The 112,058-nt window shown below is 32.5% G+C and overlaps 6 protein-coding genes, 1 long non-coding RNA gene and 1 pseudogene across 12 annotated transcripts; 3 read left to right on the top strand and 5 right to left on the bottom strand.

Moving 5' to 3' along the window:
- Window positions 1-2,267: 2,267 nt before the first annotated feature.
- LOC128156697 (60S ribosomal protein L32-like) lies at window positions 2,268-8,460 on the bottom strand. Its single transcript, XM_052818945.1, has 4 exons — window positions 8,419-8,460; window positions 7,803-7,904; window positions 3,884-4,036; window positions 2,268-2,446 (listed from the first exon to the last, which is right to left on the bottom strand). The coding sequence occupies exons 2-4, from the start codon at window positions 7,893-7,895 to the stop codon at window positions 2,288-2,290; spliced, it is 405 nt and encodes a 134-aa protein (XP_052674905.1). The 5' UTR covers window positions 7,896-7,904; window positions 8,419-8,460; the 3' UTR covers window positions 2,268-2,287.
- Window positions 8,461-8,880: 420 nt separating this feature from the next.
- LOC128156656 (leucine-rich repeat protein SHOC-2-like) lies at window positions 8,881-31,815 on the top strand. Its single transcript, XM_052818882.1, has 17 exons — window positions 8,881-9,957; window positions 11,702-11,818; window positions 13,227-13,295; window positions 14,627-14,656; window positions 14,769-14,954; window positions 20,548-20,643; window positions 20,806-20,926; window positions 21,573-21,681; window positions 23,704-23,797; window positions 24,276-24,380; window positions 24,615-24,729; window positions 25,290-25,414; window positions 26,786-26,873; window positions 27,137-27,206; window positions 27,957-28,024; window positions 28,696-28,865; window positions 29,802-31,815. The coding sequence occupies exons 1-17, from the start codon at window positions 9,760-9,762 to the stop codon at window positions 29,835-29,837; spliced, it is 1,797 nt and encodes a 598-aa protein (XP_052674842.1). The 5' UTR covers window positions 8,881-9,759; the 3' UTR covers window positions 29,838-31,815.
- Window positions 31,816-33,721: 1,906 nt separating this feature from the next.
- Window positions 33,722-57,958, bottom strand: LOC128156663 (alpha-tocopherol transfer protein-like). Of its 3 annotated transcripts, XM_052818891.1 has the most exons (9): window positions 57,868-57,958; window positions 53,033-53,185; window positions 42,403-42,636; window positions 41,600-41,676; window positions 39,396-39,512; window positions 38,026-38,142; window positions 36,477-36,587; window positions 36,200-36,301; window positions 33,722-35,998 (listed from the first exon to the last, which is right to left on the bottom strand). In XM_052818891.1, exons 1-9 carry the CDS (start codon window positions 57,941-57,943, stop codon window positions 35,849-35,851), a joined length of 1,137 nt encoding a protein of 378 aa, XP_052674851.1. In that variant the 5' UTR covers window positions 57,944-57,958; the 3' UTR covers window positions 33,722-35,848. The 3 variants fall into 3 exon arrangements, with proteins under 3 accessions (XP_052674851.1, XP_052674863.1, XP_052674858.1); XM_052818903.1 differs by lacking the exon at window positions 38,026-38,142; XM_052818898.1 differs by lacking the exon at window positions 39,396-39,512.
- Window positions 57,959-58,100: 142 nt separating this feature from the next.
- Window positions 58,101-70,133, top strand: LOC128156684 (clavesin-2-like). Of its 3 annotated transcripts, none has more exons than XM_052818922.1 (6): window positions 58,101-58,171; window positions 58,434-58,583; window positions 63,201-63,631; window positions 65,307-65,417; window positions 65,717-65,901; window positions 66,697-70,133. In XM_052818922.1, the coding sequence occupies exons 2-6, from the start codon at window positions 58,451-58,453 to the stop codon at window positions 66,794-66,796; spliced, it is 960 nt and encodes a 319-aa protein (XP_052674882.1). In that variant the 5' UTR covers window positions 58,101-58,171; window positions 58,434-58,450; the 3' UTR covers window positions 66,797-70,133. The 3 variants fall into 3 exon arrangements, with proteins under 3 accessions (XP_052674882.1, XP_052674890.1, XP_052674874.1); XM_052818930.1 differs by having other exon boundaries at window positions 58,106-58,147; XM_052818914.1 differs by lacking the exon at window positions 58,101-58,171 and adding an exon at window positions 58,225-58,326.
- A 29-nt stretch (window positions 70,134-70,162) lies between these two features.
- LOC128191844 (uncharacterized) lies at window positions 70,163-75,554 on the bottom strand (annotated as a pseudogene).
- A 2,574-nt stretch (window positions 75,555-78,128) lies between these two features.
- Window positions 78,129-82,978, top strand: LOC128180649 (serine protease inhibitor Cvsi-2-like). The gene is made up of 3 exons (XM_052848790.1): window positions 78,129-78,286; window positions 81,506-81,622; window positions 82,857-82,978. Exons 1-3 carry the CDS (start codon window positions 78,247-78,249, stop codon window positions 82,955-82,957), a joined length of 258 nt encoding a protein of 85 aa, XP_052704750.1. The 5' UTR covers window positions 78,129-78,246; the 3' UTR covers window positions 82,958-82,978.
- Window positions 82,979-83,763: 785 nt separating this feature from the next.
- Window positions 83,764-87,888, bottom strand: LOC128180659 (uncharacterized). Its single transcript, XR_008243243.1, has 3 exons — window positions 86,889-87,888; window positions 86,397-86,496; window positions 83,764-85,988 (listed from the first exon to the last, which is right to left on the bottom strand). It is a non-coding gene; the product is annotated as an uncharacterized LOC128180659 (long non-coding RNA).
- Window positions 87,889-101,245: 13,357 nt separating this feature from the next.
- LOC128167598 (failed axon connections homolog) lies at window positions 101,246-111,848 on the bottom strand. 2 transcript variants are annotated; one of them, XM_052833407.1, is made up of 8 exons: window positions 111,625-111,848; window positions 110,405-110,513; window positions 110,063-110,193; window positions 109,484-109,616; window positions 108,870-109,066; window positions 108,522-108,718; window positions 106,019-106,135; window positions 101,246-102,140 (listed from the first exon to the last, which is right to left on the bottom strand). In XM_052833407.1, the coding sequence occupies exons 3-8, from the start codon at window positions 110,170-110,172 to the stop codon at window positions 102,046-102,048; spliced, it is 849 nt and encodes a 282-aa protein (XP_052689367.1). In that variant the 5' UTR covers window positions 110,173-110,193; window positions 110,405-110,513; window positions 111,625-111,848; the 3' UTR covers window positions 101,246-102,045. The 2 variants fall into 2 exon arrangements, with proteins under 2 accessions (XP_052689367.1, XP_052689359.1); XM_052833399.1 differs by lacking the exon at window positions 110,405-110,513 and having other exon boundaries at window positions 111,625-111,847.
- Between the last annotated feature and the right edge of the window lie 210 nt (window positions 111,849-112,058).

Raw genomic sequence — 112,058 nt, 5'->3', positions numbered from 1 at the left:
TTTAGTTTTTAACAAATATATATGGGAGTAGAGAAAAAGATTTTCTAAGATTTAATACATTTTTACTATTTGGTCATATTGGCCCCACCCTAGAGCCTGAACACCTAACAAAGGGGTCATGAATTTCACAATTTTGATAGAGAGCCTCATGGACATCATAATCATGCATTTAGTTTTTAACAAATATATATGGGAGTAGAGAAGAAGATTTTCTAAGATTTAATACATTTTTACTATATGGCCATATTTGCCCCACCCTAGAGCCTTGAACCCCTGACCAAGGGGTCATGAATTTCACAATTTAGGTTGAGGGTTCATGGACATCATTATCATGCATTTAGTTTTTAACAGATATATATGATAGTAGAGAAGAAGATTTTCTAAGATTTAATACATTTTTACTATTTGGCCATATTGGCCCCACCCTAGAGCCTGAACCCCTGACCCAGGGGTTATGAATTTCACAAGTTAGATAGAGGGCTTCATGAACATCATAACCATGCAACCAGTTTTTTCCTCACATGCGTGGGAGTAGAGAAAAAGATTTTTGAAAATTAATGAAAAAACTATTTTTTGTATTGTTTTGTTTATTTCTAGAACATATTTTATCCACCAATTAATGAAGATAGAGTTTAAAATCAATAAACCTCTAGAATATATATTTGACTACAAGTGCCTCGATTCTCTAAAATAGACAATAAACACGAGGCACGATTTTTACTGCGAAACAGAAAGGGTCAAATAAAACCACGTGGTGTAAAATTTAAATGTCAATAACATTCGCAGGGGTGAAGATATCCTCTTCTAAGTTGTCTAGATACATTTTGTATTTGATTCTCTAAAGCGTTTGTTGCTCGGTTGAGGCGTGGTCAAATCCAAAAAAAGCCCAAAGGGCTTTATGATAGATTTGGCCACGCTCCGACCGAAATTATCACCTAATAATATTCAAAGAATGATTCCTTATTTCCTATATTTATATTATTTCCAATTTGTACACTTTAAAACATTATTTAAATCTTTTATGTAGCACATGCTACACCCCTGCGAATGTTATTGTCATTTAAATTTTAGACCACGTGGTTTTATTTGACCCTTTTAGTTTCGCAGTAAAAAGTCGTTCCTCGTGTTCATAGTCTTTTTCATAGAATCTAGGTACTTGTAGTCAAATATAAAATCTAGACGTTTATTGATTTTAAACTTTATCTTCATTAATCGGTGGATAAAATTTGTTTTAGAAATGAATGTGACAATACAAAAAATAGTTTTTTCTGCTGTTGCAACAATTAATATGCTTATTAGAGATCCCCCTAAAGGTTTATTTTTGATCCGCGCCTGACCTAGTAATAGCATCAATAGTGAAACAGACTATACTATTTTATGCAGAATATTCCTTGAAAATGGCTCGATATACTAAGTTTTTATGCAAAACAGAAACCCATTATTTTTTTAAAAAACATGGTTTTGCACACAACAAGCTTCAAACATGGCTATGATTTTATTAAGCAACCAATGTTTATATTTTCAACCACTCTACACGTGGTTGAACACGAACGATAACTCTGTTCTGAATATCATCGTTTAATTCAAATAACCGCTAGATGGTGAAATAAAACATACATCCAACACGAATTTCATGTTTCAACATAAATCAAAGTAGGATATGATATGAAAACGACTATTACTTGCGTATTTTGAGATTATTATCCGAACACTTATACTTCCGCTCGAAATTTCACAGGAACTGAACAAATCTCGGTGAAGTCTCGTAGAGTTTCATCCGAGCACCTCTGGATTTATTATATACTTAGCAACGAAAAAGAAAACATTCCGAACACATTCGCAGGGGTGTGCTATGTATTACTACGCTGCGCAGCCAATGCCGTTATTCGGTAATGCTACAAGACACGCCCATTTTGTGTCACTCATGGTTTACAAGGTATTGGGTTTTAGGGTTCCAAATTGATTCGTAATATTATCGAGAAGGCTACATCAACGCAGCTACAATATTGCTACATGTACCGGTATTTCTTTTATCTTGCTTGTTACATTACATTCAAATTTGGTTGATCAATTAAAGTTCACAAATGGAAAAATTGTTTTAAGCTCAAGTAGAGGCTCATTACCAGATTTAAGAAAAGAACTTATTGAGGACATTTTTTTTTTTTTTTTTTTTTTTTTTTTTATACATCTGTTTTACATCTCTATTTTTCACTTTTACCAGTTCCTGTAGATGTCTGATTTTACTACACATAAACAAGAACAACAAATCTCTTCCCCTATTATTTATTTATTCATCATCCTCAGAGCGTAAACGAGCATTAGGATTAGTCAACTTAATAGACAGCTGCTGGGCACGCTCCACGATGTCCTTCCTTTTCTTGCTGGAAACATTGTGGGCAATTTCTGCAGCAAAAGTCCTGTTCTGCATCAGAAGTACCTCTAATTCCTGAAAAATACAGACATCCAAGTGAATATCAAAGAATACATCCACGAATACATGTACGGTACTTTTTAGTATACCTGGGTAGTTGGGCTGAGGTTCAATTTTTAGTTAAAGCTACATTTTTTTTTTTTGGTTATCTCCAACTTTTGCCATATCAGCTCTTAATTTTTACTGTTATTCTCATCACTAGAACACACTATCTAGGGGTATGAGGCTATAGCACTATTCACTCTCCACTACATTCAGGAATATAACCGTTGCGTGCAACATTGAAAACTGGTAAAAAATGACTGCCAGTACACAAATAGGGAATACATGAAGAGACCCCCCCCTCCCCCGGTTATTATTATTTTGGTAATAACTCAAATTTGGAATAAATTAGCCCTTAATTTAAAATTTTAGTGTTAATATTACTATTAGTTGGTAATTTGTAATTAGTTAATAATTCGGCCAAATTAATGCTAAAATAATCATAAAACCGTTTGTTTACAGTTATCTTTAAAACTTTATATATAATGGTTGTAACTGGGTCAAAGGGTTGGAATAATACCCCAAAAATACACTGAAATACAGAAACTAATAATTTTATTTGTCATTTAGCTAACAAATGTATGAATACAAAAAGAATTAAATTTAACAAGAATAGAATTCCTGGGTCCCCCGCCGGTCAAGCAGTATACTAGTATCGAGTCTATCGACCAAGGCTGATTTAGGAACTTGACCAAGGTATTAGTGGTATAAACATTTGGTATAAATTTAATGAAAATCCATTAAAATTTGTTGGCATGAGAGCACTTACAAGGTCAATTTTTTGATAAAACGGAGTCATTATTGTGGTCGAAGTCCCATAACTCCAACAAAAAGTTTCGACCAATGCTGATTTTCAACCTTGACCAAGGTAATAGTGGTATAAACATTTGGTATAAATTTAATGAAAATCCGTCAAAATTTGTAGGCATGAGAGCGCTTACAAAAAAGTGTGATGGACGGACGCACGCCCGGCATTTCTACGTCCCCGCTCCGCGTTGCGGTGGGGGACAATAAATTGGATCTAATTCAAATCAATAATGACACTTAACAATTCCTATTCTACTTGTATATATTTTGATATTATAAACTAACTTCATTGTGAATATTAGTGGGCCCCTATAAATTATTGTGGGCTTGTATAAATTGAAAAGTTGGGAGCCTACATGGCCCCTGGGTTTGAAAATGTAATTTGCAACCATGAGCTTGACGCCTTAAAAAACAATAAATAAAATCCGCCCACCCGCTCCATATTTTTTGCAAATCAGTGTGAGAATCTAAATATTAATTTTATGTGGCCTTGTAGATATCCTCTATATACACACAATCATAATATGATTTACTTAACTTTCTTCAATCTTGAAAATTGTTTATCTTTGACTTATTTGTAAATAATCCCAACAAGATATATACCTTAACATTGTGAATAAGGAATTTCTTGAAACCATCGGGCATAACATGTCTTGTTTTCTTGTTGGATCCATAACCAATGTTTGGCATTTTGTATTGTCCCTTGAATCTGCGACGGACTCTGTTGTCAATTCCTTTTGGTTTCCTCCAGTTTGACTGAAAATAGATTACATCTTCAATAAATATAGGAACTTGCTACTACATGTACTGAAAAATTCATGGCATTACATAAGGATAACTAAGATCCATGACCCTGAAATTTAAAACCAAATGTAGTATGCAATTACTGAATTTCAATCCCGATGGAGTGACTCTAATATTAGGATCCACATTTAATTTTCATTCACCACTTCCTTCTTTGAACAATTAATAAATTGAAAAACCCTGCTAAAACCTCCCCACTAGTAACCCCAGAATTTAAGTATAGATAAATTACTGCAGATCTAAAGTCTATATCTTTTTATCTGTAAATTCTTAATTTAAATGGCAAGGGACAACATCTGTAGTGAAAGGGATTAAAATTTGTGGCATCACAGATTTTCAAATGCTGTGGTGTCAGATAATTTGATACACAAGTCCAAACTACCATTTTTTAAAATCCTAAATTGCAAGTTTTCTCTAAGTAAATTTTCCTAAACGGTTACATATTAACAACAAAATGACTACACGTTCTACAACTAACAAGGTCAGTTACTGTATGCAAGAGTGTTAATTTGATATATATCCTACAAAAATAGCCCTTTAATGAGCAAGTCTAGAGGTCAATACAATTATATTTTTATAAACATAATGAGAGTATAATGCAGAGGCATATTACATTAAAACAGCCTGGTCCTATTTTATTTCAAATTTAATTAAGCTACAATTCAATTGAAAATTGATATACAAAATTTGTTTACAAAACAAACTTAATACAAGGGTACCACATTATTTCAACCCTCATTAAGATTTGCTCCCAATGTTGAGGCAGGTATGAATGATGTGTTATGACTTCGAATTTTTCTATAAATAAAATTTGATTTCAAAATTGTTTTTGCGGATCAAAAAAATAATCTGCATATGTACACTTCATCACTAATGTTTCTGAAGTTTGTTTTGTTTACAAGTGATGCATAATATGGATTGAATAAATTCAATCAATTGGGGAACAAAACCAAATGGTCCCCTTTTCTATACACACCAATGAATTAGTTTTTGTGTGTTAATTCCCATTTAGTTGATATTTTTATTTACTTTAAATATTTTCTAATTGAAAAGAGACCGATTCTTGGTGTAAATTGGTTTAGATCAAGAACTTTTTAAAGATAATTGATTTGTATGGAAAATTGTTTGATACTATAACAGCCATAAAATCAGACCAAACAGCTTTTACATTTGCCAATTTAGAGTTAGAGGTTCAATGACATGAATGCAAAAATTTAATACAAAGAAGACAAAGTATCAGGCCATTGTCTCCCACCTCATTGAAATAACCCTGCCGATAAAATTTTGTTAGCAAAAATTCAACCTTTTTTACAGGGCCTAAAAAAAAAAGTTGTGTGTTTAGGGTAACCCGACCTAACCTAGAAAAATGCCCCGATCCTACCATTTTTAGATGTCTGTTTTTATCCGATTGTGAATTTTATATTATTTTTATTAAAAATTCTGTTTTTAAATATGACACAAAAAATCATTCTTAGGATTCATGCAGAAAAAAAGATGATAAAATAAAAAAAAATCCCTACCTACCTAATCTAATTTTTTCATCAATGTTACCCTAAACACACAACATTTTTTTATAGGCCTAGTTAGTTTTTTATGGTACAATGTTTACATGTTAGTTCGTCAAAATACTTTTGTTAAAATTTGGTTCAATCAAAGAAAAGAAATAAACAATTCTTCTGTTAATTGAGATTTTTATTTTCATTTTTGTTTTAATTAATTTTTAATATAAAAAACTTCTAATTTGAAAAAAAAATATTCCCTGTCCTCCCCTTAAGGTAGCTCCATACTCGTAAAATTCTCCGAGGAAAGTTGAAAAACCGAACTGATTTCGACTTAATAGACTTAAATGTCATCAATTGTTAGAAAAAATATACAAGTCATCACACTTTTTGAGATGCCGGATAAACATAAACTAAATCATATTTTAGCAATAGAAAAATGTATTTTTTTTTTGTTAAAAGTAAAATCTTGTAGGCAGAAATTTGTTTTTCTTGTTTAATTTTAATGTCAACCTATCAGAAAACTAAAATTACAAAAATATTTTAAAATTAATCGTTGGAATAAGAAAAACTATAGCATTTAGACATACAACTGAGAGAAAAGTCAGAAAAAGAGTTATTTCCCCTTTGCATAGATAAAATATATAAAAATTTGGAAAATTAGTATAAAATTAAGTGCGAAAATATCTTAAACCTACCAATAATTCTAATTACATCCACGTGATTATATTCACATAAAATAAATAAAACTATCTGGCACAATTTTTAAAGAATTCAAAGTTTTACAAAAAAGTGTGACGTCACAGAACACTGGATCTACTTTAAGGTGGAAATTTCAAACAGGATGGCCCCAGCAAGCTAATAAACTATTTAGATAAAGCCATTTTAACAAGAGATGTTTGTGAATTACTAATGAATCCCCTCTCCCTTGAAGACTGCTGTAAAGGAAATGAACGGAAATATATTTTTTTTAATTCAAAGGGGCATAACTCTGTCAAAATTTGCTTGATCATACCCAAAATCAAACTTCACCTAGATATTCTTAAGATAAATTTGTATACCAACTTTCAATAGGTGAGACCTCTGCGAAGAAAATGAACGGAAACTTATGATGGACCAACTGACTAAAAGACAGCAGCAAAGCAATATGCATTCCTTTCTTCGAAGAAAAGCATTACAAGAGCTTAAATCTTCAATGGGATGTCATTTTCTAGTTTGCTCCTCTAATATTGAGTAATTTCTTCCTTATTTGCAATGAAAAACTCATCCATATTTATACATAAAATCAGATTTTTTTTTCAAGAGTCGATCTTCTCTATTGCGTAAAATTGATGCTGTTTTAGCTAAAATATACAACCCTGAAAGTTTGACTTGTGTTGTGTTCAATGAATTCACATACATTAGCCAATGAGAAGACAGTTACAGTCGTCTGACCAGTTCCGAATAGTTCAATAGTTAAATAGCAAAAAATCAATGGAATAAAAAATGGAGAAAAAAATCAATTTTTTAATATAATTACGTATTAATGCTTGTTTGAATTCTGCAGTAGTTTCATTTTTGCTGTAATGTACGTATTTGTTATCGGTCTGAGATTAGCCGACCTACTTTCACTTTGTAATAAATCCAGGTCATTGCAATGCTAATATGCACATAAAATCGTCTGTCGGTGTCTTAAATAAACACTTGTAACAAGATCTATTTATTAAACGTAGGTTAAGTATGTATTCTAACATACCCAAAGGTAAACAGGATAAAAAATAAAAACATAAGTGGATGAGGAATTTTATTGAGCCGTCATTTTACGAGTTCCGAATACCCAATTTGTTTCCGTCTGTTTTAGAATTAAATGAAGGGATGGATTAAACATGCAAAAAGAAACAGTTATGCTATTCGGAACCCATCGGCTTATTCGCAACTGGTAAAATGGCTTCCCGCGTAATTTGCTGGAAAAAATTTTACATTGAAAAATTAAATGCAGCAATGTTGCATTAATATCAGCAGGGATATGGTGTATATCGGCCAAAAAGTCACATCTAAAAATAACACCCGGGAACATTTTTCATACCGCCAAATCTGTACCCTATTCGGAACTGGTCAAACGACTGTATTTAAGGTTGTCTTTGTCAAATTGTTTGACACATACTGCCCCAAAGTCTTAACTTTTGTTATAAAATGGCTCAATGTATGCCGATAATTTATGATTAAACAGTTATACAAACCTTGACTCTGAGGTACCGGTCAGACTGATGCCTGATAAACTTCTTTGTCCTTTTCTTGACACATGTCCGTTTTACTAGGGGTCGGATAGCCATTGTGACTATCTGAAATACACAATATGCAATTATGTTTAATATATGACACCAAGCTAAGTTATAAGTAGAATTTACAGGCATGGTCTAATAATTTATATTTTTTTACATTCCATATCTATATTCTTTCGTTAATAAGCAATGTTATAACTTTACAAAAACTGTCAGTTCGACAGAAACAGAAGGCCAAAGTCCCCTTGAAAATCATCAATGCTAGAAAGAGATGTTACACATTATTTGGGGATATATTTGTTTATCGTTAACAATTACGAAACAGTGCCATATTATTGTTGTTTAAATGAAATTGGGTGTTAATAATCAGCTTAAGTCTCAGGATATCAATGTTTACATGATATATGTTGGAAAATAAGTGTGGAAAATGACTACTACAACAGCTAAAATTCATTATACGCCAGAGATTGGTGCATTAAAGAATTGTCATTAGAATGATTCTTTTCTGTAATATGATTTAACAATTATTGAACGATTTTTCAGGATTTTAAAATGGAAAATCATGTTTTACAACCTTATGAGAGAAAATAACCGGAAAAAGGAAGTGTAGAAGGTTGGACTGTATACCCCAAACGTGTATACTGAAATTAATTATCAAAAAACATACATCAAATGAAAAAGGCTTGTTTTGCTATTAAATACTATTATGATTCTAACTAAATGATTTATTGATTTATTCTATTTTTTTCTATTCAAAAATCATTTTATGAATATTATTGAATATGAATATAAAAACTTTAAATCTGAGAAATTATTTTAGTCTTTTGCATCATTGATTAAAAGAAGGCTTTCTTGCTGACATACTCGTTCAAATCTAATATTAACTTTATTTAATATCAAAACTTTACTGGAGTACAAAACTGACCGTATGTGTATATATAACGGAATATTTCGAAGAATATAATCTATATTTGGCTTCGTTAGCTTTCTTCTTTAATTAGTTAACGCTCAACACACCCGCGCACCTGCTTTGCGCACATAGAACTATGTCCGGTGTTTGATGATAAAATAATAACTAAACTGCTTCAAGAATTGTATTCGTAATATATGTGAAGATGCAATCTTTTTAATATTTTATGCACGGAGCTATACATTAGTTTTTCATAAATATAGTATCTGCTGTATGCCCACACTGAGATAAGATCACATAAGTGAAACAAAGAGTGATAAACAACATTTTTACTGTTTTCATTTTCTGTCAGCCACGAAAGTGTGTCAAGCCTCGCTTTCGTAACCAATGGATGACTTCACGAGAGAAGATCATGTGCAGTTTTTACGGAAATAATATTTATTCTTGACGGAAGACATTATTGGATTTTTTCTTGTTAAATCGGATCACATTTCTACATACTGGAAGGGGAATATATTTTCTTGAAATATTCCAAAAACGCAGCCATAGATCTCTCTTATTCTTTTATTCGATGAAGATGAATCATTGAAGATGAAAAGTTGACAACACGATAAGCCACTTGTAACAAATTTGAAAGAGCATTTGGTTTCTTTTGTTAAGGGGAATATCTCAAACTTTTTACCATGACTTTATGTTTCATAGTATCAGTTACATCAGTTTAATTGGATTACATTATTGCCATTGCATAATATTTAATGATAACGTGAAATTTCCTGGTTTATCCGTCATCATTTGGAAGACAGTGCTCTTAACCGGTGGTAATTACCCCGAACGTTAGGAACTGTATGTACTTTCTGGTGTTTATGTCCAGAATTTGGCTTCACATTTTTCAGTGAAATACATACAGGAAGACTAAAATGATTTCGTTTACGCTGGCTATTTCGATTGGGAAACACAAACAGTCAATGCGTTCACACACTTATTTTCCAACTTTGGAAACAAAGTATGTCGCGTAGACCAAAACAAGGAAACTCAACAGCTGCTGCAAGAATGGCTAATCATGATCTAATGGACAATCCTCCGTACTTAGGAGCTGGAGGTGCAACAAATGTTGAAGTAGAAGATGATTTATCTGGAAACATGCTAGAGACATGTATTGATGACACTGTGTCTTTAAGTGACCCAAAAGAAGGTGGCAAGCATGTGAGTTTTGAAATTTGTGATTCAGTTTCCATGGTCTTGAAGAGGTTAAGAGAATTAAATGCAGTAGTCACCAATGTTAGGAATATAATGATTACAATCATTACATTCTGCTATGATATGTGGGGATGGGACCTACTTTATATTGATTTAGGGCCTACATTATTGAAATAGAATTTTGAACCCTGTATCATTATGAACATGTACAAAAAAGGCATTTAAATAACGCCTTTCAGTAAGCTGAGTGAGTGAATTCAGAAAAGAATTAAGACTGTTGATATTTGAAAGTGAACAGAGTGATTATAAAAGTTGCAAAAATTCATTTAAAAAAAAACAAAGGAAAATATTTGAAACACAGAAAAGTCAAGATGAATTGACATGACCCGTTTTACAATTATAATTCGAAATTCGATGTAACTTTTAAAGTCATACAGGAAATTAAAACCCTGTCATTGCTGTCCATGTATTCCAGGTGTTTTCAAGCAAGAGCAGTTAAACACTAGCATCTTGACCATCAGTTAATACTTTTAAAAATGATTGTATTAAAAATTAATAAGATTGTAAGAATATCCATAACAAATTAACTTTTGGCAGGGCATTAACCACAGTTTACTCAAACAGCATTACTATGTTTAATTACCATGGCTTTACAACATTAAATGTAAATACATGTATATTCATACATGTACCTAATTGTTTATTTAAAAAAAAAAAAGATTCAGATTGAAGGCATTAGACTAGAGTTAACAGTAAAACTGCTCCATACAGTCATTTCCAAACTTATTAAATTTACTTCACTCATCACAAGTGACAATAAATCACTTGCATTCTATCAAATTATCAACTCAATTCTACATCATTTCCATCAGAGTTAAATAGCCATGACCAATAAATATCATGGTTAGAAACAACATATTGAAAATGTTAGTTGATGAACACATTGTGGCTGGAGTTTTTTGTTCATAAATTGTTGATTTACACATCCTACATTACTTGGTATCAAGATCGGAGACAGGCACTTATGTTTGACATAAGTATGCGTAGTCATGTTTAAAAAATTTTGTTTTAGCAGTTAGCACTTAAATGTACTCCCAGGATGTATGTTGTATATTCAAATTAAATAAAAGAAATGTAGAATATATAGTGAAGATACTTTATTTAGATAGGCTCTAAATACTCTATGCTACATGTACAGTATGTCTGCCTATTTAGGGTTTCTGCAATGCCTTAATCAAAGACAAGATCATCATTTGTAAGCTGTTCACAACTTGGATTTCAGAAGACTTGTAATTTGCCTGAACAAATTCTGATTTTTAATGTAGCTATTTTGTTTTTAAAAAAGCTACATTTTTTTTTTCATTTTTTTCAAATGTTAGATCTACATGGTTACATATATATAAGTTGAATTATGTATACCGGCCCAGGGAACTGCATTTTTTTCTAAATTGATTTTAGGGTTTCCCAAATGACTTTCTCTTGGTTTAAAGCATTTAAGTTACATTTCTGTTCAAAATGTTGTTAAAATGACACCTATTTGATTTATTTCTTAGCATTACAATATGGAGTAGCGTATTATTACTATGTGAGTCATTTACAAATGTATGTACTAGTTTTAAAATCAATTATGAATATATTCATTGTATTTAAGTTTTTTAAGTGTTTTTGTATGTGTATGCATGCTGGATATTAATCAGAAGTCCAGATCAAATTTTTTTTAAATTAAAAACTTTCTATATTTTTTTTTTAGGAAAAGAAGGGCAGTACAGCAATGATTGCCGATCAAAGAAAAGGTGTGGTTATCCAGGATAAAGGGGAACAGCACAAGCCACGGAAACTCAAACAACGCAAAAACAAACCAGAATTTGTGAGTACTACAGTTCACTGGGTTCTGACTGTGACCCAAGTTGCAGTATAGTTGCAATTCAGATAAACTTAGCTGATTGATTGAAAAAGACAAACTGCTTTGTTCAGGGTGTACTGGTTTGGGCATCTAGTTCAATGACACAGTCTGTTGATATATAGAATGCTACTTGCTCCATATAACTCAATGCTATTCCTATTTATACTCTATCTCAAGATATCCTCAAATCAAATTTTACTCAATTATTCGATATTAATAAGTACCCCAGGCTTAAAAAACAATTAATGTTCATTCAATGATACTATAAAAAAATTCCAAAATTTCCTCTTTGAAACAGCTAAAAATGGAATGTCTAGGAAATTTTGCATTACAAATATTTGCCATGAAAGTACCCAGATGATAACATTGAAAAATTTTGCGAAGTGTCACAAGTACCTGTACATGTACCTCCGAATAGAGAAAAGATGTTAACATATCCCATCATAATTCTCCATAAGAAATTCGTTTTCATTCTTGTTTTTAATGATTTCTCTGCATGGGTAAAAATACATGAATTTTTATTAATGAAATCTAGAATTTTTCCCCCTGTATTGATTTCATATTGTACCTCTTTGACAGGTATGCATTTTTTTTGTTAAAATTTGTCAAAAAGGGATTGAAACAGTAACCTGGGACAGACTATAGCCACTAACAACTCAATACTTTTTCTTCACTTTTAAGTTTATTTGAACAATAAAATGCATTCTTAGGTGATTCATTCGGGATATGAAGGTAGTGACATTGCAGAAAAAACACAACCCGCTATGTACAGGTTATGTAAATATAGGGAATAGAGGGAATAATACTTGGTAGATGTAAATATATTACAATAAGGTGTTTTGGATTTGACTTTAAAAAAGAAATCTCATGTCAAAGGCAAACTCAGATTTAGGATATTTCTTAACTAAATATATATTTATAATTTCCATACATGCATAAGCTAGTTTACATTACATGGATATACTTATAAATTTTACATTACATGTATAAGCTAGGATATTTCTATGTGAAATTTTGATTTTTTTCAACCAATGAAAATGCTAGTTGTATGTATCAGATAAACCCAAGTGTTACATCCTGAATTAAACATGTTTTCTTCCTCCCCATTTGTATGACTGTATTTTTTGTAGATGCAATAAAAAATTATTAGTAATGTACTCTCTAATTGTTACCAGTATATAAGAGAGACTTGAATCAACTAATACTTGATTTATAATTATTTAGCAAAAAACAAATATCTACCTATAGAACACAGTCAAGGTACCAACATATACCAGATAATGTAAAAACATTATGAACATTATTGCTTTATTATTTTGTGCTTAAATTACCACATAAATATAGTAGATTATTTTTTATTGTTATTTTAAAGGATGTGGCAAAAGAATTTAAAAAGTGCAAAGAAGAGGAAGCAACTCGTTTGGATCTTAGCAAATCCCAGGTACAATTTTAAGTTCACCGGAGCGAATATGCTATTCTGATCAAAATTTGTTTGTTGTCTTTTGTGGTTGTGGCTGCCATTGTCACAATCTTTTTCACATTTTCGACTTCCTCTAGAATAACTGTCAATTTTTACCAAATGAAGCACAGGGCATCCTTGTCTAGATTACTTTACTTTTTAAATTGAAATGATAAAGGACCAGTCCCCAACCCCCCTTTTTCAATGGAGATATCTATTAGAACAAATGAAAATAGGTTGGGTTGTTTTGAAAATCTTCTCTAGACAAAGCTACCTTGTGAAAACGATTGACATATTCATAAGCTTCCTGATTTACAGCAAAAATGGATTTAATGGGTCTTAAAAAAAATTCATTATAACTACTAGTTGTATTTAGCTTTATAGCTAAGTGGAATAGTTGCATTAATTTTAAATATGAATTAATTAAACACTATTATCATATTGAATATAGAAAAAAGAACTTGGTGTATACAAGACAGAAATAAATTTCTAAATCATAATGATTTTATTTCTTTATAAAGGCTAGCAACGTAAAGATATATACATGAAAAAAATTACTTGAGATTTTGGATGTTTTTGGGTGTTAATTTTAATCAACTCTCCTACGCAGATATACTCTGGCAAACCGGAAGTGAAACAGTGTTTGGACATAAGCACAAATCAATACCGCTGACAACTCTTAGTTCTTGAAAATAAACAATAAATTTAATGTAATGTATTCTGAAACATTGTTTTTCAAGGAAACTTATTTATAAATACCTTGAAAATAGTCAGATTTTAAATGGTACGAACAATTTAGATATTTTTTGTAGTCGTTTGTATTCTAACGCTAGATTTCAATAGATATAGTCTCGTTCATCCAGACGCTTGGCTGTCTCCGTAAATCTCCGACAAGCAGAGAGTCCCTCTTGCTTCTCAGAGATTAACAGAGACAACTGAGCGTCTGGTTGAATGAGACTTGAGTTCAATATTGCTTGAACCCATACAATTTCTCAGAAATATATTCAATTACTGATATGTGGTTTGATGGAATTAATTATATCTTTAAATTTTATACAACATGATTCATATGGGGTTTTCTCAAAATTCTTGTCGAAAAAGTCTGATAATTCATATTAAAAAATGTGCTTAATTCAAATACATATAAGAAACTACTTTAGTACTTTGATTTGTATTGTATGTGTTTAACTTTGTAAAGCTGCTTGTGTCAGAGATATAATATATATGACTGTTATTGCTCATATTGATAATATGAGATATACAACATTTGTCTGTTAGTGCATCTATAACCCTGTGTTATTTTCTTTTTGCAGATTACTGTGATACCAAATACAGTGAAAGACGTAAGTAATAGGTTTTTTAGTTCAATTCAAGATAGTATTTTAGGAGTGAAAAGTCTGGGATGTTATGCATAATTTAACTAAGCGTTCATGTTGATTTTTTTTGCTTGTCCAGTTGTCACAGTTACAAGAATTCTACCTGTATGGGAATAAGCTGGTCACACTGCCGCCAGAAATAGGGGCTTTGACAAATCTGACAAAGTTAGGATTGAGCGAGAACTCATTGACTACTTTGCCTGACACTCTTCAGAATCTCAAGAATCTCAGAGTGCTAGATTTGAGACACAACAGACTAAATGAGGTGAGCAAATATTTGTTTAAGGTAGCTCCATACTCGTAAAATTCTCTGAGGAAAGTTGAAAAACCAAACTGATTTCAACTTAATAGACTTAAATGTCATCACTTGTTAGAAAAAATATACATGTCATTGCACTTTTTGAGATGCCAGATAAACATAAACTAATGCATATATTAGCATTAGAAAAATGTATTTTTTTTGTTAAAAGTCAAATCTTGTAGGCAGAAATTTGTTTTTCTTGTTTAATTTTAATGTCAACTTTATCAGAAAACTAGAATTACAAAAATATTTGAAAATTAATCGTTGGATTAAGAAAAACTATAGCATTTAGACATACAACTGAGAGAAAAGTCAGAAAACGAGTTATTTCCCCTTTGCATAGATAAAATATATAAAAATTTGGAAATTTAGTATAAAATTAAGTGCAAAAATATCTTGAACCTATCAATAATTCTAATTACATCCATGTGATTATATCCACATAAAATAAATAAAACTATCTTGCACAATTTTTAAAGAATTCAAAGTTTTACAAAAAAGTGTGACATCACAGAACACTGGATCTACTTCAAATCCTGTGAAGCGCAAAACTAAACCTGTTATCTAGGCAACCAACATCTTTTTCACAAATATGCCAACTTGTCATTTTGATGGAATTTTGAGCACAATGTTAAGATTTTTAAGAGTAAAAATCAACAAGCATCAAGCATTCCATGGAAAGTGGAAAAAATAATTTTTGAAAAGCTGCTTGTATATTATTGATTTTAATCTACTTAACACAAAAACACTGTTAAACAATGGTTTTTGTCATACTAAGGGACTGGTATCCAAGGAAATTTATTTCCTTAGTTACGGGTGCACAAATCTTTGAAAATAAAACAATGATTTTAGCTAAACATCTACGTAAATTATTCCTTTACATGATATTATATAGTATTTTGGTTTTTGTATTTATTATAAGATTGAGTTTTCCCTTTTTTAGGAAAAAGTAAATTTTTAAAATATTTCATTGTAATTGTTGCCATGACAACAGGAAGAGAACATGCATTTAGACGCTTATCAATTTTCAAAAATTGCACATCTTTATCACTTTATATGCAAAATCTACAACCACTGCTGGAAAAATGAATTATGTATTTCTGTTAGTGATCATCTGTACTATATATATGCAAAATAAAATTCATAGGCAACGTTGAGGGGAAAAAGTTGTACAAGGTTTAAAAGTATATCAAATTTGCATTTTAAGCTTTTACAAAGGGGTAAAGGAAACATAAAAACCAAGTATTATTAAATTGAATATATCATATTGTACCTTATTTTTAAAATATTCAATGGTTAAAGATACACAATAAGTCAACTTTTCTATTTTATAAAGTTGTTTTTTTTAAATGACATTTTAAAGATCATTCATTTTATCTAAAATTAGAAAACATGCACACACGGACGTAAGGGCAAATATAAGGTAAAATACTAATTTCATTTATAAATGAGGTATTTTACTCCTCAATGTGGATGAATCATAAATTTAGTGAACATCTGTATACAAAACAATCATTTAAAATATATTGTACCAAGAAAAACAAGGGAAGGAGGTCAGGCTTTACCCTCTGAGTTCATTTTATTTGACCTTTTTGTACTTAAAGTGCAATTCTCAACATAATGAAATATGACTTAGATATTCTTGACAAAAAATGTAAACAATAACATCATATACCAATATTGTTTTTCATTATATAAGTACTATAATGATGGTCAGAATGAATATATAAAATAAATATATATTATATGATATATATTTTGTTTAAGTTGCATCTTTCCTGACCTTTTTGTACTTAAAATTAGCCAACTTTTAATAATATTAAGTGTGATTTGAAATAAAAGCTTTCTTAATGTTTAGATTTCTTATGATTGCAATGCAGTTTTCTAGATATTTTTTTTTCAATTCATAAATAAGATATCATATATCAATGTTTAGAAAGAGGGTTTTAAATGTAAAATTCTTACAAAAATAGCTTGAAATATTCCAGGTTTTTTCTTTGTATTTGAAGCAGTTAACACTAAAAGTATATTACCATTAAAGCTCTCTGAAGGGTGCGTAATTATTTAAAATGACCTCAGTTAAGAAGAAAGACATGCTCTTCATCTCTATATGTAATACTGAATCTCCAGTCTACTCTAACATGTCTAGGAGATTTCAAGTTGTTCTGATAAAATCAAACACCAATAAGATTATTTTTTTTTGGGGGGGGGGGGGAGTCCATCATAATTCATTTGTGTTAATATGTATATTTAATCAAAAAACATTGCTGCATGAAAAAGTATGTGCAGAGATGATATTCAAAAAGTGAAGGTCAGAAAAAGAAATCAATGAGGTAACTTATTCCTCAGAAGGCAAAATATCCAATTTAGATGTTCATCTGATTATCATAAAGAATTTATAGTTGAACACAGTCACCAATAGTTTCCTTCTTTCAGTGATATCAGCCCAAATCGTATTTGGATGTAACTATAACAAATAAATGACAATAATTATTTCAGTTCAATTGGTTATATCCGCCCCCTCCCAGCACCCACGCATGCAGGAATTTCACATAAGAAGAATTGTCTCAAAAGAATAATTCATTTGTGTTAATATGTATATTTAATCAAAAAACATTGCTGCATGAAAAAGTATGTGCAGAGATGATATTCAAAAAGTGAAGGTCAGAAAAAGAAATCAATGAGGTAACTTATTCCTCAGAAGGCAAAATATCCAATTTAGATGTTCATCTGATTATCATAAAGAATTTATAGTTGAACACAGTCACCAATAGTTTCCTTCTTTCAGTGATATCAGCCCAAATCGTATTTGGATGTAACTATAACAAATAAATCAACAAATCAACAATATATGTTTATGCTTCCTTTAAGAACTGATGTACTAAGCCACATTTAAAAAGTGTTCTCTCCATCTCCCTTATCGATCAGTAATTAAACTTTTTTGTGCTTAAGATTGGGAAATATTTTTTCTTCAAAATCTAATAATCAATTATTTTACAAAAATTGAATTGGTCTGCAAAAAATTTAAATGATTTAATTTGTAATTAAAATCAAGGTAATTCAGAGAAATATTTTGACAGTCAGATGATATAGATAGTACAGTAACCTTAATATCAATATGTGAATTGTTGGTTTATTATCATATGCATGAATTTATTTCCTATTTAGTCTTGGTTTTGTCAATGTGATCAGGGCAGTTCAAATAGCTTGACATAAACCTGTAAAACTGCTTTCACTGCAGAACTTGCTGAATGTTCTATCTAACATGGATTTCACATGGAGTAAACACAAATAAAAAAATCTTATGAATATCAACTTTAATTTTTACCATCATTAATTTTCTTGTACATTTATTCAAGATGTAATAATTTTCACTGAAAATAATTCAACAACTCAAATGATCAAGTGGTAATAAATCAATGGAAGCATCAGCATTGACATATGAACACATTTTATTTTCTAAAGTAGACAGAGTATAAGTCAGGCACACATTTGCTTTGAAATAGTTCAGAAAATACTTGTTTGTACCTTTGTATTTAACCCAAGTATCCCTATATATAATGATATATAATTTTGATTTCTATTTTATAAGATTTTCAGTTTTATTTGAAAGCCAGCTCTTCTTTTCTGTGGAACAAAGTGGCTAACATAGCTGTTTATCTTCAAGGATGAAAGAAATTCTGCTTAAGAAAATCATCCCTTGTCAACTTTAGTTCTAATTTGTTGCATGTGTTGGTCTGTTTTTTCACAATTGCACTTTCACCCTCTTCTTTTGCAAAATTTAAATATTTCAAGCATTCATTTGTCTCTGAACTGTCTGGTGTGAATATTTCAATTTTTGTGTAGACATGGTAGGTTTCAGTGTCCATCCTCGTTTAAGTTGATTCATTTGGCTTGAATGTGACACATTTTCTGTTTACAACCCACTAAGTTATCTGTAATAAAACAAAGAACCTGTTACAACTAATACAACTTTCCCTATTTAATTAAACTGTCTTGAAAACTCATACAGTAAAGTATTTTACTGTTATAATTCATTAAATATAGGTGAAAAATCTTGACTTTTTCAAGCAATATGGTACAAATAGTTTATTTGATGTGAATACAACATTGATTATCAACATATAGAATAATAAGAAGACTGATCAATTATTCACAAAAGATACATTAAAACATGTACTTGTATACTACATGTACCAAAATACATGTAGCTACCATAGTCTATACATGTATGTTATATTTTTCATTAAAAGTTTGTTATTGTCCTTGATGCACAAACACTATGTATACTAAGGAATCACGTATACATTTTCTTTGTCATGTTTAAACTATTATTTATAATGTGGTGTGCATTGACATGTTAATCCGAATTTTCACGAAGATCTACAGCATCCACTATTTCTCCCGTTAAAGAAATGTTTGCTAGTAGAAAATAAGAAACCAGTAAAAGTTGTCACTTACCATGATAATGAACTAAATTAACACTTCTATAATCCAGAAACTAAAATAATCCATAGTCGTCTCACTTCCCTCAGCTCCGTGGAAATATTGGATGTAAACAATGTAAACAAAATACCGTTTTTACCTCTTTCGTAAGAGAGTCATATCAAAGGGAGGTAATTAGAGTAAAACTTGCACGTTTCCAGGTGTATAAAATCGGTATTTATTTATAAACGGGTAAATTGCCTAAAGATTTTATAATTGATTCTTGTAGAACAAATGTCATAATATAAATATGTGGTGTTAGTTAACCTTGACATGGTTGTAGAATTTTATAAAAGTGCACTGAATTGACTGGTGTTTGCATGCAAAATAAACAAGATAAAACGGGTATAAATATCAAAGGATGAAGTAAATGTAAATTCTTAATGATGTTTAAATTACAGCAAAGTGTTTTGTAGAATAAAAAATTATTGATAGAGTTTTAAGATGATTTAACACAATATCGTATTTGTATATACAAAAATTTTCATGTTAAAATGAAGTACAAATCAGTCAGTCTAAAAGCACGTGGTTTCCATAGTAACAACACGAATAAAAAAAAAATTACCCAGATATTTTTAATACAATCTTCATTCTGATTATCTTTATATGAGTTTTTATCATTATTGTTTTTATGTCACTTTCCATATTTTTCACAAAATGCTCGATGCTTGCTGATTTTGACTCTTAAGAAAGTAATCCAGTCTGATGTTTTTGGTTGCAGAATAGTGACTGACTTTCGGTCTCATTTACCAAAACCTGAATTGAAGTCACAAATGTTATATTATTAAGTCCTAACTTTGAGTCAAAGTATCTATTTCATATTCAAAAAGCACTCATTTATATGAACAAAGTATAAAGCAATGACCCTTTAACCATTAAAAGTACTGACAAAATTTGTACCTCCGAATCGATGTAAAAATTATAGAAATCTGTACAGAGAACAATACAACATTTTGTTACTTGAGATTGTAGTGACTGGTATAAGGGTCCCCTTCATCCATGTGTTGAAGCCTTGTGATCATAGACAGCACAAGTACATATACATGTATTATGAGTATTTTTATTTCCTTAGATTCCAGAGGTGGTGTACAACTTGAGGTCATTAACAACTCTTTTTCTTCGATTTAATCGAATCAAGCATGTTGATGAAGCTATTAGAAATTTAACAGTAAGTGTTCTATGAACAGGGTTTATTTTTTTTAGTAAAATTTTTCATTCTAGTTAAAAAAAATTTCAATCATCTTTGAATCAAGTTTGTTTTGTTTCACTTGAGTTAAAAAAAGGTCATGCTTAAAGTATGTCACTCATGCTTTCGTGAAATCTTTTGTAGAAACTAACAATATTTAGCTTGAGAGAAAACAAGATTTCTAAGTTGCCTCAAGGAATTGGCCAGCTGGTGAATTTGCTCACGTTTGACATTTCCCATAATCACCTGGAACATTTACCGGAAGGTAAGACCGCTATAGAAACATGTACCGGCCATCATGTCTTCCATTTACTGTAGATTCCTTATTTTTTGTGAATATCTAACTCGGCAATACTGTGAGCGTTGGACTTGAAAAGATTACAGTTAGATGAGATATTTTTCACTTACCAAAAAATGTTCTCACAATTTTATTATTAATGTAATTTAATGATAATATAATTTTATGTTATATAAATAGTGCCTGTTTGGGAAATTGACACCCCGAGAAGCGGAGGTTGACAATGGTTTTCGAGGGGTGTCATTTTCAAATGTTATCCTCCCAAACAGGCACTATTTATTTTATTATACTGAATGTCGTAATATTAGAGAAAATTTCACTGCTTTTATATATAAATATTGTGAATTCTACATTGAACCGTATGCGCATAATTTACGCGCATGTAACAATTTGTTGTGTTACCCATTGCCAAGTGTGTTGCTAATGCTGAGGGTAGTAGAACGGATTATCAACTGCGTCTAAACCAATCAGATTTCAATATTTAACATGAAAGTATAATAAAAATAAATATAATATTATTATCATTAATTTTTTTTAATTCCTTGAATTTAATCTTGACTCTATAATATTTGTAGGGAAAATATTAAAAGTTGAAAAAATATCTTTCTTTCAGAGATTGGAAACTGTGTAATGCTGAATTCTTTAGATCTTCAACACAATGAACTTTTAGACATACCAGAATCTATTGGGAACCTCAAGTCACTTTCCAGACTTGGTTTAAGGTACTTTTATCCTACTGTTATCTCTGTTAGAATTTGCTTGTCGACATCAGTTTCAACTCTGATTCCAGTCTTTAAGAGTAAACACCGATCAGATAACTATTTCTTTTATTCACTCTCTTGATGCAGTTGTTGATGAAAATTTACTTTAAGTCAAAACATCCGTAGTGATCTATTCACAAAATCGTATGTTCAATTGTCGGAGTAAGATTGACGTACAAGTTTTTCGTAAGATTTTGGTTTTTCACAAATAATTGTACGTTTGACGTTACGTCAAAAAAACAGTTGTTAGTTTATGTCTTTTATTGGGTAGGAGTAAATATATGATGCTATTGCTGTTCTACGTTTATTTAACTAATAGAAGAAACTCCCATTCGATAATGCTCAATGGTTTACCATGAAAGGACAGTGCAAAGCTCCTTTTGTATCCCGTGTTGCAAAACATATATATATGGTGGTTGGAATTTAATTTTCTTAATCTTTATTTAAAACATTTATATTCCTTTGAGTATACAATTCATTACGTGTATTACCATTAGAAACTACTAGAAACTATGAACTTATAAGTGTAGAGATATGTGCACACTTAAAATCATTTCACCTCATAAATGATAATACTCAAAGAATAATTCCTTATTCCTTTAAAAATATAGACTTCTTTTATTCATACCTGTGCATTAAATCAGTAACACAATAGTCATAAGCATACACACTGATTAAATACCAGTATGTAATGCAATCAGCGTACTACATATCATGCACTGATTTAGAAAAAGGGGGAGACACAGACGGACCGCCCTTAAAGATTTAACTTATTTAATTTTTATAGAACATTTACCGAAAATACCGTAGGCAAACAAAATAATTCATTGGAACCTCCCCATGGTTTTTTTTTTGCTCCATGCATTGCAAATATAGTCACAGATACATATTTGAGCACAAGCATTAGTGTTTGAATTATTTATCTGTTACTCCAAACCTAGATCAACTTTTCTAGCTTACTCATAAACTATTGCCATATCATTAAAAAGCAATTGAACAAAAATATTGGTGAAATATGCTAATTTATAGTCTGATGATGTTATTCAATGTTACTTTTATAATTCATAATACAGTAGAGTCAATATTTGTTTTGTTATATGAAAACAAATATAAATCTGTTCCTTTAAGTCATGGTTAGCTATAAGGTGTCTACATGGGATTATCAGTTTAGACAAAATGTTTTTGGGATGATTTTAATGCATTTCTTCATCATTCTTCAATGGTCAAAAAGTTTTCATAACACCCTGCAAGTGCACAAAATGATAAACAACCAGTTCGACCTGATTATAAGATGTGTTGTAAATATGATTTTAATTCAAAGTCAGGGCTATCAAATGATTATTCCATTTCGTTAACAACCCCAGGGGTAGACACTAACTTAAAAACCATAGTTGCCTGCAGGGCTACCAAATTTGTTTTCTCACTAGCTCTGTCTGTGAGTTAGTAGCTCAGCAGCCATGACTGCTGGCTGAGTTGCGTTGCGACCAGGAAGTAGATGCATTAAGGGGTTTCCAAATAGACGTTTTTTTTTTCAAACCAACTTTGCAAGTTACTCATGTAGCAGTTCAGCGAGCAGCTTATTCAAAGCGTGCAAGGCAACCTATAGTGAAAGTGAAAGAAGAAAAATCGTTAGCCATTGAGGGCTCAATTAACAATTGAGGGGTAGCTGGCAGCCAATCAAATGAGGTCCATATCAAGGTTCTTAAATCTAATAATATGTTACTATTATAACTCACGTACGACGAAGACATTATCTTACGACAGCTTTTGTGATATCCCCTTAAACGTAAACGTACGTTTGTTGTAAGTTTAATCGTAAACGTACAATTTTATTTTTGTGAATAGGTCGCCTGAATTTAAAGCGTTTTGACAAAGTATACAGATTTTTTTTTTCACAGCATTGTTTAAGGGTTACAATGAAAGTCATGTTACTTAAGCAATAAAAAATGTACAAGCTAAAAAAAAAGCCTCTCTGTTTTACAGGTATAACAGGCTAACAAGCATCCCAAAAAGTCTAGCCAATTGTGTCATCATGGAGGAATTCAACGTTGAGGGGAACAACATAGGTCAGCTTCCTGTACGTATACACTATACACTGTTAACTTTTTACACTGTGTACACTATACACTGTGTACACTTTACACTAAACCTTTGAAGAGCATGGACATTATACAGGTATTGAGAAGGGATGAGTGCAACATATGATTTGTTAGACGTGAAGGCACAAGTGTTGCCAAAAGCAGAGGTGTCTTAAGTTCCTACAAATCATGTTGCCCAAATTCCAGGCAGGGTTCAACACGAACATTAATCTGTTGATAACATACTACATGATAATATATTTTATGTTGGACTAACATAATCTGTGTCTAGTCAATCCGATCGAATAAATAAAAAGCTCTGCTACAAAAAATTGTATATATTAATTAGGAATTTGTTAGATTGAATTAAGATCGGTTTTATTAAACATTTTGTTGGTAAGAACTATATAGAAGAATTAAATGTAAGGTAGTGCTTGTTATGATGTGTGTGTGAGATTCGGTGAACTGATATTTTAGGAAGGACTCCTCTCCAGTCTGACCGGTCTACGCTACATCACCCTGTCAAGGAATGCCTTTCAGTCCTATCCAAGTGGAGGCCCTGCACAGTTTTGTTCTGTCTATGTAAGACTGCTGTATTTTATGATCAAGTCTGTACACCAAATTGGAAAAACTTATTGATCTTGTTATGTGTATGATTAATAATATTCATGTGACATTGTGTCAAAGAAGTTGTTTTGCTATCAATTATTTGTCTTTTTGGGTTGACGAACAATTAAAGTCTTCTAATTAATATACATGTAAGGTTGCACTTGGGTTTTATGTTTCTCGCTAATATCTCTAAGCAATGTTCTGTAGAATTTGAATATGGAGCACAATCAGATCAACAAAATCCCACTGGGAATTTTCTCCCGAGCATCGAGCCTCACCAAGCTGAATATGAAGGATAATCAGCTTACTTTCTTGCCATTAGGTAGGTAAAAGATGGACTAGATTTTGATAATGCAAAAATAAGACAGACCTGTAGTTTTATCTATGAATTTGATGAGGCTTTAGTAAAAAAAGTATGCACTAGTAGTCTAAATAATTGTGACCATGCTGCTGTTTGTTGTTCAAATCCTATGATTTAACCATGATGCAAGCTGCAAAAGTATGTGTTCTGGTTCTCTCAATCTCTCTTCATCAAACTTGTTTGGATGGTGCAATGCATCTTGGGAAACTTATGGAATTAACAGACTTTGATACTTATCTGAGCCATAAAGGAGGAGGTTAACATTTTTTGGAAAGGGTAATTTTTATTAGAGCAGGTGCAATCGTGTTGGCATTGTTTATAAGTTATTACTGGTCTTATTTAAGTTCATCAAATTTGGATGGCTGATGCACCTTGTTAGTGATACATATGGAATTTAGATAGTTGTTTTAGGAGGTTAAAATTTATAGTTTTTATCATTTTTACAAACATTTGTATCATATCATTCAATTTTGTGCGCTGTATTTTTTTAAGTTGCTTATATGAGTGATGTATTTACACAGATATTGGTAGCTGGTCAAACATGACAGAACTTAATCTGGGAACCAACCAGCTAACAAGAGTTCCAGAAGATATACAAAATTTAGAAAAATTAGAAGTCCTTATTCTAAGTAATAACTTATTGAAGGTATGTGTCCAGTGTCAAATGCATTAATGTTTTGATCAGCAAATACCGTAATCCGGTGAATATAATACGCAGAAGTGTACAATATGCACCCTCCAATTTGGGCCTGAAAGTGGTTAAAAAAACTTGTTGGGATGTATAATACGCATCAAAATAATTGACCAAACGGTAATCCTGAGTATCAACAAAGCAGTTGTACTTTGTATGCACGCTCAACTTCATCGCGGGAATACGCTACCGGAAATAAGAAAAACACAATATTTTCTTAGATACGGATTTATTGTAACTAATACATTGCGGTAATATCTTTATTTCATTATCAATGTTTTAAAAAGACCTAGCTAGTATTAAATACTCTACCGTAAATAAAATCAACTAATTTTAACAAGCTTTGTATAATTGTTTAGTCATTACAACCCCTGTGTAGTGAAAAACGGACGATGTACAGGTATGGAGATAACGGACCAACATTGTAATTAAATTCTTAAATGATGCCGATCAAAGTGATCAATTAAAGGCCTGAAACATAATAAAATATGTGCACAAATAGTTGTGTGGTGTATAGTACACTTATAGCCTAAGGGGAGTTTCTGAGATACCCAAGGTGCCAAGCGTTAGCGGTGGGGGTCACTGCGGTGGGGAGCACAACAATAGCTTCAATTAACGGAATAGGTTATAGAATTATTTATATTCATAATTATTTGCAATAAATCAATAAGCATTACATGAAATTGGTTAAAAAAGAGCCAAATAATGTGTAAGCTGTTTTTAAAGATCGGTTACAAATAGCACATGGCCATCCAAGCCCGCATTCTATTAATAACAGCTGTAATAGCGGCGTACATGGATCAGTTCAAATTAAATTTTAAAGGCCATTTTGAAACAGTTTTTTTTTTAAGAGACTTAAAGTATACATTTTCTTTAATTACATGCTATCAGAATGATTTCCTAAGGGTCAAATAATAATATTATATGTGATAATGAAGGAATGTTACAATGTTTTGCGGGGTATCGGTCCTGTCTGTGAACAGCATAGGTAATACGGCAGTATGATACCCCATGCTTCTGCTAGGGAAAAAATACCGGTATGTCCAAAGCCTATAGGGATGTATACCGGTAATACGCACCCCTTTCTCACAGTAAAAAATGCTGGAAAAAAAAGTGCGTATTCATTGGATTACAGTACTCAGCTCTAGATGTTCAATCCACACTTCACACTGTCATTATAGCGTACAATTTGCTGTAAAAATTGTTTAGTGATCATTTGTATTTATACCACTCTGACACCAAAATTGGATTTGGCTGAAATGTGTGTCATCAAGTTTCCCTTTTCTTTATGGATGAATCTGATTGTGAATGATTGAAAATTTTCAGCGTCTACCACCCAGCATTGGAAACCTAAAGAAATTGAGAGTGCTTGATTTAGAAGAAAACAAACTAGAATCACTACCTCAAGAAATAGGTAAGAATGGACATAAAAGATCTTTAATTTTGTGCTTGATTTAGAAGAAAACAAACTAGAATCACTACCTCAAGAAATAGGTAAGAATGGACATAGAACTTTAATTTTTTTCACATAACATTTCTTGCGTGATTTGTTTAATATAACAGATCTACTGTTAGCATCCATGTTTTAATATTTCTTTGGCTTTTTTCGCATTGAGCATAATCTATTTACTTTATTAGTGAAGAAGGAAACTTACAAGATGTGTTTTTGTTTTGTAGGACAGCTACAGGAGCTGACTCGACTTGTGGTTCAGTCCAATCAGCTGACAAGTCTGCCCCGTGCCATCGGGTAAGATGTCTCACTGGTCAATAAGATGTCTCACTGGTCAATCAGATGCCTCACTGGTCAATAAGGTGTCTCACTAGTCAATCAGATGTCTCACTGGTCAATAAGGTGTCTCACTGGTCAATAAGGTGTCTCACTAGTCAATAACATGTCTCACTGGTCAATAAGGTGTCTCACTGGTCAATAAGGTGTCTCACTGGTCAATAAGGTGTCTCACTAGTCAATAAGATGTCTCACTGGTCAATAAGGTGTCTCACTGGTCAATAAGGTGTCTCACTGGTCAATAAGATGTCTCACTGGTCAATAAGAGGTCCCACTTGTCAGTTAAAGCCCCAACTTTATAGAATGTGATTGTGAGAAAGGGGGTTAAAATTCTGTGGGCATTCATGATCATTGTAAAAAAAAAAATATATATATATAAAAAATTAAAAGAATGATGAAAGGAAAATCATTTGTATTATTCCATAACTTAATTATATAAAAATTTTGACAATTTCTATTTTATGTAATATTAATCATGTATACATAATGATATGCTGCTGTCTTTGTTAGAGAAAAAAATTGTTTATTCATGTTTGTTTGCAGTGCTAGAGTTACTTCTCCATAGTGATTTGGTGGGGAAAATTCTATTTTTAGAAACTACATACCCATACCTATTGAATGAATGTAAAATATGTAAATAACTCACCAGGCATCATTTTGGGGTAATTTTTACATCTGATACTTTAACCTGCTGTCGTGATTTTTTACTAGATGCCTGTCGAAATTGGAATATCTTGGCGCTGGAGAAAATAATCTGACCTCTCTTCCTGCTGAAATAGGTAAGATACTGAAGACCTTCAAAAAATAATGAAATAATGTAATTTAAATAATGGAGAACTCAGGATCAAAGCTAGCTGCAGATCTGTAGCTCTCTGGTTGAAAAAATTCGGATAGACAAACCAGAGAGCTACAGTTCCAAGCGTTGTAAAAACCTCCAATTTACGCCGCCGTTTTTGTGTCGCTCGCTTCGGGAATTATATCTGACTTTAAAAGCATTCATCCGCCTAAAAAACGCACCCAAGATCTCGCTACTAGGTAAACATGGTTGTCATAAGGCGAGTTTTTTAAAACGATGACATTCCAAAGCGAAGGATGGCCGTTGTGAACCATTGAAAGGAAAACAAAGTTAGCAGAGTTAGGGTAAACTATATGTTTAATTAATAAATACAATTTTTTAGGCGGTTGAATGCTTTTAAAGTCGGATATAATTCCCGAAGCGAGCGACACAAAAACGGCGGCGTAAATCGGAGGTTTTTACAACGCTTGGAACTGTAGCTCTCTGGTTTGTCTATCCGAATTTTTTCAACCAGAGAGCAACAGATCTGCAGCTAGATCAAAGCGCAAGGTCACTACCATGGGTTCCACTTAATATGTCTGCAACCAATTTGGAATATCTAGACACTAGAGAAAATAAATTTTGTTTGTATCATTTTGTTGAATCTGATTACAGGCACACTGGAGAATCTGGAATCTCTGTATATCAATGACAATCAGGAGCTCCACAGCCTACCATATGAACTGGTTCTCTGCAGCAATCTACAAATAATGAGCATAGAAAACTGTCCCCTCAGTCAAATTCCACCAGAAATTGTCGCCAAAGGACCCTCTCTTGTAATCCAGGTATCTACTCTTTCTTTCTTCACCATGAATTTACTGGGAGCATGCAGTGTTTGTCCTGTCCGACTGTTCAAGATAGTTTACAAAACTTAGTTAATTATGATGTGAGAGCACATCAACTGTCCAAAATTTAGCTCTCCAAAGTTGAAAGCTCATATATTAAGTATGATATGGAACAGTTCATGTCAATGCAATTCTGCCTCACAGAATTTCATGAAACTTTGTTTTGTAAGTATTTAGGACACAGTATGTAGATGTGCATAAGATCAGAAAATTCAAATTGCATTATTTTTTATCAGGAATATTGGCTTATTTAAACTTGAGAGTTTAGGCCATATATTGAATAAGGTATTAAGGACACAATAGGGATCATGTTTTATCAGGAATATTGGCTTATTTAAATTTGAGAGTTTAGGCCATATATTGAATAAGGTATTAAGGACACAATAGGGATCTACATTAATTTTTGTTGCCCTAACTGTCATTTTTGACAAGTGATGAAGATATTTATGATATTGTATTTAATACAGTTAAACTATCCATTGAAAATACAGTGTACGTAGCAGTATATGCTTGGATCAAAAAGATGTTACTGCTCAAGTGAACCGTTTGGCCCATAAGCCTCTTGTTTGGGTTTCTGATGTTCTGTAAATTTCTTATTTTACGCGAGTAGTTTATTTTGCGATTCTGCCGTTTTGTATCAAATCGCGAGACCATAAAATTGCGATCACGAATTTTTTTCTTATAATTCCCTATAGATCAAAACTGTCTGAAAAATAAAAGTGAGATGTTAAAATTTGTGAGGGTTGCCTCTCGCAATAATTAATTCCTAGCATGTAATTAGGAATCTACAGTAACCAATAAACATCTCTTTGTAAATAAGAATTTGTTTTGTTGTACATGTATAATAACATTTTTCATATCTACTATTTTTTGCAGTATTTACGGATTCAGAGTCCTTTTTGTCCAATATGACGGTCAAGTCGCATCCCTAAATGTGATATCATCCACTTATTAGAGCGTCACATTCATGTTATGGAAAGCAAGAAGTCGGCCATTTTGGTGTGTTTTGACATGGGAAATCCAGAAGACAATCACAATTGATTTCATTTCTTGAGGAGGTTTCTATTGAACTCGGCAACAAAAGCTGAAAAAGTCAAGCATTGGCATCCAACCAAGTGGTCATTTTGGACTGATTTTGTTATTACTCTCTAGCTTTTTGACTGAATGCTTCCCATTCATCCTGGCATAATCCCATCCTAGATGTATTCCAATTGCTGGCCTGTGTTCAGACAGACTGACCTAATAGGTGTCCCAGGCATAATAAAAAGACATCTGTGTGTGGACTAGTTACAGGGGAGATGCCAGGGGTACCTGTTGATCTGTCACTACAGACAATTTCCTTTAGTGTGTTTAGACGTCATGTTCGTACCACTGTGATAAATTTTAGGTTTGTTTTTTTCTGAGGAAAACTTTGGAGATAAATATATAATCTTGTCCTTTGTGCTAACTGTAGTTACGTCAAAACATTTTGTCAGATTTAGTCAGTATATGTGTTGTTCTCTTGACTTAAATATTAAAAGGTTTAATCTGTGTGCAAATAAAAGTACCGTACTTTTTACTTTATATGGACAAGGTCATGATTTTGGTCAAATTTATTTTTTAATTTTTATTGTTTACAATGCTTTAGTAATGCATTGACTAATGGTCAATCAAAATTTGAGTGTCAGTCATAGAATTTTAAGCAGAATATAGAGCTCACAATTCTTTTGTTATGTAAACAAGGCTTGTGCCATGTTTTTGTTTACATGTTCAATAAACAGTTAAAAGTTCTTTTTCAAGCTGATTTTTTTATCTGCTATTTCGTTTTCAACATAAATAAACAGTGCCTAGTGTTTGTCACATTCACTTTAGATGAATAATTGGAATTTTCTTGTTAGCATTCAAAAGTGTAAACAAAAACCTGACCTGAGCTTTGTTCACACAATTAAGAATTGTGAGCTCTCGCTTATAACTTGATGACTGACATAAAAATTATGGTTGAATATTAGAAATGACTTACTGAAGCATTGTAAACATAAAAAACCCCAGAAAAATATATTTTTTATCAAAATGGTGACCATGCCACTTTAAGATTTTGATATGTTCATAAGAAGCTGAATTTTTTTCATTTGTTTTAATAATTTTGTTGTTATTATAGGTGCTTCAGAGTTATTTTTCCCTTTACTGATCTTCAATATTTGAAGTCAAGTCATGGTATGCCAGAGGAAAGAATGTTTAATTATTAGTTTCTGTCAAAGACTCAAATTTTTATCGGCAGTATTGTTTGTAGCCTTGGTATATAAATGTATGATTACTGTATTATATATTTACCTTTGGAGTTTATTTCCTCTTAATTATTGACATTTGTGTCTCGAGCCATGTTATTGGTCCTCTCTGTGCTGATACCAGTCTTTAGCTCACCTGAGCCAAAAGCTCAAGTGAGCTTTTCTGATCACTTTATGTCCAGCATCTGTCTGCCTGCCCATAAAGGATTTATGCAAGTTAATCATAAATTTTTATGAACAGATGTTTAGATCATCTTGTGAACTGCAATGCTCAATATGTGATATGACTATAAAATCATTCTGTTACAATTAAAAGGGGCTCAAAGTTTAGCATGAAATACCTGGAGAAAAAATTGAAAATCTTTTTATACAGGATGTATTTTCCTACATCGCCCATATAATTTGTATGTGACTCCATATAGCTGATTTTATTATAGTTATTGTTGCTCAGGTGAGCAATGTGGTCCATGGGCCTTTTGTTTTTCTTTAGCGATGAAGTGTTTCCCAAACTACACCAAAAGCATGAGCAACAAAGTTGTCATAAGATTAACATTGAGTTAATGTCTGTCTAGGTTTGATTATCTACTTGTACTTATATGAGCTGAGTAAAAAAGCTAACACAATTACTTGAGTATTGTATCTCTATTGAAGGGTACAGCACAGCGTGCTTCTCTTCGAATTGACATCTCTGTTGGGTTTATATGCTATGAAAGCATATTTTTTGGGAAGCACTGCATATAGAGCATGTGTATGTGTTTGTACCATGTGGACAGGGTTAGGAATATTAAATGATGTACTTGTATATTAATTTTGTTTCAAATTGTTTCTCAATGAAAACATGAATCAAATATAATTAATACCCATACCAACCCAAATCATGTTTTAGTAAATACTTGAGTTAAATGCCCTTATAAACATTCAGACTGCAATAAACCTAATATGATTTTTTTTTTATGAAGCAGAGAAATTTATTTATACATATAATGTTGCTTGACAAACCAATATATTATTTGATGGATTTAAAATTATTTTCATTGAAATATGATTTGACATATAAGTACCGTAATGAAAATATATGATAATTTTGGTTTTCTTGTGAAATCATAAATTGATACTTTATAAGATTCATTAAAAAATACATTGGTGTATTGAGCCATCTTTAAGCTGACATGAATTCATAAATACACATTATTTCCCTTTTATCTCCGACTACCGCCATATTAGTTGTTGATTTCTATTGTTCTGCTCATCGCTAAACACCCCCTATATAAGGCAGAGAGCACTATTCATGCTTCACCGCATTCAGGTATTTCATACACCTGAACACGTTACCTTGGACGAAAAGACGTGTAGAAATGCGTTTTGAAGAAAAATAAAATGACAGCCACTGTATTGGCAAGATATATCCAATAAACGAAGAAACAAGACAGACTGAAATCCAGGCGCATATACTTAAAAAATTCCTCGATAATTGTGGACCGTTTTCCTGTGTATGTTATAACATCGCACATGCGCAAAACAACACACTGTGGCAGATCGAGCAATGTCGATGATCGCATGGGTTTTAGAAACAGAGCGTTTTTGTAGGAACAGATGGAAACAATGTTACGTTGTTATTTTCTTGGATTTACTATCATTTATTGACTGTGTTGGATGTAGTGCCGCCGGGGTTTTCAAAAAGAGAGGAGCGTTCAATACTTATATAGCGACCAAATACTTTTATGAATTCATGTCAGCTTTAATTTACCAGTACCTTAGGAGCACTAGTTACACCTGACTGTGCTCTTATCTTACTTGCAATGGAAAACTTGTAATTGAATTGTATAAAGTCTTTAAAAATACAGTATTATGGTAAAATGGTTCACACTGAATGTGAGAATAAAGAATTACATTGCACCATAGTTATCCAGGAGAAATTGTTAAAACAAATAATATTTTCACAGTTGTTCTGCTAATGAATTCTTAGTTGCAAGTTTCGTGTGTTCTCTAAAGCTTAATGTTGATTGGTAGATCATCCTTTTATGGCCAGCAAGTTGGGGGTGGTTTAAAAGTTTTACCAGTAAAGCATCTTTTAACCCTTTTATCACAGATAGCAATATACATGTAATTATTTTTAAACACATACACTGGAGCAGACACAAAATTCCAAATAAACCAAATAATGATTGAACTACTCTTGATTCAAATTCAAGATCCCATTTCATTGTACATGTACACTGTAGTTTATTGCTTCATTGGATGTTTTGCTTGTAAAGCCCAGTAACATGCTTTTGAGTTAGTGACTTAAGTATACTGTATAAATACGGTAGCATATAATTTGAATTACAATCCAATGTGAAAAGTAGGGTGTATTAATCTTTTCCATCTCTAAAAGTGTTAAATTGTTAGCTTTACTTATGTAGGTTCTGAATGACTTGTGCATATACATGTACATTGTATCCTCAAAAAAGAAGTGTGCACAAATTAATAACACCCTTTACTTGATGCTACACACAAATGTATAATTACCAATAATCACCAAAAAAACCCTCAGTCTGTCTCAATAAAATCATTTTAATAGTCAAAAATAAAATGTATACATGATTGCTATTTGCATAATTCTAGTGTCAATTTGACATATATGATTCCAGTTACTGATAATGATCCTTTTGCAAAGCTTGTATGCAAATAATGAATGCCTGTCACTTTTTATCAGATGATGATTCATAATTAATAACAAAATAAAAAGCACGTAATTTATAAAAGAACTAAAATAAAGATGAATAAGTTTTTTTTTTAATTAGAAGTTAAATTCATTATATTGCATTCAACTTATTCAAGACATAAAGGGATATGCAAAGGACTTCTATTCATTAACAAACATATATGGCAGGAAAAATATTAAATCTTTTACAAATGTAAAGGACTATCACAGATCTAGTACATATAAAATGCAAATCAAATGAAAGGTCAACTAAATCTCCTAATGTACACAAATAAATATGTGTCATGTATGTGTACATGCATGTAAATTCATTTTATACAGCACACTCACAAAAATACCATTATGATTTAACAGAGATCAAATTTTTTCCATCCACCATATTAAATTGGTGATTATGCAAGATATGCAAAATATCTGTGAGCCAAGGCTCACTAGTAATACCCCCGCTCTGATGTGGATAAACAAAATAAGGAAAGTCAATATTTAACAGGATTTAAAATTTCAAGCATCTGTGATGAATTAAATTGCTGAGAAATCTTTACAAAAAATTTTCTTGAAAATTTAGGCTAAAAATAAATACAGTCTTAATTTAATAGAAAGTTGACATCTAATTGGTACAAAAATAATTCTCAATGTATGGCATGCCATAGCAGATAGTGTGTTAAAATTTCAAGCATCTATGATGAATAGTTGCAGAGAAATCTTAATGAAAAATTTGCTTGAAAATAAAGGCAAAAAATAAACAAAGTCGACAGCTGATTGGTACAAAAATTACCGGTAATCCTAACGTGTATTATAATTTCAAGCATCTGCAATAAATACTTGCTGAGGAATAATTGATGAAAATTGGTTTGAAAATTAAGGCAAAAAACAAAGCTATCATTTAACAGGAAGTTGACGTTCGATAGATACGAAAATATACCCCAACGTATGGCATGCCTAAAAAAAGAGTATGTTAAATTTTAAAGCATCAGTGATGAATAGTTGCTAAGAAAAATGTGACAGAAATTTTTTTTACAGACAGACATGCAAGAGTAAAACTGTATACCCCTTTCTCCTTTGAAGCGGGGGTATAATAACCAGGGTAAATATTAGCACAATATTATGAGAAATAAACAAAATATTTTATGATATTCCATAATTCATGATGGAGTTCTTACAGTCAAACATTATTAAAATTGATGACCTGACGGACCATAATAATTGAATGGCTGGTATGAAGAGATTTTTGGTTTACAAAGATTTCTTGAGAATTCTTAAAGAAGAATTATTTCTCTTTATTAAACTTTCAACAAAATTGGGAAAAAAACCAAACAAACATCTGGTTGTTGGGAGTCAGAACTTAAAAATTGTCTGAATGTGAGGGGATTCTGATTTTCATTTGGTGAAAAGAATTTGTATTTTATTGAAACTTTGGGTTGAATGTTTGCTGTGCAAGATCATGAGATATCTACATCTAGTAGATGAAAAAGTGGTTGTCATGAGGCCTGCATAGCAAGTACATCAAATCTATTGTAAATTCCTTATTTTATGCGAGATTTTTCTCTGTCGAATTTATACAAACATAAATTCCTTGCGTTAAATAAGGAATCTACAGTAATTGACCAATAAACAAAGATTAGACTATACATTGGAATGTTGCATTTCATTGTAATTCTTTATACCATGTATTCCCATTTCAAATTAAAAGCAGAGAGTAAAGAAATGTCAAAGCAATGTATAGTCTGGTAATAATGAATTAAATATATCCCTTAAAAAATTCTACACCCCAAAACAGACTTTTCAGAATGCCAATAGATGCATAATTAGAGAGGTATTCCTGATAATAATGCTTAACTCATTCTTTTAACAAAACACCCAACAACTTTGTACAATCAACAAATCACTAAAGGGCAGCAAGACCTTAGAAATTTGCTGCTTTGAATTCCACTTGTCTATTTCTAACCGTCTCCGCCTTAATCCACACTAAGCTTTCTATAACTCCCCATCACACACTCCATGGCATCCTGACCAGGCTTCTGATCCACAGAGGACCCAGACACTAATCCATATTTGGCCTCATCATCGAATTCAGCATCACATTTTAGAAGCTCCTCCATCCAATCCTGGTGAAAGAATAAAACCGACCAAAGATTTAATCATTCTGATGGTTAAGTGTCACAGGTTGTTGGCTGTGAACTACCAGTTACCGGAATTACATGTGTTTTCCAATTGCAATGATAACTGACAACAAGGGTACTTTTTAAACAATTTTGATTCGAACAAAACAAATTTTCTAGTATCCTTAAAGAAAGTTAAGAACTTACTTTATTTGAAAATGGAGGTGCTTTTCCTCCATACTCCTCCGGAAGATATTCTGGGTCAATAAACTCGGTCAATTCTTGTACATTTTTCCCATGAAAATGCAGCTAAAAAGAAAAGCTTTTGATAATTCACACAAGCTTATACATGTACCTGACAGTTAAATATGTACATCCTCAGAATGTTGTGCTCTTGCACAAAGGAAAATTAGTTTGGATCTGTACAGATTTGTAGTCGATCGAGTCAAAATGTTAATTAAGTAATATCTTAATTCATACATACTCGACTAACAGTCTTTTCTTTCATGAACTGCTTCACAATGGCAAAAATGTAATCAAACACTGCAGGTTCATTCAGATAATGAAGGCCTTTGAATCTTGCAGGGAAGGCATCCTACAGGGGAAAAAAATATTCATATTATTTTATCAACATTTAATGCAAACAACATCAAAATCCATACATTTGTACCATTAATTTAGCTTTCTTCAAAACACAGTAAAGTAAATAATTGTAAAGGTTATGACATAACATCATTTTTCACAATTTGTTGAGAAAGATAATTATTGCATAACTTATGGCTTCCAAAATGGCTATCAAAACAACAAAACAGATTTTGATTATAAAACAGTAGATTGTCAAATAAAAGCCGCGGTAGGTGGGAGACAGAGTTTAAAAAAAACGGTAGACTTCCAAATCATAAGGCAGTAGAGTAATTACTCATGTGCATAAATCATCACAAATTCCATTGATTCCAGTTATTATATAATATCCAAAAGTGAAAAGTGCAGAGATTGGTTATATGATACACATGTAAACACTGGCAGCACAGGAAGCAAAGTAGACAGGTGTTAACATTTATTATGCGGTAAGAAAATACTACTGAGCATCAGTTACAAGCCGTTTCCTTAAACTGTTCAAATTCAGATTTCGTAGATTCCTAATTAAACATAAAGAATTAATATTTGCATAAAATACCGAGATGCACATCTTATGGATTTTAAAATCTTGCTTTAATTTTTTGGACAGATGTAAACTTAATGAAACTGTTATAAAATTCTGGGAGGGCGATATTTAAATTCTCGTGTTTTGATGCAAAACGGTTGAATTGCGGAATCATGTAGTCATGTCAAATAAGGAATCTACAATACTGTGGTTTCATCAATATTCGTTGAATACTAATTTTCCTGGATTTCGTTGTTTAGTTGATCCACGAAATTAAATGTTCATCGAAGTGCAATTTCTAATAACATTTTGTATTGATAGGGTCATTGGCCACGAATTTACCTATACCTGAAAATGTGATTTTCACTTCATCCACGAAAATTGATACCCTTGAATATTAATGAAACCACAGTTTTATAAAACTTCTAATGCACTTTTTTATTCAAAATACTGTCTATTGGTTACAAATTTGACAGTTTACATTTATGTGCATGGTGGCACTTCATTTACAAAGTGTATTTTTGCACCCTACAAATGGTACCATTTATAGTTCCACAATAAAAACCATTGCAAAAAGAATCCCCCTGAAACACCCCCAATATATTTTCATTTCCTAATTATCTGGCACATCGGCCTTCACTGACCAGACTTGAAAGACATTTATCCAAGAATGTCAAGTTTGACTAAAATTGGCTGAGTGCATGATACTGAATAAGTGGAAAATGTCAAGCTCAATTATGGTTCAGCTGAACTATCAACAAAGAGAGGAAATAAATGATACAGCTATGTCTATATTTAGGAGAATTACATATCGGTACATGCTAATTCAAAAGATTGCATGATTCAGTGTCAATCACAAACTTCACTAGACGCCGAGACTACCTCTTACTTGTAACAGGCTCATCATTCTTTTACTGTACAAAGGGGAAATATTCTTCACATGTTTCCAACCCACACGCTTTAAGTCCATTATCATCAGTATTCCATTTATCTGACTTTCCTCATCCTTTTTATTCCATATAATATATAAAAGCACTAGGTCAAAGATTAATATTGTTAGCTGTCATACATGCAGATACCCTTGTAAAAGAAGCTTCTGTATGGATGGGTGCAGGGTCATCTGCCAATCTGATTAAAATACAGAAGTCTACAATGGTGCAAATTGTAGAGAGATCTAACTGATGGCAAGTTATGCTTTTCTGTAAGTGATCTTTTCATACAATTAAGATTGGTTGATAAATTTATATTTCATGCAAATGATAATTACCGGTAAAGTTCATTCTGATGTCACTGAACATAACCCTAAATGGGTCACTGTCAGATCTTTGTGCCTTTTGTGTTATTTTAGAGAGGTATATTTTAATCAGATTGACTTGATCCTCTTCATAAGCTGCTGCACAACAAAAGCTGGTTACTTGGGAAATGAAAAGCTCATGATAGCTATTGTGGTTTAATCAATATTTGTTGGATGCAAATTTTTGTGGCTTTCGTACAGTTGATCCACAAAATCAACATTCATTAATATAACTGTTCGTTGAAGTGCAATATCCAATAAGAAAAGTCAGTTTATTGATAGTGATCATGAATTTACGTATCTTTGAAGCTGAGATTTTCACTAAATCCACAAAAATTTAATAAGTCCAAGAATATATAAATGAATTAAACCACATTGGTCAGCTAACATGGTTAGTATGATCGAGCACTAACACCCCACGGTAATGGCACTACTAGCATAAATTGTACTTTACAAAGATCTATTCTAAATTTTTTTTCAATTTTATCTATTGCTTTACTTCATTTTTAGTTGTTGAAATTTCAAAAAGGAAAAATCAAGTTGTACAAAGTATTAGTAAAAGATTTATGGGTATATATATCTCAATAATATGTCAAACTTTTTTAGACTGTTTAATACCGATTTAATACCGTATTTAATACCGTAAGGAAAAAAAAGACCAGGGATATTTACTGGTAAAACGAATTATCCACACTCCTCAATAAATTATCCACACTCCTCAATGAACTATCCACTCCCCCACCCTCACTGGGGTTTATTCTAGAAGCAATGGTTTCTGATAAACTGTGTAATAAACATGATCGATAAATAAGAATCTGCAATATCGTTGTCTCACTCAATTTCAGATGTACTTTAGAGAGCCACAGTGATTTCCCCTTTGATGAGACTAAAAAAAAATTAGAAGTGATCTTTGAATGTACCTGGCTGTAATGGCATACTAGTAGAGAAAAATGTGAACAATGTACCTGCAACAAAGATGTGACACGTTTTGCATACAAAGGAGACATGTTCTTGGCATGAGCCCATCCTATGCCATTTAAATCTGTGACCATAATTAGTCCATTGACTTGAGTAACTTCATCCTGTGAAACATGATATATATACTGGTACATAAAACTCAAAACTTGGATTATCTAAATAAAAAAATTAACATTAATTGAAACTCATAATAACTCATTAAGGTACCTCACTACACCAACAATTATACTTTTTAAGACTCTACGTCACAAGTTGGCGATTTAAATGTTTTGTTATAAACTGTTTATATTGTTCCTGTGGGTTGTATATTGTCGTAGCTCAGTGGTTAAAGTATTGGGCTTCAGAGCCGCAGATCATGAATTCGAATTCGGCTAGAGCTTTTGTTCATGTTAACTGATCGAATTAAATTTTTGAAAATGTAATTTTTTTTATCCAAAATTGCACATTTTTTGCCCATTGGACTTAAATACTTCTTATTTATTATGATATCTATCATAATCAAGTAATTTTCTGTTGATTTGAGAAAATATTTCACGGTGTAGTTAGCCACCAGGTGACCTTAAATATAAAATGGCACTCCAAGTAATGATATAATGATATACATGTATCAAAAATGTATAAGATTACTGGTAAATATTTACATTTGCAAATATGTTTCCTTATACATGTACATGTGTAGGAACCTATAGAATAGCAAAACATTCATTTCTGTGTGAACTTTTTCATGATGTCACAATGATGCGATTATCGCATGTGATTAGTTTGACTATTGCAAACATAAAAACATGATAATGTTCATTATTCTGAACGATTCGGCTTTCTCAAACATAAATACAAGTATTAAACAGCTGTTGAAAAGTTCAACGGGATGTGAACTAGGTTGGTACATGATAAAATCTGATGAGAAGCCCTTTGGGCTTCATGGGATTTGATTAAGTGACCAACCATGTGCATATCCTGCTGAACGATTTAACTTCCTGTTTATTTCTTAACTAAAGGTAAAATAACACATCTTTACAAAATGGCTGACCGCTGATTGAAATGACATTTTGTTTTATTAAAACGATTTTATGGAATGAAACATGTACCTTACTCCACAGCCGAGTGGATAAAGTGTCGGACTTGTGAACCGTACATCCCGAGTTCGAATCCCGCAGGGGCTTTTGTTGTTACTTACTGGATTAATTATTTTTGATATTAATTTTTTATCACAAAACTGCAAATTTTTCGCTTATTTGACATTTGAACGGTTTATTTATCCTTATATCTTTCAGTTTTAAAAAATGTTCTGTTAATTTGAGTGACTTTTTCCAGGTGTTTTATTCCATCTTAATTGATTCCTCTAATCATAATTGTATATAATCAATACACAGCAGACCATCTTGTATATGCACACAAACATGAATTTTTGAAAAATCTATATGTATTTTTTTTTTAAATTTATCTATGCTACAGTTAAAGGCTGGCAACTGGTACATATACGTGTACACAAAGTCAAATTGTACACATGGCATTTAAATATCTCTTGTGTACATACAAGTAAAAAACTGTCGTAACCACAATTTATTTTAGTATTCATTTCATTAGAAAAATTAAAATCTTCATCTGATTGGTCTTAAGATGTTTTAAAAGATACAGTAAATCTTATCATATGTTTTAAACAATTATTCTGACTTAGGCCTACCTGAAAAATATCAATCAACATAAAGTTATGCATTAGTTTTGTTCAATTTCTTAAATTCAGAGGCAAAATTCATTTTTATTTCTGAACTTGTTTTAAAATTCATGCTTTATGAAAAAAACAAAAATCATTTATTCCAGTTATTTCTTTGATGAAAGTTTATATGATATGGTTGTTCATAATATGTACACAATCTACTGTAAACCAACTTTTATTTGCTCGTGAACCAGTCCTTAATTGACATATGATTGTTACAACAAAACGAGTCTGGATATAAGGCTTGGTCTTAAAAATCAGTTGTCGCAAACCAGTTAATCGGAAGTTAATCGCGAAATAATGTCGTCACGAATTGAAATTGGTTTACAGTATTTGTTCACAGTTTTTAACAAAAGAGCTGCATAACTGATAACATTATATTATCAAAGAAACATGAAATCAACTTCTGTTTACATCTTTTTGGAGTCCTCTCAGACTGATTATGGTACACATGCTTATGATTTGAGAAATTACCTGTATAATCTTGGACAGAGTTAGTAAGTTTGTTCTGAATACATCATCAATAGGAAATCGACTTGGGTCCCAAAGCCCTGTAAAGAATGAAAACTATGCATACAAAGGTTTTCTAAACATTTTGTTACAATATGTTTATACCCGGTAATCATTAACTGATGAACACTGGTTACTTACTTGACTTAATCAAATGTACATGTCATGTTTAATCAATCTAATAATCTGATTTCATGACTTTTGTTTGAGGTTACTTTCAATTGGGAATGTTTTTTTACTCTTTTACATCTTTAAGCCTTAATGAACGAAACCAATTAGAGGCCTAAATTTGTGAAAACACCAGACTATCTAAGCTTTTATGAGCAAAACCAACTGACTTTGTGAGTATTTTGTATTTTTTACACCTCTTCACTGCACTCATTAATTCTACATATAGGTCTTAATTAGCAAAATCAATTGACTACTGCAGATTCATTTTCATACATGGGGGTCAATGTTCGTGGGTAGCCAAAATTTTCCAGGTTCATAATTTCCTTGCTTGCAAGTTTGGGATAACTTTAATAAATATCAAATAAATGCTTGTATATATATGTTCATGGGGATGTAAATTCATATGGGGAAGGGTTACCCATGAAAGCTTGGTCACCCACAAACAATAATGATTCCACAGTATGAGTACGATATATATATATATATATATATATATATATATATATATATATATATATATATATATATATATATATATATATATATATATATATATATATATATTTTTTTTTTTTAATGAAAATTAAGCTGAGTACCTGGCCTGAAAATGATCACTCTCCGCCCCTCCTTGTCTCTATGAGGCAGCACTCCAGTAACTCCAGCTTCCAGGACGTGTTTCACTGCCGAGGGTCGAAGATTTTCGAACAACTTTGGGTTTTCCTTTTTCATTTGGAAATGGGACACAAGAAGATTGTATGCTCTGTCATATTCAAACTTTTTGGCTCTCAGAAAGCGCAACAGGAATGCATCATCTGTCCTAACGTGAAGATCTGCAAAAGAGAATACATACTGTTGAAATCCATTTAAGGGTCCTCCACAGACCTGGAAAAAGTTCTGCATACAAGCTCATTCTTCTAAATTACTTAAAGATATGGATTTCTAGCATGTGTTTGAATTGAAAATGACAGGAAAAAATTCAATTTTGGGGGGAAAAATCAACTTTTTAAAATTTTACCGCTATTCATGAAAATAAAAGTCCCTGCAGACCAGTATTCAAACTCAGGACCTGCGAGTCGGTAGGTCTAAGCTACACCCATTGTGTCACAGAGAAAGACATCAAAGATTGGTGATTTAAACTGTTTAACAATGCGTTAAAATCGCCATGTTGTGGCGTACTGTCATAAAAGTGGAAGTCACTGGGTGTCGAGGATCCTTAAGGAGCAAATATATTCTCTGTACACACCGTAAACAACCCCTAAGCGGGAGAGTCGACAAAAAGTAGGGGGGAGTCGATTCCATTGCATGGGGGAGTCGATTTTCTTCGCTTTGAAGACGGAAGGAATTTAGGTCACGCCTTTTGTAGGTATTTATAAGAAGTATTTCCAAAAAGTATATACCGCACGGAAGACAGCGATAGTCAAACTTTGTGTCAGTCATTAATCCGAGTGCTCTATGCATCTAGTAGTATCAAACACTTAGAAACTATTTGACAGATTTCAAATTCACGGTGATCGGTTGGTCAAAATATGCATGACTTGTAAAATATGTGACTTACTTTGGGATACAGACAGTTGAAACAGTCGAACAAATGATCAACCTTGTAAGTGCAATAATCAAATCTTAACAAACCTTAGGGAAAAATGAGTAATCAAGACATTTTCTGTTCAGATGTAACGGTAACGTAGGGGAGAGTCGATTTTCGAAAAACAGAACGCATGGGGGAGTAGAAAATATTGCTAAAAATGCAAAATATGCGTTAAAATAAAACGATTTATCTTCATAACTTTACTTTTTCTCTTTTCTTATGATTTGTGTATCTCAAACCATATCAAAGACACATAAGGTACACAACAATATTCACAAAACTCCATTTATCTTTTGTTTTGTCATTATCCTGTGTGTGTGGTTGTTTGTTTGTTTTGTCTTTTGTTGCTTTTTTGTTGTGTTTTTAAAACTCGTTGTTTTCATTCATATAAGCACACTAGTAATACAGAGGATATAATTTAACATGCCATATTTTTTTGGTCATCTGTATATCACGTGTGTATTTGCTATTGAAGGGTGGTTGGTGGGTGCTCTTGTCAATATGATTATCTAGTAAGGTTGCGGCGTCGTTGAGTTGTTAAATTGGGGGGGGGTCTGCAAAATAGTTGTCTTTGGACTGTATGTGAACAGAATGCCTGCTTTTCTTTTTGTGCTGATTGAAGCATCTGAAGTTAAATCATAAATTTTATATTTGACTGTTGAATTATATAATTATCCATATTTGTACTCCTATTGTACGCAAAATAATACAGTCATCAACTGTGCTTATCTGAACAATAAAATGCTTTTTTGGTTATGTATACGGGTATGATGGTGATTAACATACAAGAAAAGAAACATAAACCGAGTTATCAATTTACGTATGTATATATCATGATATGCTTGCTACTATCATAGCCCTATGAATCACTGAAGAAAGCGTTTTTACCGTTTATTTTGTGATAGTGTATATATAATAAGCTCAGTACTGCTACGCACTGAAGGGTCACGGGTTCGAGACTAGATTTGTCATTCCTCCTTTTCTATAACTATATATTTACATACACCAAGTATACCTTCCTCTATTTCTTACGGGCATTGATTGTGTAATTCATAGATCTGTAGAAACTGACAGGACTGAAGTCTATCCGCATCGTTTATCAACAGCTCGAAATCTTCATCAAGCTATGAAAAATCACAGACTGCACGAAATGATCATGATGATGTCAGACTCAATTTCTAATTAAATACCATTTGGCTGCTGCTTTTATATAGCGTATAGATGTACATCGACCATAATTTAGCTAGTTTTACTTTTTACGATCAATTTAGTTATCTGTTAAAAGAAAGATGTAATTTATATAAACAATGAAATGATTTATTTAAGGATTCATGCAGTTAACGAAGGTAGCAATCATTGCAGAAAAAAATACGTATGACTGTATTTCTTTTCTGCAATGTCGCCATCTTCATATCCCACATGAATCACTAAAGAAAGCATTTTATTTTTTATTTACTAGCTGTCAAAACGTTACACATAAGTAACAGCCATATAATGTATATGAAGATGATTACCATAGTAATGAGAACTATAGCTACTTGGAAGTTTGAACTTAGCCATTGTAAGTACTTATAGTCAGTGCTTTCCATGTAGCTTTACTAAAATGTAAAATCGCTCAATCAAGAAAGAAAAAAAGCCACGCAATTTCAACATTAAAAGTACAAAAAGACATCAATGACCGATGTAAAAAAAAATCAATATAGATCTTCAAATAATGTTATTTAAATTTGATCAGCTAAACAATGGATTAAAAAGTAGTTCTTGAAAGTCAATTAAAAGTTTACGAATACGTTCAAACACATGTGGTTCGTTTCAATGGGTAGCGTAACTGTAAGAAATTGAAAGAAAATACCTTTTAATAAATGTTTTCTCTTTTAATTCATTCAAATAAAAATGAAAACAAAAAAAACGAAATTGAATGGAAACAAGAGGCCCAATGGGCCACATCGCTCACCTGAGCAACACCGGCTTTAAATGAGCGTTCAAAGGATATTGTTCCATGTGGCCCCTCGGTAAATTAACCAAAAATGAATATCCGAATTTTCACTTATTTTTGCATATACTTAATCTTTGCCATATTTACCTTCATGGAATACCATTTTTACCGAAAATAAGATCATATGCAATATAAATAACTAAATTTTCAGTTGGTGTTAACGGTTAACTTCCAGTTCCCTTTATTTTTGCCCCCCCCCCCCCCCCCAAAAATCACTATAAAAAACGATTAAAATACATGAGAGCATAAAGGTACATTTTCTCCCTCCACTACTTGCTAGTTATTGTATTTTAAAAAATTCTATATGTGAAAGAATAAAAGTGTACCTCGATGCACAAGAATGAATGCACTCAATTCCTCAAATTAAAAACATTGAAAAATTTAATTGGCTTTCTCCATTATAGACAATTGTCATTTACCAGACATGAATTCATTTCGTATGACCTTTGAAATTCATATCCTTACTCACTTGATTGAAGAAAATACTGTAGACGTATTTTTTTCCACGGGGTCATAATTCCGCGGAATCACAATATCAATTTAATCCGCGGGTAAAAATTTACGCGGATTCTTTGAATGAAAAAAAATTATTTGAATAATAATTATTAAATTTAGTTCTGAGCGATTTTCATTACCTAGAATTTGTCCAAATTTGGACTTAAATTGTAAGAATTGTTCACAGTGAACAGTGATTATCAGATGTGCACTGATCGGTAGTCATTAGTTAGCCGTTAAAATGTTACGACGCTGGCTAAAATCGTCTTGTGAAACACTACATCTTTAATTAACTATCAATTTATGGGTTCACATGTCGTTTAAATTATGAGTTGATCAGTTTTATCAATTAAAAGTCAGAGCACAAAGGGATCTAAAAATTGCAGTAAAAACACGGGTCTTAGCGGGTAGTTAATTGGGTCATTGAAAGACAGACCCGCTTGGGGCTATTTGTCGTCTGACACGTGCCGTTATGTCAAGCTGGGAGAAGTTTAAATTTCATGCAAGTAAATTTACAGAAAATTCAAATCTTTAGGAGATTAAATTATTTATTATGTGAATTCTCAATACAAATTTGTTTAAAAACGATAAACATTGGGTACAAGTGTCAGTCCTATGGAAACTGTTTAAAAGGCATTGTTTTCATTTACTTGTGTTCGAAAAAATATCAAAAATTTGTGTAGATTTTATGCAATTCATCGTTGAAGAAGGGGCACTAGAAAGTAATTACAGCATATCATCCTTTTAGCAAGACATTTTTATTGATCAACCAAAATTTCAGTGCCAATCATAGAATCATAAGCAAGATTCATAGCTTGGTTTAAGTCATGTTTTTGTTCACATGAGTTTATTACATTCAACTCAAGAAATTTAAACTTGGTATTTCCTATTCAGCATAGCTGCATTTAAAATATAAACAAACTAGAGCATGACCTCAGCTTTGTGCACAAACATATAGTAGCATTGTGCACAAAGCTCTGTATCTTGCTTATAACTCGAAGCTTGACTCTCAGGTTACCGGTAGTAAAATTATAGGAATTTGTAAACAATTAAAACAAGAGAAAACTGCTCTAAAACAAAGAGAAAACTCAATTTATTTTTCATCATATATATACTTTAGTTATATATTTCTAGCAGCGAGAATAATCTCCGTTTAGATTGAAATTGCTGAACATCTTAATAGAACATGTTGCATTAATCAACTATTACGATGAAATCATGGTTTGAAAAAAGTAGAATGAATCAACACTACCTGAGGATGCTTCCACACAAGTAACAGCTTTTCTGGTCAATTGGTTTTTGAGATGAATTTTTTTTAAAGATTTTTCGCTATGTATGCCTATGTAAAATTCGACCAACCCACTTTGGCCGCACCCTACCCCGGGGATCATGGTTTGAACAAATTTGAATCTACACTACCTGAGGATGCTTCCAAACAAGTTACAGCTTTTCTGGCCTACTGGTTTTTGAGAAGAATATTTTTAAAGATGTTTCTCTGTATATTTCACCTCAGGTGAGCTAACAATTATTTCCATCAGCAATATTAATCTCCATTTTTTTCTCTATGTATTCCTATGTAAAATTTCGACCCCCCCCCCCCCCCATTGTGGCCCCACCTTACCCCCGGGGATCATGATTTGAAAAATGTTAATCTACACTACCTGAAGATGCTTTCACAGTTCCAGCTTTTCTGACTAACTGGTTTTTGAAAAGAAGATTTTAATGATTTTTCTCTATACATTTGTATCTAAAAATTTGATCCCCCATTGGAGCCCCACTGTACCCCAGGGGATCATGGTTTGGACAAGCTTGAATCTACACTACTTGAGAATGCTTCCACACAAGTTACAGCTTTTCTGGCCGATTGATTTTTGAGAAGAATATTTTTAAAGATGATTCTCTGTATATTTCACCTCAGGTGAGCTAACAATTATTTCCATCAGCAATATTAATCTCTGTTTAGACTGAATAGACGAGAAAATACTTACAACTAGCCTAAAACACATTGCAGTAATCAACTATTGCGCAAAAACTATATCGTATTACCATTAGAATTTGCATTTTAGTTGTTAAAGTACCGTACCCGTTAATGTATCTTATTTTCCGCAGGTAACAGTCAGCTGTCTTACTTTCCGATGTCTATATTTGATTGATACATAAAAATTACAAAATACAGGCGATAGTTCCCCTAAGTTATAAACCGTAATTCATGAAAACGAAAATCAAAACAAGCTAAAACCACCGTCAAAGGTGAAAATGTCAACGCATTGGAATATTTAAACTCAATTTACTTCACAAAATCGGCATTAATGTATCTTGCACGTTTCAAATATTCCTTTCGCACGCAAACTGTTCCACAACAACCAAATTCATCTTTGTCAGATTGACCCATTTCTTATATGTTCAAAATGGCCGCTTCTTTGTTTCAAAGAGGGTTTTGAGATATGGAATACCGAACCCGAAGTTAAACTGATTGACCCTCATTCTCTCTGTCTTATTACCATTTTCGTAAATAACTCAAATTTGAAACAGAATTAGCCCTTAATTTTTGCAATTTTATATTTTCCTTCCCATAAGGATAATTTATGCTAAACTACGTTGAATTTGACTAAGTAGTTCTTGAGAAGAAGATTTTTAAAAATTCACCCCACTTTTTCTACAGTTTCGAGGTTTTCTCAGCTTTGAATAAAGATAGGTCTTTCATTTCTGCAATTTATATTTGCCTTACCATAAGGATGCTTTGTGCCAAATTTGGTTGAAATTGGATAAGCAGTTTTAGAGAAGAAGTTCAAAATGTAAAAAAGTTTACAGACGGGCAGACAGACGTCTGGACGGACGGACGGACGACGGACAAAATGCGATCAGAATAGCTCACTTGAGCTAAAAATGAGTAGTACATGTACCTGTCTTTATTGCTTAAATATCTGTGAATAAGTAAAACCATTTTATTTATTAGATGAAGTCAACTTTTATAGACCTCGTCTGAATGCTATTCACTATGGAAAAATGAGTTGAACATTCCCGATAGAGTGAATTGGATTTCATTTTTCTTCTCCCCCGTGCGGTCTGTTTTCCGAAAATCGACTCTCCCCTACGTTACCATTACATCTGAACAGAAAATGTCTTGATTATTCATTTTTTCCTAAGATTTGTTAAGATTTGATTATTGCACTTACAAGGTTGATCATTTGTTCGACTGTTTCAACTGTCTGTAACCCAAAGCAAGTCACATATTTTACATATATATTTTGATCACCCGATCACTGTGAATTTGAAATCTGTCAAATAGTTTCGAAGTGTTTGAGACTACTAGACGCATAGAGCACTCGGACCAATGACCGACACAAAGTTTGATTATCGCTGTCTTCCGTGCGGTATATATTTTTTGGAAATACTTCTTATAAATACCTACAAAAGGCGTGACTTAAATTCCTTCCGTCTCCGAAGCGAAGAAAATCGACTCCCCCATGCGTTGGAATCGACTCCCCCCTACTTTTTGTCAACTCCCCCGCTTAGGGGTTGTTTACGGTGGTACAGGAAATTTGACTGTAAAGTTCAATATAGCTGAAAAATTCTAATCTAGTACTAGTTGAAATATACTTTTTATTTTTCATAATCTACCTTCCAAGTTTTGGTGGGAAAAGTGAACAAAATGAGATATACATGTATTAGTGCAAGAATATTTTGGAAAAATAGTAGTCTCTGCAGAAAATCAAATTTCTTCTTTCCCAATTTGTGCCTCTGTCTCAGAAAATCAAATTAAATGAAATAATCTAAATCAGTCATTACACTCAGTTTGTTTTCTTTTTAAAAGAAATCCATCTCTTCAAAAAGTTTTTTGGGATAATATATGTTAAATCTCTAATGATAAGATGGATATCTTTACCAAGCATGACAATATTTGTAGCTATTTCTTTAATTTGAAAAAACAAGAGGCCAATTGGCCTTAACGGTCACCTGAGTAGCATATATCCAATACACAAACTTGTCATGGAGTCTCATATATGCATCTAATTAATTAGGTTTCATACTGGAGTAGAAAAATTATAAATTTGTAATGACAACCACATTTAATTCAAAAAGAACTGTGAAACCTATAATGTTGGTGAAAAACTAAAAGATCTGGTCTACAAAATAATGAATTCAGTTTTCCTTTCAGGTGTGTGGGAGTAAAAAAGATAATTTTTTAACGTTATATGCATTAACATCTATACATCCATTTTGGCCCTGCCCTAGAGTCAAAACCCATACCCCAGGGGACATGAAAATTAAAATTTCAGTAGAGGACTTCCTGGTAAACATAATTATTAGTCGGGTTTTTTTTATACAGATGTGTGAGAATAGAGAAGAAGATTTTTAAACATTATATGCATTAACACTTTATTGCCATATTGCCCCCTCATGTCCTGAACCCCTGACCCTGGGGCCATGAATTTCACAATTTAGGTAAAGGAGATTGTGGATATCATAACCATGTATTCAGTTTTTTGCCCACATGTGTGGGAGTAGAGAAGAAGATTTTTTAAGATTTAAATCATTTTTACTACCGGTATATGGCCATATTGGCCCCACCCTAGAGCATGAACACCTAACAAAAGGGTCATGAATTTCACAATTTTAGTAGAGAGCCTCATGGACATCATAATCATGCATTTAGTTTTTAACAAATATATATGGGAGTAGAGAAGAAGATTTTCTAAGATTTAAATCATTTTTACTATTTGGCCATATCGGCCTCACCCTAGAGCCTGAACCCCTGACCAAGGGTTCATGAATTTCACAATTAAGGTAGAGGGCTTCATGGACATCATAACCATGCATTTAGTTTTTAACAAATATATATGGGAGTAGAGAAAAAGATTTTCTAAGATTTGAAACATTTTTACTATTTGGCCATATCGGCCCCACCCTAGAGCCTGAACCCCTGACCCAGGGGTCATGAATTTCACAATTTAGGTAGAGGGCTTCATGGACATCATAATCATGCATTTAGTATTTGACAAATATATATGATAGTAGAGAAGAAGATTTTCTAAGATTTAATACATTTTTACTATATGGCCATATTGGCCCCACCCTAGAGCCTGAACCCCTGACCCAAGGGTCATGAATTTCACAATTTAGGTTGAGGGCTTCATGGACATCATAATCATGCATTTAGTTTTTAACAAATATATATGATAGTAGAGAAGAAGATTTTCTAAGATTAAATACATTCTTACTATTTGGCCATATTGACCCCACCCTAGAGCCTGAACCCCTGACCCAGGGGTCATGAATTTCACAATTTAGGAAGAGGGCTTCATGGACATCATAATCATGCATTTAGTTTTTAACAAATATATATGGTAGTAGAAAAGAAGATTTTCTAAGATTTAATACATTTTTACTATATGGCCATATTGGCCCCACCCTAGAGCCAGAACCCCTGACCCAGGGGCCATAAATTTCACAATTTTGGTAGAGGGCCTCATGGACATCATAACCATGCATTCAGTTTTTTCCTCACATGTGTGAAATATTCCGATTTTGTGAAATATTCTGAATTTTTCCTGGTAAATCCTTTATTTGGATCTACAATGCTTTAGACATGTTGTACATGTTGTAAAACATTCTCACTAAAGTCACTTCTAGCTACACAATCAGATTAAGATACACAAATGTAAAATTGTGTCCCATTGAGAGTATTTTACCTTAACAAAGGTATTTTCTTTTAGGAAAAGCAATGTTATCCACATATGTCATGAAGAAGTCTATATTTACATTTATAGTTGAATTTAAGCATTTCAACTATTTAAGGTAGTCCTATACTCGGCACTAAATGGGCTCAATCATTAAAAGCTTAGCTTTAAATGATAAATATACATTCTAGCAATACATATACAAAAGAAAATATGTATGTTTACATGCTAGTTTGTTTGTTATCACCTCTCAGACGGGTGTACCCCCTTGCGAAAATTATTGACAATTATGAAATTTGCCAGACGTCCGTTTTTCCTAAAAATAATTACCAATTTTGGGAAAATTAGAACTGAAGATACAAAATAGAGTATAAATATTTATTTAAGCCATATCTCATCAATAATTTTGTGCAAATTTTTGTAAGTAAGTACGCTTTATGGACCTGATGTATCAAAATAGAATACAAAAAATGCAATTCTAGTATCGCGTTTGGTCATTTTTTACTATTTTATGGACTCAAACTTAAATTCATGGATTTTATTCTATAGATTGACATCTTAGAAAAAAGATTTGGTAAAATAAATTATATGTTGACGGATTACTTTTCACGCTATAAGCTCTAAACCAAGTAGACCCTGACGAAAAAATCCGTAAAAATCACATTTTGCTACAGTTTTCTGCCTAGATCTGTCAACAATGTTAGATATGATTTAAACATTAATTAATTGACGATTGATTAAATTCGAAATAGCTTCTGTCTCTAAATTTAAACCGGTTTTAGTAAAAGAAAAATTCGGGGGGGGGGGGGGGGGGGGGGGGGGGGGGGGGGGGGGGGGGGGGGGTCAAAACATAGAAGACATAAGCATACCTGAGATCCTGGTTAATCAGAAACTTCGTTTTTCATTTTACTTTAACAGAATCGAGTTTCTCAACATTAATTATTTCTATCTCTCATAGAATACATATATTACCATTCTAATTGCTTATTATTGCCATTGTTTACAACAGCGATGTAGAGCAACATCAATACCGGCTATCTAAAACGCTTTGTAAAAGTCGAACCAATATTGTAAAATCCGTATTATGACGTAGTGCGATACTCGGACTACTTTAAGGCTCTTTCTTTTGAAAAATCATCTTATTTATGCTAGATACAATTAAGACAGTTGATAAATTGCACAATGTGAAAGTCTAATTGGGTTTTCTAAAAGATACAACTTTTGAAATAGAGAGCACATATTAAATATAAAATTGGGACCCAACCACTTAAATCATACAGTTATTGCACTGGTTGTGTTAATAAGAATTTCAAAAATAAAATAATATAAATGGATATGATGGAGGATTTTTTGTGTGTGATTAAGTAAGAACTCTATAGCAATTGTATAACACTTTATCAGCTACTCTCACTGACTAATTAAGTTTTATAATAATGGTTTAAGATTCCTATAATGTCACTTTGTATCACCTTTATTTTTGTTCACCATATCTCTAAGTGCTTGAATATCACGGCTCCTCCATTCAGCTTTCTCGTTTAACTCTCTCTCTGCTTTCTGTATAAGATCTGGTGGTAGGGTACATTGATAATCAGATGAGTATTTTCCCTCTTCAGTCATGTTTTCTATAAGATGACAGAAAGTAATGTTAAATGCTTTGGTAGAATATAAATTCATAATGAAGAATATTCTTCATAAAAAATTATCTTGATCGAGATACCTGTCAAATTCACAATCACTGAATAGACTGCATTTTAATTAATTTTTTTTAAATAAGCAATTAAATAAAAAATTAGAATTTTAGCTCCTATCACAGTGAATGCTTCAAGTACATGGTTTTTATTCTTTCTGCTGTTTAAGCTGACTGGAAAATTTTTTAAAACTTTTTAAATTTTATTTCAAATTAGGAAGTAAGTTTATAATGCGTCATATCCGTTTTCTAAATTTTAATTGTTCTTTCAGGTTATGGTCCATACCCCACTAGATAAATAAAATGCGTACAGAATTTTTTCATATTTTTCAGACATGTATCTGAGGATATATTCTTAATATCAAATTTTACCCTGTTGGGTGGTCCATTGGTATTATAAAAGCTAGGGTCGTTGCTAAAAATAGAACCGATTGCGGAAAATGGCGCTTTTTCATACATAAAGAATATAAGCCTAAGCCTGAAATTTGAATTTGACAAAATCATTTTTTGACTTATATCCTATGTAAAATAACGGAATTATTATTTCAAAACAAAAAATTTTATGTTACACTTGCTTTTTTATCAAAAATAGATAAATCTGCATACAAATGAGATAAAATGAAATAAATTTTCAAAGAGAATTCAAGCTCTTATAATTTTAATTACGTACAGAATTCTCAAAAATTTTGATATTATTTAAACCTTAACGCCCTTAGTCAATTGGAAATAAAATTACCCAAGGGACCGGCCATTTCAGGATCACAATGGGCATATATTGGGTAAAAATCATTAAATTAAATATATAATTTGAAAAAAGAGCTGTAAAAATTAAATTGTGCATAGGTTCATTATTTCACCACTCTAAAAAATATGTTTAGATTATTGTTAAATAGAAAACATGATTTAAACAAACTGTTGATTAATCTGTATTATTTAAACCGCAAAAGATTGTATCTTTGGATATCGGTAAGTATTATGGATCAAGATCGGTATTTAGAAATTGCAGTCACACGCGTGGATAATGCTAACTACCTGATATGCCTTTAAGACAAAACCTCTATTCAACCTTTTTTTTACTGGTTTTAAAGACTGTTCTTAAAGTAAATCCACCCTCCTGTGATGTCATACATTTTACATAGGTAAACCATGAATTCATTAAAATTCTTGCAAGTAGATTTGTAATTTCTATGTTATCATAGGTGCACATCAAAAACTCAAATTATTGTTTACTTGGAGATATTTAATAAGCTTTTTTCATCCTTATATTCGACATAATTCAATAATGACAAAGGGAAATAACTCTTTTCTACTTTTCTCCAAGTGATATATCTAAATGCTATAATTTTTCTTATGTAAACAATTTTTATTTTTTATTTTTTTAAAATTAATTTTAGTTTTCTGGCAAACTAAGCAATAAAATTTAAATAGACAAACAAGTATCCATCCACTTATATTTAATTTTTAAACAAAAAAAAAGTGATTTTCAGATGATAATTTCAGCTTTTGGTTTTTAATACCTTTAATCTTAAATAGTATGGATACATATATATTTTATTCATTTTTTGATAAACTTCAAGTCAAATAAGTTAAAAAAAAGTTAAGTTTTTAACTGTGAACCCATGATTTTATAGGTACGGAGTTACCTTAAAATGAAATAACTTTTCCTCAGCGCATGATTTTAATTCTAAAAACATTTTATTCTGTGGAAAATATATCTATGCTAGTTGCTAAGCGAATATAGGATAAAGATGAAATATGTCAAATTATTTCCCCTTGTGTTTTTATCTCCCTTATGCATTATTGGAATAAAGAACTCGGTCAGGATTTCATTTTGGATGTTTATGGACTTTCAGGGATTAATGTTCAAAGAATTGGATTAATTTCAAGCTTGTAATGAATTGGTTTATGCAGGACAAAAGTAAGCGGTCTATATTTTCAAAACGAGTACTCAATTGACACAACCCAGTCAATTTTTCATTTCGCTGAGTAACAGGCTAATTGATTGCAGTTTTCAGGATTTTTAATAGATTTGTTTTGAATCAATTTCTAGGTCAGCTTGTTTTTTTTGTTATGAAACTCGTGTACACCTTTTAGCGTTAGGTCTCGATTAGATCAGGCACAGAAAAGACGTAATAACGCGTGAATTACGTCAGATGTTGTTTTGTGACGTATGGATAATTACCTTAACAGGTCATCTCAATATATTAATATAACTCTAATCACTGTCCCAAATAAGAATTTCAGAAAAAAGACTGTCATCCTCCCCTCCCCCACCAATTCCACTTCGAATCCCTGTTCTATATATACATACTTAATCTATTCATACCGACGTAGAGTTGTTAACACAATCTGTTCCTGATTCGCAAATTACCAGTAATGAATAAAGGGTTCACTACCAATATGTTGTGGTAAAAAATAGTTTATATGTATTTTGAAAATGCTAGTATATAGGCCAGTACATTATTTTTGCATATCTTAAACCAAACTTGTCAGATCCAAGGTATTAACTGCCTGGTGATTTACTCACCCTACACTTTCCGTTGTGATGTAAATTAGTCAACCCACGTTCTTTGTTACCTCGTTCTGGAAAGTTTTATCCAACAAAACTTATATTGTGCATTTAAGAAACGAATTGGCTCATTTTATTAATTCAACATTTGTCATATCTTAATTTCTATGTATACCCTAAACAAGGGCACCACAAAGCGGAGCATCCCCTTCACCAAATGCAAATATTGTGCAGGGAAATGCATTACTTAGTAATAAACATGTAATTGAAGAGACCAAATATTTAACTTGTTAAAAACCACTTTGAATTAAAATATTTTGTTTATTCCTATCCCCATGCACGCTCTGGGGTGTATCCATGGGGAATGGGTGTATTTACATGGTTGTACAATTCCTCCTATTACAAGCGAAAACACACCACAAAAGTGTTAAACTTTAGTAATATAGTTTTATGAATTATCTTTATCCAGGGAAATGCATTACGCATAGACAACTAGTGTAGGCAAATTTAAGTTTCATATTGAAAATGAAACGTAGCTAAGATCTGGCGATTTATAGCCTTCTCTATGAGAAACATCGTAATTTTAACCCCAATATTTCAAAAAGAGTAACGTATCTACAGCGATTTACATATGAAATGAATTACCGGTTCATCATGTTGACGATATTTGTCAAAGTCTCTTCTGAATTATGAACCTGTTCTTCTCTAAGTAATTCAATAAATATAGCCCTGAATTCGGCTCAGACGGCTGCTTGTTTTCATTAAATAAGAGTGAACTTAATCTCCTGCTTGCTTCAGTTTTTCACTATGGACATCCTCGTTACTACCCATTTCTTAAAAACGTTTGCTTCTTGCCTTTATAGGGCCTACATCCAGCAAAATATTAAGTTGTTGATTTGAAATGTTTACACTCACGAACCAGAAGTCATACATAAAATTTGTACAAGTGTTGTAATTTTAACGATATTTTGAAAAATATGTGACAGAAAATCCTTGAAAATATATAGGGTTTGTCCTTTATCAATGCTTATGAAGTGTACGAATTTGTTAACCATGCATGCGAGGTTTTTTTTTTTAATCTTGCTAAAAAGGCTGAAATGGACACACATACATACACACACAAGCACTGCAGCAATGCTATATCCCCTTCGCAACAAGTTGCGTGAGGGGATAATAAGTAAATTTAATATTCACTCTTTACGTAATCACTTCATTCCTACTGACTTTGATCCACTAAACCGTGTCCACTACCTTACTTTTATTTTTGCTATTTCGGGTTGGATTACAAAATGAAAGTAGGTTTTTAATTTATCTTTCAAAAATACTTATCAGGTAAAATTCAGTTAAAGCTTACAGACATCAACTCGCATGGGATGAAATACCAAAGTCGTAAGCTGTTACTTTGGTGCAGGCATTTTGTAGTTTATTTGCAAAAGGTAAAGATATAATGAATTTCTTATAAATGCAGAATTAAGAATGGCAGTGGTCTACCCATTTAACCAACACAGATGATATGATAGTGAAAAATTGTTCAAGTAATCCTAAGAATTTCCAAATGGACAGAAGATGTCAGATTTTCCATTATAAATCACCAAAAGAAATTTATGTTTACTCCTGTGAATATTCCCTCCTCGTAAACAGGGAACATGTGAAAGAAGATATCTTAGAATTTTTGCCATATATAGGCTAGATATGATTTCAATCGTTTTTTAATAACAGGTATGTGTTTTTATCAAGAAAATCAATATAAAAAAGACCGTAAAAAAGTAATGGAAACGGAAACCTGGGACAAACTTGCCCTATAAAGTATATTGTATTCTATTTTCGTATGATTGTCTGATCGTCACAATGAAATTCAATTCATTTAAAAAAATAAGATTCATCAATATTCACGCTGGGGTCCTTTTTCCCCCCGTATCATCCAACCATAAATTGACAGACGGCGACAGAGAAAAGATTACTGAGGAAATTCAAGTTAAGTCTAAATGGATTAAATGTCTTATTTTTGTTTAATTCAACAATTATAAATTTAAAAACACAATGGGCGGCGAATTTCCTCCGTTCCAAGGTTTAATTTACGACTGTCAGTAAAGTGTAAAGAAACTTACCAGTACCAGCATTACAACTCGACAGAGGAAAAGCGGATGTCTGTATGATTTTTAGTTGAAGGTCAAGGAGAAACATGATGAACTAGAAACCCAAAAAATGAAAGCTTATTTTTTACGGACCTTAAAAATATTAAAATATGAAATTATCTGAAAAACTGATGGACAGAAATTTACATTTTACCCGAGATATACAATATTTCTTTGAGTAATAAAGGTGTGCATCACGTATGCTACAGATGCTGAAACACATGATGTCACGCCGAATGATTTACCGAGAAATGTCAGTAGCGAGATTCTATAAGTGGTATTACGCTTAATATTTAGGATAATAGTGATGATGTTGATTTACACAGCAATATTTTATCTTAAGCAGTTTCATCACAATTTAATGCCTAATGAATATGTGAATGATTAATCTTAATTTTTCAATCTCGACGAATCTTGCAGAGATTAGTACCGGTATATGATATATGTATTCATGTTTTGATGCCTGTCTAGCTTATAGCTAGAAAACTGCACATATGTACATGTATAATCGATGAAACCTTTTTTTGTTTATTTGTCAGTTGATGTCTTAGATGACATGGCAGAGTTTGGATGGGGTTTGTCAGAAGAGTTGTTACTGAAATCTCAAAAGGAGCTTGGTGAGGAGCAGAGTCGACACAGTGAAGATATAGCGGATGTAAAGGAGCAGATTGAGACTCGTCCAGATATAAGTAAACAATCTAATGAGTATATATTATTTTCACATGTTTAATTGCTGTTATGTTCTTATTCGTTCCACTCAACCGAACATAAATTATTTACAATAATAACAAAACACATGATTATAGTCTGTCCCAAGATATTTATGCAGCACATTTGGACGATTTTAAAAAAAAATACAAATACCTGTGAAAGAAGTGCACTTGTAATAGTTGAAAGGGATAATTTCCAAGATAATTTCACTGACACATTATCAACTGTCACTCAGAAAAATTCACAGGAACGAAAACAGATTCCTTACGGAGATTTATAATGGGGAATGTTTACATCTTTACTCTATTCGGAATACACTCGGAATACATCGCGCAATTTTTCAACGTTATCATCCGGGCTTGCTGCAATACAAAATCTCCGTAGACATCACATTTTTTTAGCATTGTATTGAAACCTGATACGCTAACAGGGGCGTTTCGACTGAGAAATCTTGGAAATTTTTTATACTTTTGAATGAACATCGTTTGAACTCTGAGGTATTTATAAATATCAAGCAATTAAGCAAAATGTGAATCCAAGATGTCTTGGGACAGACTATAGTGAAGGAAGCGCTTATTTTGCTGCATTTATTTACACGTACAAATACATAAAGATTCTTCAAACTTCTTTCTGAATTAAAACATTTTACATATTTTACATAGTGCACAGTCCTTGATTTTTAAATGTCACTATATAAGTGAGTGGGTGGGTGGGTGGGGATTGTGCAAATGCGGCAAAGAAAAGCCTTTGAATGAGTGAAAATCGTGCTTAACTTGAATACCTGTTCTACAGGTTATACGCTATAAATAGTAGCCATTGGCTACAGGTTTAAATATATAAATCCAAAACATATAACATGTGTTCTAGTACCTATGATAAATTAATACAGTATGACGTTGTGAATATATCGTGCATAAACCAAACTATACTCTGTCCCGAGTCTTTGCTTCCACCACTTTTTGCTTGATATCTCAATAATAGTTAATACCTTTGTGCTCAAATTACGTTCATCCTCTAATATGAAAAATGTCCAGATTATCTGTTTTGAAACGCCCCCTCTACTGCTTCAGGTTTCAATACACATCCAAAAATTGAAAGTCTACGGAGATTTTGCATTGCATCAGCCATAAATAAGCCCGGATGATAATGTTAAAAAATTGTGCGATGTATTCCGAGTGTATTCCGAATGGTGTAAACATTTCCCATTACAAATCTCCGTAAGAAAATTGTTTTCGTTCCTGTGAAATTTTATGAGTGAAAAGGGATAATTGTTCAATGAAGATATCTTGGATATACTGTAAACGTATTACATTTGGATGTGTATTCTATTTAGCATTTTTGGCGGAATGTGGCTTCCGCTAAATCAAGTACATTGCTAAATACCATGTGTATATATATATATAAGAATATTGTAAAATATATATCATATTATGTATATGATACAATATTGTATCATATGATATTATATTGTGTCATATATGATATATTATGACAATGTATTATCTGTTCAAATACAATAATGTATACATGATACAATACCAAATCATTATATGCTACAATATCATATCTTATTTAACAATATCATGATAATTCATTATATATTACAGTATTTTATTGTATCATATGATATATATTTTACAGTATCATAGGATGCAATATCATATTTTATATTGTTGTATTGGCTTATGATAAGAATTGTATCTTACAATACTATACAAATGAACATATAATTATTGAAAAAAAATGTAGCATTTGATTATACGATATGGTGTCAAAACAGTATTAATGAATATCCAAGATCATTAACTTACTATGATTTTCATATGATATGATAAAGACGATGTCATAAAAGGTGATGCCTCATAAAGGTGATGCTTTGTCAAGGTGAGCTTTGTAATCTAGCTGTGATTACCTATGTTTCAACAGGTCACCATGGATTTAATTTATTGCATTCCTGAATGTACCTATGTTTGACATTTGGCATTCTGCCAAAAACGCTTATTGGAATCGTAATTCATTAACACAGCCAAATATTGTTATTAGATTGCCAGCACCAGGTAGCTTATTAGGTAAAACACCTGACTGGAGATTTAAGGGGCCTAGATTCGAATCTTGATAGTCTGCCATTGATTTCTCCCATTTCGTTACAATATATATATTTGAAACAGGGTCACTTGTACATGTATAAACAAACGAAGTGCACTGCTGGGTTCGTTGATTTATTCAAGAAGAAAACAGGTTCTAAAAATAAATATAAGCAATACTAAATATTTGGCAATAATCTGTGTATAAATTCTATAAACGATTTACAATAAATGCATATATAATAAGGTAATAAATTTATCGAAGATTTAAATCAACCAAATCTAAATTACACTTATTATAATTTTACACATCTTTAAACTTCAATCTTAATCAAATAATGTAAAAATAATCAGAGAAACATAAATACCCATTTGTGAAATGAAAACCCGCAGCCGGTGATCAGAATAAATTTCAATGAAAGATGTACATGTAAGCAACAAAAATATGGACACTCGCTGCGGTGAACACTATACCAAAAATGGCGCAAAATACAATAAACTGGTTTGACCAGGTGTAATTTCTGGGTAAATACGTAATACTCTTATTTAAATCACGTGATCAGAAAACTCCTTAATATATTTTTAGATATCGATCCACAGGTTCTCAATAATCAAAGAGAGATAACTCTTTTGGGAAAACAGTAAAATTGAAATGGAAGTAAATATGTTCTAGGTATTTAACAAATAAATATATTTAAACAATAAAATGCTTTCTTTGGTGATTCATTCGGGATATGAAGGTAGCGACATTTGCAGAAAAAATACATAACCCGCGTTAGCGGGTTATGTAAATTTTTTCTGCATTGATCGCTACCTTCATAACCCGAATGAATCATCAAAGAAAGCATTTTATTGTTTATATTAACATTTTTCTTTTAGTTAACTGATAAATTGATTATGAAAAGTAAGTAAAATTCACTAAATTACTGTCAATGTACGTAAGTACGTTAGCTAAAAGAAACAGCCAAATCGCCTCCTCTGAGACTTTGAGTCTGACATCGTCATGATTATTTTGTGCAGTCCGTGATTTTTTCTAGGTCGCTGTAGGTTTGGATCAATTGATAAACAGGGCGTGTCTATATCTGTCCTGTCAGTTTCTTATCAGTTTCAGCAGCTGTAGATTTCGACCAATCAATAAATGGGGCGTGTAGATTTCAGTCTGGCTGTTTCTATAGAGCTATGAATTAAATATAGGTTACCGTAAGAAATAAAGGGAATAATACTTTGTAGATGTAAATATATGAAAATATGACCCCTATTACATATTGGTACTGAATATATATGACCTGTAGGTGCATGAACCCCTGGACCTGACAGATTTGTTAGACTCCTGCCAGGAGAACTTAACACCTTCAGTGTTGATCTTTGAGGAAAAAGATCATTTTAAGAGGAAAGCATTGTTTTCTCCTCTAATTTGTTTGTACGTTGCAGTTTAGATGTTGACCATTTCTGCAATTGACAGAAAAATTCTTGTTTTAAAAGTTTATTTTCTCGCAAATATTGCATGTCCTTAAGTGAAGTCATCCTTTTACTTTTTACATAAATCCTGCAATTTACCATCTGATAATTAGGGGGTACATATATTTTATTTTAATAAGTACATTGTTTTGACGGTTTTCATCTCATAGAAAACATGTATATTGCAAATTTGCAATACTTATTTAAACAAATTTGTTATACAGATAAAACAAATTATGGATATAATTATAGCAAAGTAAATCCACTAGTCCCTAAGACTTCGCTATAATCAAGATTTATTAACTTTTCCAAGATATAGTGACTGTCATACAAACATCTTGGAGGGTCAGGTCAGAAAGACTCAAAACAACAAGGTGGTGGGAGTGACATAACTGTAAAAAGTGCATATGAAGAAAATGGAGAAAATAATTCGTGAAATAGATATGAAAGTACAGTACCGTCAGACCCAACCTAACACCAGAGTAAACCCCAACTAAACCCGGGTTTACTTTTGGGGTTTACTTTGGGTTTACTCAGGGTTTACTTTGGATATACTTGGAAATTGCTTTTGAGGTCAACTGTACGCACTGAAGTGTGAAGCAGACCCGTCTTTTATCTTAGTGCCCTACTGCCTGTTATTCTTGCCCCTTGTATGTTCCGAATACACAGTTAGCGTCTGTTTTCAGGGGTATCCTTCTGACTGGGTTTACTCTCTGTGTCCACTCTGGGTTTACTTTGGGTTTACTCTGGGTTTAGACCCGGAGTAAACCCAGAGTAAACCCAAAAAGTAAACCCAGGGTTTAGTTGGGGTTTACTTTCTGTTAGGTTGGGTCTAATCGGTACTGTAAGCAACAGTATGAAGAAATTTCAGTTATTTTTATACTCATAATCCCTGGGGGTTATACAATGGCCATAGGTGGGGGATCCAATTTAACATGCTATATGGTCTAAGGCTATATATACAATTTGTTATTATACCCCTGGTACTTGAATAAATTAAATGCTTGCTAGTTTGATATACGTGTTTATTGTAATTGTTACTTTGCTTTATAGAATTTCTAAGAACTGATGATGCTTTCGTACTGAGGTTCTTACGTGCCAGGAAGTTTGACACAGTAGAGTCCTTTAAGTTACTGGCTAGATACTTTGAATTTCGCCAGAACAACCCAAGTCTTTTTAAGAACTTTATTGCTTCTGAAGCTGGTATCAAAGCCTCACTGTATGATGGTCTTCCTAGCGTCTTACCAAACTGTGACCAGAAAGGCAGGAAGATCATTGTGTTGTTTGCTGCAAACTGGGACAATGGCCGTTACCAGCTTCCGTCGGTGTATAGAGCTATACTGCTGACATTGGAAAAACTTATTGATGATGAGGCATGCCAAATAAATGGATTTGTTTTCATCCTGGACTGGAGCCAGTTCACATTTAATCAATCAAGATCACTTAATCCAAAGGTTTTAAAGCAAATGGTTGAAGGACTTCAAGTGAGTACATGTTAAGAAATACATTGATACAAGCATAAAAGAACATCATAGAAGTAAATTAAAGATGGTTTTGCACAAACCCGTATTATATACTAAGCCTGTGTTCAAAATAATGATACACAAGTCAATGAACTAATACTGTACCAGCTATATTGGTTGAAATCAACAAAATGCTTTGATCCATTTTAATTATGAAAATTATAGTATACAATTTGACAGTTTACAGGATTTCCATGTTGATTCTTTTTTTCTGTCAAGTTATTTTAATTATTAGACATTTATAATGAACTTTTCAAATAGTCCTTAATTTAGAACACCACTTTTTGGCTCACCAGAGCTTTTCGGATCAAAATTTGTCCGTGGTCTGTCATTGTCGTTGTTGTTGTAAACTTTTCACATTTTCATCTTCTTCTCCAAAACCACTAGTCCAATTTCAACTTAACTTGACACAAAGCATCTTTCGGGAAAAGGCTTTCAAGTTTATTCAAATAAAGGGTCAGTTCCCTTCAAAGGGATTGATATCAATTGTAAGGAGAGTTAAAATAGGCTTAGGTGTTAAATCTTCTTCTCCAGAACCACTGGGCTAAATTAAGCTATACTTGGTACAAATGCATCCTTGGGGGAAGGGCTTTCAAGCTCGTTCAAATGAAGGTCCATTTTCTCTTCAAAGGGTATATATAATTAGAAAAAAGTGAACATTGGGTTCCATGTTTTAAAAAACTTCTTCTCAAGAATCACTAGGCCAATTTCAACCAAACTTGGTACAAAGTATTCTCCGAGGAAGGGCTTTCAAGTTGATTCAAATGAAGGGTTAGCTCACCTTCAAATGGGAGATAATTAAGAAAAAGTGAAGGTGTAATGAGAAAATTTAGAAATTTTCTTCTCCAGAACCATTGCTTTCTGATATTTTTATGGCAGATTTTAATTTTTTCAAATAGTGACCCCAGGGGTCAGAAATGGGCCCTAATGGGGTTAAAGTTTATAAAAGAAATAAGTAGGAAACAATTAGATAAGATTTGTTTAGCTGGATTACTCGGTAAACATTTCTGTAGGAAATTTTGAAAAAAATTGAATTGATTGGACAATTTGTGTGATTTCAAAGGTTGATGCTTGTGTATTCTCATCCTACAATTAGATAATTCTTCTGAAGAATCAAAAGGCTATACTATTTGTGCAAATAGATTGGAATAATGCTATCATTATACCAAAATCTAAGTTTATAAGTATCGCTTTTAACCCTGCAAACCATGATAAGGCAGTTTGAGGGGTGTTTAATTACTGTGGTTTCATTAATTTTCAAGGGCATCAATTTTCGTGGATAAAGTGAAAATCACAGTTTCAAGGATACGTAAATTCGTGGCCAATGACCCTATCAATACAAAATGTTAATAAAAAATGCACTTCAATGAATATTTAATTTCGTGGATCAACTAAACAACGAAATCCACGAAAATTGGTATTCAACAAAAATTGATGAAACCACAGTATAGGATTAAATATACAGTAGTATAGAAGAAAATCTTTTGAAGCAAACTGCTAGTAGCTGGGGCTGGCACATGATGAAACAAGGATTTTTGTTTATATGTAATACATGTATAATGTAAATTTTGATTTCAATGAATATACTGATACATGTACTTTGTTTGTGTTTTGATGTTTTGTGTGATAATTTTAGGACTGTTTTCCGGCTCGATTTGGTTCCATACACTTTGTTAACCAACCCTGGTACATAGAGGCAATATGTAAAATCATTCTACCATTCCTCAAAGAAAAAAGTAGAAGAAAGGTAGTTCTTGTTGTTCATAAATTAATTTTTCCCTAATGTAAAAATGTGGACTTCTATTTTGATATCTGTGCTAGTATACCATATTGTTTGTGTTGAAGAATAACATACTGAATTTCTTTAATTATGTTTTCAAATTACTTTTATATTTCAAATATTTTGTATGAATATAGATATAAAATTCCTATTAAGAATAAGAATATATTTGATTTAAAACTTCTTCTGACTACTGTCAAAAATAATTCGGCTGCTGACTTGCAAACTGTGACTTGAAATTGAATGCATGATTAATTTTTGGGTAGATACATATGCATGGAATAAACTTGGGACTACTTCACCAGTTCATCAGTAAAGAAGTGTTGCCTGCTGAGCTCGGAGGAACACTTCCTGAGCACAATATCACGAGCTGGGCAAAGGAGCTGGTGGGAGACGAGAACTTTAGCTTTGGAGACAAGCATATATACTGGCCAGATCACTGTTTCTTCAAGTAAGAAAAGATGCATACAAGTACATGTACAGTATACCCTATTTATAAGGTATTTCAGGAGACTTATTTATTTACTGTACTATATACCCATGATTGTATATTTAATTAATGAAATATTTTCCATGTTGTTTCATGAAACACATGTTGTGTAGAAAAGTACATATCACATTTCAGGGTTATGGAAATTTTTCCTTCAAAAATCATTACCTCTTAACCCCATATGAGCTGGAAACATTAAAAGAGGAATTTCATTATATTTACATCTCTCTTTGAATATCTCCTCAGTTATCCATATAAAGTGAGTGTAAATGCAATAATTACATGTAATATAGTTGTAAATCAGTTGGTATAGTTCGCCAATGTATATACCAGTATAAATTCCCACAGGTGGTAATGCTAACATTAAGTGACATAGCTCCAGCCCAAATTTTCTTTCTGCAATGAGGGACCACTTGATCGGAAGCTCACTATCTCTCTCCTGTCAAAGTATCATGTGGAATCATGTCACATTTGTTTTCTGACAATGTTTCTGTACTATAAACAACTCTGAAAATAGAAGTTAAACTGGGGATTTTTCCTGTTTTGGATAATACATAAAAATAATAATCAAATATTTTAATTGTTATACATGTATATATAATTAACATTTTTAAAAGTTGCAAGTTTGAATTTAGAATTTGAAAATATTTAATGTGATTCCTAAAATGAATATCTGTAGCAAAATAACACCAAAGTATTTCTTGTTGTCACTGTACCCAATTTGGCTCTGATGACATTGTTGTGGTTTTTTTTCAGGACCAGGTCCAAGTCCTTCCCCACTTTTCACCTGAAACAAAATTTGGATCAGAATGAGATTAACAGTAGATTAGATGAGGAGTTCTTTCTGATCGACTAGTGAAGTGGCTCTTAACAACTAGCCTGTTCATAGAAGATTTGTTTTGACCAATTTGAGATTAAACAAAAAGAGTAGAATTTTTAAATGTCAAGTGTACCTTGTATTGCTAATATAATAGATTTTACAGCAATATCTCAGAGTGTGTGCATGTGTGTGTTGTATATGAAGAGTATCATTTTTGGAGATTTTATGTTCCTTGCTAAAAACTTAGTGCATGCTGAAATTTATGTTGTTATGTGTCACATATGGTATTGTAATTGATGATATTAATTGTGTATTATATGTGTATATTTACATTTTCCAGTGTCATTGCCTGTGATAACACTACGTATCGATTTTGTACTATAAAACCCATAACTACAAATTGGGGCGTCAGTGGGGTTTGCTTATTTATATTTAAATAGTTAATTGTACAATGGCTTAAAATAATATATTAAATATAAGTAATAACTAATCATTCTTTGAATATTATGAGATGATAATTCCGGTCGGGGCGTGATCAAATCTATCATAAAGCCCTTCGGGCTTTATTGGATTTGATCACACCCCGACCAAAATTATCATCTCATAATACTCAAAGAATGATTCCTTATTCCTTATATATTGAGAATATGGTAATTTAAGTTATTGTAAATAAAGAAGATGGGGGAATAAGATGGCGCAAATGCCCATCTGGTTTAGTAGTGAAATACAATATTGAATTTACTTTTTCCCAATTAAATCCATGCAAATACCGGTATATTATAATACAAGTTTGCAAAAGCACAATTTCTAACTATATTGATGTTTTAATAAATTTAAAAAAAGATAAGAAAAAAAAATATTGCCTGAATTTTTGGTAGCATCGAACCCATAACATAAAACCCTCGATATATAAAGTTAGCATATGTCGGGTACTCTAACCACTGAGCCATTTCAGACACATCAAAGTAGGCTGTTTAAATATTACATGTGACTTTGATCACGAATTTACAGACTTGTATTATTTTTTGAAAACGTTCAATTGTTGGGATACAAAATGATATTTTTATTGTATAGTGGGTCATCTCTCCACGTTTTTGTTGATTGAAATCGGTTTGTTTTCCGATAGACCTTATTCAGACTATGAGAAAAATATGAAGCACAGACCCACTCTATAAAAGAAAATGTCTTGAAGTTCTAAAAATTGACAGTATTTGCAGGTTTTGATACGTATACGCCTGTTTGAGTTGACATATTCCAAGTATTGAACATATTTAGAGGATAAAATTCAATGATATGTTAAATATATATTGTTTTAAATGATTTTTTTAAAACAGTATCAGATTTATTCATATTTTAATTTTTCAGTAGCTTGTCCAACCGTGTATGGCTATTTTACACCCCTTATCCACCCATCTTCTTACAGCTTTTAGCATATTTAGGTACGGGTACTTCACCAAGAATAAATACTGGTATGATGAATTGTCTGATGTGTTGTCTAAGACAAAAAGTGTACAGTGTTTTTTTGGGATATTGCATATTGGAAATGGGTACCAGTTTGCTTCTGAATGAGATTGTTAAAAATGCCACCAGCAAAGTTTACATTTAATACATATGTATTAGGTTTTTTTTAATCTATTGTTTTAATTCAAGATATATTCATAGCCTGTAAAATACACAAATCCATAACTGGTTTGGATATTAAATCCATGATATAAATACTGTGAAAAAAATATTTGATTCTGACTTGAAAAAATGTTTGTCAAGTCAAATGTTTTGTTAAAAAAAATTTGAACACTGTTAATCAAAAGGGCTTCTTGCTTTTTTCTGAACACATGTATATATCATGAAATCCAACATGTACCTTTATTGTGAGTAACTTTACAAAAGTAACTTTGCACATTCCAAGGGGTCTGCCCCCTTCCAATTAAGTCAGTCATGAATACTTTTTGTGTATTATGTAGTGTCAGTAGGTTATCTTTCATACATGTTCACTTATATACCTGTTAGGCTGTACATGAATGTACATGTTCACTTGTACAGTATAAGTCACTAGATAAAGAATCAGATAACTCTTTCTTCTCTCATCACTGACTGGTTCTGAAACTCAAAAATTTAAAGTTACTTTATATGTCATCCTAATATAAGTGTTGATAAATCTGTGTAGTTAGAGCACACATCTTCAGTGAAATTATGTTCCTGGGTCCCATTCCCTGTTTTCTTTTCTTGAACAACAGACTTCAAAAACTCATGGAGACAGAACTTATTTTATGATAAAGTTTAATACAATGAACTTTGGTAGTTTGGGCTGTTGACCATATCATTTGACAGCACTGCCTGATCAAAGCTACTGTCTTTTATCTCTCCAATGTATTAACTTTTAAGTAAAAAAAAACCCATGCTCTTTAATGTCTAATGTACATTAAGTAATGTATACCAATTTTATTTGTTAACTTACTACATATAAAGTTAATGCATTGGTTTGTTGTAAAACATACCATTATATATCATTCATATCATATTTATAAAACTTATATATTGTGCATTATGAAGGATTTTGTCATTGGTTTTTTTTATCCTATATTGCCAGGCAAGCAATAATATGTGTACCAAAGGCTTTGCTTTCTTATTGTTAAGATTATATTCTTTGATGAAGCTCTTAAAATTGTACTGTTGTGTGTTTGAGAGTTAGTTTTTAAATTCTGCATTGTTGCATGAGAGCCACAAGGATAATTATTATATTTTTTTCATATGGTTCAGTTACTGTGATGATTTAGTTCTTCATAATAAGGTCTCAGTTTTTTTAAAACAGGGTTTTACATGAATATAATCCAGTTATTGAAATGGCAGGTAGGTGGATGGCTGCCTTTTGTCTGGATAACTCCTCCTACAGTTTTCAAAATAAGACATTTTTTGTTTTGCAGATCAATTTAACCTATATCACAGATGTGCATACTACTTGCATTTTGATTTTAACCAGGTTTTCAAAAGAAAAATCCGGTTAGAGAAAAAGTTTTTAAAAAAAAAAAGGCAGGCAGCTGCCAAAAAGGTACCCCTCTTGTACGCATAACCACTTCTACAGTTTTCAAGATAGGAAGTTGATGTTTTGCAGATCAATTGGACATATATAAGAAAAGTGCAATATATTTTGGATTTGGATTTTTGATAATTTATGAAAAAAATACAAGCTGTTAACTTAGTCTTTTTTCTTGCAGAATATTGCACATAAGGTGCCCCTAGATCAATTTTACTTATTTCAGAAATGTACATACTGCTTGCATTTTTATTTTTAATAATAATTTTATTGGTAAATAATTTTATATATATATTTATATATATATATATATATATATATATATATATATATATATATATATATATATATATATATATATATAACACCATCCCATTGCTAATACAGTGTACATGTACGAAAGATAAATACATTTTGACATTCTACTATGCACAAGGATTTGAGAAATGCAAGTGCATATTAATTTATTAATTTGGTAAAAGAAAAATTTAAATTTAAACAATGAAATGCTTTCTTTGATGATTTATGCGGGTTATGAAGGTAGCTTTCATTGCTATCGGGGGTTATGTATTTTTCTGCAATGTTGCCACCTTCATATCCCGCATGAATCGCCAAAGAAAGCATTTTATTGTTTAAATGATATAGCATACACGTATATTAAATATAAAAAGAAGAGAAAACCAAGGATGGGATCAAGGTTGTTTATTACAAGTAAATTGTAATAACACAATTATTGACATATTTCTCCAGCCTCTGCATCTCTCTGTGAGCGACTTCGATCTTCTTCTGAATAAGGGCCTCCTCCCTTCTCTGCTGAGCCAGCTTCTGTTTCTTGGACTGGACTTTTTCCTGATCGTCTGTGAAAGAAAAACCGTTACTTACACATATAAACATTTATTAAAATAGATGCTTGTGCATTATACAGATTAGTCTTTCAACTAACATCTAACAAATTTCACTTTTGTTACATTTATTAAACATATGTAATCATATACATTCAGTGCTGCCATAACCCACAAAAAGTAACTTCACATTTAATTGTTATTTAAACAACAAAATAGTTATATGCTAATTTGGCAACAAAATGATATAGAAATCGGATGTTCAAATTATATATTTTCATAGAGTGGGTCATCGTACCATTTTTTAAAGAACGAATATTGATAACACATATTAACGTCTATCTTTTTCGATTTTCCAAAAAATGGTACGAAAACCCACTCTATGGTAAAAAGTAAATTTTCTTCTTTTAATTTTTAAGATTGGTATTTAAATGGCTAAGTCCAGTTGTTTGCGTAATACTGATAACAATACACTCAGCTATATTTAACCCTTTAAACAAGCGATTCGGTGGTGTAGTGGTAAACGAAGAGTTCTTTGAACAAATGTCGCTGTTAAAGCGGGTGTTCGAATCGTACGCGTTTTGGGGTTTTTTGTTTATCTTTTTGTTTACATTGTTAAAATGTAATTAATACTATACATTGTTAAAATGTATTTTTCTTTTCTTTTCTTAATAATTAAAGATTTGCTAATAATAACTTGAAATTATTTGATATGCGTTTTTTACTACTTTTATAAAATATGAAATGTATGTTATTCTCTTTAAGATTGCACGATTTCATATTGTAAACCGATGGTTGTTGTGCATGCAAGAAACTATTAAATGGCAAGAAAAAAAAAATTCACATCTCTGAATCCTTGAGAGTCTTGTTAACACAACAGGGACATACGGTGGACAAAAGCATGTAATTGTGCTCAAAATGCAAAATACAAGCTAATTCGAACGTACAGTGTGCGCCTAATGAAAATTCAACGATTAACTAGGCATGTATTTCACTTCCAATTGTATCGGCAGGAAAATCACATTACAAATGCGTGTTTTGTTGTGAAAGAAAAAGCATAGTAGTTATACCAGAAGACACATAGACCACTCAGACCAATGACCAACACAAAGTATGACCAGTGACGAATAACAAGTCCCCTTGTTATACATTAGTGGTTTGACTACCGCTGTCTTCCGTGTGGTATATATCATAGGCGTCGGAACCGGGGGGGGGGGGGGGGGGCGCTACCTTTTTTTTGCAAATGTATACATACCAAAGACCTTTTTTTGCTTGTCAATATTTTGTACAAGTCTAGCCCCCCCCCCCCCCCCCCCCCCCCCACTTTCAATTTGATTTCGACGCCTTTCATTTTTTGGGGGGAAAAACTTGTTTTAGATACCTACAAAAGGTGTTACCTAAATTCCTCCTGTTTCCGAAGCAGAAAAAATCGACTCTTCCATACTCTTTGTCGACTCCCCTGCGTTAGGGGTTGTATATGATGACTGAGGTAAATTAGTATATAAAATATTTTTAGAAAGTAGTCAACATTGTTGTATTTAAGGAAGGAGTCTTCTCGTCATCAAACATACTTCTTATATTAAGAAATTCATGAAATTTTGACACAGTCAAACGGATCATATTACCAAATGATTCTATCAGTTTAATCAAATTTGACCTTTTTGTTTCCGCAGAAATGTCAGGTCAAGGTCACTACCTTTTTCCTCAACGTAAAGGATGGTAAAAATAAGTGTAGCTCTTTGTAGACCTGTAGAAATTTGTTTAAGATTTGAAGATTCTATTCTTCAATGAAATGATAGAGTATCAGAATGTCTATCAGCTTATACTACTAAATTGGAATAAATATTTATACTAAAACTGATATTGCTTAGCCCGCATTTCCTCTAATTTTCTTAAATTTTGAAGAAATTTTGATAATTTTTGTACGCTTCCAATAATAAGATATTTCTGATTTTTATGTATAATGAAGAATTTATATAAAGATATAAATTGACAAAAAAGTTAATATATTGACCATTTTATAAGAGAGAAAAACTGATTTTAGTGATTTTTTCACTAAAATCAATGTATAGAATGGGCGCTTTAAAAAGCTTATAAAAATGTAATTTGATAGGGAAATCATATCTTAAAAACATATTCTGAAATCCAAGTATCATGTCATAAGTTCACATTAGTAAATAAAATCAAACATTAATGCTATTGTTTTTAAAATGCTAAAACCAATTCATTAATCTGCAGCAATTCTGAATTGCGAAACATGTGATATTTTCCTACGCCAATATTACGCCAAAAATATAGTCTTTGTTAGATTCTAAACATTGAATATTTTTTCTATGCCAAGTCGTATGATAATAAAAAAGAAAGAAAAATATGCTATTTCAATTTCCTTTCATCTTGATTTAATTAACAATTAATCAAATTTACGTTTGACAAGTCGAAAACCAGAAAAGACCCTTCCTTAAACTCTTTAAATGAGTACGTGATTGTCATTTCAAATTTGCCCGTTTAAAGTATATGTAAATACTATAAAATTTAAGCACAGTGACGCCTTTTTGGACATTTTCATTTGGACAATACTGTCCACCGTTTAAATGCCCAGTTAACTCGTACGTTTATTACTTCTTGTTAGAGGTATGAGAAGGTCGTGGGCATTTGCAACGGCTTATTCCCCCAGATTCTTTCTTCTTCTTCTTCTTCCAGTACAGAGTCGGACTCTTCTTGAGTGTATAGGTGACTCTTGCTCGTACAATCATGAGGCCTTCCCTCCTCACTTAATAAAAAACTATTTACAAGAAAGTTATTTACAAATAAAACTATGAACATCTGGGGTCGAAGGAGTTCTAGGTGTGTGAAGCTCCTGTCAAGGCCTCTGGCAGGATGGTAAGGCTGGCCTTGAACTCTTCTAGTGTAGCTGCTGTTGTGGCTTTTTCCGGTAGAGTGTTCCATTCCCTGGTTGATCTTGGGAAGAAGGAGAACCTGTATTGATCTTTTCGAGTGCGCTGTTGGTATATGCGGTGGCCTCCTCTGGTTCTGGAATCTCCGGGTTTGTAATAATTAGAGGGGTCGATATCCACCAATCTATTGCGGATCTTGTATGCCATGGTGAGTCGGTCTTTGCAGCGGCGATCTTTAAGAGGCTCCCATTTTAGTCTATTCATTAAGGAGCTGACACAGCCTGGGGATACGTCTTGGTATTCATTGTACACGAACCTAGCTGCCCTTCTCTGTACTTGTTCTAGGTCTTTTTCAAGGTTATCTTGATAAGGGTCCCATACAGTGGAGGCGTATTCCAGGGTTGGTCTGACCATGGTGATGTAGGCGTTGGCTTTGACTTCTGGTTTACACCGTCCTAGGTTCCTTCTCAGAAAGCCTAGTGTCCTTGATGCTTTGCCTACTGTCTGGTTGATATGTGTCTTCCACTGTAGATCATGGTTTATGGTGACTCCCAGGTATTTCCCATGCTCGACTGCATCTAGTGTGTTGCCATGTAGTTGATAGTTCCTTATCAGTGGGTTTCTTTTGTTGGTGATCCGTATCACGATGCACTTCTCAGGATGGAAATTCATCTGCCATCGTGATTCCCACTCTTGGAGTTTGTTAAGGTCGTCTTGAAGTGTCTCGGTATCCTTCACATTCTTTATTTTCCTATAAACTAGGCGATCGTCTGCAAATAACCTTGCCTCAGAAGATGTTGATTGTGGCAGGTCATTAATGTAAGCCAGAAATAATAGGGGTCCGATGACTGTTCCCTGAGGCACCCCTGAGATGACGTCTAGGGGGCCGGACTTATGCCCTTCAAGCAATACGGATTGTGTTCTCTTGCTAAGGAAGTCTTGTATCCATTTGAGTGTTTCTCCACGTATTCCGTAATAGTCCATTTTTTGGAGGAGTCTCTTGTGGGGCACTTTGTCAAAGGCTTTGGAGAAATCGAGCAAGATGATGTCTGTCTGTTCTCCTTGGTCTAAATTCTTGCCAATTTCGTCTAGTGTTATCAGTAGTTGTGTTTCACAAGATCTTTTGGATCTGAAACCATGTTGATGGTCACAAAGGATCTGGTGGCGGTCAAAGTGATCCATGATGGTGCTGTGAACAATGTGTTCCAATAGTTTGCAGCAGATTGAAGTCAAGGAGACTGGCCGATAATTAGAAGCTTTGTGTTTTTCTCCTTTTTTTGAAGACTGGGACAATGTTAGCAGCTCGCCAGTCGTCAGGAATGGTTCCATTGTCCAAAGATTTCTGGTAAATTATGATCAGATATGGTGATATGTGTTCAGCTGCTTCTTTGAGTATATAGGCTGGAATTTCATCAGGCCCAGTGGCTTTGAATGGTCTTAGTCCACGGAGTAGCTTGTAAACTCCCGCCTGGCTGACTCTGATGTTGTCCATAGTTCGGAATGGACTTGGTCCCATATGTGGCATGTTATGTATGTCTTCTTTGGTGTAGACAGATTGAAACTGCTGGTTTAAGATTGAAGCTTTAGTTGGTGTATCGCTGTGAAGAAGTCCATCTTTGTCTTTGAGTGTAACAATGCCTGTGGATTCTTGTTTCCTGCTCTTAATGTAGGACCAAAATCGTTTCGTTTCTTTAAAGTACCTGACAAACAATTTGATTGTTTATTGTAACTTACCCCTCAATTTCTCGAAGTCCTCTTTCTTGAGCTCTGTCAATCTGCGCGCGGGCAGCTTTGGCTCCTCCTCGGAGACAAACGTCAGACCGAAGACCAGCCCACCCTTCTTCTCCGTCACGTCCTCAGTGACCATGGCACGGCGCACCTTCTCGTACACCTCCGCCTCCTCCTTTATCACTCCCACCTTGTTTTCTTCGCAAAACAACTCTGCAACAACCCCATATCGATATACACAACTTGACAGTATCTATATCGCTAAGGCTATTAATGATTAGACATTGTGACGTCACAATAAGTTATCAATTATGAATTTAGGCATATACTGGATATTTTGATTATATTGACGTTATTACATTTCCCATGTAATATGTGTAGGATGTTTAAAATCAGCAGAAAGAGATAATATTTATAAATTCAATATTCGTAAACACTACAAATATTTTATATTAACAGTATATATAGATGTATAATTTATTATATAAATTGGCGCGGTTTTAAATGCTAGTAACTTTCATCAGTTAGAAAGTGAGGGTTATATGTACCTCATTGAAACACAGTTCATCATCATAATATATACTAGATATAATTTTTTGCTGTATTTGACCCTCTATTTCCCCTTGCCGCGTGTGTTTTGGCGTCTCCATCCTGTTGTCTTGAGTCGGGTCGGCGTTGCCTTCATCTGCAGGTACTGGTAATAAATGGTAGGTTTTTCACAACAGAAGGTAAATGTTTAACGTGAGCAGTGAGAAGTTTAAATGTTATGTCCAATGTTAATCATTGAGAAAGTAAGTGGGACATACAACTGTACCAAGTTTTATAATAAATAGTGTGTCTTTCCCCTATTCTGCAGTCCCACTTCAAAAATATTGTAAAATTCTGTGCAGTGTCAGTATCATGTAGCTGTAATTTCCTACCATATTTCCTTATTTTCATTTCTAATATAGACGGATTTTGTTGTTGTTGTTGAAACAATCTACTACAATGTAATGCATAGATGCAAGTTGAAAATATCAGACAGCGCGTCATCTGTTATATTCATTCTGTATATTGTACAGTCTCTATACTAACACATCAGAGGTCACAGCACAGTTCTTTAAAATGTGTCTATTTCATAATGCCCCATTCCTCCAGATGGTCACTATTCAATAGTGTCTAGTTTATTAACATCATTTTAATATATGAGTAAACATTAACGGTAATTAAAATGTTTATGCTTTCCCCATTAGGTAAACAAAGAAGGTGGATTATCTCTAGGACAATTCACCATGAAAATGGCAATCAAAACTGCTGCCAAGAGAAAAACTACAGCGAGCAAAATAAGTGAACTTACAAGAAATTTTTGTTTAAATGATAAAAAAGACATGTAACGAGCCCCTGCAAATTTTTTGATGTAGTATGTACAATACATATACTCTAGATTTGTTAAAATACATGTATATCTTGATCGGGATCAGGATTCACTGAAGACAGCTGGAACAGGTGCTTACATAGGACACAGACCACAATTATTTTCCCCTCTTATTCCTTTATACAAAAATAAATCATATTAAAAATTTCACCGGCTCAAATGAGTTCAAATACAGCATACCTATAGAATGACACTAGTCCAACAGCATATCCAAACTACAGGAAAATCAATCGAGAGGGGACTGAGATATGGCCCCTAAAATAACCCCTACCATGAAAAATTCACTTTCACTTTGGAATTTGTGTAAACATTGGCCTCTTTACACCCTTTCTATTGCGCCTGTAAAGATAATTTTTCTAAAAAATTTCCTGTCTGTATTTTTTTTCAAACCTTCTTCTTTCCATCCATGCCATTAAAGGAACCAAATTCGACCATTTAGTACCCCTAGGAATTTTTGAAATAATACATACATTTTTAGAATGGAACTACTTGCGTGGTATGTGACCTACATGTATGTTCAACCTTGCTATGGAGTATACTGCAGCAGTTATCTTCAATAAATGGGATACGGTACAACCGGTAAACAAATTAGACATTACTAGACAAGTATGTTTAACATCAAGAGACATCAATTTAAAATTATTTTTTTTATTAAACTTCAAAATAAAACAAGGTATATCAATTGATTTTCACATCTAATTGGGAGTTGATTTTTAATCAACTCTCCTATGCAGTCACTCTGGCAAACCGAAAGTGAAACAGTGTTTGGACCTAAGCACAGATTATCACAGCTGACAAGATCTAGTTCTTGAAAATAATCGATAAATTCGATGTAATGTATCTTGAAGCATTGGTTTTTAAGAAACTTATTCATGAATACCTTGAAAATAGTCAGATGTTAAATAGTTCGAACAATTTAGATATTTTTGCAGTCGTATGTATTCATACGCCAAGTTCAATAAAGTCTCGTTCAACCATCGGCTGTCTCCGTAAATCTCCGACAATCAGAGAGTCATTCTATATTTAGCGGTCGCGTCATCAAGCTATCACGTGACCTGGTGTACACATGCTCTTGCTTGTTGGAGATTATCAGAGACAGCCGAGCATTTGGTTGAACGGGACTAGATTGCTTGGATCCATACAATTTTTTGAAATTTCGATTACTTATACATAGTTTGATGGAATCAATTCTATCTTTAATCATTACACAACACGATTCATACGGGTTTTTTCTCAAAATTCTTGTCGGAAAAGTCCGAGAATCCATATTATAAAAATGTGCGTAATTCAAATAGACATTATAAACTACTTGTCAAGCAAAATAACATATCGTTGATTTTAAGATAAATAATAATCGATAAAATCAACTCCCGTCAGTACTTCAGTACTCTGATTTTTTGTCTGTCGACAAGAGGACATATTATACGCTGTTTCATTGCACTGTACTATTTTCATGCACTCTTATCTATCTATATACTCTCTCGAAATACCAAATTTCATGACGTTCGTGACGGTATCGGCCTATATAAGTTTATAATCAGTGGTTGCGAGAGTACCAACCCTACCTAGTCTCAACAATGAAGGTGGCCATTCTTTTCGCTGTTCTGTGTGTTGTTCGTAAGTGGTTTTTTTGTTTTGTTAAGAATCATATTCTGGAATGTAATATTTTACAATCTTATATGTATATTCAGATGACGGTTTTTTTAGATATGTCAAAACTGCAATGTTCGTATACAAATATATCGTATTTATCAAATTTCGAGCAACTCTATTTTAAGGTATCTAAAAATTATTTTCATACATTTCCTTTGGAAATACTTTGATATAAATCACACGTGATATGATTATATTTAAACAATAAAATGCTTTCTTTGGTGATTCATTAGGGATATGAAGGTAGCGACATTGCAGAATTTAAAAATACATAACCCGAGAAAGAGGTTACGTAATATTTTTTTTTGCAATGATCACTACCTTCATAACCCGCATGAATCATCAAAGAAATCACTTTATTGTTTATATTAACATCTTTCTTTTAACTATCTTAATAAATTGATTATGAAAAGTTAGTAAAATTCACTACTAGTAAATTACTGTCAATGTACTTAAACAATAAAATGCTTTCTTTGGAATTCATTCGGGATATGAAGGTAGCGACATTGCAGAAAAAATATATGTAATTTTTTTCTGCAATGATCGCTACCTTCATAACCCGCATGAATCATCAAAGAAAGCATTTTATTATTTATATTAGCATCTTTCATTTAACTAATTTATAAATTGATTATGAAAAGATAGTAAAATTCACTAAATTACTGTTAATGTACATAAGTACGTTAGCTAAAAGAAACAGCCAAATCATCTCCTGTGAGACTTTGAGTCTGATATCTTCATGATTATTTTGTGCAGTCCGTGATTTTTCTCAGATTGCTGGTGGCTTCGACCAATCGATAAACAGGGCGTGTCCATTTTATTCCTGTCAGTATCTTGTCAGTTTCAGCCGTTGTAGATTTCGACCAATCGATAAACGGGGCGTGTAGATTTCAGTCTGGCTGTTTCTATAGGGCTATGAATTAACTATATGTTTCCGTAAGAAATAGCGGAAATAATATTTAGCAGATGTAAATATATACATGTAAGTACTGTACGTTAGCTAAAAGAAACAACCAAATCGTCTCTTGTAAGACTTTGAGTCTGACATCGTCATGATTATTTCGTGCAGTCCGTGATTTTTCTTAGGTCGCTGTAGGTTTCGACCAATCGATAAACAGGGCATGTCTATCAGTCCTGTCACTTTCTCGTCATTTTCAGCTGCTGTAGATTTCGACCAATCGATAAATGGGGCGTGTAGATTTCTATAGAGCTATGAATTAACTATAAGTTTCCGTAAGAAATAGAGGAAATAATACTTGATAGATGTAAATATTATGATATTTCTGATATGAAATGATTATCATATAATTGAAATCATATTAGAATTATATGATATAGGGATTATATAATTCTTATATGAATCAATTTTTATTTCATTCTGATATTATTTCTGATGTTATATCATTCTGATATGAAAAGCACTTCATACCAGAATCACATGTGGCGAAATTGCCTATGTATAATGGCAATTATATAATGAAAACAAGAGGATGAATCTGAAATCAAACCTAAGACTCCTATATTTCTGGCCAGGTGCTCAGGAGGTAGTGGCATTTACAGATAAGAAGTCAGGATAGATAAACCTATATTTAAACTAAATATCAGTGATACACAAATAATTAAAAAGTAATTTGCAATATCTCAGGATTACAAGTTATAGAGTTAAAAAAAAGATGCAAAAATATCGACAGAAAAATGATAAAGAAATAATCGAAAAGTGATTTATGACAAAGTCGGAGATTTTCAAGATAGTGGGACTTCGAATAAACAAACTGAATGTATTCAATGTAAATCAGGTAGTATTTTAATCCTGATAATTAGAACAGATACTTTTTATATCAAATTGTTCAAAGACTTTTCAATTCAATTCTTTATTTCTTTAAGGTCTTTAAACTACCACCTCATGTTATGCTGATAAGTGTAAAACTTATCGGAATAACATGAGTTGGTAGTGTATTTAAAGGAGATCTTGTGCACGTACAAAGAATAACATATACACGTACTTCTATACATACAGGTTGAGATTTTTTTTTTAAATTAACAATTATGTATTACAGTCGTCTCTTAATAGTATACTTTTTGAAATGGATTTACCAAGATTACAGAGATCTTAAACATTTTCAGTGTTAAAAAGTTGAATTAATTTAAACATAGAATGTTCCTTATAATAATGTTCTTTCATGTATAATTAGCGCAATGTTCTTTACAAATGACAAACAAATAAAAAATGAAATTCATCTTCAACACTAGTTTGGCAATGTGGACAAAATCTAATTTCTCTATTTGTGTTACTATATCTACCAGTTTCAATAGCCAGGCGATGTGACGATACTCGTAATTTAGTTATATATTTCTGTAATTTACAGGAATATATTTTTTTTAAACAGTATTGAAGATTTATTCCATCGATTAGATATTTATAGAAAGAACTTTTTTTTTTAAATTTTCAACATCTGCAAAAATATCTGGTTTTGCCTGATCAAAAATTATTTGTTTTACAAGTTGTAAGTACCTTTGTTTATTAATTGTACGTGGTTAATCCATTTGTCAACAAAACGAATGTCCGACTTAAAAACGGTAAATATCTTGCACATTTGAGAAAAAGAATGAAAACCTTTCTTGAACTGACTTGTTTCTGTCCGAAACTGGCCAAAAAATGTTGCCAAAAGATATCAAAGCAATAAATATGAAGTCCTACGTCATTTTGTTTGAAAAGTATACGTAAAGACACCAATGAACCCCCTTCATATTTTTTCAGAATTTTAAATCCTCAAAATAAGTCTGTACCTGCGCAGTTCGACAGCTGTTCTGAGTTATGAAAAAGGCCTTGTCCTGTTCTTGTATGCATACTTTTCAAAGACATACCTGTATGTTGCTCTATTTTCCCTTTTGCGCAGTGTATTAACGTTATGTATAAAAAGTCGTGTCTTGTTCAAAATCACAAAAATTTAAAAGATTTTTAAAAAATCAATTTTTCAATGACAATTACTTGTTTTCGTATACTGGGGTCTTATCTAAAATGATTAATTTTGACTAACACAATAGTATCTGTATGTGAATCAAACGTTCTTAGTCCGTGCATGTACGCCTTACAGAAGATACCTTTAATGTCCATAATTGGAATAAAAAAAACCCAATTAAACTGATGATCGTAAAGATGATAATGATGATGATTTTTTTCAGACTATACATGTGCTGAAACATGTTCGGCCACTGCCGATTGTCAGAATACCAAGTGTGACGCAGCCCATGATTTGGAGTGCCATCGTGGCCAGTGCACATGCGTCAATCACTCCACCTGTAAGCTATCTTAACTACAGATCTACAAAAAAATCATGCAAATATGAGAAAATGCAGTGACATCAATTTTTAAGCTTATTAGAATGTTTTCACAGTTTTAAAAGTGTAATTTTTGAGGGTCAGAACTATTTAAAATATTCGTTTCTGGTTGTTTTCTATTTCTAGTAACTGTTCATATTTTTTTTGGATCATAACCAGACAAAATTGATAATATAAATCAAAAGTCATCACAAGATATATACATGTACGCAAAAAAGACTTTTCATCAAAATAATGATTATGTTTACCAATCAAAGATTTAGAACTAGTGTTAGTAGCTTTACATGTATTTTTGAATTTAAGCAGTGAGGCATTTCATACTACAAATCAAATATAGCGAAGTACATCGAAGCGTTTAATAGGGGTTAACTCAAGAAAAGTTTTTATGTAGTGTTTTGACTGACCTTTGTCCAATCAAATCGTAGCTGGGCGGAGTTGAGACATTGCCGCTCGTGACTTGAATGAGAGAGAGAGAGAGAGAGAGAGAGAGAGAGAGAGAGAGAGAGTTAACTGGTTAATGGAGTAAATTATAGATTACGCAGATGAGCAAACTATCTATCAATAGTTATAAAGTGACAAATCAAAGTATGGTATATCATATAAATTTATGAAACTTTGAAGAGTTTTGAAATTCTTTAACCAGGGAATCTCTCTCTCTCTCTCTCTCTCTCTCTCTCTCTCTCTCTCTCTCTCTCTCTCTCTCTCTCTCTCTCTCTCTCTCAAATTAGGCCACGAACGGTAATGTCTCAACTCCGCATTCTACGATCTGATTGGACAAAGGTCAGTCAAAAACATTACGTTAAATGCCTATTAAACACTTCTATGTACTTCGCTGTAAAAATTAATTTAAATCTTTTAACTATCACCAAATGATAAAACGTTCTTTAGTAGGAAGGTATTTTTTCAGTGCATGGGAATTAAGTTTTGTTAGTTTTGGAGAAACAGTTCAGTTTATCTTAGGAAAGACTTAGATCAGTGTACGATGAGAGGGGTATGTCCAACGTTAGTTCGGGAGGGGAGGGGGAGGGGAGGGGGGAACAAAAAATTTTTATCGACTGATCAGCAGTTACATGTAGAGTCAATGGTCGGTCGACCGGGAACAACCATTTTTTAAAATTTTAGTGGAATAAAACGTCAATCAATTTAAGTTTAGAATACGATGGCATGTTTTACAACATATCTCTGATGATTTCAGCATGTACTACTGCTTCCGACTGCTCTGGAACCTGTCATATCTTTGGACGTAACGGAAGATGGCACTGTATTGATGCAAAATGCCGCTGCTTCTTCGTCTAATAAATTAGATATAACGTATAAGTTGTCGCCTTATTATTACACAACTATACACCGTTAGAAACATGAAGAGCATTGAATAATTTACGGGCCTTAGTACTAGTATATATATACTCATTCCGAAGAAGAGCGCCGTTCGCCGGAGCAAGAGATTCTTCTAATCGTATGCAACTTCGTAATGTGTCATGTTCCTTTATTGAATTTTCTTATACGTTTTCCTGGAATTCTACATTGTTTAGCAAGTTTTGTTACGTTTATAAGCTTGTCCATTCTTTTAACCGTTCATTTTTACAATTTAAACTCCGGTTTTCATTTTAAGATGTAGCATCGTGATTCATTCTTCTCTATCCGCCATAATCCAAACGTTGTTTCTGTTACTACCCTTTGTACTTTTTTAGAAATGATATTTATTCGATTTTCATCATAAAACAAATACTTGTCGGCATACATAATGATATCAAATGTTTATGAGTGGCGTTTTAATCAGTATTTCACAAACTTGACTTGAACAAATAGAGGTGATGGGGAATTTACGATTCAATCGTAAGTGCGAGACGGAAATATCAACCCTGAGGGCGATACAGTTCTAGCTCGAGGACAATAACAATCAAAGTACTGAAAGTACTGATAGGCGGAAGCATGATTGCAAGTTGTCAATGTAATAGTGTTATAACTATTTTCTTTTTAAGAATTGGTTTGATAACAGAAAACACTATTCTAATGTGTCAATTAAGGTATATACATGTAGTAAATGTGGAAATACTCAGTTACTGCACCAGATTAGTCGGGATCATGCCTTAAATAAAGATTAGATGCACTGGATGAAATATCTGGTTTCAGCGCTGCGGAAACCCTTTGGAAACTCTGCGGAAACTTAAGGTTACTTTAAGTTTCCGACAGGTTTCAGCACGGAAACTTCAAGTTTCATTAAGTTTCCGCAGTGCTGAAACTTAGGCTGTCCATGAATCCAAATGGTTTCCGCAACGGAAACTTACTGAAACTTGAAGTTTCTGCATAGTTTCAATCTCCATATACGTTTGGGATACATATTGTTTACAAATGGTTTCCGCGACGGAAACTTACTGAAACTTGAAGTTTCTGCATAGTTTCAACCTCCATATACAATTGGGAAACATATTGTTTACAAAGGGTTTCCGCAACTGAAACTTACTGAAACTTTTTATATTTTTGCTTTCACAAAAGCTGAGCAAGGTTTCTACTTTATGTAAAAACAAAACAATTTCAAACAGTTCCTAATTTATTTTGTTCAAAAATCTGAAATTGTTTCCAATAATAAATAAAATACAGCCAAGATACAATAATGGAGAAACATCCATATAGCAATTCCCTTATTAGGGACTTTTATTTAAAAATGATAAAATTGCACAAGAAAAAAAACTCCCATAGAAATCTTTACATTTGTATTTTCTTTTCATCTCGATTAAATGCCTATCAAATCTCCCTTTAAAAATGCAACAAAGATCTTACTTTTTTAAAAATATGAATGCAATTTACAAAATAACTGCACGTACATGAATAAACAAAGAAAACTTCACTGTTACATGAACATGATACACTTGTCTCAATTTGTTTTGAACTACAATGAATATGTACACCATAAAATATTTTTGAAAAAATACACTACAAGATAGTAGTTGACTATAGAGGTATGAGCCAGATTTGATTTGAATATGTCAATAAATTCCAAAATGAGGTCAAAGTGACCCACTTACAAGTTGGGATAAACCTTTTCTTTGTTAGTAATATAATCTAATGTTTTACAATAGAACAGGATTTTATATCATTTTTTTGATAATCCATTAAGTCCAAAGTGAACTTTTCATTTCCACCCATGATGTACCAACTGATCAGATTTTAATATCATAAGCCTGTCAGTATTTAATAGATGACCCATAGGGAGATATGAAAAGCTTGTTGGCCAATAAAAAGCTAACAATGGAGCAGGTTTACCTTCCTACATTTCACTACTTTACCTACATTAATATTTTTAAATCCAAGACATGAAGTAAAATATACATTGTTTATATACGACAAGTATTACTACATGTACATGTACTTGCTTTTTGTAGCATGAATGTATAAAATACAAAGTATCACACAGATCATTCACCTTACAATTCTCATCAATACCAGCACTTTACTTATGATATAAAAGCTAATTCCAATTATATATTAGTTACATAACACAGATTAAAATAAAACCCACATGGAAACAACTTTCCATCCAAGTAATTTTGTTATATAAAAATTGTAATACATGGGGTATTTGTTGTCTTTATATATTTTCATATACGACATAATTGAATATTGTTTGGTGTATTTTATCATTTCTATGACCCATGCATTCATCTCCTAATGCAGTGTTTTTACATTTAAGATTGGTTTCTTAATTTTTCATATATTGCTGCAAATAAAAACTAAGTTATCAATAAATGTTTAAACAAAGAAAATGGAAAAAAAAGTAGTTAACACTTATCAACTTGGAGGTGTGAGGATATATGTTACATGGAGTCTAATATTTTATGCAATATTTGCAAATATAACAAATTATTTAAGAAAATGAAAGTTAATATCTGCAAGGTCTAATCAATCATTTAATAAGTCAAAACCATGTGATTTTCTAAGATTCTAGCTTACAGACAGACATTGTAATATACTGGTTTTTGATCATATAAAAAAAAGTACTTTTATAGTTTATAGGTTTTTTGAAATGAGAATACTTTACAGTTAAAAAGTCTTGTTCTGCAGAGGTTTAGTCGGGTCGTAGAGATGTGTCCATTCGAATCAATAAGGAGTGTCCTTGGCTGTTGTTGATGTAACCCGAGTCGTAGTTTATGGAAATAGGCCTTTTTGGGGGACTTTCGAGCATTGTCCAGACCGGTGAAGCACTCATATGATCACATCATGGCTACAGCAGACTTAGTAGTTCTGGACAGTGGTAGCATTAAAATTCTTCTTCTTGCAATGAACTTGTTCCATTCACTGGGCTGTACTTCATGTCTGTTCTATTTATCTTAAACATGAATGATAAAGTTTCATTTAGATTTTTAAACAATAAACATAAGTCATTCAGCCTAACATGTAATAAAAGCATTCTGAATAAAATTCTGAATACAGAAGCTACTATATGCAGTTGCCAGTTGCTGTTTAAACTATGTAATATAATGACTACAATAGTATCTGGTCTAAAATGTTTCATTTTATGTTTGAAGCTATGTTATTTTCATTTTGATTCAATTATTGTTTGTTGAACAATGGAAAAACTTATCAACAATAAGTTTGTTTCACCCCCCCCCCCCCCCCCCATCTACCTCCTTTTCAAGAACTTAGACCTGGATTTCCCAAAAATTACTACAGTAAATTATAAACATCCAACACATGTATAAGTTATTGGTGAAAATAATCAATTTCAAAGCAATACCTTGCGTTCACATCGTCCAGCTGGTCAAAACATTCACCCGAATCACCGAACAGAGGATGCAACTAATCACCGGAAACATTGACTTTGTATGCTGTCAATGCTGAAAAAGAAAAACGTGAAAGATTTCATTTTCCGGATTTAATTAATAATTTTTTTTCGTTACATTTAGAGTTTGTAAATTGTATAATGTGCGAAATATACATTGTTCGTCTTGTTTACCAACCAAGCATTCATATATTAGGGACGTTTATATAATTATATATGTGTATACCTTGGATAATCTTGATTATCATGCATATAAAGTTGGTTAATGGTTAACTTGGTCAAAACGTATATTTAAAAGAGATACGGTAATAAAAATCAAAACGCCGAACCAAGTTTGAAAAAATGACGCCATCTTGATTTGATGGCGCGAGATCTCGTTTACAAATGAGAGATAAATTAGAGCCTTGAAAATGTTATTGGGAGTATCTATACTGTGAATTACGTTACCTTGACATGAGTTCTTCGTTCCTGCATTGTCTCCTTGTTGTAGAGGCTATTAATGCTTCTCAATTCTCCATTTTACAACAGCACCTTCTTGTCCATTTTAACCTTCGCTCGGAATCATAAAGTGCGCCAATACTGACCAATCAGAACCCGCTAAATCTTGGAAAAGTGCATCTTGGGATAGTTTAAAATAAATAATGTTTAATCAAAATTATCATTTTTTACCGAATAGTATACTTTTTACATGTATATTTATTTTGAATAAGAACTGTCGGAGTCAGTATTACCTGGTTAAATACGACAAAGTATTGGCGTGTGTTTGTTACAATTGTATTTGTAACACGTGATTAACCAAAAAAAAAAAATGGCCGACCTTTTGTTTACAAATGTCTAATGAAATTTTACAAGTTTTAATGAGACATATGTATCAGATTTTGTCTTTAACTATATTTTATTTACATGTACTGATGATTTTGCCAAACTAAATATGATAGAGCCATATATAGTTTACTGACAAGTTAGTCTTGAGCGATTCTAAGCACGGTCATATTCTTATTCAAAATATAGAGGTGTGAAAATATTATGTTCATCACAGAGCAGGTTCTGCATGAACACACACAGAAATCACAAATATAATTAGATGCCGATCAATTAACGGGGTCCGGTTAACAGCGTTCACCCGTACGGTGAATTTACAACTACGATGAATTGATGGCAATTATTTTACAGTTACACATGTGCACTGATTGGTCATGCGATGAACAGTATGTTAAGAATACTTATGAATTAAAATACAAACGCGTTAAACAAGCCGGGAAGTAAGACGTACACGTCGGACTGATATATAAACAAAATATAATTTTAATTATTTGGTATACTTTCTACATCAAATGTATACGAATGTATAATCAAATTTTAAAAATGGGATTAAAATCACGTGCACCACATGGCTAGTGCTTGATTTTAAACTGATTTTGTAATATAACGTATAACTTTAGTAAAATTATAAATAATGCTTATTATATCTTATAACAGAAACATGTGCATGTTTCATAAACATGTATCAATATTTGTGTTTACAGTACAGAAAGTAAATACAAAGTAAAGAAATGCACGAATCACATAGGCGTTGAAACGGGCGGGGGGGGGGGGGGCTAGGGGGGGGGGGGGGGGGGGGGGGCTTAGTGCAAAGTTAGACTTTTTCTCGCCGTAAATGTAATTGTTCCTAAATTTACCTTGAAAGATTGAGAAGTTGGAGTAATAGGCATACTAGCCCCCCCCCCCCCCGACACGGATTAGGAATTTCATGATTGGAAAAAAAATTTGGGTTGGGAAATTTATTTTCGGAAGTATATAGTATAGGTATACCCCCCCCCCCCCCCCCCCCCCCCCCACGGATTAGGATTTTCATGATTTTGGGAATTAGGGTTTTTCCCTCAATATTTCTGAGGATTAGTCTAGCCCCCCCCCCCCCCTACTTTCAATTTGCTTCCGACGCCAGTGAATCATGATACAGTCATACATGCAGTAAAGTCTGAAATGCATGTAAATAATTAAACAATTATTATATTAGACTCAAACTCCAAGTGGGTTTTACTTGTTTTTATCAACTGTAGAATTTTTTAAAAAAAATTCCTGTGTACATGTGTTGGCGTGGTATTAAAAAAGAAATGAATTAGCTCTAAACTTCAGGTTGTACGAATATTTGGTACGATTTGTAAAAATTTACAACGACTTTACCTTAATTTGTTTGCTTAATTAGTTACTGTACCTCAAGGTTCATTCAAATGATAACTAAATGATTTAAGAAGGAGTCTTACAAAATAGGTATATTAATTTATTTTACTAAATAATTATAATTTACTTATCAGTTTTACTAACTCAGGTACACACAAATTGAAAAAAAATTCCCGCCGGGCTCCAGTTATAAACTCACGCTTCGTACTGTGTATATGTTATGTAACAGTCTTTTGTTCACTCCTGACAGAAAAACCCTGCAATCCACACAGAATATACAGGAAAATCACAGAGGAGGTCACCTGGACAAAGAATGTATACACATGTATACACGTGCCCGAGTACCTAAGATTAATGATTTCATCATATGCATTAAACAAGATCAGACATCAGTTCTTCTTTTCAAATTCAATTAATTACTTAGTAAGGTTCTTAATCGCCTTATTTGCCACATTTGAAGATAGTTACATGTATACATATAGTTTCAGTCACGCTGAAACCTTACTATACATTTTAGTATGTACGGATTCATTATCATTACGCTAGAATTAAACTTAAACCTGTTGAAAATAAATGATATCACTATTAAACTCAAATCAATTTTAGTAATAGTTTCCGCATTGCGGAAACCATCAGGAATCTTAACTTAAAGTTTCAGCATACTGAAACCTAGCGGAAATGTTCTGAAACTGATTGATATTTCCATAATAATTTACACAACTTTTTACATGATTCAAATTTAGTTTCCGCATTGCGGAAACCATCAGGAATCTTAACTTAAAGTTTCAGCATACTGAAACCTAGCGGAAATGTTCTGAAACTGATTGATATTTCCATAATAATTCACACAACTTTTTACACGATTCAAATTTAGTTTCCGCATTGCGGAAACCATCAGGAATCTTAGACTAAAGTTTCTGCTGACTGAAACCTAACGGATACTTACTGAATCGATATAATGGTTTCCGCATTGCGGAAACTATACATGAAACTTCAACTTCAAGTTTCAGCAAGGTTTCCATATAGTTTCAGTTTTGCTGAAACTTGATTTTTCATCCAGTGATGAGAAAAGCAATTTTAACATCAAAACATCTATTTTGTGAAGTACATTCGTATAACAATTGATATTCATATGCAAGCTGAATTACAGGAATACATTTTCATTTATTATGCCAATTTATTAAAAATAGTCATTTTGACATCAAAATGATGAAAGAGTATTATAGTATTAGAATTTAGTAAACTGAACTTCTGAGACTGCAGTATTTTATTCTTTACAATAATGTTTCACCAATATACAGAAGTTACATTTGTACATCACTTGATTACAGTATTTTACACAATCAAGTAATCTGTGTGTCACTTTGCTCACCTGAGAAGCAAAAGCCATTGAGAAATCAGCTTTATAGAATAATACACAAAATATATGGACAATGTGTAGTAAAAAAAGGTAATCAATAAAGAGATTTTGAAGTTTTCTTAATATATTCTCAAGTTTAACAGTAACAGGTTGATTTCAAAGTCATTTTATATGTGGAGAATTGCAGACCTCTAAATGATCCTCAGATTGCAGTTCATACATTTTGTTGACAAATGTTTAAAACTTAGAAAGAATGTATTTACTTACTGTACTATACACCATACATATATTTAACAAAGATCAAACATATATGCAAATGTTGAGAATTACAATACATGTACAATGTAAAAGCCAAGTAATTTATGGATAACTATAGATTGATATTCAATGGTGTACAAATTATGTATCCTTTACAATTGCTCAATGTTGTACTGTCAAATCACAGGTCTCTAGTACTGAAGACATTTGAACTTTGAACTTTTAAGTTTTTATTTTAATACTAATGGAATCTTCAAGAGAAATTCCCCCCATTACAGAACATAGACTTCCAAAGAATCCCTTTATAGCTACATGCCATAATTGTATTTTTGGAAAGTGTGTAATCCTAGAGAGTGCCATTTGTGGTATCAACAATTTCAATTCACTAGTGTTGTCTTGCATCCATTATACCAATGACAGCTGTCTTTTTCAGCAGGATATTCTAAAATGTGTTGATGAAAATGAATAATGGATATGTTATCAAGCAATATTTCAATACAATATACTTGACCTCCAATGAAGAAAACATGGATTTGAAAATAAAATTAATCTAAAAAATATTTTGAATTTATGTGTGTTTTACCTTAAATAATTTATTTTTAAAAGTATACATGTATTTTGCAAATAAAGGATGAAACATATAAGAAGATCACACAATATGAATTATCAATATTTGTAAGGTTATTTGGGTATATTACATACAAGTAATGGAAAATGTAGTGATTGAACTGTAAATGAAAGTTTAATATTTTTTTCCCCAAAATTCCTCAGTTTATAATTGCATTTAGAACAAGAATATGTACTTAATCATTAAAGATATGACAACAAGATATTGTATTTGTGAGTCAATGTTCACTAGTGATACACTGTACCCCTGCTCTGATGTATATACAAAAAAGCATAGTTAACATTACATGTAAGGGAAGGTGACATCAAATATTTTGAAAAATGAATCCTACCGTATGGCATGCCTTTACAAAGACTGAGTTAAAATTTCAAGCATCTGCGATTGTTGCTGAGATATCTTTGACAAAATTTGTGTTATAGACAAACGGACACACAAGGGTAAAACAATATACCCCTCTCTTTCCGAGCATGGGTATAACTAGTTCATACTTAAACAAGAAAACCACGGGGAATATTGTAATGAAATTTAGTTGTACAGTGTATTTACTAACCTTGAAAATGGTGTTAAGGCCATTAAGATGAGGATTCCAGCATATATAAGAGGCCGGCCCTGCTTCCATTTAGAAGTTGCAAATGTGCAATGTTTGTCCATCTTTAAAAGTGCTGAACTGGGAAGCCAACACCGCATTTACAGCATCTGTCTTTTTCTTTGTTTTGCTTGAATTTTGCTGTGCGCCCAAATTTAGCAACTCTCACCTTCACCAGAAATGAAGAATGATGTTGGGCTCTCATTCTTTCCTCTTGTCAGTTAATGTTAATCAGTTTCTTGACATTCATCTGAAAGAACATATACATATAGAACAAATAGATATATGTTAGGTTATTACCTATAATCATTGTCAGGTGTATAATTTGAGTCTTTTTGGAATTGCAATTAATCATGAACATGGTAGATCAAAGATATACCGGTATATAGTCAAAGTTCTCATGAATTTAAAATTGTAAAAAAGGATGCAGTCATCAAAATTATCACATAAATTATGACGTAGAGAAATTTCCATAGGAAATCTTAGTCACTTTCATTATAGAGTAATGATGACGTAATTCTGAGATACAAGTAAATACGGTAGGTAAAAGGATAAATCATGTTAATTCCTTTTAAATGTTCAATTAAATATCTTTGTAATAGCCTATCTGGCATATTTATGATATCAACCAATTAATTGCATCATGTATGATACTTAAAGCTGTATTTGAGATATATTTTAGAGAAAATCCATTTGCATTATTCAAGAGTCATTTTAAAACCAAGCTGAATATTGTAATTTTTTGTAATTAAGCAAAAAATGAATGAACCCTGTATCATACAGTGCAGTTCGTAACGTATTATAAAATCACTATATGAACTTATAAAGAGGAAACTTTATCTTCCGTTATATGCGATTCCATTGTGCTAAATTTTAATCTTTAAAGAAATTATATAGGCATCGCCTTGTACAGTATTCATAACTATAGACCGACATTTCAGAATTAACGATGAATGCCTAACACAAACAACATAAATTCTTTCATAAAATTTATGTACTTATCAGATATTTCTCTGATTCTAATCCCCGCTTTTACACTGTGACATGTTTCTTCCGCACGTCACAATATACAAGCGGGGATTAGAGTCAGAAGAATTTCGAATTAAGAAAGTACCAGCTCCTCGATCAAGAAAACGTTATCACCATTATTGTAACACGAAAATTTAAAATGATAAAAAAATGTTTATACAATGAGAAATAACACATTAGTTACCTAACTTACCTTACTATGTCGAAGATGGGCAGTCACCAGTTGTTCTCAACGTGGGTTTGTTGACAAAATTTTTACACTGCATATGCAGTATTGTCTGATATTACTACGCGAAAAATTGGTATGTTTACAAGTAATTTATATGCATGGTAGCATTCTAATAATCTTTTTTAAAAAGATTTATACACACTGTTGTTTAAAAAAAAGCATTCAGTACCTGTTTCCCTATTAATTTTTACTTTTGTACTCATAAACACGCAATTTCAAATTGAACTATTTTTTCCCTCGCAATTTCATCTAAAGGCATCAGAAAGTGCTTATCCTTTGTTTATGTCGCATACCATCGCAAGAGTTATCGTTCGTTCCTGTACTATAAAAAACGTAAACTCATAGATCTACCAATTGCTATCTTTGCTAAAGACAGTTTCAGTGGATAATTAAAAACGATGAAGTAAAAAGTTTGAGACATACCACAGTTCTATTATCAAAAACGATGTTTAAACAGGGGTCGAACAGTGGGGGGGGGGGGGGTAAAGAGTTGTATGCCCTTAGTTTAAATAACATCAGATAGAGCTACCATGAAAAAGGGCAGGAATTTGACCTTTGACGTAGAAGGTCATGAAAGCAATTGCAATAGGCGCTTCCGCCTAAAAAGGAAAAAAATAAATCCTCAGAAAACCCAAAATCAATATTGGGTAATGAATATAGTATACTGTTAGCAACAAAAAGACAGTCTGGAATCATTTACTAGATCTTTACCTTAAGGACTGAATTTTAGTTTTAACGTCAAATATTCATTAAACTCGAAAAATAAGCGACTTTATCTTTGTCACTCTACTATAAGATGCAGAGCCTGATCTCCATTATCAAGGATGTTAAAAGATATATCTTAGTTATTACTGGTCCTAACTTCAGCAAACTTGCATGGATGGTTCATCTTATGATACGGATGCACCCGACAGGTGTAAGCCTTCTGTCTTACGGATCCAATTGAGGGTTAGCTCAAACTTAGTGACCACAAGTACAGTATTTCTTTCTCAAGCGGTTTTATTAAAGCGTGATCGTATAGTCAAAGTTACAACAATTAAAAGCAGTCCAAATCAAAGAATCTAAGAATCTACTCAACCTCATTTCACATGTATATATATAATATTTTTCTTTTGATGGACAGTTCTGACTAGTTCGGCCCATTTACGACGATCATGAGTGAACATTTAGTGTTCAAAATTAGGATTAATATTTTATTTCTAAATAAAGTAACAAAAGCCTCAAAACTGCCAATCAAAGAGTATATACTGATGCAGGGTTTGAGTCTCCGAGTCCTGAGTCTCAGAGTCCCCCACCTAGGTATGACGCATCACTTACTCATAATACGTTCATTCCTACATGGCATAAAAGGATACAAAAGTTAATATATAGAATACACAATACATGACTCAATATAGAGTACCAGAGCTATCGTTGCAGACACAGAATCGCCAAATATGACACTTGTTTTTAAACTCTCAATTTGGATATTATAATGCCCGTATTATTCACCTGGTTATATAACATCATTTAGGAATACTACGCAGTGCTACGAGATTCACAGAGTTCATTCTGTTAATTATCATTAACACCATTCAGTGCGCAGAACCTAGGTACACATAAGTATCATATTGACCAATATGTAATACTAGCAATTCAAGGTCATAGCATGGCTATCTGTTTACACAGGCTTGAATGCTGAATCTGAGCCCAAGGTTTCGGATGCTGGAGGAGGTTAAGGTTTTAAAAGTGGTTAAAGTTTTTTGAGCAGGTGCTCTAGAACTCTTATGATTATATCTTAGTTATTACTGGTCATAATTTCATAAAACTTGCATGGGTGATGCGTTTTATGATTCTGATGCACATGACAGTCTTGAATGCTGAATCTGAGCAATAGGTTTCGGATGTTGGATGAGGGTTAGTTTTTTGGAACAGGTCGCATGTTAAATTATTGTATCATATGATACGATATTGTATAAGATATAAATCATATATGAAAACATATGATATGATATCGTTTAATGTGATATTGGTTGATATAATATATTATCATATCACATGAAATTGTATAATACGATATTGTTTCATATGATATTGTATTATAGAATATATTACTTTATCACATCATATGATATGATACAATGTTGCATCAAATTATTTTGTATCATATGATACAATATAATGTTATGTATCGAATATGATACAATATCATACAATACAACATCATACTATATTATACAATATAATATCAAATGTAACAATATTGAGATGAATTATGTGATATGATATTGTATCATAAAATACATCTTTGTATCATATATTTTATATTATGATTTTGTATTATGTGATCAAATACAATGTATAACACAATACGATGTTAAATCATACGTTATAATATCATACTGCATCATTATTTATTACAGTTTTAATCATATTGAATGATATTTTTTGTAAGTATCATAGGATGCAATATCGTATTTTATAGTATTGTATTGATACACATTGTATCTGTGACGATTGTGATAATGTAGAATTGAATTTTTTTTATGTATCCCCAAGTACCCAAACTCCGTCACCATAAGCAGAAAACATTCCGCGTTTCTCTGAAATTTTTTTTTTTGCGGTTTTTATCATTTGCAATTACTAAATATAATCTGAAACGTTATAATTTATAAAATTATTAATAAAAATATGTTTATCATTACTCAAATAAGCCCTCTGAATACGACGTTTATCACACGTGCTATCATAACTTATGAACCTAACTCCGTCACCCACATGATATATGATACGCCAGGGAATGAAGACACATCAACAATTTAGTTTAAACTCAACTTGTATCTAGGTCAAATTATAATAAGTAAAATCGGTGTATACAATTTAAATTGTATATCATTTCATCAAAGTGAAATGATCGCCAGAATAAAAAAAAAATGGGGCTCTTGTACCAAAAATCACAATAACCTTTTAGGAATGTATGGATGCTGTTTGATTTCTGTCCTTACATACATGTATTTCAAATATATCATATCAAAAATGAATATATAAATGATTATGTTATTTATTTATTACATTTTTAATAAATGTAGCATATTCTAAATACCGACATACCGTATATATCTGTAACTCTCTTTAACTATAAGGCCGCCAAAAATTACGGCATGAGCGATTTGACGTTATCATCAAGTGTAGTGCATAAACGATATTGCGGACTGAACAAATGTGAAATGTTTCATCTTGACCTCTCTTAAAATGACTGACCACGGTAAATAATCAAATAGGCCCGCGTGTCAGAAATATCGTTATTTTAGTGCACCCGTGAAAAGGTGTTAGCTGATTTCACGCAATTATTGTTGCATAAAATGAACAAGGTGTAATTTTGTTATGTTTGAACACATTCTTATATTTAACCGTTGCAAATTGTTGACATTTGATTGAAGATTTTTGACATGCAAAAAATGACGTCATAATCGCATTTGATTTCAAACGGCGAGGAGTTTCCCGAAAGTGACGGAGTTAGGGTAGTGACGGAGTTAGGGGGCTATGCGATAATGCTTTTTGACATGTTCCCCTTATTTACCGATTGTATTTTACAACAAGATATCTTAATTTGCACTATTACCGAGCGCAGCGAGAGGCGGGCGAAGCCCGCCTCGCGAAGCGAGGATTAATGGTAACACGTATATATAAGAAAATCAGTGAAAAATGAAAGTTGAATCAGGGGTACTAAGGCCAAAAAAAATTTCTTCCAGCCCTGGGCGCCGCCATCTTGGCAGCCATTTTGTTTTTAAAAAGTTAGTTCGATCATTGATTGATCACTACTTATCGATGTTTGTTGCCCCTAAACTCGATTAAATAAGTTCCAGTGTTTCAATAGAAGGTAATTCGAATTAAAAGAAATTAAAAAGGAAACCAGATAATTTTCAATAGTGCTTTAATCAAGAAACACGACATGTTCTATGTATGTCTTATCAAATTATCAGATGGAAAATAAAAACATTAAGGTCAAGGAACTGATCTTTTAGATACCGAATAAAGTATTTAATTTTATTACAGCGGCATTCATATGAATTAAATTGATAAACAATGAAAGAAGAAATAAAAAATAGGTCGGAATAACGTTACTCTCTTCGGCTATTTCCGAAGACAAAACTTGAACGTTTACGTCTGAAATATGACGTCACAATGTAGACTGAGCACGCAACGTTTAGTAAAACTTGGGCTAATGATTTGAGTAGGCAATCAGGCGGATCCTACTGTGTGCGTTTCAAATAAATTTTATTCTACAAAAATCAAACTGCACTGTGTTAAATCTGCGCTCGGTCCAACGGTCACACCGTTTACATATTATTACTTACTGCATCAGATGAACGTGATTATTTGATTGTATTTCAATCTTCCTGGTCTTTTATTTTCATTGGCAAGCTCTACTTTAAACGTTTTCATGATTTTTCCAAGCCTGTATCTTTTCGTTTTTATATACCGCCATTACAGTATTGGAATTTCAGTATTTCACGCCCGATGTAAATTACAACTTTTTGTACACTAGGTTTTATTGCGATTTCTGTATTAAATTGTTGTTGTATGAATTGCTATAATTTTATTTGTCATATATTGTGTAAATCACCTAATTTAATTGTTGAATTATATTTTATACATTAATCTATGTTATTGCCGGTGGCTGCCGGTGGCTGCCGGTGATCCCTAGGGAAGCGCGTGGGTCGCCGGGGGGACTTTGTATGTTTATAAATAGGGGAGATCACTCTATCCGGTGGACTCGGGGTTTAGCAATTGAGGTTAGAGGGTGTTTTTTTTTACTACTTCGATTATTTTAGGTAGAATTAGGGGATTTTGAGTAAATTATTTATTATTTCATCGTTGTATTACGGGTTAATGTCGTTTACACGATATTTATTAATATTTAGGGAGTTTGTATTGGATTAATTTCGATACAGACGACATAGTTCATTTTATTTACGGTTAGACAAAGGGTAAATCTCTGAAGTCTTACCGATTAAATAATTAGTAATCGTTAATAGTTCTTTGGAATTTTATTATTCTAAATAAGTGAATTATCGATATTTGATAATATATTGTTACAGTAGGAATAGTTTATTCGTAAATCTAGTTTTATTGTTGAGAATAATTGGTAAAGTTTTGCGGTAACAGTTAAGTGAGATATAGTCTGGTAATTCTAGATTATTTCTCGATTTCAGTAATATTTATTTGTACACTAATCGGGTCATTCTCGTTTAGTGCGCCCCTCCCCCCCTTAATTGAATTAACGTACACACGAGGGTTGTGCTAGTATCACTGTACAATTTGGGTAATTCCCGATTGTCAGTGATTTAATTGTAGGTGTACTTGTTATTGTTGATTATTATACGCCTTGTTATTTCTTCGTTTAATAAATTTACGTAAACTTTAAATAAGTCTTATATTTAATTACCCTCGTTAATAACTTAAATATGGGTCCAAACACAGGTGATTTTTGTGTTATAATTTAAAAGAAGCAATATTTACGAGAAATTCGTAACTTGGTAGAATTAAAATTCACGGGTAATTCTCGTGCAGGATTGCGTATATATATTTGTGCATAGCAAGCACTCAGGGCCGTTACATATCTCATAATACTGTATGAAATGAACATATGATTATCATACAATTTTTAAACATATTATATAGTAATACGATATTGTATCAAAACAATATCCATGTTTATCCAAGATCATTAACTATGATTTTAATATAATATGATAAAGGTGGTCTAATAAAGGTAATGCTTTTAAAGGTGATGCCTAGTCTCGGTGAGCTTTGTAATCTGTGATTACCTATGTTTAATAAAAGGTGGTAACATGGTAACTTGAAATGCACATCAGACTGTATAATTTTTTCATGGTGGTAATCTGGCTTGCAGAGATTGAAAAACGACAGCTCGAAAAAACAAACAAACAAACAAACAAATAAATTTTGTAGACAACTTAAGGTTTTGAAACACATTTTTGACTTACATCGTTAAATTGCGATTTTTTTAATGCTTTAAAATTGATAAACTTTTTCTATTAGTGCAATGAATTTTGATACAGGTATCAAATGTTTTTTCTCCATTATAAATACAAACAGGTTATAATTAATGTACAGTCAAACTTCGTTATCTCGAACTAGATGGGGCTGTTGAAAAAACTGCGAGATATCCGAGTATTCGAGATATGGAGGGTAAATTACTTAAAAAATAAGTAGTTGGGACTCAAAAATCACTTCGACATATCCATTGTAATCGAGATATCGGTGTTCGAGATATCGGAGTTAAACTGTATTTATCATGGGTACTGAGCATTATTTGTACATGTGGGAAAGTAGGCGGGTTTGTTTTGGTACGGATGATTGGTTTTCACATTGATTGGCTATTTATATAGTAACTAGTACGCATGAGTGGAGATGTTATTTAAGGGCGTGTATTTGGTAAATGAGCCATTCGAAGGCTCAGATTCTTAACTTAGTTCACGTATTAGAGATTTTCCCATCCACCCAACCCTTGTTGTGATATGTTATTTATAATAATCGATTTGCTATCAGTATTAAAGTTATAATTTATCTTTTGTAGTTTGATGATTGTACATATGGATGGAGTTAAACGAGCATATGGATGGAGTTAAACGAGAGATTGATTGATCGAGTTGATTTACTGTGATTGGATTTGATAAGAAATAGAAAAAGAGAATTTATGTAATGTGGTTGAATAAAATCTGAGCGCTTCGCCTCCTATCCTATAATAATGTGTTGTTTTATATGGTAAATAATTTATGTTCGTTTGAGTGTAACGAACTAAGAACATAATTGTATTTGTTTGAACTGTGATTTGTTTAGTGTTCTTTAAATATTTTTGCAGTTTTTTTACTTGATTTTTTTATTTGATGTCTAATATGTATTTTCTTTTTTCTTTCAGGTCAATAGAAAGCCCTTGAAAAACGTTAAATGAATACTTATCATTCATTCCGTGAAAAATGGGGAATTTTGTTGCAAATCATCTTTTACTAGTCATGTAGAGTAGCTGCATTGTACTGGTTATTATTTAATATTATTATTTTATGTAATTACCAGACTTTGACCCGTGCGTGCACGGGTTGACATTGCATATGATATCGGACATTTACGAAATATAATAGTCTCAAATAGATACATCGACATACCGTATATAATGTTGTCACATAACAAAACTATAAGCCTAAAATAATGCTATTAATTTCACTAAACTCTGCGTAGTTAGAATAATCTGTGTCTCGGGACAGGCCCTCATCACAGTTAAATTGCCCCCAATAGGCCATATACCAGTATAAAAGTAGTAGAAAATTACAGAATCGCTCCGAAACGATTAAGGAGAAAATTAATGAAGTTGCATTGAAAAACAGTGAATTTATTCATAATAAACCACTTTGAGACAGTAAATACCTTTCATCAAAATATTCAATTCATATTATAAATATTGAAGAATTCAACACTTTTCACCAACGTGTTTTTACTCATTTTAAAACACACCATGTTGACATTCGGAACTCTCGGGATTTTTCATAGTAAATGCACTGTGTTAGAGTTATCTCCCGTATTTTGATGAACAGAATATATTAGCAAATTTCCAATGAAAACTTACACGTATTCGTTTTATCGTTTCTGAGTTTATCCATTCAAATATGATATTGCGGAAACATAAACTAAAGAACCTCCTGTGATTTAGCGTGAATGTAATGCGCATGCGCAAGACTGTAAAATCCAAAAATTTGATTTCCATCATCAGAATTTTTTGAGAAATTTTCGTTGATTATATGATATCGGACATTTACGAAATATAATAGTCTCAAATAGATACATCGACATACCGTATATAATGTTGTCACATAACAAAACTATAAGCCTAAAATAATGCTATTAATTTCACTACACTCTGCGTAGTTAGAATAATCTGTGTCTCGGGACAGGCCCTCATCACAGTTAAATTGCCCCCAATAGGCCATATACAGGCACGTAGCATCGTTTTTGAAAGTGGGGGGGCCAGACTCATCCAAAAAATCTTGACAAGCAAAAAAAAAAAAAAAAAAAAAAAAAAAAAAAGGAAAATTTAAACTTTTCCAAATTCGTCAAAATCCTAATCCGTGGGGGGGGGGGGGGGGGGGGGGGGGGGGGCTGCCGTAGTATATAACTTAAATTTCAATCCTCTTTCCTTATTTTCATATCAATTTTTTACATACTCCCAAAAAAGTGGGGGGGGGGGGGGCAACTTCATGGTAATTCCATTTTCTATATGTAAATTTTAAAAAATTTGTTGCTGCGAGAAAAAGTGGGGGGGCCAGGCCCCCCCTGGCCCCCCCTGATGCTACGTGCCTGATATACCAGTATAAAAGTAGTAGAAAATTACAGAATCGCTCCGAAACGATTAAGGAGAAAATTAATGAAGTTGCATTGAAAAACAGTGAATTTATTCATAATAAACCACTTTGAGACAGTAAATACCTTTCATCAAAATATTCAATTCATATTATAAATATTGAAGAATTCAACACTTTTCACCAACGTGTTTTTACTCATTTTAAAACACACCATGTTGACATTCGGAACTCTCGGGATTTTTCATAGTAAATGCACTGTGTTAGAGTTATCTCCCGTATTTTGATGAACAGAATATATTAGCAAATTTCCAATGAAAACTTACACGTATTCGTTTTATCGTTTCTGAGTTTATCCATTCAAATATGATATTGCGGAAACATAAACTAAAGAACCTCCTGTGATTTAGCGTGAATGTAATGCGCATGCGCAAGACTGTAAAATCCAAAAATTTGATTTCCATCATCAGAATTTTTTGAGAAATTTTCGTTGATTATTAATTAGTGAAGCTTGATTGAGAAAAAAATAAAAAAAAAATTGGTAATCTTCAAGTAACAATGATGTTTAAGATATTTAAAACGAAATACAGCGAAATACAGCAACAGTTTATCGGTATTAAAGGCCAAAAAAATTCGAGTCTATTATTTTGATATAGTAGGAAAAATCTGCATGTAAAGAATACTTTGTATCACAGTGCTCACAACTTCAGGCACATGAAAATGGCAGCAGTAAAGGAAGCATAATTATGATCCTCTCCTTGTTATTTCTTCACTGAAGAATACACACAATTGTAATGGCGGGTTCTGACGTTTTCCTGGCATGTAAAATAATGAAATCGTTAAAAAGGCCAGGAAAACGTCAGATATTTCGGCCTAGGCTCCAAATCACTCAGGAAGTGTGTCATGTTTATAAAGCATTAACAAATATCATAGGTAACACTTCTGGGAAAAGATAGAAAAAGTTGGGGTATTTAGACTATGAATTTGTGGGTAACAAAATGTTGTCATTCCAATCAGGCCAAAAATGATCCTTCATCCGATGACAGAATTCATACAAGTTGAGGAATTCCTCTGAAATATGAAAAATTTCTCACAAACATTAAATATATATATGAAAAGTCATGCCATTCTAAATATACCATATTCAATATACCGTATATACATTCTTTTCTTTCATGACTACGCCATATATTTGTTTTTAATTAACGAGGTTTGCTCCTAAGGTTTTGGGTAGCCATGGTGGGTCACCTCTAGTCTGAAAATTCTGCATCACATATTAATTCTAGTAGCATATTTATATTTTACTATTCCAAATAAACTATATTGAATAGAATTGTTTTTAAAAGATTTCATTTTTACAGAGTTTAGTTAGGAACTATATTTTGTGGCGGAAGGTTTTCAAGAAAGAAATGAACAATTTTTATAACTCACTAGTTTAAGAGTACTGTTACTTAAGCTTCTTAATTTTCACCGCAGACCAAACTTCTAGATAATTTGTGTTACGATATATTAATGAAATTCTAAAAAATACATATTTAAACAATTATTGACTTTTCTATCGATATATTTTGGCATATTCAGCTTATATTTCATAGAAGCTAAGAAAAAATTAACAATGTTGGTCTAAAATTAGCTTATTTCATGCTATATCTCAAATATTTGAGATGTGACCCTACTTGTTTTACTTTTAAATTAATTAGACATTAAATGTACGTCTAGTTGTATGCAAAGTTATGGAAAGATGACATTACTATGATTTTTTTATTTGCATAATAATTTGATTACTCCAAAATTTTGTAACATCTGTTGTTGTGTTCATTATGTACTGGCATTTGAAGCCACCAGTAAAGGAAAGATTTTTAAACTTCGACATAGATTTTACTTTTATAGTCAATACATGTGTTCAACTTCATACTGTATTAAAATCATAACTAAATAATAGTTTAAACTATAAATATTTGTTTAATTTCTTCAAATTATCCATTTCTAAGTCAAATTTTAGCAAAAAACTCAGGAAAATTATCATTTCTGTTTGGGACCCTATATTTCCCCCCAAAATGGCATGTGACATCAGTCACAAATAAAATAAAGGAACATTTTAGGTCCCTATCTTTATATCTAAGTGGTTTTCGGATTATTGACATTACTATTATTTCAGGTGTCAACCTCCATTAGGAACAACAGAATCATGAAACAAGTTTGTGGTGACGATAACTGTTAGAGAAGTGGCATCAGGAAATAGATAGCCATTTTATCATTGTATGGAACGCCATAGCTGCCTTATGTGGTTATTTTATATGTAGATGGTGCTTTATTATATTATGCTGTGGTTATTTCATGTGAAGATGGTGCTTTATTATATGAAGATGGTGCTTTATTATATGAAGATGGTGCTTTATTATATGAAGACGGTGCCTTATTATATGAAGGTGGTGCTTTATTATATGAAGATGGTGCTTTTTTATGTAAAGATGGTGCTTTATTATATGAAGATGGTGCTTTATTATATGAAGATGGTGCCTTATTATATGAAGATGGTGCTTTTTTATGTGATGATGGTGCTTTGTTATATGAAGATGGTGCTTTTTTATGTGATGGTGCTTTTTTATGTGATGGTGCTTTTTAATGTGAAGATGGTCACTCGGAACTTTATTTTTGAAGACTGAGTTAAACATTTATTATCTCGAAAATTTGAAACTAGAACAAAATTGATACAGTTAAAATCCATTAAATACACAATTGCTAGTTTCTCTTTTTTAGCATAATAAGTATTTATGTTACGAGATGAACTGTACGACTTAATCTCAACTGAATTGACAAATATGATTAATTGAATAATACAATATTTTGTCAGTATTTCTTGACATTTTAATTTTGCCTTTACCACTTATAAAAGGGCCTTCTTTGAGCTATATTATAGTATAGTAGACATTTCCCTGTGACTTTCCCTTACTTTATCTTCAAGTCAAATCCTATCACCTAGGGCGTCAGTCTATTTAAAATCAGATCCTCAATCCGTTCCTTTATTTGTTTTTTTTTTATAATTTTTTTTTTGAAACACTCAGAATGTGAGCTCTTCCTCCAACTCACCACTTAGGTTAAAGAGGAACGGTCATCAATGACGAAGACCGACTGGGCGTTGACAATAACAAAATCAAAGTACTGAAGAACTGACGAGAGTTGATTTTATCGATGTTTATTCATTTTAAAATCAATGATATGTTATTTTGTATGACAAGTACATGTAGTTTCTAATTTGTATTTGAATTACGCACATTTTTATAATATGAATTTTTTGACTTTTTCGACAAGACTGTCGAGAAACCCCCCATATGAATCATCTTAAATAATATTTAAAGACAAAATTAATTCAATCAATCAGTAATAGAAATATTTCTCGAAAATTGTATGGATCCAAGCAATATTGAACTCTATAGTCTCGTTCAACCAAACGCTCGGCTGACACCGTAAATCTCCGACAAGCAAGGGAGACTCTCTGCTTGTCGGAGATTTACGGAGACAGCCGAGCGTCGAGTTGAACGAGACTATATTGAACTCTGGCGTAGGAATACATACAACTACAAAAAATATCTAAATTGTTCGTACCATTTAAAATCTAACTATTTTCAAGCTATTTATAAATAAGTTTCCTTGAAAAAACAATGCTTTAGCATACATTACATCGAATTAATCAATTATGTTCAAGAACTAAGTCTTGTCAGCAGCGATGATTTGTGATGAGGTCCAAACACTGTTTCACTTTCGGTTTGTCTGAGTAACGGCATAGGAGAGTTGATTAAAACCAACTCCCAATTAAGAGCGGATCAAAGATCTTATTTTAATCAGATTGCTAGGGCATAACCTTCGCTTAAACACAAATAATTATTAAATTCAATTTTCTGCTTTTCAGGATAACGTTACTAGGCTTTAAATCTTGTAATATTCCGTCATTATATAGTTGTCACTTAATAGATGTAAGTTTGGTTGGGGTAAAGTCGTACACAGCTAGATCTTCTCGATAGCTTACATGTATATACTAATTGTGCTAGAAAAAAGAGGAACTAGCAATAGTGTATCAAATGGATTTTGATCGCATCAATTTTTTGTTTTACTTTCAATATTTCGAAATAATACATAAATGGTTAACCCACTATTCAAAAATAAGAGGAGTTCCGAGTGACCACCTTCACATTAAAAAGCACCATCATATAAAAAAGCACCATCTTCACATAAAAAAGCACCTTCACATAAAAAAGCATCATCACATAAAAAAGCACCATCTTCATATAATAAAGCACCATCTTCATATAATAAAGCTCCACCTTCATAAAATAAAGCACCATCTTCATATAAAAAAGCACCACCTTCATATAATAAAGCACCATCTTCATATAAAAAAACACCATCTTCATATAATAAAGCACCATCTTCATATAATAAAGCACCACCTTCATATAATAAAGCACCATCTTTACATGAAATAACCACAGCATAATATAATAAAGCACCATCTTCACATGAAATAGGCACATAAGGTAGCTATGGCGTTCCATATCTTAGCATTATTTCAGTATCAACTGTCATATCGAATATGTGTGAGCATCATCAATAGGTGAGCATACCAAGTGGAAGTGTTGGTATCTTTAGAGACGTGTGTCCACCTATGTTTTAAATAAGAGGTCCTCAAACCTCTCTGCAGAATGGAAACTCAGAATCCAAATAAGATTTTTAAAAAAATGCATTTTTTCATTGAATTAAATTAATATGAATTCATCAAGTAAAATCATAATTTAAAAATAATTTCCAATAATGCTAGACATTGATTTGATCCTTGTAGAAATATGTGTATATATAAATCAATTGATTGTACTATGGTCGGTGGCAAATGAATATACATGTAGTAGTACTCAGTAATAAAATTCAATCCAATATGATTTTGTGACGTATACTTTTAAGCATGGCGTTGGGCTCTGACCCCGGTAAATGCCACAGGAACTGTGATAGCTGCCCAAAAACACTGCAGTCCACACATGATGGCCTGTCTCCGAAAAAGAAGTGCTTTGTTCCTTTAAAATAGAGAAACAAAACTTGCAAGTAACGATAAAAATCATGTGGGATTTGATGAAGCGTCACTTTTGTTGTTTTCGTTCTCCATTTTAATTTCAATAAATTAAGAGTGGAATGTCATGCATATTTTGAATTTTAAATATACTGGGTGCCAGTAAATACAAATTCACTGCGAAGTGAATGTAAGTTAAAAATTTTCAACATGCCAGCTATACCAAATTTTTAATATATCGACCGTTAAAATATTATTTCTAAAGCATGATTACGTTGTTCAAGACTATACGCAATTTTTTAAGCCGTTTATTTTTTCTCTTTATTCTGTTTTTTTTTAAGTTCAAAATATCCTATTATTTATTTCCTTCCTACTCATATACTTACCTGCCTACTGTACATGCATGCACAATTAGCTTAAAAATGGATCGATATGAGAGTAAAGTATGGCTCTTGCTAGTATATATTTATATAATCTTTATATTAAAAAAATTAAAAACAAATCATATGTCAATGAGGCAGGTATCGAAGTCTATACTGAATTGGTTTCCCTTGGACTGAAATGTCACACTTTCATTGGTTTAGACATAGCACGTGATTGCCTCATATATAATCTATATTTGTTCGGTGAGAAATAATATGAGGCAATATGGCCGTCATTGGCCGACGCTTCCTTTACTCATTTCGACATTTCATAGTATTTAATACATAAACCGCATGCTGTAAGTTCTTAAAGTATTTGGAGTAGTTGCCCTTTGAAATTCTTTAAAATTAGAGTAGCTGCCCTTAGAATATTGACGTCATATTGTTTTGTCTGGAGCAGAACAAAATGGCAGCGTCGAAATTTGCTCAAATCTCCGCAGAGGAAAGGGAGAAAACTTTTAAATTTGAATAGCAACAAAACATTGTAAGTGAACATAGGTGAAGCAAAGCTTTTTAAAGAGTATTTGAAAGGTGAGATTGAAAATTTTGAAGAGTTTAAATGAGTTAAATTGGACGAGGTGTTAGGCATCTTGTACATGGCTCTGCGTAGATCATCGCTATTTGTGAATAAATATGTCGCTTGATAGTCCTCGAGAAAACAAAACACTTATTAAGTTAGTTACTGACTCACTACGGAAATATATTGGGTTGATCAATCTCATAGATGGCGAGGCGAAGCACACTTCAATGATAAAAGAGATAATGGTCCACCCCTCACCCCATTATCATTGTGAAATGCTAAAAATATGACAATATGCGGATGAGCTAAATTGACTCTTGAAGGAGTCACAAGTTGATGGGGTTTTTTTGTTTGTGTATTGAGATTTGTTTGTTGGATTGTTTGTTTGTTTGGCTTTATGGGGGTGTAGGCTAATTAAATGTAAAGTAAGTATTGAATCGAATGTGTTATCAAAAGATTTTTTCCCCAAACGTTCGCTTTCAATTGACAACGTTTATATGTGTTTTGATTAGAATATACATCGAATATCGTTGTACGCTTTTAAATTTGATTTAATTTATAATGTCTTATATATCATAATACGTTTGCATATCATTTTATACGATGCATATGGATTTTCCATTTGTTTTAATAAGACTAAACTTAGGATAACATTATTTTCATAACTTAAGACCCGTATAGACAGATTTCATTTCTATTAAACAAAGAGGAAATTATAACTCTTTACTGCTTCTGAAGTCATCAATGCTCGTTCAAATTATTGACCATTAATCATTTTGATATTAATTGTAATATGTCGATAATAATGTAAAAAAAATTTTTCTGTTCGAGTACTCTCAGTACTTTGATGAATTTCCTTATTGTCTGCTAGCTTCTAAGGACTTAGTGGCTGCTGTTAGTGGCTTCAGCCAGGTGATCTTTGGCTACGTTTCATATTCAATATAAAACTTAAATTTGCCGGTAATGTATGTCACTGAATAAAGAGAATAACACCCCATTACTAAAGTTTAAAACGTTTGTGGTGTGTTTTAACTAGTATTGGGAGGAATTGTACAATCACGTAAATGTACCCCCCTCCTCCTCGGATACATCCAAGAACGTTCATGTGGATAGGAATAAACAAAATATTTTAATTCAAAATGATTTTAAGAAGGTGCACTTGCTTAAGTTTTAAAGTGTAAGAATCAGATTGAAGCAAGATTAGCACTGTAGTGGAAACCCGACATCAAATTCTGATATACTGTATAGCGTCCATATTGCAGTCAGTAATCTTAAAATCGACGGCAACAATTTCTGCTCGGGGCTTTTATTCAAGATATTATCATTGATCAGCGTGCCTTATTTCTGCATAAACGACTCAATATAAGGTTAACTTTTTTATGCAAATCTATGAGTAATTTAGAATGGCGTATACATCCCAAAATATGTCCACTATCAACTTAACTATTTACCTAGAAAATCTGACAATGCTGAGAAATCTTTCCTGACTATTTCCAACAGCTCCTCTTTGTTATGTCTGCCGACGCCTTGCGTCCAGGCGGCCCTCCTTTGGAGGTACGCAGAGACAGTCAGAGCGAGGCTCCCCCAGTTTGCTTGCTTAAAGCAGATCTTCTCTCGATCAAAATCCCATCTCCAGTGTACCATTACCCTAATGAAACATATTTAGCTGAACAACAATAGGCAGCAATTCAAACTGTGCGACGAGAGAGAGAGAGAGAGAGAGAGAGAGAGAGAGAGAGAGAGAGAATGTCCTCCTATACCATTAATTATCATATCACCAATCTCATCCCACATCTCACCAATAGGTATGTTCATCCACCATTCGCTGGAAGGCTGTACTAATGGCCTTTTCTTTGACAGACAAGTGATCATCTAGATCTAGGTTTAACTTGATCTTCAAATATTCCATACACAATTGAGAATCGCACATATTGGTCCCACTATACTCTATCCAGGGTACTTTGCCTTTTGGTCCCATTTTGTAATCTCGAATAATCTACACGTATTCAAAAATTAAATTAAAATGTGGTGAAATCGTGTTTGCATAAAATCTGTACAAAGTAAGGATAAACTCTGTACCTCCAAAAAATATTCATTTACAATCAAAGCCTTCTCAAAATTCCTATAGTTACATATTTTTCATGTACGGTAGTTCCTGGTTTTTTTTCTGAAATAATTATAAGCTTGGTTTCTTAACATCCCTCATTTTTGAATCGCTATTTAATGCAAAAGTACAGTAATGTCGATATAAATGTCCTGAATGCCAAATACAACAAGACTCAGGCAAGACTCAGTCTCTTCCATCAACCAGCGGTTTCCTAAAATGGTAAGCTGGCCCATGAAGTTATTTAAAGATTAAAAAAAACTGAGTCTATTTTATTGATCGTATGATACTCCAAAAGCAAAAACAGACCTGATAGGGAGTCTGGGTCACTCTAAGAAAAGTCTCCAGTTTGAGGATGAATGGCGACAAGCTGGGGGCGTGAGGTCCCTGACCGCAGTGGTGCAAAAGTACCACATCTTCTGGGACCGTCTGCGCTGGAACTCTATAGACCATAAACAATAAACATGCATGACACCTTAAAGCCTGTTAAGAAAATGATGAATATCAAAATCTCTCTGCGCTGGAATCTTGTTTCATGCTCATACCCTGTAATGGATTCTAAATCATGCACTTTATGAAAATCAGTTCATATTTACAATATTCACATATATCCATCGCATATGGGCTAATATAAAATCTTTTCTCCATCAAAGGTCATAATATATATTGCAATCTAAAATACACTAGTTGGGAATTAACGAGAATCTAAAGCAATGTAGCAGAACCCAGCTTCGTTCGCGTTCGATTTTTTACCCCAAAGGTGCATGTAACATTTGGTTAAGATACGCTAAATGGCGTCATGGATCCCTATACATGTATACTTTTGAAAATATTTATAGACTTCCTTGCATCATGGAATCAAGTAAAGGCTTGAAAAAAAAACCCTACCTCTTAGAGTTTCTGCAGAATTTCAAGATCACAAAAAGGATGGAAGTTAAAACAATGGCAGCGAGGGCAAGAAGAACAGGCAGTGTCCCTGTGTTGTTCATTTCAAACATTCTTTTACCCGTATCAGTTACCTGTAGATCAAAATATTATTGATGTATGCATAAATTTCATCGAATCATGCTATTTTAAAATTTTGTTGCCCACATGTATGTACATTTTCATCACCTGCGATCAATATGTGTTGTATCGGGAGACAGTGAGCTACATGTATATCTTAAGTGAAAATAAAAACAACGCGAGATGTTTATTTAATAAGTTCAGTTATTTATTTTTTTAACTTACCCTGAAGATAATTCTAGAAAAAGTGAAGAAGTGACAAAAGGGAGAAAGATAAGATCGGAATCTCGTTGAGACGCTGCTATGGCATTTCACACGTCAGTAACTCAAACCACTGTTACCATAAAAAAGTTGCGACTATAAGTAGGCATTCTCAGGTAAATTATTAGAGGTATTAAGAAATGATTAAAATTTTCATATCAAAATTTAGCCATCCGTTTCAATTTCCAGTTGATTTCACGTAATTGATGGAAATGAGAGATTGCTACACCACCAGCGGATATATAAGGTCCTCTTGGCTTCTTTTTAACTAAAGACATCACAGATTTCTTCTATAGATAGAGATACATGTAGATACATTGACTGCTTTTAGGTACAATAGCGCTGTGATTAAGTATATGTTCATTTACGCGCAATTTGCAGCGAAATGCTGTTAGGACACACCTCACTAGTCTTGGAGTTTAAACAGTCAAAGCTTGCAACTGAAGCAAGAAGATTGTTTTGGTTTGCTGCATGTGATTAGTTTTATTTAGCATTGAGTATTGAGTATTTGAGGCGATCAAAAACATTCGGGCGTGATCAAATCCAAAAAAGCGGGAAGATTTTTCGGTACACCGGAAGTGCTTTATGCTAAATGTGATAATAAATTATACACATAATTTTTAGCTATTATACGATTATTAAAAAGTATTAAAACAATTATTGATGAAATGGATTGGAATATATATTACCAAATCGATAAAGCTTAGTAGTTTTATCACAAAGATACTGGAAAATGGAAATATTTTTGTTTAAAATTTAGGAAAGTTTTCTTAAAATTATTTTTTGAAGAAATTGTGCAATTAAACTCCCCTACCCAAATCAATCAAATAAAAATTGGAAACTTTTAATCATGTAGTTTAGAATGATGGCAAAAACAAATTTAAGTGCATTTTTTGTATGCTTCTTACTTGCAAGTTAAAAATTGATTATATTCATACTCAGTGCATTGATAAACAATTCGTTTCAGATATCACGCATTGAATAAAAAGCTCGTTGAAAGAGAAAGTAGAGGTATATTGCGTAACATCGGAACAATTTTTCTGTAGAGGTGATACAGGTCAAACTTGCTACTTATACTTGCAAAAGGCCCAGTGCACAACATTTAACAAGATGGAGGAGGTGGGGGAGTTATTACAGAATACAGGGAACTGAAAAAAATATCATATTTCTCGTATTTTATTTACCTTATTTTCCACAGAGGCAATTCCTTTAAAAAGAATCCATCAATGAATGTTGTAATCGTACGCGTCGTTTTCTACAATCCCCACACGGCAGTGGTTTGTTTGTTTTTAGGACTTCTGCAGTGCTTCAAGGACGCTTACCTGTACAAATATAATTATGGAAGACGCCTCTAGTATCAACTAAAAAGAAGCATATCTTTGCATTGACCAAAATAATTTATCAGACTTTTAAATGCGTCACATGCACACAAAATATTACAGGAATGTCAAATAGTCATAGCCGTGAAATTATAGGGAAAACGATTCCGATAGGAGAGGTTTGTACTTTTAAATGTGAAAAAATATGACAGTCATTGACTTTTGATTCTATTTATGATATGTTCAAAGGTTTCCAAAGAGGCAAGAATTGTAGAATGCATTTATAAAGTCTCTTATTT

This window comes from Crassostrea angulata, chromosome 1, assembly GCF_025612915.1.
Source record: "Crassostrea angulata isolate pt1a10 chromosome 1, ASM2561291v2, whole genome shotgun sequence".
NCBI lineage: Eukaryota > Metazoa > Mollusca > Bivalvia > Ostreida > Ostreidae > Magallana > Magallana angulata.
The sequence above is the reverse complement of the archived record's forward strand: the minus strand, read 5'-3'. Positions and strand labels throughout refer to the sequence as shown.

Coding starts and splice junctions, on each gene's coding strand:
- LOC128167598 (XM_052833407.1), bottom strand. CDS start 110,172: ATGTTTGAAATGAACAACACAGGGACACTGCCTGTTCTTCTTGCCCTC. Junction 109,067..109,483: donor TGACCCAGACTCCCTATCAG/GTCTGTTTTTGC, acceptor GAATACGTGTAG/ATTATTCGAGATTACAAAAT. Junction 102,141..106,018: donor GCCCAACGCCATGCTTAAAA/GTATACGTCACA, acceptor TTCATATTTCAG/AGGAATTCCTCAACTTGTAT.
- LOC128156663 (XM_052818891.1), bottom strand. CDS start 57,943: ATGTTTCTCCTTGACCTTCAACTAAAAATCATACAGACATCCGCTTTT. Junction 53,186..57,867: donor GAGTTGTAATGCTGGTACTG/GTAAGTTTCTTT, acceptor GTCATCTTATAG/AAAACATGACTGAAGAGGGA. Junction 35,999..36,199: donor CACCTCCATTTTCAAATAAA/GTAAGTTCTTAA, acceptor TTCTTTCACCAG/GATTGGATGGAGGAGCTTCT.
- LOC128156697 (XM_052818945.1), bottom strand. CDS start 7,895: ATGGCTATCCGACCCCTAGTAAAACGGACATGTGTCAAGAAAAGGACA. Junction 4,037..7,802: donor ACCGGTACCTCAGAGTCAAG/GTTTGTATAACT, acceptor ATCTATTTTCAG/TCAAACTGGAGGAAACCAAA. Junction 2,447..3,883: donor TCCTTATTCACAATGTTAAG/GTATATATCTTG, acceptor TGTATTTTTCAG/GAATTAGAGGTACTTCTGAT.
- LOC128156684 (XM_052818914.1), top strand. CDS start 58,275: ATGATTAATCTTAATTTTTCAATCTCGACGAATCTTGCAGAGATTAGT. Junction 58,327..58,433: donor TCTTGCAGAGATTAGTACCG/GTATATGATATA, acceptor TTTATTTGTCAG/TTGATGTCTTAGATGACATG. Junction 63,632..65,306: donor AAATGGTTGAAGGACTTCAA/GTGAGTACATGT, acceptor TGATAATTTTAG/GACTGTTTTCCGGCTCGATT.
- LOC128180649 (XM_052848790.1), top strand. CDS start 78,247: ATGAAGGTGGCCATTCTTTTCGCTGTTCTGTGTGTTGTTC. Junction 78,287..81,505: donor CGCTGTTCTGTGTGTTGTTC/GTAAGTGGTTTT, acceptor GATTTTTTTCAG/ACTATACATGTGCTGAAACA. Junction 81,623..82,856: donor ATGCGTCAATCACTCCACCT/GTAAGCTATCTT, acceptor TGATGATTTCAG/CATGTACTACTGCTTCCGAC.
- LOC128156656 (XM_052818882.1), top strand. CDS start 9,760: ATGTCGCGTAGACCAAAACAAGGAAACTCAACAGCTGCTGCAAGAATG. Junction 9,958..11,701: donor CAAAAGAAGGTGGCAAGCAT/GTGAGTTTTGAA, acceptor TTTTTTTTTTAG/GAAAAGAAGGGCAGTACAGC. Junction 25,415..26,785: donor TAAGTAATAACTTATTGAAG/GTATGTGTCCAG, acceptor GAAAATTTTCAG/CGTCTACCACCCAGCATTGG.